Source organism: Panthera uncia, chromosome E1, assembly GCF_023721935.1.
Source record: "Panthera uncia isolate 11264 chromosome E1, Puncia_PCG_1.0, whole genome shotgun sequence".
NCBI lineage: Eukaryota > Metazoa > Chordata > Mammalia > Carnivora > Felidae > Panthera > Panthera uncia.
This window is the reverse complement of record NC_064814.1, coordinates 32,061,189-32,205,367: the sequence shown is the minus strand read 5'-3', so window position 1 is coordinate 32,205,367 and position 144,179 is coordinate 32,061,189. Positions and strand designations below refer to the sequence as shown.

The window sequence follows — 144,179 nt, the reverse complement described above, 5'->3', positions numbered from 1 at the left end:
TTAACCAACTGAACCACCCAGGTGCCCCAAGTACATTTTATATACCTAATCCTCATAACAACCTAAAGACAAGCAAAGCAAACAGTCCCCATTTATAAATAAGGAAACTAAGTCTTCTTCCCAAAGCTAACTAGTGGTATATTCAGAATCTGACCCAGGTGATAATGCTTTTACAGCAAACATAACATAGAACACATTAAGGGTTTCAAGGTATGGCGATCACGGTGTATATACTTTGTACACATATTTTGACCAATGTTTTTATTTAACTTTGAGAGAGAGAGAACGAGTGGGGAGGGACAGGGAGAGACGGACAGGGAAGGAGAGAGGGAGAGACAGAGAGAGAGAGAGAGAGAGAGAGAGAGAGAGAGAGAGAGAGAATCCCAAGCAGGCTCCAAACGGTAAGTGCAGAGCCCGATGCGGGGCTGGAACTAACTAACCATGAGATTATGACCTGAGCTGAAACCAACAGTTGGATGCTTAACTGACTGAGCCACCCAGGTGCCCCTTGATCAATGTTTCAATCTTGGAATGGTCATACATCTAGTTTACATGAAATATCAGGTATTTGAAGTTAGGGTAAGAGAGAATTAGCCCAAATGTTAGTAATACACACAAGGAGACTAGTGATAGCTATTAGCAGTGTCCAAGACAAATTTCAGACTCCTTCCTTGTCTATTATTTTCCAGAAATTTAGTATCTTGAGTTACAAAGTATTTTTTAGTAAATATGTCCTCTATTCACTCTAGATTCAATTGTATTATTTGGTGCACATACTCAACAAAAGCACTAACAACACAGGAACTTACCACATTGCGTTAGGACCATCATATAAGCAAACAGATTAAAGTCTGCAGATATTTAACAAGATTCTCATGACAGTTTCAGCTATATGTCTTTGAATATACAAATACTGATGCCATATTTACAAATAATGAATGGAAAATTCTATATAAAGGGTGAAATTTAAACAACTGAAATGACCTAATATCTAGAGAAAAATATTTTTAAAGTATTTCCAACAGTAAATGAGCATTAGAAATCCAGCTTATCCTGGTTTTGATACTGGTTTTGCTCATCTAGCACATTTTAACCTCAATAGAGTACTGATTTTTTTTCACCTGTAGAATGTCACAAAAATTCAAAGATTAACATGTATTTATTCTAAAATAAAATTTAGACCATCCATAATGACAGTTTAGATAGCTTTTTAGAGGATCTAGTTTTGTTTTTGGTTTGGGTTTTTAGTAAGCACAGTTTCCTTTTTTTTTTTAAAAAATCAGTAAACATGGTGTACCTGGCTGGCTCAGTCAGAAGAGGGTGCAACTCTTGATCTTGCTGTCATGAGTTCAGGTCCCACACTGGGTGTAGAAATTACATACATACATACATACATACATACATACATACATACACAAACTTAAAAGAGAACAAGCAACTATTTTAAAAAATTATATCAGTAAACACAACGGTAGTATGTGTACTGCCTATCTCCAAAATAAAAGGACTACTACCATTGAAAATTGCTTCTACGGCAACAATTTAAACACTAAAACCTGGTTTGGGGTTTTAATGAGTGAAGGTACCTTAGTGGTCATGTCATCCTATAGTTTAACTATGTATCTAATTAAAACACAGATAAACCAAATAAGCAATAACATGACATTTTGCTGGTGAGCGCTTAAAACCTCTGATGCTTTTCATGAGTAAGGAGACTAGGATAACTATTGAAGTCATTCTTTAGAACTGTTTTTAACATAAAATTGTACAGATTATACAGAAGAATGGTAATGTATTTCTGTGATATTTAAAACTGTATTCCTGGCCAATTCTTGTTAAAAAAGGTGTTATGATACTACATCAAGTTTTAGACTGTAAACTCCTAGAATATACCGTTTCAAGTTATTAGACTGTAAATTCCAAGCAGTTTTAACCTAGTTTAACATTCAGCTTTTAACAGTTAAAATTAATTGACTTAATCCAATTTCACAACATTTTACACATCATGCTTGAAATGAAATAAAGACACATTATTCTACAATAACGAAGAAGCAAAGATTTGGCCTGCTGTTTGGTAAACTACAGGGTGGACTATCTAGGCTCCTTTGTAAGATACTTTTCCAAGAAACAACTTCTTTTTCTTTAAACAAATACAGTCCTATCATAAACGACATCATCTTTTCGTCTTTAGGAAATCCAGGTGTCATTGCTGAGGTGCAGGGTGGGGCTAAAAAAAAAAAACAAAAACAAAAACAAACCCAAAACTGGTGGAAGGCTTGCAGCCTTGGGAACCAGGATGCTCCAGTTTCTGTCCCAGTCCAGCCCAAACTCGAATTGTGACCTTGGGAAGTGTCCCCAGGTCAGTGACTCTGTTTCCCTCTTTTCTTAATTATCAGTGCTCTGAGACGGGGGTAGGGGTGGGACCAGCCCCAAGGCTGCAGCACGGTCCAGGTTCACGCAGTTCCTCAAACCTTGAAGCATGTCGTCCCGGATCTCCCTACAAGCTCAGCCACTGGTTCCGCTCGGAGCAGTCCATTCAGGTGCCCCAGCTGGGTACCCCTGGCTCTGCCCGGCGCTCCCCCCACCCTCCTGGTGCCTCGCTGATAGGAAGGGACCTTGCGATCATCCTTCCATCTGCCGAGAAACGCTCCATCTGCCCTTATTTCTCACCCTAGTCCTTCCTCCTTCACAGAATCCCTGACACCGCTGCACTCGAGAGATCTCCCACCTTGGTCTAAAGACCCCTTATCTTTCCTCAGACCTCCCCGTCACATCGCCTTCATCTCCAGAAAACCCTCTTTCACACACCCCATTCTTCCTCAAACTCTCACGTATTTCCACCCGCCTGCCTTTTGCGGAGCTCCAAAGGACCCTAAGCTCTAGTGGGGAAAAGAGCCTCCCCCACCTCCGCCATCGGGATCTGGGGACCCCTCTCACCTCCACGGTGAGAGATGTGTTTACTGAGGAATCGCTGCTTCTTTCTCGGGTGCAGCAAGGTCGGGTATTTGAGCAACAAGAATGAGGTCACCAAGTACCCTCCTAGGGTGGAGAGAAGGTAAAAAGCCGCGGTGGACGACATTTCAGCCACTGTGTGGGAAGTCTCCCACCTCCGGGCCCTCTGAACTCCGCTGCGGCGGTCGCAACGGCTGCGGCGACGGCGGCAGCTGCTCGAGGTCTGCTCGCCCCCAGCCGGTGCCAGCGGTGCAGCGCACTTGTAGGCGCCAGCCCTCCACGCAGGCGCAGCCGGACCCCAGCGCCTGAGCAACAAAGGGGCTGCGGTACGCAGGCGCGCTCCGGCTGCTGGGTAGGAGCCTGCAGAGTCCGGTAGTGAGTATTTGTCACCTAGCCCTGTGGTAGACCCAGAGCACTTCAGAAAAGCTCCAAACTGAGGCGAAAGCTTGGAAACCTGCCAGTGTCTTTGCCATCACTCATGCCGAAAAGGCTAGTCAAAGATAGCCTTCAGGAAGGCCTGACATAATTAGAAAATACGCATCAAAAAAGGAAAGTTTCCAGGACACATCTTAGCCCCTACTCTAGGAAGTGCAAAGAACTGTTACCAATGGAGGAGTTAAAGCTTGCTAAAATACATAATAAACTCACCTATTTATCTAGCCGAGATAGAGCTTTCCCTATTGTCACACTTACATAAGACGTACTAGTTTATCAGTCAAATATTTGAGGGACAGACTCTTCTCTCATTTCACTGAATATGCAGTCCCCATGCTTTATACAGGATAGGCAGTCAAGAAATATTTGTTGACTTGCAAGTCTATTCACAATAAGACAATGTTGACAAGGCTATAGGTTATTACTTAAAAGTTTTACAAAGACAGGAAACTCAATTCCAGAAGGGCCAACTAGTTTTCCTCTCACCCATACTTCCAGGTTTATATAAGGAAAATGTGGGACAAAGGTCGGTGGCCTCATGCCGGAGGGCAGTGAAGGTCAAGTTGATCACAGTCTTAGAGTCAATCCTGGGTGGGGTCTAGTTGGCGCAGAACTGTAGCTGAAAAAGATTTCTGCATCAGTTTACCACCACACTAGTCTATTCCTTTTTTTTTTTTTTTTAACTTTTTAAAATACTTATTTTTGAGAGAGAGAGAGTGAGACAGGGTGAGCTGGGGAGAGCCAGAGAGGGAGACACAGAATCGGAAGCAGTCTCCAGGCTCTGAGCTGTAAGCACAGAGCCTGTCAAGGGGCTCGAACCACGAACCTTGAGAACATGACCTGAGCCGAAAGTCAGAGGCTTAACCGACTGAGCCTCCTAGGCGCCCCTATTTCTTGATGTAATATCAAAATATCCTGAGACGTGATAAAGCCTTTATGGAAAAAAAAGAACTAAGTATAAAAATTTCCAAATATAACCACACTTTTTAAGTTAAAACATTTTAGGGGTGCCTGGGTTGAGCTCAGTTGGTTGAGCTTCTGACTCCTGGCTTCGGCTCAGGTCATGATCTCGGGGTTTCATGGGTTTGGGCCACGCATCCGCATCCGGCTCCGCGCTGACAGTATGGAGCCTGCTTAGGATTCTCTGTCTCCCTCTCTTTCTGCCCCTCCTTTCCCACTATACATATAATTAAAACACTTTAAGGAAATTCATGAGTTGCAAAATACTGCCTTGTTAAGAATTAAGGGGAGTACTTAGGGCTGCCAAATTCTATCCTACAGAGAATATACACTGGTTGCATATATATATTTGCATATCTCACCTGAAAGCAACTTTTCTCTAAATTCGATTATTACTATTTTTGATGAGTATAGACCCATGTATATGATAAATATTTTCTGGAAAAAATATGTAACTAAGAATATTTAACCTTCAAGTATAGAGTTACCTATGGCTTAGTAGCTAGAGCTCTGGACTTAAAACCCATATACATAGCTATACCATTTGCAAGCTGAGTGACTTTGGGCATAGCTGACTGACTTTGGGCATATTATTTAGTTTAAGCCTCAGTTTCTACATCTGTAAAATGAGGATAGTAGTATCTAACTTCACAGGGGCATTTTGAGGATCTAATGAAGTAAAATGAAAGCACTGAAAGTATCCTGTGTAAGTAAAGCATTATGTCAGAAGTAAAAATAGTTTTCTCTAAAATATTACCAAAAAACTTAGGAAAAGTACATAGAAATATCAAAATAAGTAGCCAAGCAGGACCACATATACTTCATTGGAGGCCCAAGAAAATTAAAATTAATTAAAGAACAGGCAAGCAATAATAATAGAAAAACCTCTTTTCAAAAAAAATTGCACCAATATGACCAGAGATGTCTTTCAGGATAAAGGAGTCAAATTTACAAGAGACACCAAAGTTAATAAGATATTATTTAAATCAAGAATGGAAGGGGTGCCTGGATGGCTCAGTTGGTTAAATGTCTGACTCTTGATTTCAACTTGGGATTTTCTCTGTCCCTCTCTCTCTGCCCCTCTCCCTTGCTCTCTCTCACTCAAAATAATTAAATAAACTTAAAAAAAAAAGAATGGAAATTAGTACAATCAGTTGTCATAGGGGAGAAAGTGTTAAAAAATAAAGCATATCAGAAATCGCTGACCTGTTTCATCATAAAGAAAAAACTGATGTCTGTAGAGGTTAAGTAGTTTGCCTAAGACTACACACCTAGTGACTGACGTTATAAAGGTCACCAATCTTAATTCACTTCAAGGGATTGGTTGGAGAAGATAGTATTGATCTTCTGAAAAATAAAAGATTAATGAATGATTCCTTAGGTTGTCATTTCAATCCCATCTCCAATTGCACTGCCCAAATCATTAGTGCACTAGATAGCAGATGCAATTGCCTAGGAATATATATCACTGGGATCAGAAGGCATTTACCCGAGTTCTGAAGGAACCCATAAATTACGTTGTGATACTATTTAAAATAAGAAAACTGGTGATTACATTGGTAGACTGCCGTCAAGATTCCCAGCTATGACAATGGGAATGTGATACTAGGCTAGAACATGGTTCAACTTTCTGTAGGGCAATTTAGCAATATGTATCAAAATGCAAAATGTGTATATCCCTTGCCCCAACAGTCCAAGGTCTAACAGTTTATTCTGCAAAGAAAGCTTCACAAGTATTATTAAACAGGGTATGAATGCATCATGATGTTCCATCATTGTTTGTAGGAGCCCTAAGTCAGAAAGAACCTAAATATCAAATAATAAAAGACAGACTGTAAATCATTTGGGAAAATGATGCAGCCATTAATGACATACTTTCATTTATTGACAGGAAAAATGGCTGCCACATGTTGTTGAGTGAAAAAAAGTACATTACAAAAGAAGATGTACTCTGCAATTATTTAAAATTGAATACATATTTGCATGTGCATAAATGCATAGAGATGTCTAGAAGGATATTCACTAAAATGTTGCAAGTGGTTGACAGAGTACTAGCAGAGCAACAGAATTTCAAGTAATTTATTCTTACCTTTAAACATTTTTAAAATAAGGGATATAGTGACTGCATACTGGTTTTACAAAAACATCTAAGATATATTCAAAAACAAAACAAAAAACAATGTTTTAAATGGGATTATAAATTAGGTAGTCTTACTTTTATATTGAGAAAACAGCTGGGATAAAATCAAAGATAAAAATCACTGAAAATTCAAGTACTGTACATATAACTTAGTAGGAAAAAGGGAGTAATAATCAACTGTTGTAACATAGTCCTCTAAGAGTGGAATAAAAAGGAAGCATAGGATATAATTTACACCTTAGAAATTTGTCTTATACCTATTCAAGTAGAAAATGATTTTTAGGGTGCCTGGGTGGCTCAGTTGGTTGAGCTTCCAGCTCTTGATTTTGGCTCAGGTCATGATCTCAGGGTTCATGGGATTGAGCCCTGGGTCAGGCTGATAGCACAGAGTCTGCTTGGGATTCTCTCTCTCCCTCTCTCTGCCCCTCCCTCATGCTTTCTCTCTCTCAAAATAAATAAACACTAAAATAAGTAAATAAATGAATAAACCACAGAAAGATACAAGAGGAAAGGTACAAATCAAGTCTACAAAACTGCTATACATCATGGTGCTTACTGCAGTGTTTTGCAGGCACTAGGCACTGTTTACCTGATTATAAAAGGTAGGACTAAAACTAACCAAAATTTATTCACCATCTCCAAAACTATTAGAATTATGGTATACCTTTAAAAAGTAAATTCAAGATAAATTATAGTTATTATCAACAATATTTATGTGCCAGAGCACCTGGGTGGCTCAGTCAGTTGAGCGTCAGACTTCAGTTCAGGTCATGATCTCACCGCTTATGGGTTTGAGCCCCCTGTTCAGGCTCTGTGCAGACAGCTGGAAGCCTGGAGCCTGCTTTGGATCTGTGTCTCCTTCTCTCTCTGCCCCTCCCCCACTCACACTCTGTCTCTCTCTCTCTCAAAAATAAACATTTTAAAAAATTTATGTATGTGCCCCTCTATTACTCTTCAGAAATACCCATTGTGATAAATAATAATTATCTTTTTCATTTTAGAGAAAACAATACTCAAGAATTAAGTAAATTGTCCAGGTTTCTTAAGTGGTGGATTTTTTCTTTCTTTTTTTTCTTTTTTCTTTTTCTTTTTTTTCTTTTTTGCTTCAATTTAGTATAGTACTATTTTATACAGGAGAAAATCTGGAACAAAAGATGGTATAATATAAAGACTCAGGGGGCGCCTGGGTGGCTCAGTTGGTTAAGTGTCCAACTTCAGCTCAGGTCATGATCTCGTGGTCCATGGGTTCGAGCCCCGCATCGGGCTCTGTGCTGACAGCTCAGAGCCTGGAGCCTGCTTCGGATTCTGTATGTGTCTCTCTCTGCTCCTCCCCTGCTCACACTGTCTCTCTCTTTCTCTCAAAAATAAACATTAAAAAATTTTAAAGATTCAGTACAGTTTTAAACCTTTTTTTTTTTAACGTTTTATTTATTTTTGAGACAGGAAGAGACAGAGCATGAACAGGGGAGGGTCAGAGAGAGGGAGACACAGAATCTGAAACAGGCTCCAGGCTCTGAGCTGTCAGCACAGAGCCTGACGCGGGGCTCGAACTCACGGACCGTGAGATCATGACCTGAGCCGAAGTCGGCCGCTTAACCGACTGAGCCACCCAGGCGCCCCTCAGTACAGTTTTAGACAGAATCAAGATTCATAGTCTTAAAAGAAACTACGAAGCTTTGGTGGTATCATGCCAAATGTTTTTCTGACATTGAAAACTCACCCATTCATATGTCTTAAGACCAGAGTCATATATTCAGTTGGAGGAACTGGCAGTTTTCATTCTTATATTTTTTTGAAAAGGAAGAGCGCAGCTTTAAAATTAGAGTTCTCAATTTAAATTCTGACTTTGCTACTCCCTAGGTATGTGACCTTCAACAAATTATTTAACCACTTCAACCTTCAATTTCTTGGTCTATAAAATAGGGGTAATATTTATCTTGCAATATTTTGAGGATTAGAGGCAATGTAGACAAAACGTGTAGTAATATCCTAACAAGTGGATATTCATAAATAGCTATTATTATTGTGTGCCATTCAATAAAGAGTAGCTATTTTATTCTTGTAAATCAGGCTTTCCTAGTCCCACTTTTCTAATTTCTTTGTTTTACTTTTTCTTGGAACTTGTTTGCTTTTCAACTAAGATACAGATTTCCTGTTTAAGTAGTACAGAGGAACCTAACTTTAATCCAACATGTGAAGCCATTTTAAAAAATCAGAATAACATAATACACATGACAGAAAGATTTATCATATTAGTTCTTTAAATAATAAGCACTCCTTGAATAAGATATAATTTACTTCCTAAAATTCTATGCAACTTTTCATAGGCACATCACAGGATATCCTGTGAAGTCCCTCCTGACCTAGTGATTCTTTAAAAAAAAAAAAAAAACACAAAAACAAAAACAAAACAATTTAGGGGCACCTGGGTGGTTCAGCTGGTTAAGTGTGGGACTTTGGCTCAGGTCATGATCTCTGGTTTGTGGGTTCCAGCCCCACGGCAGGCTCTGTGCTGACAGCTAGGAGCCTGGAGCCTGCTTCAGATTCGTTGTGTGTGTCTCTCTCTCAAAAATAAAATAAACATTAAAAATTTTTTTCAAAAATCAATTTCAGGGCAACTGGGTGGCTCAGTTGTTTAAGTATCTGACTCCAGCTCAGGTCATGATCTTGCCGTCTGTGAGTTCGAGCCCCCCTGACACTTGTGTCAGGCTCTGTGCTGACAGCTCAGAGCCTGGAGCCTGCTTCAGATTGTCTCCCTTTCTTCTGCCCCTCCCCCACTCGAGCTTTCTTTCTCTCTTTCAAAAACATTAACAAATTTTTTTAAAAATCAAAAAATTTGAAACATCTACTTATATCTCCATAAAAAAAAGAAACAACTGCTAAGCAAAGCACAATGCAAGAGCTGCTACAGAAGAAACATAATTTCTTTAATAAAATCATCATTTTTGAAGTTTGCTGACTAAGGTTTGTATCAGTAATGAGAAAAGCAGTAAGCGATACAAACTGCATAGTCCACATTTCTCTAATGCAACACTCTATGAGCCAATTTATGGATAAAAACAAACCTGCAGAAGTTCTGCAACTGTTTTTTAAGCAGGCTATAAATAGAAATAGCATACAAAGTTTGTTTCAGAAGTTCAAATTAGGGTGGCTTCTGCAATCAAAAATCATTAAGGAAAATCACTAATTTAAGCAGGAATATAAAGTTTTTCCATATAGAATGACATCAAAGAAACAAAGGAAAGAAAAGGCAAGAGTTTGCTCTTTTGACACCTAATTTTTCTTACAAACTACTTTGTTACGGTTTCTTTAATCTACCAGTTTATACAACTTGTTAGTCAAGTCTTAGATGCTACTAAAAAAACAAAACAATTATTAATATAGGTCCTACAGAGCAATCTAGTTATATTTCCAAATGCAGTAGCCTATTTAATAAAACCAACCAAGAACCATGCTTACTACAAAAGCAATTGTGATTGTTAAAACTGATATACAAGGAATTATAAATTAAAAGGATGAAAAATAAAGATGGGATGCAAGAAAAATGTAGGTTAATTTTCATATTGGCTCACATTCTCCTTTAAAAAAATTTTTTTTAATGTTATTTTTTTGAGAGACAGAGCGTGAGAGGAGGAGGGGCAGAGAGAGAGACACAGTATCTGAAGCTGACTTCAGTCTCTGAGCTGTCAGCACAGACCACAAAAATCATGACCTGAGTCAAAGTCAGATGCTTAACCGACTGGGCCACCCTCACAGACTCCTTCTCTTAATTGAACTATAATAAAATGGGCATAAAAATACCTTTAATTAAGTCACAGTTCTAAATTGGCTATTACATTTTCTCCCCTAACATCAAAATCTAAATAACTGCTTTACGTTGGTAGCAAGATGTATTAAGCAAATGCTGTATTTCATACATATTGAGACTAAAATCTCCAATTCTTTTTACCCAGTATTTCAAAATCAATGTTTCCAGGAAAATATAATCAATTACACTACAATTTTGGTGTGTTCACTTATTCCGTGTATTTATTTAATTGGTGATAAATTAGCATCATGTTGACGCTGGTGAAAGTTAACCATAGATTGATAGGCTCTCTATCATTTAGTCGTTGTTTCACATATAAAAATTCTTACAGGGTAACTTTTTATTTAAAAAAAAAATTTTTTTTAACGTTTATTTATGAGACAGAGAGAGACAGAGCATGAACGGCGGAGGGTCAGAGAGAGGGAGACACAGAATCCGAAACAGGCTCCAGGCTCTGAGCTGTCAGCACAGAGCCTGAAGCGGGGCTCGAACTCACAGGCTGTGAGATCATGACCTGAGCCGAAGTCGGCCGCCCAACCGACTGAGCCACCCAGGCGCTCCCAGGGTAACTTTTTAAAGGGTAAAGTGTGTATTAATATTTTGGATTAAAAAGTTTTACTTCAGGGGCACCTGGCTCAGTTGGTAGAGTAAGCAATTCTGATCTCGGGGTTGTGAGTTCAAGCCCCACGCTGTGTGTAGAGATTACTTTAAAAAAAAAAAAAAAAAAAAAAAGGCCTTAGTGCGCCTGAGTAGCTCAGTTGGTTAAGCAGCCAACTCTTGGTTTCAGCTCACATCATGATCTGATGTTTTGTGGGTTCAAGCCCCATATCAGGCTCCAAGCTGGCAGCATAGAGTCTGTTTGGGATTCTCTCTCTCTCCTCCTCTCTTTCTTTTGCTCTCACTCTTGCTCTCTCAAAATAAATAAATAAACTTAAAAAAATAATAAAGCCTTAAAAAAAAGTATTAGTTCAGATAGCATTCCTTTAAAATATGCTGTCGCATCAGTCCAGGAATAAAATGGCAAAAACAAAACAATTTGACTCAGGTACCAGAATTGTGAGCCAAACAACAGGGCTTTTTTTGCAATTAATCCTCATACTTTTGCCAGATAACCTACTGGATCATCTTGTTTTGAAAATAATTTCAGAAGCAGCATCTTAAGGAAAATCCCAGCTAAAACATCATTTTTTTAACCAAAACAAAATTTTGGTTCAACATGATTAGGCAACATTCAGTTATGATAGAAACATGTTTTATTATGGACAGTGAAACAGAAACAAAAAAAACCCCCAAAGGTATCAACCAGATATTTATGTCCTTTTCTGCAAGAACCAATGTTTATTAAGAAGGTACAGGCCTGTTTACAATAAATATCAATAACATCATGAAAGAGTGGAACTATTGTATCAATACTGAACTCCTGTAACCAAAGCACATTCTGTATTTAAGGAAACACAGCATACACGTACCAAAACAAAAACAAAGAAACAAAATGAAAAAAAAAAACAAACCCATACACAGCAAAATCAAACATCAGCCTTAAAATGGAACCAGCTATAGGGGCACCTGCGTGGCTCAGTCAGTTGAGCATCGACTTCGGCTCAGCTCATGATCTCATGGGTTGGGTTCAAGGCCCATGTCAGGCTCTGTGTTGACTCAGAGCCTGGAGCCTGCTTCAGATTCTATGTCTCCCTCTCTCTCTGCCCTCCCCTCCCCACACTGTCTGTCTCTCCTTCAAAAATAAATAAACATCAGAAAAAAATATTTTTTTAATTAAAAAAAAAGATGGAACTGGCTATAAAACACTTATTGTGTTACTGCTTTAAGAACTCCACGGAGCACCTTGTAACTCATTAACTGCACGTTTTCCTTAGGAGGGAAACAAGGTCCTCTCTCAGTCACATATGCATAAGGAAATCTCAAAACCCAGAGGCCATCTGGTGGAAGAGTGATTTCTTGTTTTTCTGGGTAGAATACTGGACATGGTGGTGGGCCTGGTTGAACCTGAAAAGTAAAGGCAATATACTTATTTTTGCATTTTTCATTAAGAAATACCTGAAAGATAAGTGCCTAAACAAACAGTAAATTCTAAGAGCATACAAGATTAAGTAGGTAATAGGTAAACTAATCATATCCAAAATTACATTGAGTCTCAAATATTATCCTATTTTTCTACAGATTTTTCTTTTTTTTTTCTATAGATTTTTAACTTCAAGTTCTGCCTTTGAACTAAACAATGTGAATTGATGGTGTGAACTGAGAAATACACCCGCAATTTATTTTTCAAGAACTAGATTAGGTATAAAAGGTATTTAAGATTAAGACCTGTTTAATGAAATATTAGATATTATCCTGCACTTTTTAAAAAACAATCAAAACAAGCATCAGCATTTTTTGTCTGAAAACAGAAAAGGGTCATATTTCTTACCTGGGGCATTAGTATTATCTGCAAAGGAGCATCAGGAACTACAACAAAAAGCCTCATAAGTTGAGCATAATGTGGTTTTAGCCCTCTACCCTGAGATGATGACAGAATATATAAGGGCATATCACTATTCAGGGCTTTTAAAGCGGACTCCTTTGGCCCACTTCCCATTACTTTCATTACTTTGTCAGGTCCTGAACACATAAACCTCCGACCTCTAGAGTCTTCATATTCAAAGCCCACAAATGCTCGAGCTATGTCATCTCTCCGTCTTCCTCTTCCCATTACTACTGCACTTCTCTTTCCAGGAATAGCTTTATTTGGAGCAGGCCAAGAATTTGTGTCTAAGTCTCCTTCATCTTCAGCTCTAGTCCTGATGACAATGTCCCAAGGCATAAGATAGTTTGTTCCTGGAATGAAGCCTTGTTGGTCTAAACCTGTATGAAAGTTATAAGACTTAGCAGGGCCTAATTTAACCAATGACCAGCTGGAGAATTTGGGTAGTAGACCTTTAGGGCAATTTGAATGCAGCATGCCTGGGAGATACTCAACTGTGGATGCCTGTCTATCAACCAAGTTTGGTCTCTTCTCAGTTTTTACTTCTCCTTGACCATGAACTTCTGGATTATCTCCTCCTGCTTGTGGATCAGCTGGATAGGTACCTAAACTATCTGTGGACTGGCCTAAACTCAAAGCTAAACTCAGGCTTGTGCTCTCTCCTTGGGTTTGAGGTTCTTTTTCTTTAAGTTTATCAGCATCTGCATCTGGAGGGGCAGGAGAAGATTCATTTTTGGCAGGAGCAGGATCTGGAGTACTTGGTTCAAATACTGGGAAATTGATATGATCCAATTTTCCACAACATTTTTCTTCCAGAAGCTATGGAGGAAGAAACAAAACAAAACAACTCTGTGACCTTTTCATTTAAAATAACAGATTCTTGGGGCGCCTGGGTGGCTTGGTCGGTTAAGCGTCTGACTTCGGCTCAGGTCATGATCTCACGGTCCGTGAGTTCGAGCCCTGCGTCGGGCTCTGTGCTGACAGCTCAGAGCCTGGAGCCTGTTTCAGATTCTGTGTCTCCCTCTCTCTCTGCTCCTCCCCTGTTCATGCTCTGTCCCTCTCTGTCTCAAAAATAAATAAACGTTAAAAAAAAAAAATTAAAAAAAAAAAATAACAGATTCTTCACTCTAAAAAGATTAACAATTAATGGGTAAGGGGTGCCTAGGTGGCTCAGTCGGTTAAGCGTCTGGCTTTGGCTCAGGTCACAATCTCACCATTTGTTGAGTCCGAGCCCTGCGTCAGGCTCTGTGCTGATGGCTCAGAGCCTGGAGCCTGCTTCAGATTCTGTGTCTTCCTCTCTCTCTGCCCTTCCCCTGCTCATACTCTGTCCCTGTCTCTCTCAAAAATAAATAAACATTAAAAAAAAAAAAATTAATGGGTAAGCAAATAAGTTCATATAAAGAACTTTCCCTTGTCTATATATCACACTCAAGTCACATTTACTTTTCTAGATTTTTTTCTAACATTAAAATAAAAATGTTTATTTATTTGAGGAGCCTGGATTGCTCAGTCAGTTAAGCGTCTGACTCTTGGTTTTGGCTCAGGTCATGATTCCACAGTTGGTGAGATCGAGCAGCTGCATTGGGCTCTGTGCTGAAAGCACGGAACCTGCTTGGGATTCTTTCTCCCCCCTCTCTCTGCTTCTCCCCCCACTCATGCTCTCTCCCTCAAAATAAATAAACTTAAAAAACTTTTTTTAATTAAAATTTTTAAAAATGTTTATTTATTTATTTTGAGAGGGAGAGAGCGAGTGTGAGTGGGGGAGAGGCAGAGAGAGAGGAGAGAGAGGATCCTAAGCAGGCTCAACTCTGTCAGCGTAGACACTGTTGTGGGGCTTGATCTCATAAACCATGGGATCATGACCTGAGCTGAAATCAAGAGTCAGATGCTTAAATGAGAGAGCCTCCCAGGTGCCCCTACTTTTCTAAATATTTTGCTTCTGAAAATATGTACTTTTACTTAGATGATAGTTAAAAAAAAAAAAAAAAAGAAAGGAAGAAAGAAAGAAAGAAAGAAAAAAAGGGAGGAAGATGAAAAAATCAGAGTCTACCTGATAAAAGTCATAGTTAGCTGCCTTGATATCAAAGGGATCATCTCGAGGTGCTTGTTTCCTTCCACAGTTACAGGCACCGGTAGATCGAGCTCGGCTGTTGTGATACAGCACAGGAGGATTTCTATCAGCCTCTGGTTTTTCTCCTGGAAAACATAACACTTACTGTTAATTTCACACACACAATGCAGAGTCAAAGTTATTTTATATTCTATTGCATCTAACCCCAAAATTTCTCCAAACAGTACTTTGGAAATGAGAAGAGATTACAAAAACAAACAAACAAACACCAAAAACACAAAACCTTGAGTATATACACATAACAGAAGAAGCACTGAAAATTCTTAAAATGATATACATTTTCAATCTAAAGTTTTAGATGTTTAGGGTTTCTTTTCTCTCTTTTTTTCTTTTAGATGTTTAGGGATTCTAAATACATTTTATCATCATCATGGTGACCTTACATTTTCAATGAATTCATTTTAGTTCAACAAAAACTCCAAAATAAAAATGTTAATATGAAATTTCTGAAACTTTATACTCTTTAATAATTCTAATTTAATAATCCTCTATGGATCATCCTTTAAATACAAGAAAATAATTAGCAGCCATAGTTGTTATTTTTTTTTACAACAGGAGAGAAAACTTAAATTTGATTCAACTAAATTTCTGTGGGGCTTTTTATAATTATCAATACATAGTGAAAAGCCTCTCTTAAAACAAGAATAAACGGCACCTGGCTGGCTCAGTCAATAGAGTATGCGACTCTTCATCTTGGGGTTGTGTGTTTGAGCCCCACATTAGGCATAGAGATTACTTACAAAAATAAATAAAATAATAATAATCTTTAAAAAAAAAGAATAAAAACACAGCTCAGTTTTGATTTCAAAATGCTGAGAAAATTTTAGCTACCTGATTTAGGTAATGAGTGAAACTTATGTACACAGTGTTGATCAGTTAAACTCCTTTCCTCACAGAGCTGATGGCCATTGCTCCAAAACTTGTAGCAGTCCTCATGTAACTGCATGGCATACTTGTGAAAGGCTGGACCCCTAGCATGTTGACTGTATACTCGAAGAGCCTGGGCAAGCTGATTCTTATGGACAGTCATTGTGTAGTTATGAGGCAAGTTTGACTGATAGGCACTATGGGCCATGGGTAAAGCTTTTTGGCACCGGTTTTCTGAGAATTTGGTGTCAATATCCAAAAACCCTTCCAAGACTTTAATACTGCTTAAAATCTTAGATGTTAGCTCCCCAGTGGGAGATCCCAGGTCCTCCTCTTTCCCATCTATAGCTACTTCATACAGTTTTGAAGCTGCTGAGATCCACTTCTGATAAGTGGGAAGTTCAAAATGGGAAGGCTGTGGGTTCCTGCCCACACTGTCATCAAAACCTTTCTTGCTTAGGACTAATTCCACATGCTGCCATAGAAACTCCCGCAGAGTGAAATCCACTAGCTGCCCTGAAGAACTGGAACTGCTGCTGTCAATGTGGAAAGAAAGCTGCTGTCGGCTATGCTGCCTCATCACCTGGTATCGCCTGGGCCCAGAAAGGGGTGCAGGCACCAGCAAAGATTCTGGGTCCTTCACAGTACAATGACTCCTAAGTTGGTCCAGCAACATGCCTACTGGGTCCTCCTCTTGGCTTCCGGGAACTATGTACACAAAAGCTTGGTTGGCAGGCACAGTAAAGAGGCAATTGATACTCTGATTAGTTAAGACGCGACTCTTCCTAAAGATTCTATAGATCTGGTCCTCCAGGGCATGCTGCAGTCTCCTTTTGGGAGAATGTTTCTTGGGCTTGTCTGGATGAGTTGGGTCTTGGCTCCGAGGGGGTTCCACTTTGAGGGCTCCATTGAGTTGAAAGAGGAAAAGGAGTCTAGGAGGGCAAGGTCGGCAGTTTAGTTTCCAGTCTTTGCCAACTGGACAATCCTTAATGGCTGTTTTGAGGAGGGGCAGTACCTTCTGTCTCAGTCCATCAAGGGCTCTGAATACTCGATCATACGTGATGTCAAAAGAACAAGTGGGATGGACCAGAAGCAGGATGTGACAAACGGAGAAAAGGTAAAGGAGACTGAGACACTGCAGCTTCTCTTGATGCTTCCAGAACTCGTGCGCTTCTGCATGAGGTAAAGAGAGGCCACCTCCAGCTTCCCCACTCTGAAGGGCACGACAAGCCCGCAGAAGCTGGGAATTGTCACAGATGGAAGTGAGAAGAAGATAAAGAACTTTGCTTTCTTGATTGTAATAGGCCTGCAGAAGGCTGTAGTCCTGGGAGCCTGGCTCAGTTCGGTTCCCTTCAGCGGCCGCTACACCTCCCCGAACTGAATCCCCCGCCCCAGCCCCAGCGTCTCCGGCTCCACCAGCCTCCCCGACGGCGCCAGCCTCGGTCCTGATTCCAGGCCCTGAGTCCCCAGGATCTTGGTGGCGAAAGAGGGGAAAGACCTGTCGGTCGCAAACCGTATTCACAAGTGAGAACTTCTCGGAATTCAGTCGCAGAGCCGTCTTGCCGAAGATTCCTACCACGCAGATCTCATCCTCTCGCCAAGGAGGCTCGGGTCCACCAGCCACGCTCCCTCCGCCCTCTGTAGGGGACCCCTCGGGACTTTCAGAGCCGGTCCAGGATGAAGCGCCCATTAGAAGCTCTCGCAAGCTGACAGGACCCGCCATGGTGCAGAGACTTCTTTGGACTCTTTCCGGTCCGCCCTGAAAACCTAACCGGCTTTCGTCCAACTTTAAAATCCCTCCTCCGCTTCTTCAGTTCCTGCTTTCCTCTCATTTTTAGGTTCCGCACCTCGCTCATCCTCTCCTGGTTTTTGCGGTTTTCCCTATTCGTCTACCGCGGTTTAAGATTTTCCTCAACCGGGGACTATAGGAATTGAGAGATTTAAAAAAAAAAAAGTGGAAACAGCTGGTTTGCATTTCAAGGAGTACAAAAACACCGCAAAAGAAGCTTGTCAAGTGACTTGCAAAAATGGAAAAATGGTTCAATTTAAGCTCTAAAATCTTGATATAGTAGGTGTAGTCTTCAGGACGAAGGGGGAGTTAGTTAGAAATGCAGAATCTCAGGCTCCAATCCAGACCTACCGAATCAGAGCATGCATTTCAACTAAATGCTAACGAATAGTTTCACTGCCCTAAAAATCCTCTGTGTGCCACCTATTCATTCTAACTTTCTCCAGCCCCTAGCAACCATTGATATTTTTACTGTCTCCATAGTTTGGCCTTTTCTGCAGTGTCATATAGTTGGAATCATACAGTATATAACCTTTTCAGATTGGCTTCTTTCACTTAGTAATATGCATTTAAGTTTCCTCCATGTCTTTTCATGCTTTGGTAGCTCATTTCTCTTTAGTGTTGAATAATATTCTGTTACCTAGATGTACCACTGTTTATTTATCCATTTGCATACTAGAATACATCTTAATTGCTTCCAAGTTTTGGAAAATATTAATAAAGCTGCTACAAACATCTATGTGCAGGTTTTGGGTAGATATCCTTTGTATTTTCTTTTAAAGATTTTTTATTTTTAAGTAATCTCCACACCCAATATGAGGCTTGAACTCACAATTCTGAGATCAAGAGTTGCACGCTCTACTAGCTGAGCTAGCCAGGTGCCTCCCTCTTTATTTTTTAAAATTAATTTTTTTTATTGAAGTAGAGTTGACATATTACATTACAACAGAGAGATTCAAAATATATTATGAAATGTTCACTGTGATAATTATAGTTACCTTCTGTCACCATAGTTATTACAATATTATTTTTTTAAGTAATCTCTACACCCAACATGGGACTTAAACCCACAACCCCGAGATCAGGTCACATCCTCCACTAACTGAGCCAGCCAGGCACCCCTACAATATTATTTCTATACTTCCTATGCTGTACTTTTCATCTTTTATTTTTATCGATTTTCTAATTTTTCTACAATGAACACTTTTTCCAACTTGTAATATTGAACAATGCTTCCTTGAAAAAAATGTGGAAAGCCTTAACTCAATATTTGATTTAGTTAATTGGAGGTTTGAATGGTTAGATTCATTTTTTTTAAATACTCTTGGCTTTAAGATATAGAAATGGAATTGGATGATTTGTTTTTAATGAGTTCTTACTTGTGATGTCAAATAATGACAAAGTAATAATAAACACAGATCATTTACTTTGTGTATGGCTCTGTGTTAAATCCTTATCAAGAATTGTCTCATTTAGGTATGATCTTACTTATATATGGAATCTAAAGGAACCTAGGTCATAGAAATGGAGAACAGGGGCACCTGGGTGGCTCAGTAGTTGCTTAAGTGTCCAACTCTTGATTTTGACTCAAGTCATGATCTCACAGCTCATGGGTCTGAGCCCCCCTGTCGAGTTCTGCACTGACAGCATGGAGCCTGCTTGGGATTCTCTTTCTCTTCCTCTCTCTCTACCTTTCCCCTGCTCACATGCTCTCTCTCTCTGTCTTTGTCTCTCTCTCTCTCTCAAAATAAATACATAGACTTGGGGTGCCTGGGTGGCTCAGTTGGTTGAACATCCAACTTTGGCTCAGGTCATGATCTCACGGTTCATGAGTTCAAGCTCCACATTGGGCTCATGGCTGTCAGTGCAGAGCCCTCTTCAGATCCTCTGTCCGCCCCCCCCCTCCCGCTCTTGATCTCTCTGTCTCTCAAAAATAAATAAACATTAAAAAAATAAAATAAATAAATAGACCTAAAAAGGAGGAAGAACATGAATTTAAAAAAAAAAAAAAAGAAAGAAAGAAATGGAGAACAGACTGGTGGTTTCCTGGGCCAGGGTGGGGGATGCAGAGATGGGTGAAGGTGGTCAAAAGGTATATACTTCCAGTATTAAGGTAAGTAAGGTCTGGGGATGCAATGTACAGCATAGTGACTATACTTAACAATACTGTATTGTATATTTGAAAGTTGTTAAGAGAATACATCTTAAAAAGGGCACCTGGCTGGCTCAGACAGTAGAGCTTGAGACTCTTGATCTCAGGATGTTTAGTTTGAGCCCTGTATTTGGGTAGAATTTACTTAAAAAAAAAAAAGTTCTCATCACAAAAAATTGTAACTATATGAGGTGATGGATGTAACTAAATTTACTGAGGAAATAATTTTGCAATATATGCATATATCAAATCATGATGTTGTATGCCTTAAACTAATACAATGCTATATGTTAATTATATCTAAATAAAACTTGGGTGGGGGAAAGAATTATCTCATTTAATTCTCAAAGGAAAGATGGAACCCTAAGTCATGGTGATGTTGTTTTAATAAATTAAGCTATATTAGGCTTCTCAACCAACTTTTATTTACTAACAAGAATTCAGAAAGGAGTAGGAGTGGGTTTTTTAATGTTTTTTTTTTTTTTAATTTTTTAGGGGCACCTGGGTGGCTCAGTCGATTAAGCATTCAGCTTCAGCTCAGGTCATGATCTCATGGTTTGTGAGTTCAAGCCCTGCATTGGGCTATGTGTAGACAGCTCAGAGCCTGGAGCCTACTTCAAATTCTGTGTCTCCCTCTCTCTCTCTCTCTCTGCCATTTCCCCTCTTCTCTATCAAAAATAAATAAACATTAAAGAATTAAATTTTTAGGGGCACCTGGGTGGCTCAGTCGGTTGAGCATCCAACTTCGGCTCAGGTCATGATCTCACATCTCTGTGAGTTTGAGCCCCACGCCGGGCTCTGTGCTGATGGCTCAGAGCCTGGAGCCTGCTTCAGATTCTGTGTCTCCCTCTCTCTCTGCCCCTTCCCCACTCTCATTCTGTCACCATCTCTCTCAAAAATAAATAAACATTAAAATTTTTTTTAAAATTAAATTTTTGTAATGTTTATTGATTTTTGAGAGAGAGCATGTGAGAGAGCAGGGGAATGGCAGAGAGAGAGAGAGAGAGAGAGAGAGAGAGAGAGAGAGAATCTCAGACAAGTTCCACACTATCAGTGCAGAGCCCAATGTGCGGCTCAGACTCACAGACTGTGAGATTATGATGTGAGCCAAAACCAAGAGCCCAACGCTTAGCCCACTGAGCCACCCAGGAGCTCCGACAAACAGAATTTTTAACAATACATTTAGTGACGCCTGAATGGCTCAGCCAGTTAAGTGTCTGACTCTTGATTTCTGCTCAGGTCATGGTCTCAGGGTTAGTGAGTTTAAGTGCTAAGTTGGGCTCTGTGCAGAGCCTGCTTGGGATTCTGTCTCCCTCTCTCTGCCCCGCTCCTGCTTGCTTTCCCACCCCCTCTCAAAGTAAATAAACTTAAAAATATTTTGCTTGCTTATTTGCCTTTTGCTTATTCCCTTCCCTACTTCTACACGTCCAGATCCTACCTCTCTTTGAAAAGCCAAGTAAAATGAGAAAGTCCACGTTTATCAACATAAATTATATTGTGATCCTCACCATGTAGATTATATGCTATGTTTAGTATGTGATTTTGATTTAAAATCATCTCAACAATTCTTTGACTTATAAATCCAGGAAAAATAGTATATATTAACTGTAAACATTGTACAGTTTTCCCAAGTAAACAAAATTTTGAAAAATCAATTATGTAAGAGTCCCTTGGGGCGCCTGGGTGGCTCAGTAGGTTAAGCATCTGACTTCAGATCGGGTTCAAGCCCCGCATTGGGCTCCACACTCGATGCCTGCTTGGGATTCTTTCTCTCTCCTGCTTGTGCTTGCTCTCTCTCTCTCTCAAAATAAATAAATAAACTTAAAAAAAAAAAAAAGAGTCCCTTGAAGAAAACAGGAGCAACAAGAACTCTCCTACTTTGCTGAAGGGACCATGAATTGATTGGTACAACCACCTGGGGAACCAATTTGACACGTTCTGGAAAATAGGCATGTTTATTTTATTTTTTTTAACTTTATTTTAACGTTTATTAATTTTTGAGAGACAGAGTGCGAGCAGAGGCAAAGAGAGGAGGACACAGGATCCAAAGTGGGCTGTGTGCTGACAGCAGAGAGCCCAAAGTGGGGCTCTAACTCACTAACCATATCATGCCCTGAGCCAAAGTCAGAAGCTTAACCCACTGAGCCACCCAGATGCCCCTAGGCATGCTTTAAAATCTAGCAGTTCCACTCTTAGGTATACACACTAGAGTAATTCTTGCACATATGTACATGTTCAAGAATATTCATACTGGCATGCATGATTTATAGTAGCCAGAAACTATAAACAATCCAAATGTCCACTAACAATAGGATGAATAACTATATTTACACAACAGAAATAAGTGATCTATTGCATTACACAGTAACATGGTTGAATCTTAAAAATAAATGTTGATTAGGGGCACCTGGGTGGCTCAGTCTGTTGAGCGTCTGACTTCGGCTCAGGTCATGATCTCACAGTTTGTGGGTTCGAGCCCCGTGTCGGGCTCTGTGCTGACAGCTCAGAGCCTGGAGCCTGCTTCGCATTCTGTGTCTCCCTCTCTCTCTGCCCCTCCCCTGCTCACACTCTGTCTCTCAACAATAAATAAATGTTAAAGAAAAAAGTTAAAAAAATATATTGAAAGAAGGCAGAAACAAAAGATATAGTGTATGATTCTATTTATATAGTTCAAAAACAAGGAAAATAAACCATAGCATTTAGGGATGTATACTTAGAGGGTAAAAACAAGGAAATATTATTTTTAATTTTATTATTTTTTTAAGTTTATTTATTTTGAGAGAGACAGAGACAGTGTGAGTGGGGCAGGGGGAGAGAGAGAGGGAGACAGAGAATCAAAAGCAGGATCCAACTCACAAAACTGTGAGATAATGACCTGAGCCAAAACCAGGAGTTGGATACTTAACCGACTAAACCACGCAGATGCCCCATGGAAATATTTATTATAACAAGCATATCAGTAGTTTCTTCTTGAAGAGAGGGATTATGTTAGGGGGAGGGAGACAAGCAGGGTTTCTACAGACATTTATAATGTACCTTTCTTGGTGGTTATATGAGCATTTGCATTACGATTTGTTAATTTATGTATTGATGTTTTATGCGTTTTTCTGTGTTATATGTCTAGTAAAAACCATTAAACAGAGAAAAACCAAAGGTTTCTTATTGCTCTTTATTTAAAAACATAATCAGATGTACCTTGGTGTTTATATTGTCTCATTGTTATTCAGCTGAAAATAAGCATTGAAAGTATATAATTAGCAACAGTTTAATGAAACCATAGCATTTATAGGATTCTCATATGGATACAAAATAAAACCTGTCATAAAAATTAGTAAAAGATACAAGGTAGAGCACATTTTAATACTGGTACAATGGCAACAGCAGCTTTACAAATGTTTATTATATAGGATTTCTATAGCATTTTTTTATGACCCTTTATTCCACAAGAATAATCAAATCATCAAATTTTTTTTTTTTAATTTGAGAGAGAGAGAGAGAGCATAAGCTGGGGAGAGGGGCAGAGGGACAGAGAGAAAATCTTAAGCAGGCTCCACGCTCAGTGCCAAGCTTGACAGGGGGTGTGATCCCCTGACCCAGGGATCATGACCTGAGCTGAAATCAAGAGTTGGATCCTCACAGACTGAGCCACCCAGGTGCCCCATCAAGTCATTTCAATTAAATTGAGACAGTACATGCTGGTTTATCAATATAGGCATTATAAATGCCCCATAAAATATTTGTTACAAATACTCAAATGTTTTATTCTCAGTGATCATTCCCTTTATTCTTATATAATATAAATGTAGCTAGCAGATTTTTTTTCTAACTAGAAGCAGGTATGTGTCTTAACTTTATTATCTGCTTCATTTTCATTTATAAATGTGTTATAAACATAAACATGGGTCTCATAAGAACAAAACATCACCCTCAGATTGGCTTTCCAGTCTGGTGACACACATTCTATTTGGCATCTCAAAGCAATCTTTATCTGTAGAAATATAGGCATTTCTGGGAAATAACTAACATATCTTTTTTAGCCTATGCTAACCAGGGTATATTTCAAGGATATCATCTATGCAGCTGCTCCCTGTCAGGCTACAAAGTTCAGGGACGATCTAAAACCCCTGGTTTCCTATCCATGAGCAGCTGCTACCATTATTCTTGGAACTGCAGGGGAGGTTATCGTCATCAAAGCTAATCCTCACCTTCAGTCACAGGAACTCACCCTAATGAAAGTTCCCCTTCCTCTGTGATACTTAATACATTAATTATGGGGATCCTGGCTGAAGCTACAGTTGTGTCCAATGCTAAGTAGACATGTCTGACAAGCTGGGGGCTCCCAGAAATACCTGGCAACTTTGCAGGGTTACCAGATAAAATATAGAATGCCCAGTTAAATCTGAATTTCAGATAAACGATGAATACTTTTTGTAGTAGAAATATCTCCCATGAAATATCTGGGACTTCCTTATGTTAAAATAAACAATTCATTGTTTAACAGGACATATTTATATTTATTTATTTAAAAAAAATTTTTAATGTTTGTTTATTTTTGAGAGAGAGAGAGAGGGAGAGGGAGACAGAGCATGAGCTGGGGAGGGGCAGAGAGAGAGGGAGACACAGAATTCGAAGCAGGCTCCAGGTTCCGAGCTGTCAGCACAGAGCCGGATGCAGGGCTCGAACTCATGAACACTGAGATCATGACCTGACCTGTAGTCAGACACTTAACCGACTGAGCCACTCAGGCGCCCCTGGACATATGTATATTTAAAGGTTGTTAATTGTTTACCTGAAATTCAAATTTGTTATATATTTGTTTTTGTTAAATCTGGCAACCCTGGAGTGGTGGGAAAGAACAAAAATCCAGTGAGGTGTGCATTATTACTGGTATTGAAACAATAGGCTGATGAGGACAGGAATTAGGTCTCAAAGTGAATCTGCTATGGACTTCAAATAATCCTTGGCAGGCCACTGAGGAAAATACAAGGTTCATGTTGAGGTCCTTGTAAAACTTATATTTAGCTGCATGAATGTGGACAGCAAATATCAACGAAAGGAATATCTCAGACTTCAGTGAGCCAGATAGAACTACCTAGATATCATTTCTAAATGCTAGAAATGATATGTTCTAAATTTTAAGGTTATATTGGACATTTTGCTTCACATCCTTTTGGAAAATAACTGGGTTGGGACGGGGAAAGGTCTTACCTCTTAACTGTTTATAGTAAACAGAAAACAAATCATTTATTTGATCAGAAATCATTTATTTGATTTCTGTTTACTATCAGACTTTTTTACTGATCAAGTCTGTATCACTTAGAGAATGGATTAGCGTTACGGGATGAAATACTTTTCTTTTTAATTACCCGAGGATACGGAAGATGAATGGGGACCAGTTTACTTTAATGTCATAACTCTACCTATTGAATACAAATCTGTTATCTAGTTAAATGTGAACAACCTCTCCAATCTAATTGGGTGATTCCGGGATCAACATCACTTTGGGGATTGCATTTTCCTATCTGTTCTCTTATTGATCATGCAAACTAAATAATATCCAAATACTCACTTTGTATCATAGTATGTATGGGGGCTCCACACATACTTTAATTCTTTAGATGGAATTATATATTAGTATAATTACTTATACCTACTCTACTGTATTAAAAAAAAGGATTGGGGTGATTTTATCTATGTATTTTATGGATCATCACACGGAGTCAGGCTGACTTGACATCAGTTTTGTTCATCAAAGCTGTTTGTAGAAAGTGGCAGAGTTTGAGTTGGGCTTCTAGGGTGAGCCATCTATGGAAAAAAAAAAAGGTCCCAGTTATAATATGAATTATGTTCCTGTGGCCAACACAGTTCTCCTTCCTCACTAACAGAATCCAATGCAGCCAGACTCTAAAAACCACTTTTCCCACTTTCTTTCATATAGTCAGAAGTTCCTGGATAGCACCTTCTGATGAGGAGTAGCTTAGCTAGCACACCCTTTTGCCCTTTGCCTTTCACCTATCTTGCCTAGAATGCGGACACCAGGCTTCAGGAGGTATAGGCATTCTTCACCATGAGGATAAAAGCCACACCTTAAGGATGGAAGAGCAGTCGGGGCACCTGGGTGGCTCAGTTGCTTAAGCATCCCACTCTTGATTTCAGCTCAGGTCATGATCTCACGGTTCGTGGGTTTGAGCCCTGTGTGAGATTCTGCACTGACAGTGCGGAGCCTGCTTGGGATTCTCTCTCTCCCTCTTTGCCCCTCCCCCACTCACTTACATGCACTCTCTTTCTCTCAAAATAAATAAATAAAAATCCTTTAGATGGGCTCTTGGGTGGCTCAGTTGGTTAAGCATCTGACTTTGACTCAGGTCATGATCTCACAGCTCGTGGGTTCAAGCCCTGTGTCAGGTTTGAGCCTGGCGTTGGGTTCTGTGCTGACAGCTTAGAGCCTGAAGCCTGCTTCTGATTCTATGTCTCCCTCTCTCTCTCTGCCCCTCCCCCTGCTCATGCTCTGTCTCTCTCTCTCTCTCTCAAAAATAAATAAACATTAAAAAAATTAAAAAAAAATCCTTTAGAATATGATTCTAAATAAATGATTTTGAAGAAAAGGAAAAATTTTATTTTTTTCCTAAAGGTTTACCTGAAACTTTCTCCTCAAGGCCCGGGTCATTACTGGAGTCAGTCCAGTTCCTGTATCCATATTTTCTTTATTCGTAAGTGGGGTTCCACCTGGGCTCCTGCAAAGATAATGAAAATATTACAAGCTGTGTTATATGCCAATTTTTCAAGTGGATTAGAAAGCATAAAGATAAGAGAGCGTATTACCTCTCTACGTCAACTTTTCTAAGTAGTTTCCGCAGATCTATCTGGCTTTTACCAGGAGTACTGATGAAATAAAAATATAAAAGTTAGAGCTTGCCAGATTTTATCATTTTTCCCAAAGCAAAGCAGTCATTTCTACAGGCAACATCCTAGAAAGTAGTTCTATGTTACATTAAAAAATAGCAGTAGAGGGGCGCCTGGCTGGCTCAGTTGGTAGTGTAACTCTTGATCTTGGGATCGTGAGTTCAAGGCCCACTTTGGGAATGGAAACTACTCAAAAAAAAAAAAAAAAAAAAAAAGCAGTAGATGCTGATAGGAACATAAGGCAATATAATCGTCCTAATAAGTAATACTTCTTGCCTCAGTAATTATACATTTATGATTCCATCTTAGGGAGGAACTCAGCTATGCACACAGATTATGGACAAGGATGTCCACTGAAGAGGTGGAAATAAATCATAAACAACCTAAATGTCTCAAAACAGGAGTTTATCTATAAAACTTACATATAATGAACTGCATATATTAAAGAAGCAAAAATGATGATTTAAACTGATTTTTAGGGTGCTTGGGTAGCTCAGTTGGTTGATTGTCTGACTCTTGATTTCAGCTCAGGTCATGATCTCATGGTTCATTAGATCAAGCCCCACATCGGCCTCTATGCTGACAGCATGGAGCCTGCCTGGGATTCTCTTTCTCTCTCTCTCTGCCTTGCCCTACTAGCTCCAACTCTTTCTAAATAAACAAACAAACAAATAAACAAACTAAAAAACATAAAACCCAAAACAAAAAAAACTCCAAAACTTTAAACTGATTTTTAATGAGATGAGGAAAGTTCTTGACACATTAAATGGGAAAAGCCTTAAATTGTATGTACAATATGATCATATACAGGTACACAAACAAGTACATACACACACACACACATTTCATTCATTCTAAGATATACTAGTTTTCATATCTTATTATTTCTGAAATTGGACTGCTCCTAAAATTCTTGATAATATTTTGGGGCACCTGGGTGGCTTGGTCATTTAAGTGTCCAACTTCAGCTCAGGTCATGATCTCATGGTTCGTGAGTTCGAGCGCCCCATCTGGCTCTGTGCTGACAGCTCAGAACCTGGAGCCTACTTCAGATTCTGTGTCTCCCTCTCTCTCTGCCCCTATCCCACTTGTGCTCTGTCTCCATCTATTAAAAATGAATAAACATTAAAAAAAATTAAAATTCTTGATAATATTTCAAGAATAATATATTCAAGAATAATAAAAAAAAATTCTTGATAATATTTCTTTCCCCCATCCACTATTTTTTTTTTTAGTAATCTTCTGTGCCCAACATGGGCCTTGAACTCATGACCCGGAGATCTAGACTTGTAACACTCTACCAACTGAGCAAGCCAGGTGCTCCCCCACAAACCCACTATTAAATCAATGGTGTATCTTAACAATAAACAGCATCATGAAATGGAAATAATAGAGTAGACACCTATACAAAGATTACAATGCTAAACAATAATATGTTAACAGTGACTATCTTTTTTTTTTTTTTTAATTTTTTTTTTAACGTTTATTTATTTTTGAGACAGAGAGAGACAGAGCATGAACAGGGGAGGAGCAGAGAGAGAGGGAGACACAGAATCTGAAACAGGCTCCAGGCTCTGAGCTGTCAGCACAGAGCCTGACGTGGGGCTCGAACTCACGGACCGTGAGATCATGACCTGAGCTGAAGTCGGACACTTAACCGACGAGCCACCCAGGCGCCCCAACAGTGACTATCTTTAATCATACGGTTATTTGAATGATTGTTTTCTTCTTTAAACTTTTCTGTGGATTTCCATTTTTCTACAATGAGCATATATAACTTTTAAAGTTAGAGATAAGCAAAAAATCATTATTTTAAGTAACAGTAGAGCACAACACAGTACAGTTGCTTACATTAAGACATTTGTAACTCGAGTTGATAGCACTTTGGAGTTGGGTTTCAGGGTGACATGCTGCAGGTCAGAGATAGTAACTAGTGGATTCCGTGTCTTTGGTGATGATACAAGCTTTAAATAAAAAAATGAGACAGTATCAAAACACACTTAAAAATGTCATTCAAAATATAAATATGCTGAAACAATGAATATTTGGATGCTGAGTATGTGTAAGATATATCTACTATTCTACTCAACTTGTATCCCAAAACTTCAGAGTATGTCTCTACCTCTTTAGACTAATGGTTGGTAGATAAAATTGAGGTTTCATCTCATGGAAACCTCTGCTCCAAAAGAGCCAAGTGTAGGAAGAAGCAAATGTGCTGGCTGAAGCATAAAAGAAGAAAGATGAGGCAGAGGTCCAAGTAAACCACTAGCTTGTACACCCGTGGAGCCACAGGTGTAGACATAAGGAAAGCCAGAGGCCAGGAATGCTGGTACCAATTGTTGCACTGCATGCCTACTTTCTAGAGCTTGATTCAATGGATCTAGAACATTCATCACCATTTGGTTGCAGTGACCACTTTTGAGAGACTCGCCTTGCTCATACCAAAATAGTGTCTTTTGGTCCTTTGCTCTGAAACTGTGACTTTTGGGACTAATTCTGTTTTCATTTGTGGCTGAATGTAACACATGTACAATAAATCCTCTCTTCTGCTGTCTTAGCTGAACCAAAAAAACCCCAAAACATCAAATACTTACCACAGAATGGCTTCTATACATAAGACTTATGCTTATTTTCCAGAAAGAAACAACCAGGTTAAAAGCTGAAAGACCATGTGTATGGTCAGTGACATCTTACCTTCTTCCTTTCATCAAAACACTGTGTCTTCTTTAATTTCACAGTCAGTAGATCTTCAACTGTTATTTGCATGGGTCCATCTTTTTTTAATGGTCCAGCCTTAAAATACATAGAGAGGTTACAATTCAGATTGTAACCAGGATATCTAGTCAAATACAAATCCAAACCTAGTTTTTAAAGGCTCATTTAATGGGGCGCCTGGGTGGCTCCGTTGGTTACGTGTCCGACTTCAGCTCATGAGTCATGAGTTCGAGCCCTGCGTCGGGCTCTGTGCTGACAGCTCAGAGCCTGGAACCTGCTGCGGATTCTGTGTCTCCTCTTTTTCTGCCCTTCCCCACTTGCACTCCGTCTCCTTCTTTCTCTCAAAAATAAATAAACATTAAAAAAAAGTTTTTAAAGACTCATTTAAATATTAATGCTTATTTACACTAGGAGCCTATTAAATCCTTTCCATTCAATAAAAAATGATGACGTTTTCAGTACCCATGGATGCTAATGCTATTGCAAAGTATTTATCAAAATGTAAGGCTTTGATAGTACATAAGAGATGGGCTAGTTCCCTGCAGCTATACATCTTCCTCAGGAGTCACTATAATAAGACAGGGGTTGAAGGAGTTCCTCAGGGGCACCACGGTGACTCAGTTGGTTAAGCATCCAGCTCTTGATTTCAGCTCAGATCATGATCTCATGATTTGTGGGATTGAGCCCCACCTCTGGCTCTATGCTGACAGTGCGGAGCCTGCTTGGGATTCTCTCCCTCCCCCTCTCTCTGCCCCTCCCCAGCTCACGAGCTCTCTCTCTCTCTGAAAATAAATAAAAAAATATACATTAAAAAAAAAGGAGTTCCTCAAATCAAAGTGAAATTTTGCTTGAATTACCTAAAAAGATGATTCAGTTCCCATAGAACAAGAATGTGTAGTCAGAGAGGTATACATTATGGCAAACATAACAATAGGGTCTGGATTTATTTAACTCAGCCATTTTAAACCAAATGCATCTGTAGTGAAAATCCAGCAGATTTTAAAACAGGGTCATGTTTATCTTAGTGATACACAAATATTCTGATCCCCTTGGCAGATAACTAATTAATGGAGACTGGTCTTCCAGTCTAATGACAATATACTTGAGGATCCATCACTTCTCTTTATTCTGACTTTACTCACTAAGCCATCTTCTGTTCTTACTTTGGTTTCCCAGGGTGGCTTTGCTTTTGGTAAAAAGATATTATGACAATCCATTAGGAATATTCCAGTCTACTGGGTTTCATTCATTTATCCTTAAAAAAAAAAATCACTTTTATTTCTAAATCCAGCTTTTGTGAGTTCCTATGGGTCTGAGTTTTTAAAAACATAATTGACATAATTAAGATATGGAATCAGAAAAAAAATGTGGCTTCCTCTTAAGGGCCTTAGCTTAGTCTTAAAAGTCTGCCTTGCTTAAAAAAAATTTTAAATTTTAAAAATTAAAAAAAAAAAAAAGGGCAGAGGTGGCGCCTGGGTGGCTCAGTTCGGTTAGGTGCCAGACTTGGGCTCATATCGTTATCTCACGGTTTGTGGGTTTGAGCCCCGCATCAGGCTCTGTGCTGACAGCTCAGAGCCTGGAGCCTGCTTCAGATTCTGTGTCTCCCTCTCTCTCTCTGCCCTGCCCCAACTTGCACTCTGTCTCTCTCAAAAATAAATAAACATTAAAAAAAATTTTTTTTTAAAGGCTGCCTTGTTTTACCCCTACATTATACACTGACCAAAACACATCATTACTGGATTGTTTCCTACCTGAAGTGCTTTAGTGCGACTGGATTTTCTGAGCAGCAAAGGTGCTACAGGTGGTGGAGGTGGAGGGAGAGGAGGAGGTGGAGGGGGTGGAGGCGGAGGTGGAAGAGGAGGAAGATGGGTGGCTGGCTGTGGCAGCGTGGGAGGAAGTACAGCTCTAGATTCTCCAGGGGTGGTTGGAGCACAGGCAGGCACATTTGTAAGTTTACCACTTATGTGACATGTCTGACCACAGTTTGGGCAGGAAGAATTTTCCAAGATAGCCTGTAAGAAAACATTACATTTGGCAAATAAATAACAGATTAATTTGGTTCTTGAGGCTCAGAGTCATCAAGATAATAGCTACCATGTACTGAATGCTTTCTCAGCACACTATGTGTTTTATAATGTTTTCTCATTTATCACAAGCTCATTCACTCATTCATTCAACTATTCATTCATGTATTTGTTTTGTGTGTGCTATATGCCAGGCACTATGGGTACAATGTGAATTCTGTTTGTCATATCATGGAGCTGACAGTCTGGTAAGGAAGACAGACATTAAACACACACATACTCAGAACAAAACAAAATAATGCTTCAGTGAAAACAGTGAATTGTGCTGTGATCATGAATAGTGAGAAACCTAGGGAGTGATATTTAGCCATAATCTCAAGGATGAATTGTGACTTACCAGGTCTCAAGGGAGATAAGGTCTGGGGAAAGAAAGTTCTTGGCAGAGGCAAAAGTACTTAATGCAGCCAAGACTACAGTATACTCAAGGAACTGATAAAAAGGCCAAGTGGATGGAACATGAATGTTATGAGCTGAATCGTATCCCCTACTCCCCTCCCAACTCATATGTTGAAGCCCTAATCCAAGTACCTCAGAATGACTTTGGAGATAGAGCCTTTAAAATGATTAAGTTAGGGGTGCCTGGTGGCTCACTGGGTTAACTGTCTGACTTCGGCTCAGGTCATGATCTCACAGTTTGTGAGTTTGAGCCCCATGTCAGGCTCTGTGTTGACACCTTGGAGCCTGGAGCCTGCTTCGGATTCTGTGTGAACCTCTCTCTGCTCCTCTCCCACTGTTCTTGCTCTGTCTCTCTCTCTCTCTCAAAAATAAATAAATCACCTTAAAAGAAAAGAAGTGATTGAGTTAAAATGAGGCTATTAGGGTGGGCTCTCATCCAATTTGACAGATGTCCTTATAAAAAGAAGAAATTTGAACACACAGGAGAAACACCAGGGATGTGTGTGCACAGAGAAAAGACCATTTGAGGACACAGTGAGAAGGCAAGCCAAAAGAGAGAGGCCTAAGAAGAAACCAACTCTGCCAACACTTTGGTGTTAACTTCTGGCCTCTAGAACTGTGAGAAAATAAATTTCTGTTATATGGGCCACCTGGACCATGCTACTTTATCATGGCAGCCCTTGCAAATGAAATTAGTTTCCTATGGCTGCTGTATTGAATTATCACAAACTTTGTGTCTTAACACAATTGAAATTCAGTGTTTTAAAGTTTTATTTATTTAAGTAATCACTACACCCCATGTGGGGATTGAAGTCACAACCCTGAGAACAAAAGTTGCATGCTCTTCTGACTGAGCCAGCCAGGTGCCCCTGAGATTCATTTTTTTCAGTGCTAGAGGCTAGAATTCCAAAATCAAGGCATCAGCAGGGCTGTGCTACCTCCCAATGCTCTAGGGAAGAATCTGTTCCTTACCTCTTCCTGTTTTGGGTAGCTGGGGCCATTCCTGGGCTTGGGGCTATATCATTCCAATCTCTGCCTGTGGTCCCACTGCTCCTCCTTTCCTCTGTGCATGCTCTACTCTATCTCTTTTATAAGGACATTCATCATTGGATTTAGGGTCCACCCAGATACCAGTTTATGATCTCCTCATCTCCAAATCATTAACTTAAGGGGTGCCTGTCTGGCTTAGTTGGCAAAGTATGCAACTCTTGATCTTGTGATCATGAGTTTGAGCCCCATGCTGGGTGTAGAGATTTCTTAAAAATAAAAGTCCTTAATTTAATTACATGAGTAAAGATCTTTTCCTCAAATAAGGTAACATTTACAGGTTCCAGGGATTAAGACTTGGACAGATCTTTTGGAGGCCATCAATTCAGCCCACTATAGATGATATCATCCTCATTTTATAGCTGAGGAAACTGAGGCCCAGAGGAATGAGGTGATTTGCCTTTCTTCCTCTGTTTAATTCATTTTGAGGTATAAATTCTGGGAGAAGGGTTGTAATCCCAGAAGTTTCACTCCAAAACAGTAAGTGCAATGTTTATTTTTTGAGTTTTAGATGTTGAAAGTAAGGACCTTGCTTAGGGGAGTTTGGAGAGAGTGGATATTTATAATTTTTTTCTGCCTATATCAGTCAAGGAAATAGAATCATCCCGAGTATTTAAAAGCGGGGGGGGGGGGGAATAAATAAAAATAAATAAATAAAAGAGGAAGAATATAATGTAGGCAGTTGGTTACACTGATGATGAATGAGCTGAAAAGCACACGGGGGACACTGAGGCAGCCCAGAGATTAGCAACAGTAGAAAGCCATTGAATACCCTGAGGCTGGAGGGACAAAGGGAAGAGCAGTATAACCAGATCTCTGGAGGTGGGTTAATCCAGAGAATCAAGAAACAGGTAGACTTACCTGGAGCAAGCTAGAGTGAGAGAGACAACATCAACCATCACTGGAGAAATTGCCCAGTGCAGAGAATGAAGAGGCAAAACACCCCACCTCCCCTCCAGCTCTAGTCTCTCATCAATGTCTCCCATTAGCCCAGCACAACCAGGAACCAGGTGACATGGAGCTCGGGAAATACAGCCTGTGCGGTTAGCCCCCTGCAGTACAGAACAGAGCCTTGAAGCCTAAGGAATGGATCTGAGGACAAACAGGCCCAAGATTAGCACTTACTTATACCCATCTCTCCTTCTGGTAAAAGCATAATGGAATTTCTATGGGGGATAACGCCTGCCCTCCTTCCCTAATTCTGGATTGCTTTTTTATTTAACAGTACCAACCTTCAGGGGCCCCTGGGTGGCTCAGTCGATTAAGTGGCTGAGTCTTGATTTCAGCTCAGGTCATGGTATCACGGTTTGTGGGTTCGAGCCCCACATCAGGCTCTGTACTGACAGCATGGAGCCTGCTTGGGATTTTCCCTTTCTCCCTCTCTCTCTGCCCCTCCCCTGCTCTCTCTCTCTCTCAAAATAAATAAATAAAACTTAAAAACAAAATAAAACAAAACAAAACCCAATACCAACCTTCAGAGTTTCCTGGAGCTTGCATAATTGATTTTCTAAAATGCAAAACCGTTGTTTCAGACTGTGAAGTTCTTGGTGGCAGAAACGGGATGGAAAGATGGTGTCTTTCAACACTTCTAAACTCTGAAATTAAAAAAATAAACAAGGCTGAATTCTATAAGCAGCATGATAAAGACAGGAAAAAAGAGACAAGAAAGTGGTTTGATGTATGTTTTACAGAAGCAAAGGTATACATGACCTCATAATTTCATCTTACCTGAGCTTGGCCTGAGTGTTGTGCTGACCTGAGCATACACACATGTGAACATACACACCAAATATGTAGAAAAACCATATTGCTGAAAATAGGTATGTCAAACCCATACCTGGGCCATGCAGTTCTGGCACCAGTTGTATATAGACCACACTCTATTTGTCCAAAGTTTTACTGTATCTTTGATATTGGGAAATTTGAAGTTCCAGGATGATCTTAGCCAGCTTCTGCTAAGGGGTATATCTGCTGAAGGAGTAACCACTCTGTAGGAAAAACAAAACCAAACAAATAAAAAACTCCTGAGTTGGAGTAACAGCTTCTGGTTAAAGAACAAGCTAGTTTTATATAATATGACTCAGGAGCAGAGCCCACCTACCTAAAGCCAAATTCTGCATTAAATTCTAGAGTTTTGAGATCCACAAATTATTTTGTAAAGCAAATAGATTGTAATAAATAAAATAAATAGCAAATAAAGAGGCATCATCGGGGGGACACCTGGGGGTTCAGTCGGTTAAGTGTCCGACTTCAGCTCAGGTCATGATCTCATGGTTCATCATGTTTCATGAGTTCAAGCCCTGCATCAGGCTCTATGCTGACAGCTCAGAGCCTGGGGCCTGCTTCAAATTCTGTGTCTCCCTCTCTCTTTCTGCCCCTTCCCTGCTCATGGTCTGTCTCTCTCTTTCAAAAATAAATACACATTAAAAAAAAAAAGAGAGAGGCATCAGGAATTCAGTAATGAACAAAATAGATAGAAACCCTGCCCTCACTGAACTTACATGTCATGAAAGAAAGGTAAAAGTAAGTAAATAATACATATGGGTTGCTATTTAGTGAATACTGTAAGGAAAAGGATATATCAAGAGAGAAACATTGGGTGGAGGTGAAATTGTAGGTAGGGTGGGCATTGAAGTCTCACTGAGAAGGTGACTTTTGAGAAAAAAAACCTTAACAAAGTAAAGAAGCTAGCAACACGGGTGTCTGGCTGGATCAGTGGCAGAGCATGCAACTCTGTTTTTTTTTTTTACTTTATTTATTTATTTTGAGAGAGAGAGGAGAGGGAGAATCCCCAGCAAGCTAGGAGCTGTCAGCTGTCATTAGGGAGCCTGACACAGGGCTTGATCTCACAAACCATGAGATCATGACCTGAGCTGAAACCAAGAGTCGGCCGCTGAGCCAACTGAGCCACCCAGGTGCTCTGAGCATGCGACTCTTGATCAATGGATCAATGGTCATGAGTTCAAGCCCCACTTTGGGCATGGAGCCTACTTAAAAAAAAAAAAAAAAAAAAAATTGGAGGGGCGCCTGGGTGGCTCAGTCAGTTGAGCGTCCGACTTTGGCTCAGGTCATGATCTTGCGGTTTGTGGGTTCGAGCCCTGCGTCGGGCTCTGTGCTGACAGCTCAGAGCCTGGATTCTGCTTCGGATTCTGTGTCTCCCTCTCTCTCTCTGCCCCTAACCCACTCGCGTTCTGTCTCTGTCTCTCTCAAAGATAAATAAACATTTTTTTTTAAATTTAAAAAAAAATTGGAGAAGTCAGCAATACAAATATCTGGGAGAAGAGCATTCCAGGCAAGGGTAAGAGTAAGGGCAAAGGCCCTGAGATGGCAGCTTGTCTGAGGTGTCTAGGGAACAGCAAGGAGGCCAGGATGACTAGGGTGGAGAAACTGAAGGTAGGGGATTAGGAGATAATGTCAAAGTCAGATCATAAAGGCCTAGTAGGTCAAACAAAGGATTTTAATTTTTACTCTGAGAGAGGAAGACATTGGAGAGTATGTATATTTGTATGCATGTATATATGATTTAATGAAATGTAATCTCTATGTCTAAGATGGGGCTTGCACTCAGGACCCCAAGATCAAGAGTCACATGCTCTTCCAACTAAGCCAGGAAAAGCCGCTGGAGAGTTTTAAGCAGAGGGGCAATTTGACATGATTTTTAACAGACTCACTCTGACTACTGTGTTGAAATATGCTGCAGAGGGCAAGGGCAGAAGCAGGAAGACCAGCTAGGGGCTGTTTTTAATATTCAAGAGAGATAGAGAAGAGTTAGGATAATATCATGATTAACGCTTTTTGAGGGCCTGTTTATTTAAAAATTTTTTCTGTAAAGAGAGTTATAACAACAAAATATATAAAGTATTTTATTTTGAAACTCAGTATCCTAGGATTCCTATGACTTAAGAGCCTCTTTCAATAGCACATCTAAACCTAAGTCCCAGAGAATAATTGACCAAACCAAAACTAAGATTTAAATTCTAGTCCTATACCCCTCTTTCATCACTTAGCAGATTTATACAATTAAATTGACTAGGGAAGAAGAAAATAGTCAATCTGTGCATCTCCAATACAATTCTGTGATTTTTACTCTTGAACTATGTTCACCACATAAAATCCAGGATGCTCAGTGAAAATTTTATTTCAGATGAAGGATGAATAATTTTGTAATATAAGTATATTGCAAATGTTGCATGGTACAATATTAAAAAAATTATTGTTTATCTGAAATTCAAATTTAATTGGGCATTTTGTGTTTTTATTTGCTAAATCTGGTAATTCTGATATGGGAAACAAAGGCAAATGAAAAATTAGATTTTCATCTTGCCTACAGCCCATTGACAAGTTCTTGAAATACAGTGACCTTTCTCTGGGAGCTCAGCTGCTTCGATATTGACACTTTGGGCAAAAAGCAATTTTAGCTTAATATTATCCTGACCTCCCAGGATCCTATAAATCTTCTTTAGCATATGAAAATCCCTTTGGAAACTTCCTTTATCTCTACTCCCCCAAGATATATGTTAGCAATCATTCTCCAAACATATTGCCCACCGATAAACATCTAAAGGTCTCACGACTAAGGTTTTACTAGACAGTTAGTAAATGACTTTATCCTAACAGCAGCTAGCCCCTCAAGGTCCTGGAAACCTTGCCTCCAAATTCCTTAGAGACTTATGCTATCCCTAACTCCCTCCCCACTTGAAAGTATACAATCTGTCACCCAACACAACCTCAGTGCAGCTCTTTCTGCCCATGGGTCCTGTCCCTGTGCTTTAATTAAGCCATCTTTTTGCACTTAAGAGGTCTCAAGAATTCTTTCTTGGCCATTGGATCTGAACCCCAACATTTTCAACATCAACCCTATCCTTAATAGATTAGATTTTTAATATTTTTTCTGTTCTTTCTTTCTTTCTTTATTTTTTAATTTTTTTTTTTTTAACGTTTATTTATTTTTGAGACAGAGAGAGACAGAGCATGAACAGGGGAGGGGCAGAGAGAGAGAGGGAGACACAGAATCGGAAGCAGGCTCCAGGCTCGGAGCCATCAGCCCAGAGCCCGACGCGGGGCTTGAACTCACGGACCGTGAGATCGTGACCTGAGCCGAAGCCAGACGCCTAACCGACTGAGCCACCCAGGCGCCCCTCTGTTCTTACCTTTCTGGTGAGGGTAGCTGAGGAGGAGGTATAATTAGCTTGGGCTGAAAGTGAGAGACTTCTCTTTTTTTGAATAATCTTTTGGCTTTGGCTTTTAGCTTTCTTCTTCGTTGCTTGAACTTGGGCATGATTTCTGTAGAGAAAAAATTTTTTTACATTTTTTATTTTAGAATTATATATACATATAGAAAATGCACAAATCTTAACAGTACAGTTCAATGAATTATCACAAAGTGAACACATCCTTGTAACCAACCACCATCGTTAGGAAATACATTGCTACTAGCATCTTGGAAGTCCCCTGAAGTGAAGAAAAATTTAAACCCAGATTTGAAGTATCTTTATAGAGACTCAGCTTTGGCATTATATTACTCTCTAATTTTGTTTTGCTTGTCTTGCTTTTCTTCATTAAGTCAAGTGTATTTCCCTTTCTTATATAACAGAGAAAACGGCTCTAGTTGGTATTAAAAGAAGATTCTTTACCAGTAACATTTACTGAGCATCCACTGTGATAGGTAGAGTAGGTAGTGGAAGAGACAAATTTAACCATTGAATGTCCACTTACTTTTATGCACCTTCACATACATTTTTTCAGTGACTCTTCACTGAATAAATCCTGCAAGATTTTATCCCTGGGGAAGATGATTTTTATTCCTATTTTTACATAAAAGTAAACTGAGACAGGGGCGCCTGGGTGGCTCAGTCGGTTAAGCGTCCGACTTCGGCTCAGGTCATGATCTCATGGTCTGTGAGTTCGAGCCCCGCGTCGGGCTCTGTGCTGACAGCTCAGAGCCTTGGAGCCTATTTCTGATTCTGTGTCTCCCTCTCTCTGACCCTCCCCTGTTCATGCTCTGTCTCTCTCTGTCTCACAAATAAATAAACGTTAAAAAAAAATTAAAAAAAAAAAAAAAGTAAACTGAGACATAGAAAGATTAGATGATTTGCCCAATGTAAAGCAGTATATAAGTAAGTCTACAAAGACCATGTTCTTTCTAACACTCTATCATGCAACAGTAGATTAAATAGGAGATATACAATGTAATAAGTTAGCCCAAATCTAAGACATGGGTGCTTCAAAACATTTATTTTAAAGCATTTTAAAACACCATCTAGTGGTAGATTTTAATCTAGATTCTTTTCTGAGGAAAATTAAGTCAGAGCTAGTTTGATGAGAAGAAGGGCTTTGCTGGTTTCAGTTGTTGCTACCTGAAGAACAAAGATGTCTTTATTCAAGTAGCAGAAATAAAAATGGTCTCAAGGGCTGGGCCTCCTTCCTTTCAAACTTACATTTGAATAGGAACAATTGGCCTTTAAAATACACATTCATTCCACTTTTGTTCACCCAGTAACCTTTCAATAATTGGTATGCAGTTCTAGGCTTGCTCAGCTCTCAGATTGCACTGGTTGAAGAAACCCAGCCTTTTACCCGCTGTGGATTGTAAAAACCCAGAAGCGGCTTACTGTAGTTCTAAGAGCTTTGGACTTTCAGAGGGCACCCCTAATGGCAATGGGTGACAGTGCATATTATCAACAGCTCTTCCAGGAGTAAAGTTTCCTTATAGCATCTTAATTGAATTGATGCCAGGGCTCAAACTAACAGTGTTTCCTTAATTGTTCTTAGAGGCTTGGGAGACACACTGAAAAATACTTAGCTGACTTCACCTTTATTATATCACTTCTCCTTCCTGCTGAAATAATAAAAGAAGGCCAAGCAAGGATTGTTAAATACAAAGGATGACTAAAGGATTGATTGATCTTTTCTAAACAAACTTAAAATAACACAAAACCAAAATACTCTGAATGAAGAAGTTTAGGGAAGCCTCAGAGGAAGCGGCAATCTTGTGGTTGCCTGAAAAGAAGATTAAACCTCATCAAACTCATGCCCACAACTTTCTATGGAGAAATGTCACTGGGAACCTCTCTCTAAGGTGCAGAGTTCACTGGTTGAAATCCCCAGAACCTGAGACTTCCATGGTAAACTCCTCTTCCTTGTTTTCTATCTGCCCTCCTCTACACAGCCCTCCCCCTTCTGTTCCCTCTCTCCCTTTGATGTCTTTTGTTAGACATCACACTGACACAGAGAACTGGCCTCCTGCCTCTTTTTTCCCTTATTCTCACCAATCCCTTAGTTATAAAAATAGATTTTAAAGAAAGGAGCTGGACATTCTCATTTAAACTTGGCTCTATACCTTTATCTCCACTCCAGTGGTGTGCTGGGATTGGCATCAACTGTTACCGTTTCAGGAAATCTGTGAGTTAGTTGTTAAACACATCCACCATTAAAATTAAGTTATATAATCTTATAATTATATAATTTATATTTAAAATGGTAATAAATATGATGCAAAACTCATCACTTTCTAATGATTTTACTATTATCTATGCTTTTGAGGTTATTTACCTTATTGTATCTATATAGTGAAAATGCTATAGAATGTTCATTTCTGTCCAACCCCATATTCAATGACTTCATACTGAAAACCTGAAATTGCCTATGATGGGAGTATTTACACAACGAATATTAAAAAACACTACAGGGACACCTGGGTGGCTCAGTCAGTTAAGCAACCAATTTAGGCTCAGGTCAGGCCATGATCTCAAGGTTTGTGAGTTACAGCCCCATATAAGGCTCTCTCTTGTCAGTGCAGAGCTGCTTTGGATCCTGTCTCCCTCTCTCTGATTCTTCCCCCACCCCCCGCCACCCCCACCTCAAAAATAAACATTAAAATTTTTTAAAAAACAACAACATTACAAATCAGGGCTTGATTCATTATGTTGTTGATTGTTAAGAAAGTGATAAAGAAAATGTTAATAATGCAGATTAAATTTAAAATCATATCTTGTCTGTAATTGTTATATTGTGAATAGCATTAAAAAATTGAGAAATGTTCCAGTATTTGAAAACTAGTATTTGATTCATCAAAGTTGCTTATACAACTGAAGTTCCAAAGAAATCTTTGTGTTTCACTTTATCTTATTCTATAGAATAATAAATGAAAATATCAACTGACATTCCTATTAGGACTATACTTGTTTATAAATTGCAACCATAGGTTGGCTACAGATACAAGAAATCGGTAAAAATCAACAATAGTATTCTCTGAAAATCAGCTGTATATGAAATTTACAAGAAAGAACATTATAGGGGTACCTGGCTGGCTTAGTAAGTTGAGCATATGATGATTGATCTCAGGGTCAGAATTTCAAGCCTCACGTTGGGTGTAGAGGTTACTTAAAAATAAAATCTTAAAAAAAACAAAAAGTCAGTAAAGAAATAAAAAAAAAATTATAAACCCATGAAGCAAAGAATGGGAACAGACTATCACAGATGATGAATGTTGACTAAATTATGGAAAATGGAAAGGAGATGGATGAATGGTAAATGACTTGGCAGAGTAGAAGAGAGGTGAGGCTTGACGGCCGGTGGTAGGGAAGCCAACTGGAAGCAAGATAATTTGTAGAAACTTTAAGAAGATTCTGGACTTGAAGGTACTTAGCACCTTTTAAAGTGTAGGGTGGGGTTAAAATAGGTTTAATTAAGTCATTATAAGGATTGGATAGGCCTCTGGAGTCTGTCTCCCAGTCCTGGTAGCCAGGCAGCTCCTGGCATTTATGTTCTCTCCTGTAAAGATGGATAGGTTTATTCTCTGGAGAAGTTGAACCGTAGGGGTGTTGAATTGTGGGCCATCAGCCATAGCAATAGCAGAGTCATGTGTGTATCATCATACAGCAGGTAGGGGACAATCCTGAACTCAAAAATGAGACTTTTTAAAAAAAAAAAAATTTTTTTTTTAACGTTTATTTATTTTTGGGACAGAGAGAGACAGAGCATGAACGGGGGAGGGGCAGAGAGAGAGGGAGACACAGAATCGGAAGCAGGCTCCAGGCTCTGAGCCATCAGCCCAGAGCCTGACGCGGGGCTCGAACTCACAGACTGTGAGATCGTGACCTGAGCTGAAGTCAGATGTTTAACCGACTGAGCCACCCAGGCGCCCCAAAAGTGAGACTTTTAATTCCCTTCCTCAGCTCAGCTCCCAGAACACAGGCCACTGATTTTAATTTCGTGACTCAAACCCTCATACCTTTCATTTCCCTTGCAGGAGGTGAGAAGATTCCTCTCCAGGGAAATTGGCTACCCCCAAAAAGGGACCTACAGATACTGACATTTAGGGTCTCCCCAAAATGGCTAAGTGGTTGATCATTTACCCACTGTGGTATCACACAAGTTGATAATATCCACCTACTGTACTTTGAGCTTCCAATTTTTTTTTTTTTTTTTTTTGTGACTTCCTCTGACATATAATAGCCAAAGATCATGAATCACTTTAGGAAAGTCTCTAACATGAAAGACAAAGACCAAAATAAACAGAGGGGAAATAAAAGTATTTCCATTTCAGAGGAAATGGAAAGAATATAGGAAGCAGAAGAAAACTTAAACATTTTCAGAAAGTGGGATATTGCAGGGACACCTGGGTGGCTCAGTCAGTTAAGTGTCTGACTCTTGATTTCGGCTCTAGTCATGATCTCATGGTTCATGAGATTGAGACTGGCATTGGGCTCTGCACTGACAGCATGGAGCTTGCTTGGGATTCTCTCTCCCTCTGCCTCTCTCTCTCCAAATAAATAAATAAACTTAAAAAAAAAAAAAGAAAGAGAGAAACTGTATTCATGAAACAAGAAGGATGAAAAAAACTCTTAAAAATTAAAAGCAGTAGAAATTTTAAAAATGTAATACAACAGTTGGAAGATAAAAGTGTTAGGAGAGAACAGAGGAATGGAGAGAATTTTATCAAATAAACAATACAGAAATATTCCCTAGAACTGAAAGACTTGAATTTTCTGTTTGAAATGGTCCATTCAGTATAACAAAAGAAGATCCACACTGAGGCATATCATCACAAAAATAAAGAGGAGATTCTAAAGGCTTCATGAGGGGTGCCTGGGTGGCTCAGCTGGTTGAGCGGCTGAGCATCTGACTTCAGCTCAGGTCACGATCTCATAGTTTGTGAGTTCGAGCCTGGTGTCGGACTCTGTGCTGACAGCTCAGAGCCTGGAGCCTGCTTCAGATTCTGTGTGTGTGTGTGTGTGTCTCTCTCTCTCTGCCCCTCCTCCACTCACGCTGTCTCTCTCCCCTTCAGAAATAAACATTAAAAAAAAAAAAAATTAAAGGCTTCATGAGATAAAAAAACAGTATAGATACAGAGGTCTGAGAATAGAATGGCATCAGACTTCAACAGCCACACTTCTGAAGGAAATGTTTTCCATCCTGGAATTTTATAACTGGTCACACTTTTAGTCAAGTGTGAGGCAGCATTAAGATAAACAGTGGCAATTTCCAGGGTAATAGTGGCCAGAAGTCATTGGAAGACAGCTCTGAAGCAGGACTAGGGCAGGAGTCAGCAAACCTTTTCTGTAAAGGGCCAGATAATAAATATTTTGCGCTTTGTAAGCCACCTGGTCTCTACCATAACCACTCAACTCTGCCACTGTAGCATCCAAACAGCTATGGACAGTACTTAAAACAAATGAGTATGGCTGTGTACCAATAAATTTTTTCAATAAATTTTATTTATTGCCACTGAAATGTGAATTTCATATAATTTTCAGGTGTCACAAAATATTCTTCTTTTGATTTTTCTTCAACTATTACAAATTGTAAAAAAAACATTCTTAGCTCATGGGATCTACAAAAACTGTAGTTTGCTAATTCCTGTCTTAGAGCACCCACAGCCAGTGAAGTGAGCAAGACCGATAGCAGGCTTCAGTAACATTGTCTCTAAGGAAAAAAAAGGGAAATCAATAAATTACCTAGTGTATTGACCTTTCTGAGCTGAGTTTACTGTTCTTCTGTAAAATTGGGGCCAAATTATTGATAAATGCTTTTAAAAAAGCATTTAAAAATAAGTAGGAAAACAGTTTTAAAAGAAAAAAATGTAATCATAGTAACACTTATATGTTCAGCTATTACACAGTATTTAGTAGCAAAGCCACTGATTGTTTATTTAGCCAAAAACACGGTATAGGTATATTGTGAAGATAGGAGAGAAAGTGGAAATCAGTAGTTTTCTAATTTATATAAGTGTTTAATACTGAAGAGAAAGAAGGAAAGGAAGGAAGGAAGGAAGGAAGGAAGGAAAGAAGGAAGGAAGGAAAATAGGAAAGAAGGAAGGAAGGAAAGAAAAAAGGAAGAAAAATAGTAAGCATGTCTTTTAGAATCATGGAGGTAAACAACAGAAATAATTATAAGAATGGATAGTAATTGCCTTTGGCAAGTGGGAGTCAGGATTATAAAGAGATGATTTAGAGGACTGCTATTTGTTTCTAACTATAATAAGTCTTGCATTCGACAGTTAATCTCTGGTATATATTATATTTGTATTAAAAAATTAAAGAAAATTTAATGTTTATTTATTTTTGAGAGACAAAGAGAGTGCAAGTGGGGAGGGACAAAGAGAGAGGGAAACAGAATCTAAAGCAGACCCAAGTCTCTGAGCTGTCAGCACTGAGCCTGATGTGGGGCTTGAACCTACAAATTATGTGATCATGACCTAAGTGGAAGCTGGACGCTTAACTGACTGAGCCACCCAGGTGCCCCCCTGCCAAAAATGTTTTTAATGTTTATTTATTTTTGAGAGACGGAGAAGAGAGCATGAACAGGTGAGGGACAAAGAGAGGGAGACACAGAATCCGAAGCAGACTCTGGGCTCTGAGCTGTTAGCACAGAGCCCGAAGCAGGCCTCTAACCCACCAACCATGAAATAATGACCTGAGCCAAAGTTGGCTGCTTAACCGACTGAGCCACCCAGGCTCCCCTCTGGTGTATATTATTAGCTAGAAAAATAGAGTACCACCATTCTGAAACTGAGCCATCTCTTTCTAGCCCTTTTCTGGTGGTTTTACCAATGCCCATTCATTCAAATTTCTAAAGAGTCCTATATAGGCTGATGTATGTCATTTTGGAGATAATTTTTCAATGAAAAAAAAATCTAGGAACTAAATCATATTTTCTCCTTTCTCTTCTGTGTGTGTGTGTGTGTGTGTGTGTGTGTGTCCTCTGGGCTCTGAGTCATTGTTGCTCTAATAACCTTTTTTTTTTTTTTTTTTTTTTTCAACGTTTTTTATTTTTTTTTGGGACAGAGAGAGAGACAGAGCATGAACGGGGGAGGGGCAGAGAGAGAGGGAGACACAGAATCAGAAACAGGCTCCAGGCTCCGAGCCATCAGCCCAGAGCCTGATGCGGGGCTGGAACTCACGGACCGAGAGATCGTGACCTGGCTGAAGTCGGACGCTTAACCGACTGCGCCACCCAGGCGCCCCGCTCTAATAACCTTTTAATTAAACACAGTAATTGGCACATGCAGAGAATTGAGAGAATATGTCAAATCTGTCAAGGTAAAAAGGTTCAGTCTGAGATAATTCCTAGATTAGTGTTCCATTCAAAAGTGATAACTGTTCTTTTAAAAAATGAAAGTTAAAGAATTCCTAAATCAAACAAGACACAGAACTCATGCTAAAGTTTGTTTTATTATCATTGCTTTAATAAAAGCATTAGTAGATGTTCTGTAGAGGATAATTGCCTGAAATAATCTGCAACAGTCTTCCTAGGTTAAAACACATATACTTGTCCCTTTCCAGAAAAGTAATGAGACATACAAATTCTTTTTGCTGGACTAAGCAGGATTCCAACTACTAACACTAGATAGAAGCTCATTTTTTTTTTAAGATTACTCAAAGCATTTTTCCTACTTTTTTATTGAAAACTACTATTCCTTCCTTTTTACCTGCCTTGTTTTGAAAAGACTTTAAGGTTGATTAAAAACAATATGTACTACCACCCACAAAAAAAAGGTGGATGAGGAAATGAGATCCATTATAGAATAAAATATATAATATGTATAATATATACTTACATACATGAATTTGAAATATTTATGTGATTCATTCATCCTGTCCTTCCTCTTTCTGTCTTCTAAGTTCAGTTGCTTTTGCCATCTTTCCCATTTTAGATTTTTGCTGTAGTCTATTTTCTCTTACTTTTTTTATTTTGAAAAATTTCAAACCCTGACAAATTTATGATAGTATAATTAATACGCATATGTCAGCACCTGAAACAAATGTAACATTGTGTGCCAACTATACTTCAATAAAAAAATAAATTGAAAATATAAAAAGAAAAAATAAAAGATCATATTTATTCCGGAAAAATATACTCATATACTATTCACCTAAATTTGCTAATTGTTATCTGTTATCTTTTTTTTAAATTTTTAAACATTTTTGTTTATTTTTGAGAGGCAGAGAGAGACAGAGTGCAAGCGGGAAGGAGCAGAGAGGAGACACAGAATCTGAAGCAGGCTCCAGGCTCTGAGCTCTCAGCACAGAGCCTGATGAGGGGCTCAAACCCATCAACTGTGAGAGCATGACCTGAGCTGAAATCGGATGCTTAACTGACTTGAGCCACCCTGGCGCCCCCATCCCTTTTTTTTAGTAAAAAAAAAATTTGTTTAAAATTTATTCGTTTTTAAGAGAGAGAGAGAGAGAGAGAGAGAGAGAGAGAGAGAGAGAGAGACTGTGTGTGAGCTGGGTAGAGACACAGAGAGAGAGGGAGACACAGAATCCAAAGCAGGCTCCAGAGTCTGAGCTGTCAGCACAGAGCCCCATGCAGGGCTGGAACTCACTAACCATGAGATCCTGACCTAAGCTGAAGTCGGATGCCTAACCAACTGAGCCACCCAGGGGCCCTGCCCACCCCCTCCTTTTTTAAGTAGGCTTCTTGCCCAGTGTAGAGCCCAAAGCGGGCTTTGAACTCATGACCTTGAGATAAAAACCTGAGCTGAGGGGGCTCTGGGTGGCTCATTCAGGTGAAGGACACACTTCTGATTTTGTCTCAGGTGGTGATCTTACCGTTCTTGAGTTCAAGCCTTGCATTGGGCTCTGTGCTGACACTGTGAGGTCTGCTTGGGATTCTCTCTCTGCTCCTCACGTGCTCTCTCTCTCTCAAAATAAAGAAATAAACTAAAAAAAGAAAAAAAAAAAAAAAAGACCTGAGCTGAGATGAAGTGCTGGTCGCTTAACTGACTGAACCACCTAAGCGCCCCTCCCAGTGCGCTTAGTCTGATGGCCCTTTGCAGCCTCATCTCTTCTAGTGATTAGGAAACAGTTTGTACTTCAGGTATGGCAAACACCAAATACTTTCTATAATATACTTTCTATAGCCTTTCCCCCTGCTTGGGGTATCCTCCTTCAAGTCAACTTATATAACCTTCAAGATGCTGTTATTTTTACTCACAGATATTTGTTGAGTGCTGATAATCCACCATGGTAGGTAGGTGTGGTAGGTGTTGGGATACAATTCCAAACAAGGCCAACATAGTCTCTATCCGTAAGGAATTTATACTGGCTGAAAATGTCATCTCTTTTCTGCTTCCATAGCATTTTATACACATTCTTATTATAGCATTTATTATATTGCATTGTAATTTGTGTTTGCATGCTTGCCACCCAGCTGGACTGTGAGCTTTTTAAGGTTAGGATAAATTTTACTAAACTTTGTTTCCCCAGGACCAAGAATGCAGCAGGCACTAAATAATTTCAACAAATGAATGAAATAAATCATTCCTGCTAAGTGTTTGTTAACAAGCGGTCTCTTTTTTAGTTAAGGAATATGCTTTAATACAATTAAATTTTGAAAAATCTCTCAGTGAGGGAGGTTTTTAAGTTCTTCAAATCATGCCACTCCTATATATGGTTAAAGGATGGCTCCAAAACTATTTCCAGTAGGAAGGTGAAATAAATAATAGGCTAAGAATTATAGTATTCTGCAGGAGTTGGCACTGCTGCTTCTATTAAAACTTCATCCTAGGGGCGCCTGGGTGGCTCAGTCTGTTAAGCGTCTGACTTCGGCTCAGGTCATGATCTCACAGTCTGTGAGTTCAAGCCCCGCATCGGGCTCTGTGCTGACAGCTCAGAGCCTGGAGCCTGTTTCAGATTCTGTGTCTCCCTCTCTCTCTGACCCTCCCCCGTTCATGCTCTGTCTCTCTCTGTCTCAAAAATAAATACATGTCAGAAAAAAAAAAACCAAAAAACAAAAAACAAAAAAAAACCCACAAAAAAACCTTCATCCTATGATACGAGAAGTGCTTTTGGTCAGGGGGTACTTCCAAAACTGTGACAGCAACGAAAATAAAAATTGCATTTCTTTACCCTCTTCATAAAAACACATTTTTATGGAGGTTTCTTACATTTTTCCGTAAGCAGCTTTCATTCAATTTATCAATTTCCTTTACCAGTTCATTACTCTTGAACATTCATAGGGCTATTTCTGGTACTTGGTTGTATTAAATTTTGTTTTACACTGTGCAACATTGCTTTTTTAGTTTTTGTCTTGTTTCTCTACCGAGATTGCAGCTCCCTAAAATGTAGCCAGCACAGTATTATTAGGCACAAACAAACAGGGCACACTTTTAAAATTGACACTCTCACAAAACGTTAGACAACATTAAGAGCTTATCAAGGAACATAGTAATACTCGCTATCAAGAAATGTACATTCTCAAACTTTAACGTGCATAAGAATCACTAGGGGTGGGGGATCTTGTTAAAATGCATATTCTGATTCAGTGGGTCTGGGTGGAGCCCGATAATTTGCATTGTTAACAAGCGCCCAAGTTATGCAGATACTGTTGGTCTCCGGACAACAGTGAACAGCAAGATCTAAAGGAAGGTGCAAAAAGAAGGTTGACGCTTTGCTCCAAAACATATTTTGCAGAGGGTTAATTAAATGCAAGTATGGTTAGGATGGAGCCAAGCCGAGCACTTCTTACCCACCCTCAAACGTCCTCTTCCCGGCTGTATCTCCCCAAGTACAGCCAAAATCCCCACCTCCGTAAATTGTAAGAACACAAGCAGCAACAGGCCCAGCTACCGAAGGAAGATCTCCCTGCACTTACTAGTCTAAGAGCTCGGGATTAGATGGAGTCCGGGTAGTGGCCTCTCCCTCGCCATGTAGAACAATTCAAAATTAAAACCTTATCACGCAGGGACCAATCGTAGCCAAGGTCTCTTCACGATTCGCGCTCTGGGTACTGTAGGAGCACAGTCTGGTTTGTGATTGGTTAAGATGTCACCACGCACTGGCCAATGAAAGCTGAGGCGCTTCTTGTATGAATAAGTGGAAGGCGGGAGCGAAGGGGAGGGGAAGCAGGAGACCTAAGAAGGTGTGACAGGTTCCTTCTGCTGTTTGTGGAAGCTTTTGTGTAATTGGTTGGCTCTTATTCCGATTATACCAATCGCAGTCTCTTCTCTGCGGAGCCCTATCTATGAAATTGAAAGTAGAGATGAGCGTGCAGCCAATGGAAAAAAATATGTATATACAGCAGCCAATCCTCCTGCGGCGTTTTGTGTCTTTGTCCAACTGGAGAAGGTGTTTCATGTGGAGGGGCGTTACTTAGTCGCCAATGGGCGGGCACCAGTGAAGAAGGGGAACCAATGAGCGTGAGACGTTGAGTGACAGCTGTCCAATAGGCACTCTCAGTGCTAGCACGGTTTGCGGCTTAAGCACTGCCGCGGTCTGAGGAATGTCAACTATTCAACATGGAGGCGGAGGTCGATAAGCTGGAACTGATGGTGAGTGTAAAATAAAGGAGATCTACTGGGTAGCTTATTTCTCTCGGATGGCCTCCAAGGTGGGATGCAATTTCGAGTCGCCTGAAACCCTTGGGCGGCAGAAGCTGGACCAGATTCAAGTTCCCTCCTCTTGTATCAAAGGGAGTTGCAGCCGCCTGGTCTCTTTTAACCGCCGCGGGGGAAGGGGTTACATCCGGGAAACTCGTGAGGGAAATGGCGGGAGATGCTGAGGTAGCTGGGCCTTTGGAATTCCTTGTTCCGTGCCCTAACCTTTCCGCCCCTCAAGGAACTGTGGCTCGTGCAGGCAGCGTTTTTTGCATTTCTCCCCAAAAGACCCTAACCGCTCCAAGAAGGGGAGAGGTCGTTCACACTCAAAGAAAGGGGGATGGAAGGTGAGGTGGGGAATAAACCGAGGGGGGCGGAGAGAAATCCCATTAGGGCAGAGCCGTTCACGTTCTTCAAGGCGGGTTGAGAAAGTCTGAGAAAGGTTCTAGACTCGCGTGTACAACTTCTTAGCGGTCGAGGAAGCTCCAAGGCCAATATATGTTTGGATCGAAGGTGGTAGCCCTTGGGTGGGGGAAAGGTGTGAGCGATGGGGACCTGAACCTCGAGCTCCTTTCTTGGAGCGCGGGAGGAATTGGGACAAGGAAGGTACCCTGCTTTCGAGTTGCCGAGTTTCATTCATTTATGAAAGTAGGGGGCGCGGGCGAATAATTGGAAAGGATTCAGGCGGCTGCTTGGCCTGCTCCGGGGCGCCAAGCTGAAGGGCTGTCCTAGTTTTTTTCTATGGATCCTTTACTGACTTGTTCTCTTTATTCCCTCTCTCCCATTCTTAGACTACCAGCTAGATCGCCCGCGCTTTTTTCTTCTTAGTTCCCCTTGTTCTATCTTCAGCCCTTACCCCGTCCCTGCATTACTATGTTTGAATTGGGCTGGCTTTCTTTAAAATGAGGAATTTGGAGGACGCGCCCATCATTGAGCTCCTGTCGGTTTTTTGTTAAAGAAAAATAACAATTAATTCAAAAAGCTCAAATCTTTACTCTCCGTCTCAAACCGCCCGTCCCCCCTCCCCCGCCCTCCCATACCCTGGCATTACAATTTAGATATCATTTGTGTCAGCGTTGCTCTCTCCAAGTTGAACCTTAGGTCACTTAGCATCTACACTTGTAGTGATCCTGGAAGAAACTGAGTCCCATACCCTGATTCCCACCTCCAGAAAATGTGAGAGCTTGATATATCTTATTATTTTCTCCTGATGTATTAATGAATTGTAGCGGCTCTCCCATACAAATTCGACTTGAAGTTTTACAGTTGATTCTAACAATTTTGAGTTTTAATTTTCTTTGTGGGAGTAGGGGGGAATGGGGTGGGAGGGAATAGCAGTGAAGAAGGAAGAAGTTTTTGCCACTTTCCAAACCTGTAATAATGAACTTTCAGTTCAGAGTTTTGGTTTTTTTAATCACGAAATGCCTTTAAACCAACAAAAGAACCAAAAATATGTCAAGTATCCTAGTTTGATTCTGTCAACCGGCATAAATGTTTAACACCATCTTGCCCTTTTACCCATTCTGAATTTCTCCCTCCAGATGGAGATTTCTGCCTAATTGTAAGATGCTAAATGATACTAATTCTGCTTTTAACAGTTTTCCTCCTCCCTTAAGTTGACTGTTTATTTTTGAGGTACCAATTAAGGTTTTTTTGACTGCATGAGAGTCAGTATTCTCACAGGACTTTTTTTTTTAGATTAAACACAATTTTTATTTATTTAATTATTATTTTTTTTTGAGAGAGAGAGAGAGAGCGAGAGAGAGCGAGGGGGGGGGGGGGAGGGAATGAGCGGGGGAGGGGCAGAGAGGGAGGGAGACAGAATCCCAAGCAGGCTCCAGGCTCCGAGCTGTCAGCACATGGGGCTCTAACTCTCAAACTGTGAGATCGTGACTTCAGCTGAAGTCCGACGCTTATCCCACTGAGCCACCCAGGCGCCCCCTCTTTTTCCTTTTTAAATGTTTAGATTGAACACAATTTAAGGGGAAAATGATTAAGTGTACATCTTGAAAAAAGTAGATTTTAGAAAACTATGAGGTAGCCAGGCTCTTAAACTTTTAAGTGTTTGAATGATTGGGTAGTTTTTAAAAATTCTTTTTTTTTTTTAATTTTTTTTTTCAACGTTTTTTATTTATTTTTGGGACAGAGAGAGACAGAGCATGAACGGGGGAGGGGCAGAGAGAGAGGGAGACACAGAATCGGAAACAGGCTCCGAGCCATCAGCCCAGAGCCTGACGCGGGGCTCGAACTCACGGACCGCGAGATCATGACCTGGCTGAAGTCGGACGCTTAACCGACTGCGCCACCCAGGCGCCCCTAAAAATTCTTTTTAAGAGGTGAAGAGAAGAAAGCAGGTCTTCTTAAATTACTTGCAAGTAACCTAGTGGTAGCCTTCCCCTCCCCCCACTTCCAGTTATTAGTTTGTTTCCATAATCGTTAGAGTTTAAAAAATGTATTTGAACTATTACAGTTTTGTTATCACTGCTTTTTATTGATTGAATAGTAAAAGATGGTGCATCTCATCTTCAGATTTGCCATGTGCTATATCTATGAACTGGTTTATTTTCTAAGATTAGAAAGAAATGATTTCCTGTACAATCCTCTGAGTTTTGGTTCTACCTTACTTGAATAAAGGATTTGTTGAGGAACTAATTTTGAAAATTTATTAAATCAGGGGCCCCTGGGTGGCTCAGTCAGTTAAGCATCTGAGTTTGGCTGAGGGCATGATCTAATGGTTCTGGGTTGGAGCCCCACCTCTGGCTCTGTGCTGACAGCTAAGGAGCCTGGAGCCTGCTTCAGATTCTGTATCTCCCTCTCTCTCTGCCCCTCCCCCACTCACTCTTTCTCTTTCAAAAAATAAATATTAAAAAAAAATTATAAAAAGAAAAGAAAATTTAGTAAGTGAAAGAGAATGCGTATTATTGAACTTTGAAAATAAAGTATTCTCACTTTGTAGATAGCCTGATCCTCTTATTTTAAAAATATTTCATATTTTTCTCATTTGGATTAATTTCTAATTCAGAAAATTAAACATTTCACTCTTAAATACTTCTATTTATTTATTTATGAATACTTTCCTTAAAACTTGATCCTTGGCTAGCAGAGTTGAACTGTTCTAATACGTGAGTTGTATGGCCTAGGATTTGAGGTCTAGTCATTCATGTTCCAGTTGTCCTGAATTTGAGTTCATTTCTAACTCAAATTAGGAGGTTCAATCTAACCAAGTAGCTGATTTAAAGAAAGATTAGTGACAATGGAAACTATTTTTGCATCAATCAACATTATTAATGGAGGAATAAACTCATTGTAGTGTTATCTTTGTTCTCTTTTTCCCTTTCACGTACTGATTGAGTGATATTTGTCCACTGTTCTTTTGTGGTACCATTGTGCACAAAAGTACAATGTTATACTATCATAATATTTCTATTTCTGGGCTTACATCTGACTTTTGAATGGTGTCTTACCAGTTAAAAGGATAGGATGGTGATAATTGGCTTGAATCCAAGAAAACCGGATTCTTAAAATTTCAGAACCTCCTCCTGTACCATATATTATTTTCTCCTTGATTTTTCTGTTGGAAGGAAATGGAGATGATTTCCTGTATTTAAGATCTTTAGGGGTTAACTGAAATTTTATTGATTGATTGATTGATTTATAAAAATACGTTATTTTTAATTTTACGGACAGAGAGTGCAGGGGAGAGGGGCAGAGGGGGTGGGGAGAAAGAGAGAGAGAAAATCTCAAACATGCTCCACGCTCAGCATAGAACCTGACGGGCTTGATCCCATGACCCCGGGCTCATGACCAGAGCTGAAATCAAGAGTTGGACACTCAACCAACTGAGCCACCCAGACGGCACTATTTATATATTTTTTTAAAGTTTATTTATTGCTTTAGAAAGACAGAGCATGTGTGTACATGTGCACAAGTGGGGAAGGGTCAGAGAGAGAGAGAGAGAGAGAGAGAGAGAGAATTGCCAACAGGCTCTATGCTTTCAGGGTGCAGCCCAACTCCAGGCTTGATTCCATGAACTGTGAGATCATGACTTAAGCTGAAATTAAGATTCAGATGCTTAACTGGCTGAGCCACCCAGGCGCCCCAGGGGTTAACTGAAATTTTAAAATCCCCTTCCATAGTATTCTATTAGGAAGTCTTGTTTAGGAGACGTTAATTCCCTGGAAATCTGTAAACTCTTGAGATAAAAAGCCATAAGATGGTTATAGCTTTTTATTTCTTTTTTTTTTATTTAAAAAAAATTTTTTAACGTTTATTTATTTTTGAGACAGAGAGAGACACAGCATGAACAGGGGAGGGTCAGAGAGAGGGAGACACAGAATCTGAAATAGGCTCCAGGCTCTCTGAGCTGTCAGCACAGAGCCCCACACGGGGCTCGAACTCATGGATCACGAGATCATGACCTGAGCTGAAGTCGGCCGCTTAACCGACTGAGCCACCTAGGCGCCTCAGTTATAGCTTTTTAGTATGTAATGTAGTTTAGATTCAAGAAACATAGATTGGGTATTTAGAGATTGAGAAACTTATTTTACTTTTCATTTGTTTTCTCTGATATTCTTCTTTTTTTTAAGTTTGTTTGTTTGTTTGTTTCTTTATTTAGAGAGAGAGCACATGAGCAGGACTGGGGCAGAGAGAGGGAGAAAGAGAGACTCCCAAGCAGGCTCCACACTGCCAGCACAAAGCCCAATGTGGCTTTGAACCCACAAACAGTGAGATCATGACCCAAGCCAAAGTTAAAAGCTGGACGCTCAACTGACTGAGCCACCCAGGTGCCCCTGGTTTCTCTGATATTCTTAATCATTTGCTATGGGGAGCTAACCAACAGGTCTCAAGAACAGTAATCTTTTTCACAACTTTGCTTTGGTAGTAATTATAACTGGTTTTGTTAATACCAGTCCTAACGTTTCAACAATACCCATGTTAATAACTTCTAAAGCTTAGGACGTATTTACACAATTCCTTTCTACAGATTTCTGTTGAATATTAATCATAGGTCAGTCATCAGAAAACTAGTATTTTGATATTTAGATTCAATTCTTTTTAACATTGATATACATATTCTTAGGTTTGGGGTGTCTTCTGTACAAAATGGCAGCCCTTCTTTAAATTCTTTTCACACTGAAGCTTCAACTGATGCAAGATGCTTTTGTGTTCCTTTCCTACCAATTTCTGCTAACGAATGCTCTGACTTTATTGCACTACTGTACTTTACAGCTAGCAGTGCAATAGTATTGTCAAAGCATCTGAAAGCAGAATGCACACCAGAATTTTGATTCTTGCCTTACATCTTTCTTCATTATCTGTGAGTAATTTATTACAACCTTTGTTACTAAAAAGTATATAATTTTATTACCCAAAGTGTATGTTTTAGAAAGTCATAACTTGAAGAAAAAATTTTTTTTAACTAAAAGCTCACTGTCATAATGCATTATGAAACACACTGACATAATACTTATTATAGCTAGAGTTGTTATGGCTTGTTTAAATGAGTAGTTCTTTGTATTTTGCTTCTTTCTATCACAGATTTGGATAGGTTCTGGCAAGTCTTTTTTTTTTTTTTGAGTTTTAAGGTGAATTAGTAAGTGATGAAAACAATCTCTGCTGTATATTTCATATGATAACTTGCCCCGAATCTTATTTGGTATTAATTTTGTGTACTATGTAGTTTGTACTTGAATTTAAAACTTGAGAATGCTTGTTTTAAAGTTCTTTTTTGTAATAATGAAATATAATAAAGTATACATTCATTACTTTTTTTGTAATTGATTTTGAGATATAACTTACATACAATAAAACTTTCCAAATTTAGTTGTACTATTTGATGAGTTTTGACAAATGTGAACAGTCATGTAACCACCACCACAGACAGTACAGAAAGAACATTTCTATCACCTGACGTTTCCTGCCCCTTTGTAGTCAACCTCCTCCCCTCAAACTTTCTGACAATCATTGATCTCTAGTTTTGCCTTTTCTAGAAATTCACATAAGTTGAATCATTTATAACTTGCAGTTTTTTTGTGCCTGACTTCTTGCACTTAACACAATAAGATTCATCCATGTTGTTGTACATATTAGTAGTTGGATCATTTTCATTGCTGCGTAGTATTCCATTGCTATAGATTTACAAATTGTTTATCCATTTACTAGATTATGGATTTTGGGATGTTTGTAGGTTTTGCCTATTATGAATAAAGTTGTTGTGGTATTTATATATTGTGGTATAAGTCTTTGGACATAATGTTTTTTGTAATGTTTGGACGTAATGTTTTTGTTTCTCTGGGGTAGTGTGATAAAGTATATGCTTCATCTCATAAGAAATTGCTGAAATCTTTACCAAAGCTGTGATTTAGGGTTCCAGTTTCACCACATCTTTACCAACATTTGGTATCTTGGTATTGTCAGTCTTCTTCATTTTAGCTATTCTAGTAGTTGTGTAGTGGTATCTCATTAGTTTAAATTTGCATTTCCAGAATGGCTAATGATATTGAACATCTTTTCATGTGCTTGTTTGCAGTTGATATATCTTCTCTAGTGAAATATCTGTTGAAATCTTTGAATCAGTTTTCAAATTGAAATGTTTGTCTTTTTAATTATTATGAGAGCCCTTTAATTTTCTCTGTTATTTACCCTCTCACATAAAAAATTTTGATGAAGTCCAATTTACACATTTATTCTTCTATGGATTATGGTTTCTGTGTTCTATCTCACAAATCTTTGCCTAACTCAAGGTCACAAATGTTTCTTTTATATCTGTAGTTTTAGTTTTTACATTTAACTATTTGTATTTATTTATTAATGTTTACCTGTCTTTTTGAGAGAAAGAGAGACAGAGTGTGAGTGGGGGAGGGGCAGAGAGAGGAGACACAGAATCCAAAGCAGGCTCCAGGCTCTGAGCTGTCAGCACAGAGCCCAACATGGGGCTTGAACACACAAGCCATAAGATCATGACCTGAGCCGAAGTCAGACGCTTAACTGACTGAGCCACCCCGGTGCCATTTACTTTTTTTAAAAGTTTATTTTGAGAGAGAGAGACAGAGTTCCTGAGTGGGGGATGGGCAGTAAGAAACTGAGATAGAATCCCAAGCAGCCTCCACACTGTCAGCACAGAGCAGGATATGGGGCTTGAACCCACAAACTGTGAGATCGTGACCTGAGCCAAAGTGAAGAGTGGGACATTTAACCAACTGAGCCATCCAGGTGCCCCTAAGTTTCACATTTAGATCTCTGTCCATTTAGAGTTAATTTTTGTATGTGGTATAAAGTGAGAGTAGAAGTTCTTTTTTTTAATTTATTTTTCCATATGGATATTCCCTTGTTCTTTGTTGAAAAGATTATCATTTCCCCATTGAATTACCTTAGCTCCTTTGTACAAGTGTGTATGGGTTGGTTTACTTATTTTTGAACTATTTTGTTCCTTAATGTCATATCATACTGTCATGATTGCTGTAGCTTTATAGTGAGTCTTGAAATCATCTAATATAATGCCTCAGACTTTGCTCTTGTTTTCTAAAAATTTTAAATTATTTTGCATTTCAAATAAGTTTTTTGTTTTGTTTTGTTTTGTTTTTTGTCAATTTCTACCAAAAAAGCCTGCTGGGATTTTGATTATGTTGAATTTAAAGAATAATTTGGGGGAGATTTGATATTTTAAGAATAATGAATTTTCTGATTAATTAACATTATCTCTCCATTTATTAGATCTTTTAAAATTTCTCTCTGGGGTACCTGGTTGACTTGGTCAGTTGGGCATCTATCTGACTCCTGATTTTGGGTCAGGTCATGAACTCATGATCATGAGATTGAGCCTGGTTGGGCTCTGCACTGCCAGTGCAGAGCCTGCTTGGGAATCTTGCTCTTCGTCTCCCTCTGCACCTCCCCTGTTTGCACCTGCACATGCTCTCTCTCTCTCTCTCTCTCTCTCTCTCTCTCTCTCGTTCTCTAAAAAATAATTCTCAACAGTGTTTTTTAGTTTTCAGTGTATAGGTCTTGTTTATAAGTTTTTCATAACCTGTGGATTGTGACTTCTATTAGTGCTCTAGATCATAAAAATAGACCAAAACTGTTATAATGTGTATTGCAAATAAATTGAATTTCAGAAAAAAGTAAGCTATTTGTTAAACAAATGTCCTTAAAAGCTGGAAGAATGGATGCAAGAGGGAAGAAAGATAGTTGAGATATTATTAGGCATCATTTGGACATCATTTGGTAGGGGATGAAGAACATGACTGCTTTTGATAAAACCATTTTATTCCCAAATTTTGTATATAAAGTCTTTGAGTTACCTCCCTTGCCTCCAGTGTGGCTGTTTTCTTCTTTGGCATTCATTCATTCATTTATTTATTTAAAATGTTTATTCATTAAAAAAATTTATTTTAATGTTTTTATTTATTTTTGAGAGAGAGAGAGAGAGAGAGAGAGCAAGCAGGGTAGGGGCAGACAGAGACAGAGACACAGAATCTGAATCTGAAGCAGGCTCCAGGCTCTGAACTGTCAGCACAGAGCCTGACATGGGGCTGGAACCCATGAGCCATGAGATCATGACCTGAGCCAAAGTCAGATGCTTAACCAACTGAGCCACCAGGTATCCCCATTTTTTTTTTTGTTTGTTTGTTTGTTTTTGAGAGAGAGAGGGTGAAAGTGAGCAAGGGGCAGAGAGAGAGGGAAAGACAGAGAGAATCCCATGAGGGGCAGAGGGAGAGAGAGTGAGAAAGAGAAGTGGGCCTCACCCTAAGTGGGACTCATGTTCACCTGAAGCAGGGCTCAAGCTCACCTGAAGCTGGGCTCAAGCTCAGCTGAGTTCACCCAATGCATGACTTGAACTCATGAATGGCGAGATCATGACCGAGCTGAAATCTAGAGTTGGGCTCTTAACCAACTGAGCCACTCAGACGCCTCTTAAACAGTATTTTTGATGTGAACACATCTTTGATTTAAAGAATAGGGTATGAGAGGTCATACGTATGAACCCATTTAAAATCAAGTGGGAAGTTTTCTTCTTCCTTGGAGCAAAGTAAAAGTTTTAAAACAAAAAAATCTTACATTTGTTACCCAAATATATTACAAAGTTTCAATATTAATATCCGATAAATAAAATTTATTCTTTAAAAAAATATTTTTTTGTTTATTTATTTTTGAGAGAGAGAGAGAGAAAGCATGAACAGGGCAGGGGCAGAGAGAGAGGGAGACACAGAATCCGAAGCAGGCTCCAGGCTCTGAGCTGTCAGCACAGAGCCTGGCATGGGGCTCGAACCCATGAACCGCAAGATCATGACCTCGAATGGTGAGATATCATGACCTGAGTAGAAGCTGGACACTTAACTGACTGAGCCACTCAGGAGCCACCAAATTTATTCTTAATTAGGCTTTTTTTTTTTTTTAAGTTTATGTATTTTGAGAGAGAGAGAGAATCCCAAGCAGGCTCCTTGATGTCAGCTCAGAGCCCAACTTGGCTCTTGAACCCATGAACTGTGAAATCATAACTTGAGCTGTGATCAAGAGTAGGATGCTTAATTGAGCATTAATTGATTAATGATTAAGCATTAATTGATGCTTAACTGAGCCACCCAGGCACCCCTTCAATTAGATTTTAAAAAGGTTATACTTCTAATTTGTCTCAATATATAACATTTTAGAATTTTTTTCAAGTTTATTTATTTAGAGAGAAAAAGAGAGAGCAGGAGGAGCCGAGAAAAAGGGAGAGTGAGAGAATTCAATATATAACATTTTATTTATGTATTTATTTGTTTTTTATTTTTTAAAAGATTTCTTTTTTTTTTAAAAAGTTTATTTTTGAGAGAGACAGTGTAAGTGAGCTTGGGCACGCAAGCAGGGGAGGGGCAGAGAGAGAGAGATAAAGAGAGAGAGAGACAGAGGATCCAAAGCAGGCTCTGTGCTGACAGCAGCGAGCCTGATGTGGGGCTCGAACTCATGAATTAGAGATCATGATGTGAACCGAAGTTGGATGTTCAACCAACTGAGCCACCCAGGTGCCCCAGTATGTAACACTTTAAAAGTTTGAATAAGTCGATCCTTGATTCTTTGACTCAATGTTTTTGTTCTCATTTTATCAATGAGGAAATAATCTCAGTTTTTGCTAAGATTTTCATTTAGTAAGGAGTGGCTGGCTGGCTCAGTCCCAGGAATGGGTGAGTCTTGATCTCAGGGTCATGATTGAGCCCCATTTTGCGTGCAGAGATTACTTAAATAAAAACTTAAAAAAAAAAAAGATTTTCATGTAGTGACTGTAAAATATGCCTACATTATTAGAACAATTTATTTTTGTTAGGAAATGTGAGAGTTTTGTAACTTTTATAAATTCCTCCTTTCTCCACTTTATCTGCCTAATTGTAAATGATAGTACTTCATACTTTCAGTAAGTGTTACTAGGGCAGGCTAGTACTAAAGTATAACATATTAACATATTATGAAACTTATCTGAGAGACAGAGAAATTAAATACATTGAGACAGATGCCATGATGGGACAAGTAAATACCAGGTTCTATGGGGGGCACATTGGAAGGAGGTACCTAAGGGCACCTGGCTGTCTCAGTCAGAGGAGCCTGCAACACTTAATCTTGGGGGTGTGAGTTTGAGCTCCACGTTGTTGGTTGTAGAGATTACATAAATAAATAAAATTAAAAAAAAAAAAAGGAACGAAAGCAGAGGAGAAAATTTATTAAAAAAAAGAAAAAAGAAAAGAAAAGAGGCACCTAATCTGGGGAAGCCTTCTTGTTAGAGGTAAAATTTAATCTGAGACTTCAACGATGAGCTGGTATTAGCCAGTGAAGGAAACGGTAAATGTTCCAGGCAAAGGAAGCAGTGCATGTGAAAGGCTAGAGATGAGAGGTGTTACCCGACTGGGGGAAACTACCAGTGGGTCAGCAGTGTTGAAAAGGGGAGCAGTAAGGTTGAGATGAAGAACCCATTATATCAATATTGTAGCTAATTTAAGTTGAAAACTTCTACCACACTGTTTTTCTTTATTATGTTCCTAAACATTTTATATATTTATGTTCTGTGGTAATCATGAACCTATGTTCTTTAATTAAACAAATCTTTATATACATACACTTCAGGTTTTGGGTAAACTATAGGGAAATTTAACTTTTTTTTTTTTGAAATTTAACTTCTGATTCTGTCATTGTGTATGGATTTTTGTGTTCTACATGCTTCATTGCCCTGTTTATTTCATGTAAGATAGCATAAACGAGAAGTCTAAAAAAAATAACCGAAAGGAATGTTTATCTGAATATTCTTGTAATAATACCATGTCTATCATTTACATGTACCATAGTGACCTACTCTGGTTTTTTCTTTCCCCCAAAGAAAATAGTAGTATTCTAGTAAAGTGAATGATTCACCCCAATTCTTTACTCTTCTGTGGATCCATATTCTATTGTGGTTTTTGTTGAGATATAATTGACATATATCATTATATTAACTTCAGATGTACAAAATAGTGATTCAGTATGTGTATATATTGTGAAATGATCACAGTAAGTCTAGTTAAACTCCATTACCACACATAGTTATATATTTTTCTACTTTTTTATTTATTTAAATTATTCACAAGGCTTTAAGATCTACTCTCATCAACTTTCGAACATACGATACAATATTAACTATAGTCACCATACTGTACATTACATACCACTGACTTACTTATTTTGTAACTGGAAGATTGTACCTGTGTCCGCATGATTTCGTGATGGGCAAAGTACATTTCCCTGCTTCTGGATGTGCTGTGGCCAGTGACATATGGATAGAGTGGACAGTGTGCCAACTCTGAATTTGAAAGGCTTTGTGTATTTTTGCTAACCCTGTTATCTCCATGAGAAGAATTATCTTCTGGTTCAAAGAGTATGAGAGACACCTGGCAATAGAACTGCAATGAGAGCCACCAAACTCAGCCTAACCTAGAGCACCAGATTCCAGCCAAGTTGCACTTGAAATCAGGAGTTGGACGCTTGAATGACTGAGCCACCCAGGCACCCCAGAAATCAATGATTTTAAAAAACAGTGTGGATATTTGGCACGATGAATTCAGTGTGGCTGAGGTTGTAAGATGTGAGGCACTGATGAAGAGCATGTTATTGTCATCTTGTGAAAAATTACACTAAAAGTTGGGATCAATTCTACAGGCATTGGAAACCCCAATGATCTTTTCTTTTTTTAAATAAAGATTTTTTTGGGGGCGCCTGGGTGGCGCAGTCGGTTAAGCGTCCGACTTCAGCCAGGTCACGATCTCGCGGTCCGTGAGTTCGAGCCCCGCATTGGGCTCTGGGCTGATGGCTTAGAGCCTGGAGCCTGTTTCCGATTCTGTGTCTCCCTCTCTCTCTGCCCCTCCCCCGTTCATGCTATGTCTCTCTCTGTCCCAAAGATAAATAAAAAACGTTGAAAAAAAAATAAATAAAGATTTTTTTTTTAAGTAATCTCTATCCAACATGGAGCTCAAACCTATAACCCCGAGATCAAGAGTCACACCCTACCAACTGATCTCTAGCCAGGTGCCCCAACCCTGATGATTTTTTTTTTACCATTTAATTTGATTTATTATTTTTTTTAATTTACATCCAAGTTAGCATATAGGGCAACAATGATTTCAGGAGTAGATTCCTTTTTTTTTTTTTAATGTTTATTTATTTATTTATTTTATTTTTGAGACGGAGACAGCATGAGTGGCGGAGGGTCAGAGAGAGAGAGGGAGACATAGAATTCAAAACAGGCTCCAGGCTTTGAGCTGTCAGCACAGAGCCCGATGTGGGGTTCGGACCCACGAACCGTGAGATCATAACCTGAGCTGAAGTTGGACGCTCAACCGGCTGAGCCACCCAGGTGCCCCAGGAGTAGATTCCTTAATGTCCCTTATCCATTTAGCCCATTCCCCCCCCCCCCAACCCCTCCAGTACCCTCTGTTTTCCATATTTAAGAGTCTCTTATGTTTTTGTCCCCCTTCCTGTTTTTATATTATTTTTGCTTCCCTTCCCTTATGTTCATCTGTTTTGTATCTTCAAGTCCTCATATGAGTGAAGTCATATGATATTTGTCTTTCTCTGACTGACTAATTTCATTTAGCATAATACCCTCTAGTTCCATCCACGTAGTTGTGAATGGCAGGATTTCATTCTTTTTCATTGTTGAGTAATACTCCAGTGTGTGTGTGTGTGTGTGTGTGTGTGTGTGTGCCACATTTTCTTTATCCATTCATCCATCAGTGGATATTTGGGTTCTTTCCATACTTTGGCTATTATTGATAGAGCTGCTATAAACATTGGGGTGTATGTGTCCCTTTGAAACAGCATACCTGTATCCCTTGGATAAATACCTAGTAGTGCAATTGCTGGGTTGTAGGGTAGTTCTATTTTTAATTTTTTGAAGAACCTCCATACTGTTTTCCAGAGTGGCTGCACCAGTTTGCATTACCACCAGCAGTGCAAAAGAAATCCTCTTTCTCTACATCCTCGCCAGCATCTGTTGTTGCCTGAGTGGTTAATGTTAGCCATTCTGACAGGTGTGAGGTGGTACCTCAGTGTGGCTTTGATTTGTATTCCCCTGACAATGAGTGATGTGGAGCATTTTTTTCATGTGTCAGTTGGCCATCTGGATGTCTTCTTTGGAGAAGTGTCTATTCATGTCTTTTGCCCATTTCTTCACTGGATTATTTGCTTTTTGGGTGTTGAGTTTGATAAGTTCTTTTTAGATTTTGGATACTAACCCTTTATCTGATATGTCGTTTGTAAATATCCTCTCCCATTCCATTGGTTGCCTTTTAGTTTTGCTGGTTGTTTCCTTTGCTGTGCAGAAGCTTTTTATTTTGATGAGGTCCCAAGAGTTCATTTTTGTTTTAGTTGTCCCTTGCCTCTGGAGACCTGTTGAGTAAGAAGTTGCTGAGGCCAGGTCAAAGACGTTTTTGCCTGCTTTCTCCTCTAGGATTTTAATGTCTTCCTGTCTTAGGTTTAAGTCTTTCATCCATTTTGAGTTTATTTTTGTGTCTGGTGTAAGAAAGTGGTCCAGGTTTATTTTTCTGCATGTCATTGTCCAGTTTTCCCAGCACCACTTGCTGAAGAGACTGTTTTTATTCTACTGGATATTCTTTCCTGCTTTGTCAAAGATGAGTTGGCCATATGTTTGTGGGTCCATTTCTGGGTTCTCTATTCTGTTCCATTGATCTGAGTGCCTTTTCTTGTGCCAGTACCATACTGTCTTGATGATTACAGCTTTGTAATACAGCTTGAAGTCCTCAACCCAATGATTTTTTTTTTTTAACGTTTATTTATTATTGAGAGACAGAGAGACAGAGAGACAGAGCATGAACATGGGAGGGGCAGAGAGAGGGGGAGACATAGAGTCTGAGGCAGGCTCCAGGCTCTGAGCAAGCTGTCAGCACAGAGCCTGACGCAGGGCTCGAACTCACAAACTGAGATCATGACCTGAGCTGAAGTCGGATGCTCGACCAACTGTGCCACCCAGGTACCTCACCCCAATGATCTTTAAGTAAAGAGTGGCTTAGTACAGAATGCCCTTAAACGCAAAAAAAAAATTTGCTTTTGGGGCACCTGGGTGGCTCAGTTGATTGTGTCCAAGTCTTGATTTAGGCTCAGGTCATGATCACAGGGTCATAGGATTGAGCCCTGCATTAGGCTCCCCACTCAGCATGGAGCCTGCTTAAAGATTCTCTCTCTCTCTCTCTCTCTCTCTCTCTGCACCTCTCCCCTGCTCATGTGCGTGCTCCCTCTCTAAAAAAAAAACTGCTTTAAATAATTTTTATGCATGTAATATATGTTCATTGTAATTTATTAGAAGACAGATATGCGAAATGAAAAACACCCTTCAATTCTATGACTATTAAGACATAGGTAAAATAGGTATTTTTTTGTAGGTATATCTTTTGGACTATTGTTTTTCTAAACCAAGTTTGTTAAATATATTTTGAAAATCTGGCCCTGTAGTCCATTATGTGTCCATAGAACAATTAACACAAATAATCTAGGATTCTGAAAGCTTTAAAAAAGTTAAATAGACTACCTTCAACTGATAAAACCAATCTTTTATAGGCAAAGGCCTGCGTATGTGTACTACCCTAATAATTGTAGGGTAGTACAATAACAGTAATAATAATAATAATAATAATAATAATAATGGTAATAATTATAAGCCTACATATTGGAACCTGATGAACTTGGAGCTTCTGCTCACTTTCTTCTGCTTTGATGTTACTATTTGCTGGAAATAACATGTCTGCAACTTGGTGCTTGTGCATATTAGTGCTTATCAGTTTTAGACATGCATTGGCATGTGTTTGTTCTATTTGGAAGAGACTGGATAATCAAGTCTCCAGCAGAAATATACAAAAAACAATTGTGATTTTGTATACATTAGAGGTGGCCCTCAACTTGTTGAGAACTTGAAATATTTTTTCTTAAAATAGGCTTTAGATGGTGGTTGGGTTCCCACGCTGTTTGTTCTTTCAAAGTAATGAATGTTCTTTCATCTTCCTTTTTGTCATTGAACATTTGGTTGTATATTAAAAACTCAGGGATATAAAAAGGAAGGCAGGGCTTTTTCCATCAAGACAATTGAAATCAAGTGGTGATGCTACTGAGCAAATGATTATAATATAATAAATGAAATGGTAAGCTGGAGCCATGAATAAAAGAAAATGAGGGTAGATAAAGGTGTTTCAAAATCTGCATTGGAGAGAGGGGTGCATTCATTAAGTATTAGATTCTTTGGGAAAAAAAAACAACCCAAAACAAAAAATATTGGATTCTTTGGTTGATAATATAACCTAGATCTGGAAGTATTACAATGCCCAGTTCTCCCATTAAATAATGTTTCTAAGTTAAATGTATTTCTTTTTTAAAAATTTTCAATGTTTATTTTTGAGAGAGAGACAGAGAGAGTGAGTGGGGGGGGGGGGTGGGCAGAGAGAGAGAGGGAGACAGAATCTGAAGCAGGCTCCAGGCTCTGTGCTGACAGCTCAGAGCTTGAACTCATGAACCATGAGCTCCTGACCCGAGCTGAAGTCAGATGCTCAACCGACTGCACTACCCAGGTGCCCCTGTAAAATGTATTTTTAAGCCTAGCTACTGAGTCTAGAATGTACCATTACCAACTCCTCTCATCTCAGACAAGACTGCCGTATTTCTTCCTTTTCCTGTAATTTGATGCTGTTGAGACAAACTCATAAGCCGATGTGTTTGCTTTTTTACAGCACTGGTCCTTTTAAAAGGGAGCTCTATTGCGGTAGTAAGAATCTATAGGTTGTTTGTAAAAGGAAGTTTTTTTAACTTGGTCTGCAGTTCTTTCCTCCTTGCCGTTGAGTGGTATGTAATGCAGTGTGCCATTTACTTTAAAGCCTTAAGCCAATTATAATAAAACTAGTATAACAATATTATATGTTTATGAAATTTGTAGCATATTGTAAAATTCAAAGTTATTTCCTAAACTATTCCTTTTTCCATTTTTTTAAGTATCTTCCTTACAGTCCCAGTCTGTTTCCAAGGATATTCAAATGGCAGAATGTAATTTGGCTGTCTTTGGGGTTTTAATATTGATCTCAATGGACTTTTCCCAGCTAAATTGCATATTTTATTTATTACTCTCAGGATGGGTATAAAAATTTCCACTTATTTTTGTTTCTGATTTAGAAGAAAACTGGCTTCTGAAAATATGAATGTCTTGTGTGTTTTTTCTTTAAAGCACTGGTTTTTTATTTTAAATATTATAATGTTCCTAAGAATAACATCACTTAAAGGTAAATAAAGAGTAACCTCACATTGCTTCTCAGCCTTTTGGCTAAGGTGGAGTGTAAAGAGTAACCTCACTGTTTACAAGGCTTTAAGAGACTAATTTAAAACTGACAAGGGCTAGTGAATGATGTTTAGCAGTATCAATTTGCTCCATTAATCAGACACTAATGAATTTTGGAGACTATATTAATTGGTCAGGAAATTTCCTACCATGTGACTAAAAAGTTTTCCTTTTATGACCAGATCCTAGAACCCTATCGATATTGTCTCTGCTGTGTAAATAGCTCTGAGTAGTGCAATATTGCTTATAGGGTTTTGGTGTTTGGGAAGAACAATGGGCAGGTTGCAGAAACTATGTAGCTGAAACTGAAGCAACATTCATCTTTGTTTAGGAAGAAAACAAATAGTAGAAGCTAATTCTTAATATAAACCTTAAATCTGAAACTCAAATGTCGATTTTTAATGTCTTAGGAGGAAATTTATCTTCTAAATTTTAACATTTTGATAAAAGGGTTTATTTGTAGAATTATGAAATAATAGAATGATAGTGTTGAAGGGGACCTTAGATTTCCAACTCTCATTTAATAGAAGAGACCCAGAGAGATGGAAGACTTACTTAGGGCCACATAGCTTGTTAGGGATAACAGGGTTAGAACTTTTACCATGTATCTCAATCCTTTTCTTTTTCCTGGACCATACGACTAGATTGTGTTCAGAGGGAATTTTTATAAATTTATTTTATTTATTTATTATTTTTTTTAAGTTTATTTATTTTGAGAGAGCAAGTAAGCACGAGCAGGGCAGGGGTGGAGAGAGGGAGAGAGAGAATCCCAAGCAGGCTCTGTGCTGTCAGGGTGGGGCCCACGAACTGCGAGATCATGACCTGAACCAAAATCAAGAGTACCGACACTTAATTAACTGAGCCACCCAGGTGCCCCCAGAGGGAGTTTTTTAATAGGCTAACCAGTGATAGATTTGAAACTGAAAAAAACCCAAACTTTAAACTTTAACTTTAGGTAAAGTCTTTACATTTGTCCCCCATCTATGTGACTTTTATTGGCTTTAATGTTATGTATATCACATATAGACTTTGGTTCAACTGCTTAAAAAACATACTAATGAAAATACAACTAGAGGCAAATCACTTAGATTTTTTTATTTTTAAATGTTTATTTTTGAGAGAGAGAGCACACATATGTGTGCACCTGAGCAGGGGAGGGGCAGAGAGATTGGGGGATAGAGGATCTGAAGCAGGCTCTGTGCTGACAGCTGAGATCCCCATCCTGGGGCTTGGACTCACAAACAGAACTGTGAGATCATCACCTGAGCCAAAGTTGGGCGATAACCCACTGAGCCACCCAGGTGCCCTAGACTATTTCTTCATTTATAAAATGAAGAGTTCAAATCAGTGAATCTTGAACAATTGCATTGGTATCCTTTTCTTTTTTGTTCCCTGCTTATTCCCTAGCCCACTGATTCACTAATGAGTAAATACTTGCCCTGTGTATTATCACAAAATATTCTGTTCAATTCTTCATAGAGGATTACATTCTACTTTCAAGCTGTTTTCCCATTCTACTTTCAAGCTTTTTCTTTTAAAAAGTTTTTAATTGTGATAAAATATATATAACAAAATTTACCATTTTATCAATTTTAAGTTTACAGTTCAGTGGTATTAAGTACATTCTTATTGTTGCATAACCATTACCACCATGCATTTCCAGAACGTCTTCATTTTTCCTAACTGAAACTCTGTACCCATTGAACGATAACTCCCCATTCCCTCCTCCCCTTGTCTTTGAAAGTCTGTTTACAATTCTGTGTAACTTCTGAAATATTTTTCAAATAGAAATGTGGGTACATTACTCAAGGTGGGGGTGGGAATTTTAAAAAATCTTTTTAAAGCAGAAGTAAGTATACATAGCAGCTAGGGGGAGGAAGAGGTGGGAAATCCTGATTTTTAGCATTTGCCAGTTTCCCTGGTGTAAATATTTACACCTTGACCGATTTCAAACTACCAGCATGATGTCATTGAAAGTGGATTTGGGAGGACATGCACAGTAGTAGCACATGATACAGTATTTTCACTATGTACATATGATAGATCTCAAGAGCATATATAATAGTAATATATAGTAAAATAACTAGGAAGTTATGGTTTTTTAGTATGTATTTATTTTTAATAATTTATTTAGTGGTACATTTATAGAATTTAAATTTTAGTTATACCTGTGTTTAACAATTGTGGTTTGCAAACAGTTTTGAAAATTTAGCTGAGTTTATCATATCATTGATTGGAAGCACCCTCTTTGGTATCTTATTAAAATGTAAGTTACTTAAAAGCAGGAACCACTTATTGTTGATACAGTTCGATGATTTTATTTTATATTTTTTAAAAGTTTATTTATTTATTTTGAAAGAGGGAAAGTGCAGTAGAGAGAGAATCCCTAGCAGCCTCAATGCTGTCAGCACAGAGCCCGACTTGGGACTCCATCTCACAAATGGAGAGATCATGACTTGAGCTGAAATCAAGAGTTGCACACTTAACCGACTGAGCCACGCAGGTGCCCCATTTTGATGATTTTAATAAATAGTGGACCTCAAGGTATTACAGGAAGCCATAGCTAAAACTTCTGTCTTGAAAAGAAAACATTGTTAAATGGTCTTTGAGATTCTGCTGGTTAAACTTTAAGCAGAACTAAAATATCAAATTAAAAACCACCACATCTGTTTAAGAATTTCCATTTCATAAACAAGTTAAAAGTCTCCTAGAGTAAATTTTTTTTTTTTTTAGTTCCAATGTAGTTAACATATAGTTTTATATTACTTTCAGGTTTAAAATACAGTGATTCAATAGTTCCATATATTACTCAGTGCTCATAAAGATAAGGGTACTCTTAATCCCCTTCACATATTTCACCTATCCCCCCCACATCCCCTCTGTTTGCTCTCTGTGGTTAAGTGTTTTTTGGTTTCTCTCTGTCTTCCTTTTTCCTTTGTTCATTTTTTTTGTTTCTTAAATAATACATATGAGTGAAATCATATGGTATTTGTCTTTCTCTGACTGGCTTATTTCACTAGATACTCTCTAGTTCTATCTATATTGTTGGAAATGGCTAGATTTCATTCTTTTTAATTGCCCAATAGTATTCCATTATGTATGTGTGTGTATGTGTATATATATCACATATTCTTTATCCATTCATTTATCAATGGACACTTGGGCTGATTCCATAGTTTGGCTATTGTAAATAATGCTACAATAAACATCAGGGTGAATATATCTCCTTGAATTAATGTTTTTGTATTCTTTGGGTAAATATTCAGTAGTGCAATTACTGGATCGTAAGGTAGTTCTAATTTTAACTTTTTGAGGAACCTCTATACTATTTTCCACAGTGGCTGCACCAGTTTGCATTCGTACCAAGACTGCATAAGCGTTCCTTTTTCTCTACGTCCTTACCAAACTTGCTGTTTCTTGAGTTTTTTATTTTAGCTATTCTGACAGGTGTGAACTGATCTCTCACTGTGGTTTTGATTTGCATTTCCCTGATGATGAGTGATGTTGAACATCTTTTCATGTGTCTGTTGGCCATCTATATATCTTTGGAGAAATATCTGTTCATGTCTTCTGCCCATTTTTTGATTGGATTATTTGTTTTTTGGGGTGTTGAGGTGTGGCAGTTCTTTACATATTTTGGATATTAACCCTTTATCAGATATGTCTTTTGCAATATCTTCTCCCATTCAGTAGGTTGAAAGATTCTGCCTTGAGGTGACCCTGGAGCCACAAATCCCATAATTCTTAGAATTCTGTGATAACAAAAGTTTTAGAAACTTTTATTTAAAATTATGCTTTAAGGGTATCTGGCTGGCTCAGTTGGTGAAACATGTGACTCTTGGTCTCAGGGTTGTGAGTTTGAGCCCCACATTGGGTGTAGAGATTACTTAAAAATAAAATCTTTTAAAAAATAAAATTATGCTTTAGACTGTTATATAATGCCTTGAACTATATATAAAGCCATGGGAGTGTAGTCTTTTTCAATCATTAAACAAATCAGGTCTTGAATGCTTTGAGTCTTTGTTAATTGGATTTGCCCTCTCCCTTGTCCCTTTCCCTTTCCCCATATTTTTCATCCACATGTTATATAGGTTAGTAAGTTTTTTTTTTTTTTTTAATGTAAAGGAAAAGTTAATCCCCAAGCATATTTCAATATGGGAAATTATGCCAACAGGAATTTTCTTTATATACATACACATATGCATATGTAGTAATTAGTAATCTGCTTAATGAAATCTAATCATTGTACAATTTAATCATGACATCTAATCTGGCAAGTGTATAAGCAAATAAAAAACCTTCATTTTTGGAAAACACTTAAAAAATTTTTTTTCAACGTTTATTTATTTATTTATTTATTTTTTTAAATTTTTTTTTCAACGTTTTTTATTTATTTTTGGGACAGAGAGAGACAGAGCATGAACGGGGGAGGGGCAGAGAGAGAGGGAGACACAGAATCGGAAACAGGCTCCAGGCTCCAAGCCATCAGCCCAGAGCCTGACGCGGGGCTCGAACTCATGGACCGCGAGATCGTGACCTGGCTGAAGTCGGACGCTTAACCGACTGCGCCATCCAGGCGCCCCACGTTTATTTATTTTTGAGAGACAGAGACAGAGTGTGAGTGGGGGAGGGTCAGAGAGAGAAGGAGACACAGAATCTGAAGCAGGATTCAGACTCTGAGCTGTCAGCACAGAGCCCGATGTGGGGCTTGAACTCATGAACCATGAGATCATGACCTGAGCCGAAGTCTGACACTTAACTGGTGGACACTTAACCACCCAGGTGCCCCTGAAAAACATTTTAAGTATAGGTTTTAATTAACAACTTCTATATTTGTTTTTCTGATTCATAGCAACTCCCTGCTGTTAGAGATGGAAATCAGATACAGATTCTTAGAAAAAAATTAAAAACAAAAACTGACTTTCTCTTTTTCTTCTATTTCTATTCCAAAAGGTTTCGGTTATAAAGATAGAATTTTGGTAATTACAAAGTATTCCATTCAAATTTAGGCCAATAATGAGAGAAATTATTAGTGATAGAAGCTTTAGTGTATTTCTGATACTCTGTTCAATTTGACAGTTCTGACCTTAGAAGCATTTTAACTTCTGAGACCCATTTTATTTTACTCCACATTCCAAAGTAGAACTCTGTTTACCTTTTTTTATAACAAAAATATCTGTACATCATTTCTCATTAGACCTGATGACTACTTTTAACAGTTTTTGTTGGCTTTTGTTCTTTCCACTAAGGCTTCAAAATATGAAGAACCAATCTTTAGTCCAGAGCCTAACCCCTTGGTAAGGTCTGAACCTTCTCCCCAAAGCAGTCTTCTTGGTTGTGGCCTAGGAATGGGAGACTATTCCTGAAAAAAACATGTTTTGCCTTTCAGAGTAAACTCAAAGGATCCTGGTTGTTTCCCTGATAAATTCAAGACAGCACATGCTTTAAGATTATGTAAAAGAAGCACAATTTCCAAAAATTAAGAATACTTTATATTTATACCACATTTAGAGATAGACCACTTTTAACACTCTGATCTATATGCTTCCCAACTTTTCTATATGTACGCACACATGTATTTTACAGCCTGTGCTAGTTTTCCCCTTTTTTCTCTCCCTTAGAGATTTACTGCAGATCAAGGACCCATGCTGGGACTCAGGTTCAGTAAACTGGGGTTATTCAGACTACTACTCCTGTACTATATGTAGCCTTTTCTTGTATAATTTATGTCTCTTTAAGGTGTCTAATTTTGGTCTGTGTGGCAAACACTCATAGTTCATTGTTTAATGGGGTTGCAGATGATGGTAACATTGCAGGTATCCCTGAAAATAAATTTGTTGTGTGTTTTAACTTGAACATTTCCTACCAGAGTTAGAAAAACAGTACCTAACTGATGAGAGTGTCACTGATCTTGGGAATTTTGGAAACTGTTGTTAGTTCTTGTGTTAATATGTGACAGTGGTTACTTAGTGTCTTAATTTTAGCTCTAAATCTAAGAGAGATGCATAGAGAAACAACTTTCAAAATGTTAACTAGTTTTTAAATTTTTTATTTTATTTTATTTTTTTTAACGTTTATTTACTTTTGAGACAGAGAGAGACAAAGCATGAACGGGGGAGGGTCAGAGAGAGGGAGACACAGAATCTGAAACAGGCTCCAGGCTCCGAGCTGTCAGCACAGAGCCCGACGCGGGGCTGGAACTCACGGACCGCGAGATCATGACCTGAGCCGAAGTCGGCCGCTTAACCGACTGAGCCACCCAGGCGCCCCTAGTTTTTAAATTTTTAATAGAAGCATGGGTATTATAAATGATGGAGGTTTTATATACTTATTTCCATATTTCTAAAATTAGTATATTTCATATTGAAATGCTAAAAAAATGTAAATATAAAAGAATAGTTAACAGTTATGTTTATTAGTATGTCTTTTGGTTCACAAAAAATGATTTATGCTGATCTCTAGTTCCAGAAAGCTGACTCTGATCTGGATTACATTCAATACAGGCTGGAATATGAAATCAAGACTAATCATCCTGATACAGCAGGCAAGGTAATCTGCAAAAGAAATATATTTTTAACAGATTATTTTATTAAAAGATTTTCTGATAGTATTTCTAATAGCAGTATAATTTAAATTATTAAGTAATAAATTTATAGAACCTTAAAATATTTTTGTGTTGGAAACTTGATCACAGCATACCAGAGAGATTATACCCATAGTCAAGGAAATTTGTGGCTCTTATTTATTTATTTATTTATTTACTTACTTACTTACTTATTTATTTATTTATTTTGAGAGAGAGAGAGAAAGAATCCCATGAGGGCAGAGAGAGTGAAAGAGAGAGAGAGGGAGAGAGAGAAACCCGAAGCGGGGCTCAAGCTTACCTGGTGCAGGACTCGAGCTCACCTGATATGGGGCTCAAACTCAAGAACTGTGAGACCATGACCTGAGCCAAAGTTGGATGCTTAACTGACTGAGCCACGCAGGTGCCCTGGCTACTTTTTTTTAACCCTTAACCAAGAATTATTGAATCCAAAGGTACCAACTACTGTGGAAGCCTCTGAAATTCTGAGAGTATAGTTATCTCTAGAGTAGTGGTTAAATAAGAAAGGAGAAACCATGGCAGTCACAATACTCTCTGAGGAAGATGATGATGTACTATAAATTTGTTAAATGAACTGTGATTTTTGCATAAAATTATGTACTTAGTTATTCTAAGTTTAGATTGATTAGAAATATTAACTCTGTTTATATACCATAAAATTATAACTATGTGTCCACATGCCGATGGAGATATAAACAATTATTTTAAAGTAGTTTTTTTTTTTTTTTTTAAGTTTATATTAGAGAGAGAGAGAGAGAGAGAGAGAGAGCACAAGTGGGGAATGGGCATAGAGAGGGAGAGAGAGAGAATCCCAAGCAGGCTTTGTACTACCAGTCAGAGCCCCATGCAGGGCTGGAACCCATGAACCCCGAGATCATGACCTGAGCTGAAGTTGGACGCTTAACCCACTGAGCCACCCAGGCACTCTAAGGAGATAGTTTTTAAGCATTGTCTGTTAACATTAATTGACCACTTATAATGTTTCTCTCTGACAGCACTTGCCAACAGACAAGAAATATCATATAATTTTGAAAAAAATTTTTATACAATTAGGAATTATTTTGAATTGGGTGGAAGTGCAAATTAAAATAACACTTCTTTTTATTCCCCTCCCCCCCCCTAAAAACCCATTGTTTTATTAAAGTTAGTTGACACAGAATGTTACATTAGTTTCAGGTGTACAACATAGTGAGTGGACAACTCTATACGTTATGCTATCTATGCTCAACACAACTGTAGCTACTACCATCTCTTACCATACAACACTATAACAGTATCATCGATTTATATTCCCTATGCTGTACATTTCATCCTGTGACTTATTCATTCCATAACTAGAAGCTTCTACCACCCACTCCCTTCATCCGTTTTGTCCATCCCATCATCCTTCTCCCCTCTGGCAACTGCCAGTTTGTTCTCTGTATTTATGATTGTTTCTGCTTTGTTTGTTTGTTCATTTGTTTTGTTTTTTGGTTTCTACATATAAGCAAAATCATATGGTATTTGTCTTTCTCTGTCTGACTTATTTTCACTTAGCATAATACCTTTTTGTCCCAACATGTTGTTCCAAATGACAAGCTCTCATTCATTGTTTTTAATTTTTTTTAACGTTTATTTATTTTTGAGACAGAGAGAGACAGAGCATGAACAGGGGAGGGGCAGAGAGAGAGGGAGAAACAGAATCTGAAACAGGCTCCAGGCTCTGAGGGGTCAGCACAGAGCCCGATGTGGGGCTCGAACTCACGGACCGTGAGATCATGACCTGAGCCGAAGTCAGACGCTTAACCGACCGAGCCACCCAGGCGCCCCTCTCATTGGTTTTTATGATTGGGTAATATTCCATCATACATATGTACCACATTTTCTTTATATTCATCTAACACATAGGTTGCTTCTATATCTTTGCTATTGTAAAGTAATGCTGTAATAAACATAGGTGTGCATGTATCTTTTCCAATTAGCCTTTTTGTTTTCTTTAGTGTGTGTGTGTGTCTGTGTCTGTGTGTGTATTCTCTTTGGGTAAATACTAAATAGTAGTGGAATTAACTGGATTATATGGTATTTTCATTTTCAATTTTCTGAGGAACCTCCATACTATTTTCCACAGTGGCTGCACCAATTTGCATTCCCACTGACAGTGCATAAAAGTTCCGTTTTCTCTACATTCTCATCACTTATTATTTCTTGTCTTTTTTGGTACTAGCCATTTGATAGGTATAAGGTGTTATTTTGTTGCAGTTTTGATTTGCATTTCTCTGATGATCAGTGACATAGAGCATCTTTTCATGTATCTGTTGGCCATCTGTATGTCTTCTTTGAAAAACTATCTATTTAGGTCCTCTGCCATTTTTTTGTTTTTGTTTTTGTTATCAAGTTTCTTTATTGCCTTTTTATTTATACCTGTCCCCTGTCTTACCTGTTTTTATTATTAATGACATTGACTTTTTAATTAAAGAATCTAGGCCTGTTGTCTTATAAATTAGTCTGTAATTTTGATTTTTCTGATTATTTACTTGTGAATAGATTCCGTTTGGATATTTTCATCAGAATACAATAGGTAATATTGTTAACATCACATTGTATCATATCCAGAGATATGTTAAGATTGATAATTTGATTACGATGTCTCCTGTCATGTTCATACATTATTAAAAAATACTTTGAGAGTTTGTTGATATCCTGTTCATCCATTGGCTATAGAACCCAGTGATGATATCTGCCTGAATAAATTATATCAGTGATTGCAAAAAAGTGATTTTGTAATTCTCTCACTAATTGTGTATTTTTTACCCAGTATTCTTCTGTGAAAATCAAATTTCACTGTCCCCTCCTTTCTTTCCTTTCCTATGGACTTGGAAACTTGTTTTTGTTCAATATATCAATAACTATTGTAAACACCATTGCTTTTAATACTTCAATTCCTGTTCCCTCCTTTCTTTCCTTTACAATGGACTTGGAAACTTGTTTTTGTTCAATAAATCAATAACTATTGTAAACACCATTGCTTTTAATACTTCAATTCCTCAAAGTTGTCCAGTGGGGAGGACCCCTCATGCCTCCTCAATCAGTCTTTGTGCACTTTTTTGCTTTCTGGTGCATTAAGTCACATTGTACCTTCTATCCAAACCATTACCAATACTTCCTTCAAAGAAATTAGTTCCTTTTACAGGGAAATGAAGTTTAGAAACCAAGAATTGTCCCAATTCTCTTGCATATTGGAGAAATCATTTTACTTATGTGAATTTTTCATTTGTCATTTACTTCCCGCACTTCTTTTCTGCTGTTTTGTAGTATCTAAAGAAAGGTCATGTGTTAGGCCTTTTTGAATATCATGTTTTTTAATGAGGCTGTTATATTTGGTTATGCAATTTGCTCAAGAATATTGTGCAGGAGGCACTGGTGCTAGTAAATTATAGCTTTAATTCCAGCAATCACTTTGAGAATTTTTTAAGCCTGCTGTGTTCCTGTGCCAGTGGGTTATCTTCTTGCAACTTCTGTTGTTTCCTCTTCAGAGGAAGAAGATGCTTCCGGCAACAGATGGACATGGCTCAAAGAGAAAGCATGTAGCTCATAAGTCTTCATCTGTTTATTGATCTCTGTTCTTCCAACTTTGTTTAGCAGCCTGTTTGTCTGGATTAAGAGTCTATATCAGACAAAATAAAGATGACACCTCTAACTTTTCCTTGCTCTTCTGTAGCAAAGAAGAGGCCCCAACATAGGCATTACCAGCTTTCCCTGTGGCTACCCTTACTCCATTTCTCAGTCTTTCTTGTTATTATTATTATTTTTTAATATGAAATTTATTGTCAAATTGGTTTCCATACAACACCCAGTGCTCATCCCAACAAGGTGCCCTCCTCAGTACCCCTCACCCACCCTCCCCTCCCTCCCATCCCCCATCAACCATTGGTTTGTTCACAGTTTTTAAGTGTCTCTTATGTTTTGGCTCCCTCCCTCTCTAACCTTTTTTTTTTTTTTTTTTTTCCTTCCCCTCCACCATGGTGTTCAGTTAAGTTTCTCAGGATCCACATAAGAGTGAAAACATATGGTATCTGTCTTTCTCTGTATGGCTTATTTCACTTAGCATAACACTCTCCAGTTCCATCCACGTTGCTACAAAGGGCCATATTTCATTCTTTCTCATTGTCAACTAGTATTCCATTGTGTATATAAACCACAATTTATCCATTCATGAGTTGATGGACATTTAGGCTCTTTCCATAATTTGGCTATTGTTGAAAGTGCTGCTATAAACATTGGGGTACAAGTGCCCCTATGCATCAGCACTCCTGTATCCCTTGGGTAAATTCCTAGCAGTGCTATTGCTGGGTCATAGGGTAGGTCTATTTTTAATTTTTTGAGGAACCTCCACACTGTTTTCCAGAGCGGCTGCACCACTTTGCATTCCCACCAACAGTGCAAGAGGATTCCCGTTTCTCCACATCCTCGCCAGCATCTATAGTCTCCTGATTTGTTCATTTTGGCCACTCTGACTGGCATGGAGTGGTATCTGAGTGTGGTATTGATTTGTATTTCTCTGATGAGGAGCGATGTTGAGCATCTCTTCATGTGCCTGTTGGCCATCTGGATATCTTCTTGAGAGAAGTGTCTATTCATGTTTTCTGCCTATTTCTTCACTGGATTATTTGTTTTTCGGATGTGGAGTTTGGTGAGTTCTTTATAGATTTTGGATACTAGCCCTTTGTCCGATATGTCATTTGCAAATATGTTTTCCCATTCCGTTGGTTGCCTTTTAGTTTTGTTGATTGTTTCCTTTGCATTGCAGGAGCTTTTTATCTTCATGAGGTCCTAATAGTTCATTTTTCTTTCAATTCTCTTGCCTTTGGGGATGTGTCAAGTAAGAAATTGCTGCGGCTGAGGTCAGAGAGTTGTTTTTTCTGCTTTCTTCTCTAGGGTTTTGATGGTTTCCTGTCTCACATTCAGGTCCTTTATCCATTTTGAGTGTTGTCCAGCTCTCCCAGCACCATTTGTTAAAGAGACTGTCTTTTTTCCATTAGATATTCTTTCCTGCTTTGTCAAAGATTAGTTGGCCATACTTTTGTGGGTCTAATTCTGGGGTTTCTATTCTATTCCATTGGTCTATGTGTCTGTTTTTGTGCCAGTACCATGCTGTCTTGATGATTACAGCTTTGTAGCAGAGGCTAAAGTCTGGGATTGTGATGCCTCCCGCTTTGGTCTTCTTCTTCAAAATTACTTTGGCTATTTGGGGTCTTCTGTGGTTCCATACAAATTTTAGGATTGCTTGTTCTAGCTTTGAGAAGAATGCTGGTGCAATTTTGATTGGGATTACATTGAATGTGTAAATAGCTTTAGGTAGTATTAACATTTTAACAACATTTATTCTTCCAATCCACAAGCATGGAATGTTTTTCCATTTCTTTATATCTTCTTCAGTTTCCTTCATTAGGTTTCTATAGTTTTCAGCATACAGTTCTTTTACATCTTTGGTTAGGTTTATTCCTAGGTATTTTATGATTCTTGGTGCGATTGTGAATGGGATCAGTTTCTTTATTTGTCTTTCTGTTGCTTCATTGTTAGTGTATAAGAATGCAACTGATTTCTGTACATTGATTTTGTATCCTGCGACTTTGCTGAATTCTTGTATCAGTTCTAGCAGACTTTTGGTGGAGTCTATAGGGTTTTCCATGTATAATATCATGTCATCTGCAAAAAGTGAAAGCTTGACTTCATCTTTGCCAATTTTGATGCCTTTTATTTCCTTTTGTTGTCTGATTGCTGATGCTAGCACTTCCAACACTATGTGAAACAACAGCAGTGAGAGTGGACATCCCTGTCTTGCTCCTGATCTCAGGGGGAAAGCTCTCAGTTTTTCCCCATTGAGGATGATATTAGCTGTGGGCTTTTCATAAATGGCTTTTATGACGTTTAAGTATGTTCCTTCTATCCCGACTTTCTCGAGGGTTTTTATTAAGAAAGGATGCTGAATTTTGTCAAATGCTTTTTCTGCATCGATTGACAGGATCATATGTTTCTTATCTTTTCTTTTATTAATGTGATGTATCACATTGATTGATTTGCGAATGTTGAACCAGCCCTGCAGTCCAGGAATGAATCCCACTTGATCAGTGTTGAATTCGATTTGCTGGTATCTTGTTGAGAATTTTTGCATCCATATTCATCATGGATGTTGGCCTGTAGTTCTCTTTTTTTGCTGGGTCTCTGTCTGGTTTGGGAGTCAAAGCAATGCTAGCTTCATAGAATGAGTGGAAGTTTTCCTTCCCTTTCTATTTTTTGGAACAGCTTGAGAAGGATAGGTATTATCTCTGCTTTAAATGTCTGGTAGAATTCCTCAGGGAAGGCATCTGGTCCTGGACTCTTATTTGTTGGGAGATTTTTGATAACTGATTCAATTTCCTTGCTGGTTATGGGTCTGTTTAAGTTTTCTATTTCTTCCTGTTTGAGTTTTAGAAGTGTGTGGGTGCTTAGGAATTTGTCCATTTCTTCCAGGTTGTCCAGTTTGTTGGCATATAATTTTTTATAGTATTCCCTGATAATTGCTTGTATTTCTGAGGGATTGGTTGTAATAATTCCATTTTCATTCATGATTTTATCTATTTGGGTCATCTCCCTTTTCTTTTTGAGAAGCCTGGCTAGAGGTTTATCAATTTTGTTTATTTTTTCAAAAAACCAACTCTTGGTTTCATTGATCTGCTCTACAGTTTTTTTGGTTCTGTATTGTTTATTTCTGCTCTGATCTTTATTATTTCTCTTCTTCTGCTGGGTTTGGGGTGTCTTTACTGTTCTGCTTTTATTTCCTTTAGGTGTGCTGTTAGATTTTGTATTTGGGATTTTTCGTGTTTCTTGAGATAGGCCTGGATTGCAATGTATTTTCCTCTCAGGACTGCCTTCGCTGCATCCCAAAGTGTTTGGATTGTTGTATTTTCATCTTCGTTTGTTTCCATATATTTTTTAATTTCTTCTCTAATTGCCTGGTTGACCCATTCATTCTTTAGTAGGGTGTTCTTTAACCTCCATGCTTTTGGAGGTTTTCCAGACTTTTTCCTGTGGTTGATTTCAAGTTTCATAGCATTGTGGTCTGAAAGTGTGCATGGTATGATCTCAATTCTTTTATACTTATGAAGGGCTGTTTTGTGGCCCAGTATGTGATCTATCTTGGAGAACGTTCCATGTGCATTTGAGAAGAAAGTATATTCTGTTGCTTTGGGATGCAGAGTTCTAAATATATCTGTCAAGTCCATCTGATCCAATGTATCATTCAGGGCCCTTGCTTCTTTATTGATCCTGTGTCTAGATGATCTATCTATTGTTGTAAGTGGATTATTAAAGTCCCCTGCAATTACCACATTCTTATCAATAAGGTTGCTTATGTTTGTGATTGTTTTATATATTTGGGGGCTCCGGTATTTGGCACATAGACATTTATAATTGTTAGCTCTTCGTGATGGATAGACCCTGTAATTATTATTTAATGCCCTTCTTCATCTCTTGTTACAGCCTTTAATTTAAAGTCTAGTTTGTGTGATATAAGTATGGCTACTCCAGCTTTCTTTTGACTTCCAGTAGCATGATAGATAGTTCTCCATCCCCTCACTTTCAATCTGAAGGTGTCCTGAGGTCTAAAATGAGTGTCTTGTAGACAGCAAATAGATAGGTCTTGGTTTTTCATCCATTCTGATACCCTATGTCTTTTGGTTGGTGCATTTAGTCCATTTACGTTCAGTGTTATTATAGAAAGATATGGGTTTAGAGTCATTGTGATGTCTGTAGGTTTCATGCTTGTAGTGATGTCTCTGGTACTTTGTGGTCCTTGCAACATTTCACTCACAGAATCCCCCTTAGGATCTCTTGTAGGGCTGATTTAGTGGTGATGGATTCCTTCAGTTTTTGTTTGTTTGGGAAGACCTTTATCTCTTCTATTCTGAATGACAAGACTTGCTGGATAAAGGATTCTCGGCTGCGTATTTTTTCTGTTCATCACATTGAAGATTTCCTGCCAGTTGTTTCTGGCCTGCTAAGTTTTAGTAGATAGGTCTGCCACTAGTCTTATGGGTCTCCCTTTATATGTTAGAGCGTGTTTATCCCTCGCTGCTTTCAGAATTTTCTCTTTATCCTTGTATTTTGCCAGTTTCACTATGATATGTCATGCAGAAGATCGATTCAAGTTGACGTCTGAAGGGAGTTCTGTGTGCCTCTTGGATTTCAATGCCTTTTTCCTTTCCCAGATCAGGGAAGTTCTCAACTGATTTGTTCAAGTACACTTTAAGCCCCTTTCTGTCTCTCTTCCTCTTCTGGAATTCCTATTATATGGATATTATTCTGTTTGATTGCATCACTTAGTTCTCTAATTCTCCCCTTATACTCCTGGATTTTTTATCTCTCTTTTTCTCAGCTTCCTCTTTTTCCATAATTTTATCTTCTAATTCACCTATTCTCTCCTCTGCCTCTTCAATCTGAGCTGTGGTCGCCTCCATTTAATTTTGCATCTCATTTATAGCATTTTTTTTAGCTCCTCATGACTATTAATTAGGTCTTGATCTATGTAGCAATAGATTCTCTGCTGTCCTCTATGCTTTTTTCAAGCCCAGCGATTAATTTTATGACTATTATTCTAAATTCTTGTTCCGTTGTATTGCTTAAATCGTTTTTGATCAATTCATTAGCTGTCGCTACTTCCTGGAGTTTCTTTTGAGGAGAGTTCTTCCATTTCACCATTTTGGGTATTCCCTGGGGGTGGCGCAGAACTGCAGGGCACTTCCCCTGTGCTGTTTGGAGTAACTTGTGTTGGTGGGCGGGGCTGCAGTCAGACCTGATGTCTGTCCTCAGCCCACCGCTGGGGCCACATTCAGACTGGTGTGTACCTTATATTCCCCTCTCCCAGGGGCAGGACTCACTGTGGAGTGGTGTGGCCCCTGTCCAGGCTACTTGCACACTGCCAGGCTTGTGGTGCTGCTTTAATGGGGTCTGGTGTATTAGCTGGGGTGGATCCACAAGGTGCACAGGGGCGGGAGGGGCAGGCTTAGCTAGCTTTGCTGTCGGTGGTCCCCTGCGGGAGGGGCCCTGCAGCTCCAGGAGGGAGGAAGACCCATCAGAGGGATGTATCCACAGAAGCACAGCATTGGGTGCTTGCGCGGTGCAAGCAAGATCGGTGATGGGAACTGGTTCCCTTTGGGATTACGACTGAGGGATGGGAGAGGGAGATGGTGCTGGCCAGTGCCTTTGTTCCCCGCTGAGCTGAGCTCTGTCTTCCGGGGTTCAACAATTCTCCCTCCTGGTGTCCTCGCCTTCCCGCTCTCTGAGCAGAGCTGTTGACTTTTAACATTCCAGATGTTAAGTCCCGCTGGCTGTCAGAACTCACGGAGTCCGGCTCCTCCGCTTTTGCAAGCCAGACTTCAGGGGCTCTGCCTTGCCGGGTGGGCTGCCCCTCTGCTGCCCTGGCTCCCTCCTGCCAGTCCGTGTAGCATGCACCATCTCTCCGCCCTTCCTACCCTCTTCTGTGGGCCTTTTGTCTGTGCTTGGCTTTGGAGAGTCTGTTCTGCTAGTCTTCTGGAGGTTTTCTGGATTATTTAGGCAGGTGTGGGTGGAATCTAAGTGATCAGCAGGACGAGGTGAGCCCAGCACCCTCCTGTGCCGCAATCTTTATCCCTAGTCTTCTTTGCCCATTTTTTAATCTGATTTCCTGTGGGGTTTTTTGGTATTGAGTTGTGGGAGTTCTTTTAATATTTTGGATATTAATCCATTATTTGATATATCATTTGCAAATATCTTCTCCCATTGAGTAGGTTGCTTTTTTGTTTTGTTGGCAGTTTCCTTTGCTGTGCAATTTGGTATAGTTTCTTTTTTTAATTTTTAAATTTTTTTTTTCAACGTTTTTTAATTTATTTTTGGGACAGAGAGAGACATAGCATGAACGGGGGAGGGGCAGAGAGAGAGGGAGACACAGAATCGGAAACAGGCTCCAGGCTCCGAGCCATCAGCCCAGAGCCTGACGCGGGGCTCGAACTCACGGACCGTGAGATCGTGACCTGGCTGAAGTCGGACGCTTAACCGACTGTGCCACCCAGGCGCCCCTTTTTTTAATTTTTAAAAATGTTTTATTACTTTTGAGAGACAGAGCCAGAACATGAGTGGGGGAGCAGCAGAGAGAGAGGGAGGCATAGAATCTGAAGCAGGCTCTAGGCCCTGAGTTGTCAGTGCAGCAACTGATGCAGGGGTTGATCCCACAAACTGTGAGACCATGACCTGAGCTGATGTCAGATGCTTAACTGATTGAGCCACCCAAGCGCCCCATAATGTAGTCTTAATATTTTATTTTTGCTTTTATTTCTCTTGTCTGAGGAAACATATCTAGAAAAATATTTCTATAGCCAATGTCAAAGAAACTACTGCCTAGGTTTTTTTATAGGGGTTTTATGGTGTCAGGGCTCACATTTAGGTCCCTAATCCATTTTGAGTTTATTTTTGTCTGTGGTGTAAGAAAAGTAGTCCAGTTTCATTCTTTTGCATGTAGCTGTCCAGTTTTCCCAGCATCATTTATTGAAGAGACTGTTTTTTCCCCATTGTGTATTCTTGCCTCCTTTATTTATTATAGATTAATTGAGCATATAAGTGTGGATTTATTTCTGGGCTGTTTTATTCCTTTTATCTATGTATCTATTTTTGTGCCAGTACTGTACTGTTTTACTACAGCTTTGTAGTATATCTTGAGATCTGGGGTTGTGATACCTTCAGCTTTTTTCTTTCTCAAGATTGCTTTGGCTATTTGGGATCTTTGTGGTTCCGTATAAATTTTAGGATTATTTGTTTTAGTTCAGTGAAAATGCTATTGGTATTTTGATAGGGATTGCATTGAATCTATAGATTGGTTTGGGTAGTATGGACATTTTATTAATATTCATTCTTTCAATTCATAAGCATGGACTATCAACATTTCTTCGTGTTGTCTTCAATTTCTTTCATTAGTGTTTTTTAGTTTTCAGAGTATAAGTCTTTCACCTCTTTGGTCAAGTTTATTCCCAGGTATTTTACTCTTTTTGGTGCAAATAAAAATGGAATTGTTTTCTTAATTTCTCTTTCTGCTACTTAATTATTAGTGTATAGAAATGCAGCCAATTTCTCTGTTAATTTTGGGTCCTTCAACTTTATTGTATCCATTTATTACTTCTTTATTTTGAATTACATTTTTTTAAGTAGGCTTCATGCCTAACATGGAGCCCAACATGAGGTTTGAACTCATTACCCTGAGATTAAGCCCTGAGCTGAGATCAAGAGTTGGAGGCTTAACTGACTGAGCCATCCAGGCGCCCAGTAAAAATAAAATCTTAAGGGGTGCCTGGATGGCTCAGTTGGTTGACCGTCTGACTTCAGCTCAGGTCATGACCTCATGGTACATGGGTTTGGGACCCATGTCGGGTTCTGTGCTGACTGCTTGCTCAGAGTCTGGAGCCTGCTTCAGATTCTGTGTCTCCTCTCTCTGCCCTTCCCCCATTCACGTTCTGTCTCTCTCTGTCTCTCAAAAATAAATAAATGTAAAACAAAAAAAATCTTAAAAAAAAAAAATCCCAAGAAGTTTTTGTGTGGGTATTTCCTTTCATTTCTCTTTGGTTTATACCTAAGAGTGGAATTGATGGCCGTATAGTAACTCTACGTTTAATATTTTCAGGAACCGCCAAATTGTTTTCCAAAGCCGTTGTACCATTTTACATTCTTTTTTCTCCATTGTGGTAAAATATGTATAACTTAAAATCTATCATTTTAACCATTTTTGAGTGCAAGTTTCAATTGTATTAATTATATTCACATTTTTGTGCAACCATCATCACCACCCATCTCCAGAACTTTTTCTTCTTTTTAAACTGAAACTCTGCACCCATTAAACAATAACCTTCCATTCCCCCCTCCCTTCAGTCCCTGGCAACCACCATTCTACTCTTTGTCTCTATGAACTTGACTTTGTCCATTTGTAGCTGGGTCATTTCACTTAGTGTAATGTCTTTGATGTTCATCCATGGTATAGCATATATCATGATTTCCCTCCTTTTTAAGGCTGAATAATAATCCATTGTATGTATATACCACGTTTAAAAAATCCATTTTTCTGTCAGTAGACACTTAGGTTGCTTCCATCTTTTGGGTATTGTGAATAATGCTCATATGTACATTTATTTATCTTTCTGGGTCTTTGTTTTCTTTTTTTGTTTTTGAGAGAGAGAGCATACGCACATGTGCAAGCAAGGGAGGGACAGGGAGAGGGGCAGGGAGAGGGAGAGAGAGAGACTTTTTAGCAGACTCCACATCTGGCATGGAGCCCAACATGGGGCTTCATCTCCCGACCATGAGATCATGACCTGAGTGAAATCAATAGTTGGATGCTTACCTGACTGAACCACCCAGGTGCCCCTGGGTCCTTGTTTTCACTTCTTTTCTATATATACCTAGAGGTAGAATTGCTGGATCATATGGTAATTCTCTGTCATGTTTTGAGGTCCTATAACTTTTTATTTACTTATTTTATTTCATTAAATTTTTTTTTTTTAATGTTTATTTATTTTTTGAGAGAGAGAGTGACAGAACATGAGCAGGAGGGGGCAGAGAGAGGGAGACACAGAATCTGAAGCAGGCTCCAGGCTCTGAACTGTCAGCACAGAGCCTGATGCAGGGCTTGAACTCACAAACCACAAGATCATGACATGAGCTGAAGTCAGATGCCTAACCGACTGAGCCACCTAGGTGCCCCATTTATTTATTTATTTTAAAGATTTTATTTTTAAGTAATCTCCACACACAACGTGGGGCTCAAACTCACAACCCTGAGATCAAAAATCGAATGCTTTACCAACTGAGCCAGCTAGGTGCCCTGAGCAACTATAACTTTAAATACTCATAATATTTATCTAATAACTCCCCCTTTATTTGTGTTATATTTGGGAAGAAAACCATGATCTTAATGTTTGTTGAGTTCACTGACATTAGTTCAAATTATTATTTTATATATATATATATCAAGGAACAAGAAAGTAACCAGTTAGACTAACTTCTAATATCTCTACATGGTAATAGTGCAATAAACATTCATTGAACATTACTATGTACCAACCTCTATGATTGTGTGTGTGTGTGTGTGTGTTCATATCCACATACATACATATAATTTTGTTTAGGTGCATTATCCTTATTCTAGTCTACTGTGATTTGGAGTCTGTCGGTAATTGTGCATAAATAAAAGTCAACACTTTTCAATAGAATCCACTTAAATATAAAGATATAGTAAACTACAAACTCCTGTTACCATGTTCCTCACCTATATTTGTTTCAGAAAGATAATTTTGTTTTCTTTTGAGCATTTTCTTTGCAGATCTTTCTTTCTTTTTTTGCCCATAATCAAAACTTTATTGAAAAACTGATACCAAAATAGGAGATCACTGCTATATACCTTACAAAATTAAATATAATTACATTATCTTGGTAGATTAACTGGAATTACTGAACTGATAAGGCTTTCTGCAATATAACACAAATTCAAGACATTGTGTGGATTATTAGTGTTGCTTTCTTCTAAATGAACACCCTTCTGTGAGTCTGGCCTTTCCTTCTGTTGGGTGGCACAACACTGTCTTTGGGTAGGCACAACAGCCTACCCAAAGAGCCACTGTCTAAGCATGGCTGCAAACCATGGTAATCTTGTAACAACTTGGATGTTTTACATCCATAAAATTGGAATTTGGGCTTTTAGCTAGCTGTTTCTCTGTATGTTTTTTGTTTTTCTAAGGACGGGTATAGTAAATCTCTAGCCAATGAGGACAGGTCTCAATATCATTGGGGTATATACTGAGAAGACACCTGGAAAGGCATCATAATATACACATTCCTTTATATACCAGACTATACATTTGGTGTCATCTATTATTTCTTTGCTTCTATCAAACATACCACTAAGTTCTCTTAAGTGTTTCCTTTTTTTTGTTTGTTTTTAAAAACCCAATGTATTTACTTAGTATAGTCATCACAAGGGCTCAACCAGAGACTTAATTTAAAAAACAGAAGCAAAACAAAAATAACACCACAGTTTAAGATACAGAGTTCTAGGCAGAAATGAAGGAAAGGACAGACGATCTAAGGAGAAAATAAAAAGACAATACAAGGAAAGAGGGTAGACAGCCAGGGTTCTTGGCTGGAGACCTGCTTTGAAAAGGTTTCTTGCAGATACTTCTTATATGCTGTAGGGTTTTTCTAGAGCTCAGCAGCAAGTGTGTTCAAAGGGCTATTGATGTTAGGTTCTAGTAGGCTCTGGATGGACAGTAGGATGGTCCTGACATCATACAGTGCAGACCACTTATCTTTCAGGATGTCCAGGCAGATGTTACCCTGGGTGTCCACGGTGGGGTAGTAGCAGGGCGTGAGGAACTTTACTGTAGGCATATTGTAAGGGTAGCCCCTGGGCAACTCCAGGGAGAGCTTATACCTCAGGTCCTCGTATACTGTGCCACCTGCTTCATGGATGGTCCCACTCATTTGAAAAGGTTGTCTGATTCAGGGAAGGCAGAAATTCCTTTGTCACCAGACATCATAAGGATCATTAGCTTCTGCTATAGCCTCTTGCCCATGGGGCCTGGGCGGCACCCCCGCTGGGCTCAACTCCTTTGCTGGCAGTGGCTGGGTTGCAGTTCTGGGAGGCCATCTGGACGGCGAGACAGAGAGACAGAAATTCGGAGAGCACAACTGCAACTGCCTCTTAACGGCTTTCATGGTATCTCTCTTTTGTCCCTTTCCTACTTCTTTTTTTTTTTTTTAAGTTTTTATTTATTTATTTTTTTAGTCATTTGTACATGAGGCTCAAACTCACAACCCTGAGATCAAGAGTCGCATGCTCCTCCAACTGAGCCAGCCAGGCACCCCTGTCCCTTTCCTACTTCCATTGCTCATTCTATAGGTCTTGATCACTACCTGAAGAATTATTTTAACAGTTTTAAGTTAGAGTTTCTCTTCTTTTTCCTTCTTGTGAGAATCATCTTTATTTACTATTAATATCATCAAAAGCTTAGAGAAAAATCTCCAAGGAAACAAGGAGTAGAGGGCCATAAACTGAGTCTCTGTCACAGCCAGGAGAGAAGGTCCATGAAGGAGATATCTGAAGAGTAGGAAGATAACCAAGATAGTATATATAGTTTTATAGAAATCAAGAGTTCATTTTAAGAAGATAGGAACAAGAAGAAAACATGAGAAAGGGTATCAAAATTATATGCTATTGGACAAGCTTATCTTTTGATTGTTTGCAAAAATTTGGCAAAGGATGTTAGTCTATGGGATGTTATTATTATAGGACCTGGACAGTTGGTGGGAATGGAGTGAGAAGAATGAAACTGGTTTTAAAGCAACAACAGAGTCAGGAGAAGGAGTTAATTTCCCCCCAGGAGTTCATTTCTCCCCAATATAGGGAAGTTCTATATATATATTTGAAGTCTGTACAAAGGGAGATATTGAAAAGGTTATAGAAATATAGGAAACTTAAGGCTGTGGAGGATGTGGGGAGGAAACAATAATAATAGTGGTAGTGCTAGGGGCTGAGTAGGGATGAGAATACCCATTGATGTTTTCCTTTTCAGATGAAAAGGCAGGAAGATGGTGTTTCTACTAGATATTTTCTATTTTCTTGGTATAATAGTTGGTGAGGTCTTGTGCCAAGAAGGAGTAGATGCTAACTGGAGGGAGTGGAGAAAGTTTGGAATAGTTAGTATTGCAGGGTTTGCTAAGGAGCCATCAGGGAATGAAAAGAATTACCAAGTGTCAGGACCCTTTTGAAATGCATTTATGGAATACTGTTTATATTCTGAAATGAATTTGAGGGGCGCCTGGATATCACATTCAGTTAAGCATCTTGATTAACCGACTCTTGATTTTGGCTTAGGTCATGATCTCACAGTCGTGGGATTGAGCCCCCCCTGTTGGGCTCCTTGCTGGGCATGGGGTCTGCTTGGGATTCTCTCCCCCACCCTCCTTCTTTGCCCCTCCCCAGCTCAGTTGCGCATGTGCTCTCTCTCTCTCAAAATAAAGAAACATTTAAAATGAATTTGAACGGGCTCCTGGGTGGTTCAGTCGGTTAAGTGTCCATCTTTGGCTCAGGTCATGATCTCCTGGTTCATGGGTTCGAGCCTCGCATCATGCTCTGCACTGACAGTTCGGAGCCTGGAGCCTGCTTTGGATTCTGTGTCTCCCTCTCTCTCTGCGCCTCCCCCGCTTGCACTCTATCTCTGTTTGTCAAAAATAAATAAACGTTAAAATGAATTTGAAAAACCAACGTAACCTATAAATATAGTCTCTTGAGTTGGTGTGAATTTGTATAGGAAAGTCAATTAATTGGTACTTACACATACTTTAGCCTCATGACAGTATGTTTAAGAATTTTATGATACGTAGTTTTAAATTTTCTTACTCATTAAGAACAAAATAGTTCCTTTAATCACCTTCTGAATAGTATTTAGAATTGTATTTTTAAAATAATATGTAATTAATTATGGTGAACTATGTATTAAATGTTATTTATCTAATGTCACCTTATTTGCTTATTTTAATATTGCTATTTTGTGTGCATCTGTGGGTTATTTCTGGACCTAAGCTTTAAATTACTTGAGAATAGGATTTAGGTCTTATGCTTCTTTATTCCTCTCCTCCCATCCTCTATTACACAGTTGTGTAATTAAATACAGTGTTCAATTAAATGGATGGTAGAATGTGTTGTACATACTCTAATTCTTAAAAGAAGCTTAACTTTTCCTTTTCACAATTTAATATATTATTTTTTCCCTGATATAGAGAAATCCAGTTACACTCTTAAAGGAATTGTCAGCAATAAAGTCTCGATATCAAACTTTGTATGCCCGCTTTAAACCGATTGGTATAGAACAGAAAGAGAGTAAGAACCGCATTTGTGCTACTGTCAATAAGACGATGACCATGATACAAGAACTACAAAAGCAAACAGATGTGGAGGTAATGCTTCCAATTGACAAGTTGGATTTGTAGAGTTTTAATTCTGAGTGTCTCTTTGAAAGATGAGCCCCCATTTTCATTTTGAGATTCAGCATTCAGTTTGAACTGTTGATGGAAATGAGATTTTCCTGATTCCTGAAGTATAATAGTTCTTATCTCCTTTTGTTTTAAAATAAGTATGTGGACTTGACGTGGTTACTAAAGAGGTGTGCTATCTTTGATTATACAGCCATGGCAGAAGAGAAACCTTTCTAATGCTTATTAAATCTACCAGCTTGTAGTTCGTTTTAGAACTAGTGAGACTGAGAAATCTGGAAAGCATCTATACCAGTGACTTGTTTTAGTTCTCCTTTTCTACAGTTGGGTTGGTGGGCTTGGGGAATCCTGACCTTCACTCTCTTTCTCCATTCCTCATTGCCCTCTGATTTCTTGTAAAAATCCTTGTAATTGTGAACCTTTATCACTGATTATGTAAAACTCTTCAGATATAATGGAGTTAAAAAAAAAACAACCAATATGAACTGCTGGCCTAGGCACGATCATCTTAAATAGCCAACTGAAGGATTTGGTAGAATTTTCATTTACTATTAAGGCAAAGTTGAAGGCTTTCTTTTTTTCTTTCTTTCTTTCTTTTTTTTTTTTTTAGAGAGAGAGAGAGAGAGAGTGCACAAACACAGGGGAGGAGCATTGGGAGAGAGTGAGAATCCCAAGCAGGCTCGATACTCAGTGTGGATCCTGACATGGGTCTCTATCTCATGACCATGAGATCATGACCTGAGCCAAAATCAACCCAGGTGTCCCCAAAGTTGAGGGCTTTCAAAAGAAAAGATAGTTTGTATGTAGTTGGAATCATAGAGTAGAACTTAATTATATGGACAAAAGACATCTATGTAATTTTTTTTTAATGTTTATTTATTTTTGAGACAGAGAGAGACAGAGCATGAATGGGGGAGGGGCAGAGAGAGAGGGAGACACAGAATCGGAAGCAGGCTCCAGGCTCTGAGCCATCAGCCCAGAGCCTGACGCGGGGCTCGAACTCACGAACCGTGAGATCGTGACCTGAGCCGAAGTCGGACGCTCAACCGACTGAGCCACCCAGGCGCCCCTATAATTTTTTTTATCTCTGGTGTCAACTCCAACCAGTTAACTGGTAATACCTGCTTAGAGTGCTGTATTAAGGAACTGTGTTTGGGTGTTGTACAAAAGCTATCGTTACGGGCATGCAGCTAGGGGCAGAATACATGGGGTTTTGTTTGTTTGTTTATATTTTTTTTACCAACCCTGAACTAAATTTGGTTTAAGATACTTGAATTACAGGCTGGTAGTGAGAATAAATCTCAAAGGTTGATTACCAAGGTTAATTTGGTCAATAATTCTTTATATTACCAATGGCAAAAAAGAGAATAGTACCTAATTAAATTTTTCAAATGGTACCTTCAGGGGCACCTGGGTGGCTCAGTTGGTTAAGCATCCGACTTCAGCTCAGGTCATGATCTCACCGTCTGTGAGTTCGAGCCCCGTGTCAGGTTCTGTGCTGACAGCTCAGAGCCTGGAGCCTGCTTCTGATTCTGTGTCTCCTCTCTCTGCCCCTCCCCAGACGCTCACTCTCTATGTCTGTCAAAAACAAAATAAAGACATTGTAAAAATTTAAAAAATAATGAAATGATACCTTCGATGTATTTCAGATGGTTGTTTTGTTTTGTTTTATTTTTTTGGTGCAAAAAGGTGATTTTATTAAAGCACGGGACAGGATCCCTGGGCAGGAAGAGCTGCCTTTAATTTTTTTTTTAAATATGTATTTATTTTTAAGAGAGAGAGATTGTACATGTGTGCATGAAAGCAGGGGAGGGGGAGGGACAGTCGTTCTGAAGCAGGCTCTGTGCTGACAGCAGAGAGCCTAATGCTGGGTTCAAACTCATAAACTGAGATCATGATCTAACGCGGAAGTTGGATGCTTAACTGACTGAGCCACCCAGGTGCCCCGGATGTATCTCAGGTGTTATATACCTCAGATATTATGTTATGGGGAGAATGAATAGTGGCGGAGGAAAGAGTGATTAGAAAGGACATAGAGAGAGGAGTGCCTGGGTGGCTCAGTAGGTTGATCATCCAACTCTTGATTTCAGCTCAGGTCATGATTCCAGGATCGTGGCATCAAGCCCCACATCAGGCTCTGTGCTGAGTGTGTAGCCTGCTTAAGATTCTCTCTCTGTTTGCCCCTTTCCCCAACTCATGCTCTGTCTCTAAAATTTGGGGAAAAAAGAGGGGGTCACAGAGGGAATAGGAAGTAGGAGTTTAAAACAGGAAGGGTGTGGTAGATATCTCCTCTGCTGTCCTGCCCACTGCTCCCTTGTGGTGTATTCAATAAACTTCTATCTCCTTAAAACAAACAAACAATAAAAAACAAACAAACAAAAAACAGTAAGGGTCATGACACATACTAATAAGTAAAATGCAAAAACAGTATATTTATGATAGCAGTATATATATATATATATACACAACTCAAGTCATGTTCTTCATTGTTGGTGATCAGAGTGTGAAAATAGAAGCATATAAACTTGTTCTAAGGAAACATCTTGAGGAGAGATTAAATGTAGTTCTAAATGTACATATCAACATATATGTACAGAAATCCATAAATTTATTGAAGCACAGGATAAATTTAGGTGGGTGAAATAAAAGTCACTATTTTGGGTTTTTTTGTTTTAAATGTTTATTTTTGAGAGAGAGAGAGAGAGAGAGCGAGAGCGAGCACACACACAAGAATGGGAGGGGCAGAGAGAGAGGGAGACAGAATGTGAAGTAGGCTTCAGACTGTCAGCACAGAGCCTGACACAGTGTTCAGACTCTCAAACTGTGAGTTCATGACCTGAGCCGAAGTTGGATCTTTAACCAGCCCAGATGCCCTGAAAAGTGATATTTTGAATGCTGTGGTAATAAAAATTGTCCCCACTGGGTACAGTCAGTAAAAACTATATTTCTGACTAAGATTAAAAAGTGGTACAGAAAATAGTTATAATAGTGATAGAGGATTTCAGTCATCTAATTATCTGTAAAGTTCTTCATTCACTTAAAAGATGTACCTGCAGGGGCATCTGTGTGGCTCAGTCAGTTGAACATTTGCCTGTTGCTTTTGGGTAAGGTCATGATCCTAGGGATGTGGGATTGAGCCCTGTACTGGGCTCCATATTGAGTGGGGATCCTACTTGAGATTCTCTCTCTCTCCCTCTGCCCCTCTCCCCCACTGGTGCCCTCTCTGTCTCTGAAAAAAAAAAATAAAAAAGAAGTATCTGCAATGAGCAATAATTATATTTAAGGTAGAAAACTAATGGAGCTTTTACTTTGGATTACATTACAAATAAGGAGAGATGACTGAAAGGTTGGTTATAAACCTTGAAGAAGGAGATAATATTTTCGATTCAGTGATGGCCATGTTGGGAAATGTCAGATGTGGTGGGACTTGTATCTACTACTTTAAAAATGAGATAGTAGAAAATTTAGAGAAAATTTTCATGATCAAAATGTGGAAGAAAAGAGAATGGCATCTGTAGAGTTGTATAAACAAAAATAGTTCTATGAGCCCAGAATTTAAAAGACATGTAAGGTAGACCTTATAAAGGAAGTATAGAAAGAGGTGTGTCAGTCATAGGGAGAGAACTGTGAGAATACTTATGAAAGCCAAAAGCTAGATTAAGTTGAGGCTTCGGAAATTTTCTAAAATAACCAAAAGGGCCTTTAAGATTATTTTGGGAACGTGAAGAATGATAAAGGGATAAACTTACTTAAGGCAAATGTTGCTTTTTTTATAGACAACAAAAAGCAAATAGAAAGTAAAACTGTTCAGGTATTATCTTGCTATATCTTTTTTTTTTTTTCATTCTACTTCTTTTACAGAGAGAGAGAGAGCGTGAGTGGGAGAGAGGGGCAGAGAGAGAGAGGGAGAGAGAGGGGATCCCAAGCAGTTTCCGTTCTCAGCGAGGAGCTGACAAGGGGCTCGATCCCACCACCCTGGGATCACCACCTGAGCCGAAATCCAGAGTTGGAAGCTCAACCAACTGAGCCACGCAGGCACTCCCCTTGTTATAGTCTTTATAAGAGTGCAAGGATTTTCATTTGCAAGGATAGAAAATATGTTTGAGTTGATAATATTCAAAAATGGGACTTGAATTTATAATATTAAAAAATAAATAGGGAGGTGAGAACAGAAAAGGAGGTGAAAGGAATACTTTTTAGTTAATATAAAGACATTAAGGCTTAAATACACTTAATTATAAAGGTGACCACCAAGACACACACACACACACACACACAGGACTAGATTGGTTCCAAATAAAAATGACCAAAACAAACTCCCAAAACAAATATAATTAAAAAGGTATTAAAAACAGAATGTGTGGTATTCCACTGAGCTCTGAAACATTTGTATTAAGGAAGAAAATTTTCTACAAGTTTTAGATTGGTTAATTCCTGGAAAAATTCTTTGAAAATTTATGAAACAGGTCATCTGAAATCTCTTGAACAGTTATCACAACAAGAAACATGGACTCATGGAGAACAAAGTCCTTTCAGAATAATACCATTTCCTGTTTTGAGATAGAAGAGGGAAATTCTGTAATTATTTGGGTTGCAGAAAGGTATATGATTGTTTTTCATTTTATCTATGTGAATATTTTTGGTAAACGTTGGCTTGATCAGCCAAGCCAGCTGGGCAGCCCAATAGCCAAATGTGGCTATACAAATTAAAATGTATTATTATTTTTAAAAATTTTTAATGTTTTTTATTCATTTTCTGAGAGAGAGAGAGAGAGAGAGAGAGAGAGAGAGCAGGGAAGGGGCAGAGAGAGAGAGGAAGACACAGAATCCGAAGTAGGCTCCATGGCCAGGAGCCTGATGTGGGGCTTGAACTCATGAACCATGAGATCATGACCTGAGCTGTAGTCAGACATTTAACTGACTGAACCACCCAGGTGCCCCTAAATTAAAATTTAAAGTAATTAAATAAAAAAATCAGTTCTTCATCTACTGATTAGACAGCACAGATATAGAATATTTTCAGCATCACAGAAAGTTCTGGTGGACAGCACTGCTCTAGAGATTCTTATTCTGTAGTATAGTGTGTTCCAGATTTGGCAGTCTCTCTAGAGATGACCTATATAGTTAGGCGGAGTTGTAACTATTTGATTCTTCACGTTGTACTTTGTATAATTTCCCCATTAACCCGGTTTTAGCTAGCCCATTGGTTAGTGCCCTATGAAAGTCCTTTACATTTCCATTTGGCTTCTATTCTTCCTTTTGCTGTTTGCTCCTACCTACTTTAGGCAGATACTGTTTGCTGGGTTGTTTTCTCAGCATCTATTCGCCCTTGCTGCCTAATAGAACACTGACTTTCTTGAGATGTGTGCCATCCCTAGCTCGTGTCTGGGGCAAAGTTGGTGCTTTCCTCAGCTTCAGGGCGTGCATCTCATTGGCAAGGGAAATGGATTTTCTTTTAACTAAATTGACTCAGGAATGGGTTTGTAACCCATGTGACATGTGAGAAGGGAAAGTCTAGACGTTGGAAATTAGAGTTTCCTCGCTGCTGAGAGACCTCTAGGAAGAGAAAACTTTTCTTCTTCTAAACATTATGTATAGATGTGATGCCTAGAACTGCTAGAGCCATTTTTCCTTTCAGCTTGAGGATAAACCACCACCAAGGATATTAGATAAGGTGGAAAAACCCAGTCTTTATGTTGAGCTGCTGAATAAACCAGTCCTGAAGTCTGACCTTTTTCTGTAGTTATTGTGCAGTGATAATAAATTTTCTTATTATTTATCCATTTTTATTTTTTTAATTTTTTAATTATTTTTTAATATAATTTATTGTCAAATTGGTTTCCATACAACACCCAGTGCTCATCCCAACAAGTGCCCTCCTCCATGCCCATCACTCACTTTCCCCTCACCCCCATCCCCCATCAACCCTCAGTTTGTTCTCAGTCCTTAAGAGTCTCTTATGGTTTGCCTCCCTCCCTCTCTGTAACTTTTTTTGCCCCTTCCCTTCCCCCATGGTCTTCTCTTAAGTTTCTCAAGATCCACATATGAGTGAAAACATAGTGTATCTGTCTTTCTCTGCCTGACTTATTTCACTTAGCCTAATACCCTCCAATTCCATCCACATTGCCACAAATGGCCAGATTTCATTCTTTCTCATTGCCAAGTAGTATTCCATTGTATATATAAACCATGTCTTCTTTATCCATTTGTCAGTTGATGGACATTTAGGCTCTTTCCATAATTTGGCTATTGTTAAAAGTGCTGCTATAAACATTGGGGTACATGTGCCCCTATGCATCAGCACTCCTGTATCCCTTGGGTAAATTCCTAGCAGTATCACTGCTAGGTCATAGTGTAGTTCTAGTTTTAATTTTTTTTTTATATGAAATTTATTGTCAAATTGGTTTCCATACAACACCCAGTGCTCATCCCAAAAGGTGCCCTCCTCAATACCCATCACCCACCCTCCCCTCCCTCCCACCCCCCATCAACTCTCAGTTTGTTCTCAGTTTTTAAGAGTCTCTTATGCTTTGGCTCTCTCCCACTCTAACCTCTTTTTTTTTTTTTTTCCTTCCCCTCCCCCATGGGTTTCTGTTAAGTTTCTCAGGATCCACATAAGAGTGAAAACATATGGTGTCTGTCTTTCTCTGTATGGCTTATTTCACTTAGCATCACACTCTCCAGTTCCATCCACGTTGCTACAAAGGGCCATATTTTGTTCTTTCTCATTGCCATGTAGTACTCCATTGTGTATATAAACCACAATTTCTTTATCCATTCATCAGTTGATGGACATTTAGGCTCTTTCCAAAGCTGTAATCCTCAAGACAGCATGGTATTGGCACAAAAACAGACACATAGACCAATGGAATAGAATAGAAACCCCAGAACTAGACCCACAAACGTATGGCCAACTCATCTTTGACAAAGCAGGAAAGAACATCCAATGGAAAAAAGACAGTCTCTTTAACAAATGGTGCTGGGAGAACTGGACAGCAACATGCAGAAGGTTGAAACTAGACCACTTTCTGACACCATTCACAAAAATAAACTCAAAATGGATAAAGGACCTGAATGTGAGACAGGAAACCATCAAAACCCTAGAGGAGAAAGCAGGAAAAGACCTCTCTGACCTCAGCCGTAGCAATCTCTTACTCGACACATCCCCAAAGGCAAGGGAATTAAAAGCAAAAATGAATTACTGGGACCTTATGAAGACCTTATGTTCCTTCTGCACAGCAAAGGAAACAACCAACAAAACTAAAAGGCAACCAACGGAATGGGAAAAGATATTTGCAAATGACATATCGGACAAAGGGCTAGTATCCAAAATCTATAAAGAGCTCACCAAACTCCACACCCGAAAAACAAATAACCCAGTGAAGAAATGGGCAGAAAACATGAATTGACACTTCTCTAAAGAAGACATCTGATGGCCAACAGGCACATGAAAAGATGCTCAACGTCGCTCCTCATCAGGGAAATACAAATCAAAACCACACTCAGATATCACCTCACGCCAGTCAGAGTGGCCAAAATGAACAAATCAGAAGACTATAGATGCTGGAGAGGATGTGGAGAAATGGGAACCCTCTTGCACTGTTGGTGGGAATGCAAACTGGTGCAGCCACTCTGGAAAACGGTGTGGAGGTTCCTCAGAAAATTAAAAATAAACCTACCCTATGACCCAGCAATAGCACTGCTAGGAATTTACCCAAGGGATACAGGAGTACTGATGCATAGGGGCACTTGTACCCCAGTGTTTATAGCAGCACTCTCAACAATAGCCAAATTGTGGAAAGAGCCTATTTATCTGTTTTTAAATGTATTCCTGTTACTTGCAGCTAAAAACATCTCAATTATCCTTCAAAATTTAGTTCAATTTAGTTCTCCACTTCTGAGGAAACTTCCAGACTATTTTATTCACATTTCTTTCTCAAAATGCTTTTAGAATATGGCAGTCAAATGTGACTTATTTAGTTTTGTTAAATTACAGTCCTTAAACTGTTTGATTTATTGGTTTTGTTTCTTAAACTTAATTGCAAGTTCTTTGAAAGCTCAAACATTAAAAGTACCTTGTATTTGGATAGCCAAATATCTATTTTATCCTGCCTTCCTAAATTTGTGATTATAGACATAGTATGAGCTTATGGAAACATAAAAAAAAAAAAGCAGAAGTTAACTAAATTACACAGTTTTTACAGATTTTGAAATAAAGATTTTCTCATTTGTTTTTTAGCTGTCACCACTGACTAAAGAAGAGAAAACTGCAGCAGAGCAATTAAAATCTTTTGTTCAGACTTATGAAGAAGTGGACTTGCAAAAGGGAATTCTAATGGAGAGGAGATCCATTCCAGAAAGATTTAAGATGTCTTGTTAGCACTCGATGACTAGAGGTGGGGGGATGGAGAAGGAGATTTGGCTTGGGTAACTGGATAGTGATGCCTTTCACAAGAGAAGGTCCTATAAGAAGGGCAGATATTATATGAATAAAGTTCAGCCAAAAACATGGAATGGGAATAAAGGGATTTAAATGTATGTATGTACACACAGTCTTATCATTTCAGGCAAGGAAGTCACGTAACACTCTTTTGCATTTGTTTTTGTATAATTGGGAGAAAATGGATGTCCTGGCCTATCATAAAAGGATATTTATGTACTATTGGTTAGTAGATATGAATGAGCATGCTTTGGAAATTAACAGATAGAAAAAATATTTGTATTATATTATACATTATATGTATATAATTTTATTTTTGAAAAGTTTTGATTATAGGTAATGGTCACATTATTGGAGACTGCTAATATGTGACCTAAAATCCTCCACAAAAGCTAACATTAGTAATAATAAATTGGCTTTTCTGTGACAGCCTCACTTTTATTTTCTTATTCCTTCTTGCTGCTAATGTTGAACAACATGAACTTTGCTTTCAAATGCTGTTTTAGAGTGTCTCTGTTGTATATCAACACTACCTTTGTTCTCCTTCAGCCTATATTATTATAATTGTACATTCTATATGAAAGCTAAGAAACTGAAAACAGAGGATTACTGGCAACTGTTACTTGTCAATTGTGTGTGTATTTCCTTATTTTATTTATTTATTCATTTATTTTATTAAATTTTTTTTGAGTTTTTAAAAAAAATACTTATTTTTGAGAGAGAGAGAGAGAGAGAGAGAGAGAGAGTGTGTGAGCAGGGAAAAGGCAGTCACAGAATCTGAAGCAGGCTCCAGGCTCTGAGCTGTCGGCACAGAGCCTCATGCGGGCCTCATAACTCACAAGCTGTGAGATCATGTTCTGAACTGAAGTGGGACGCTTAACTGACTGAGCCACCCAGGCACCCTAATGTTTATTTAGTTTTAGACAGAGAAAGAGATACATAGAGTGTGAGCAAGTGAGGGGCAGAGAGATAGAGAGGGAGACAGAATCCAAAGCAGGCTCCAGGTTCCGAGCTGTCATCATAGAGCCCCACATGGGGCTTGAACCCATGAACCACATGATCATGACCTGAGCCAAAATCAGCTGCTCATGACTGCCACCCAAGCGCCCCTTGTTATTTATTTGTAAAAAAAATTTTTTTTAAGTTTATTTATTTATTTTGGTGGGGGGTGGGGGTGCAGAGAGATAGGGAGAAAGAATTCCAAGCAGGCTCTACATTGTCAGCATGGAGCCCTGTGCAGGACTCAAACTCAAACCCTGAGATCATGACCTAAGGCAAAATCAAGAGTCAGATGCTTAACTGACTGAGCCACTCGGGTGCCTATTTGTTTTTAAATAACTATTGGCAGTAAGGTAATCATAGGGACAGATTTTGATGCAAAGATGTTAATCACAGGGTTATTTATACTAGCAAAACACAAATACATCTGGCTAATGGAAGGTAAATAGGTGTATTCACATAATAAGAGGTCAAGCTGCCAATAAATTACTACTGTTAACCTGGGAAATGCTGAAGCTGTGTTAAATGGGGGATAGGGGAAACAGATTGCAGTTTTGTAGTTAAGATTGGGCTTTGGAGTCTGCAATGTAAATACAGGTTTTTTGTTTTTTTGTTTTAGTTAATTTACTTAGAGAGAGTGTGAGCTAGGGAGGGGCAGAGAGCATGGGGCAGGCTCCATGCTGTCAGTGCAGAAGTTGACTTGGGGCTTGAACTCACAAACTGTGAGATCATGATGTGAGCCTTAATCTAGAGTCAGACCCTTAACCGACTGAGCCACCCAGGCCCCTGTAAATAGCAGGTTTTAAATTCTAGTTATGTGATCCTAACCAAATAACTTCTGTGTGTCAGGATGGCTGGAAGCACAATGAGATGGTAAAGTGTTTGGGTTTGATAATTAGAAATTGTTCTGTAAATATTTCCATATATGTAATAAGAGGCATTGAAAAGACTAGGAAAGATGCATCAGATATTAGTTCTGCAGGTGATAGAATTATACGTTCATCTAATTAAAAAAATTTGTTATGAGCATTTATTTGTCCATTAACAAACTTGTAATAGGTGACAAACAGGGTTGGGAGAGTAGCTTCAGTTAAAATTGTACTGTGTAGTTGAATATTTGAAGAACAGAACCACGCCTTAAAAATTTTTTTTAAATGTTTACTTTTGAGAGAGAGAGAGTGAGCATACAAGTGGGGGAGGGACAGAGAGGGGGACAGAGGATCTGAAGGGGCCTCTAAGCTAACAGCAGTGAGCCTGATGTGGGGCTCCAACTCATGAACTCATGAATTCAGATCATGCCCTGAGCCAAAGTCGGACACTCAGCTACCCAGGCGCCCCCCTCCCCTTTAGATTACAGAGAAATAAGTCACACTTCAGTAACATTTTCTTCAGTATTGTTAATATTTAGGAAGTTTTTGTCATGGAATGGCTCTGGGATGTGATGTTGATTGGTGGGATTGAAAAATGGTAGTATCACAAAGAAGTCATGACAAATTCCTGGTGTTTTTCCTCTATGATTTCCTTCACAGTCATCCTGTAGATATTGGTTCTTCCCCCACACCCCCTTAAAATAGTTCTCTCTGCACTTCTTTATATATTCATTTATGATTCCCAAATACAACTTCTTCCATTAGATCTAGATGCATAGATCCATATGTCCAATAAAAAAATTCTGAGTATTCAAATTGATCACTTCCAGAGTACTTACTGACTTTATTTTGTCCATGGGCACTATTCTGTTACCTAGAATTAAGAAGTTTGTATCTTTATCTTCTTAGCCAATAAAATCTATAATTCTTTCTCTGAAATGTTCATGGTATCCAAGCTCCACTTTATTTTCACTCTTACTACCCTAATTTAGGTCTTTTATTTCTCATTTGGATAATTATTTTTTATGTGACTATAGTGTTTTTATGTCTTAAAGTTGTAAGTAATACAAATTAATTTTAATACAAATTTAGGTTTTAGGAAATTAAAACATACAAGTATGTCTATTATCCAGAAATTATCTTGAATCTCTTCAGATGTTTCATTTATCATTACCTATTTATTTATGTATGTATTTTTTTTTGTTTTTTTTTAGATAGAGTGCAAGTGAGAGAGAGGGGCTGAGGGAGAAAGAATCATATACAGCTCCATGCTCAGCACAGAGCACCATGTAGGGCTTGATCCCATGACCCTGAAATCATGACCTGAGCTGAAATCTACAGTTGGACACTAAACCGACTGAGCCACTGAGGCGCCCTCAGATGTTTCTACATATATACACAAATTACAAATATTTTTTTACAAAAATAGGCTGATACCATATATTATACTGCAGCTGCATTTAGGGTTTTTTTTTTTTTTTTTTAATTCATTTATTTTGAGACAGAGAGGCGCGAGTGGGAGAGGGGCAGAGAAAGAGAGAGAGAGAGGGAGAGAATCCCAAGCAGGCTATGTGCTGTCACTGCTGAGCCCGATTCAGGGCTTGAACCAATGAACCCAGAGATCATGGCCTGAGCTGAAGTCATACCCTTAACCAAATGAGCCACCCAGGTGCCCAGTGTTTTTCATTGTAAATATATTTTGGATATTTTTATCACACACTTCTGCTATTGTTTTGAACAGTTGTAATCCAATATATGGATGTTACCATGATTTTTTTTCAGTTCTGTACTGATAGGCATTGATAAGCTGTATAATAGACAAGTTAGATTTGTTGGAGTTCCGGGGAAAGGCAGCTAGGTCCTCCTTTAGGGAATTCTGAGATCCCAGGTTTCCTACCTCCATGTGGTAGCTAGGCATCCTGCCAACTAAATTCTTTTTTACTTAAATTAACCATAATCTGTGGCTACAACCATTGACCCCTAATTGTATAGGTTTTCCAATTTTTCACTATTATGAACTATTGCAATAAATCTTTAAACATTTTTGGGTTCTTGGACAAATATATCTATTAGCATAAGAACTTATTTTAATATTTATATGTTGTAATTTGTCTTATTTTTTTCACTTCTCATTACTCTTTGAATCCCAAGTACAGTACTGTGTTTCACAGATAACTTTTTTGAGGTAAAATTCACTTAGCAAAATTAAACATTAACCATTACTACAGTGTACAATTCAGGGCGTTTTATCATAAATGGTGGCGAGCAAACATCAAGACCATAAATAAGTTTTGGTTAAAGAATTTCCAGTAACAGATTAATCTTACTAAATTATTCCTGTCCATGGCTCACGTATTAAAAAATTGTCCACTACTTATAAGAAAGTCCAAATCCCTTGATACTCAAGAGCTTCTTTCTAGGTTATTGTTGATTCTTTACGTGTGCACTCTAGATTGGGTTAAGTGTAATAGTGGTTTGCAATACATCAGAAAGGAAAAAGTAAATTCAGATTAAGAATTTGATGTAAGACCTTTGTCTCACACCCTCAATTCCTGCCATCTGTAGACTTCATGACAAAATTGTATGAAGAAGACGCCAACATAGGAAAGCTGAACACAGCTGACGCTTGCACTTTCCATAGTCCCATAGCGACGGCAAACCTCAAGTGGCAAGACATGCTGGATGGAGTGGTGTAGATCAAATCTCTACAGTCTGTGGTCCCATTCTTCCTGAAACGACACCGCTGTAGGCTTCACAATATGAGTAGGTGGGGCAGAAGTCTCAAAACCCGAGAATCTGGGGTTCCTTCCAAAGAAAGAACACTAGCCACCAATTCTACACCATGGTTTCTCAAAAAGTGCGGGCCAAAGGCTACCTGCAGCCAAATCTGCGGAGAGTGGCTGTTGACGATTTTGTGGAGCCTTATCTTAGAATCAAGTCCGAATACCTAGGGGTGTGGCTTCAGAGTCTGTTTCACTCAAGCACTCCAGGTGGTTGTTCCAGTCTTTGGCGCGCCAAAGTTTGAGACTGGTGGAGCGCCGCCCTTCCCTAAGGGCGCAGAGGCGTGGAGACCAGCGAGCGCCAAACTCTCATCCGCTTGCGCGCTAGACTGTGGCCAAACACACGCAGCCCTGCGGCTGCTAGCAGCCAAATCTCGTGTGCGCCCCCGCACCGCGGGAACTAGTCGCCCGCCTCTCTCCTCCCGGCTCCCCTAACGCCGCGTTCTGCGCGCATGCGCACCGCGCCTTTCCTCTTCGCCGCTCCTTCAGCTGCCCTGGTTACCGTTGGTGTTTGCGAATTCCCTGCAGCACCTTCTTTGCTGGAGACCAGCGCCGCCGGGCTCTAGCAGCAGTTCGATACGCGCGCGCCCGCGTCACGTGGTGCGAGGCTCCCTCGCGGTTGCTGGCGGGCGGCTTAGCGGTGAGGAAGCAGCTGCGGCCACCGCTCGCCCTCCCACTGCGCCCTAGGGCGGGTGCGCGGATAAATATGGCGAAGTGGGGGTAGCTGGCGCCGAACCCGACGCGATGGGGCGAGCAGGTGGGGCGGTCGTCGGAGCCTCCTGAGCCACACGCCGGCGTGGTTTTCGTCGGCGATTTGACCTGGTGACCTCGGGCCGGCGCCCAATAGGTCAGACCACGGACTCCGCGGGTCGCCGAGGGCCCCGCCGAGAGTCGGAGGCAATGGATGAACAGAGCGTAGAGGTGAGGGGGGTTGAGAAGGGTGGTGGTTACTCTCCCTCCGCTACCCCCTGAGCCTTCTTTATTTGGGGCGCCCTGCCCTAGCCCTCCCTGTAGTAGAGCACCCCCACTCCGCCGCTGCGGGTGTAGTGAAGGCTGGCCCAGTGCGAAGGACGCCGTGCTAGGTCCGCAGCTCTTCGGGTGCCTTGTCAGGTGGTGGTATCCTGGCGTTTTCTGGGTGTCTTGGCACGGTACTCATTCTCAGAGGGTTTTTGCAAACTACAGTCTGGGAAGAGCAAAACTGCAAATTCATTAGATAGACGTGCCGTGCACTCGCTACCTGTTCTTGGGAGTTCAAGTGCAGATCCAAAACTCTCTCCAACTGGAATCATTCCTCCCCGACCCGTACATTTTGCAGACTTCTGCCCTTCCTAAATTGAATGAGGATATACTTTTATTATCCTATTTGTAGTTTTCTGGAACAACCTATTCTTTTATATTTGGCTCTTGTGAGCTGTGATTCCAAATGGTTGAGATATTTACTTAAAGGCCAGTAACATTAAAAAAAAAAGATTGCTTATTGGACCTAATTATTTAACAGTTGTCGAATTTTGAACTTTCCATTACCTTGGTCCTTAGTAAGTTGCAACTGTATTACAGGCACTCCAGTTGAAAGTAGTTCACCCAATGGTCTTATTGTCCACCCTCCCCTCCTCCAGCGTCTGCATCTCACAGGTTCTTTCTGGTTCTGCAGAGTCATGATTGGACTAATGAATAATTTTCTCCTTAGTTCCTCCTGCGAAAGTGTTATAAAGGTTTTGTAACGTTTTCTTGGTTTGGGAGCGTTTAATTCTCCTGGGATGGAGTAAATAAATGTGAGTACGGTAAAAATAAAATATACAATAAGTTGGTTTTCATTATATCTGCTTTCTTGTTAGTTACTTCCTAAAATGATTTATCTGAGGCTTGCAAACTATCGTTTCTTCTATTTATTCTTCTTTTTTTCTTTTCAAAGCCTTCATGGGGCGACCACTAAAATTTTCCATAGGAACAAAATCTCAGGCTCCAATAAAAAGCTAGTTGGTTGGAGTATCAGGGCAAATTCAGATTTCTGGATTCTGAATTAGTTTCTTTCTTGATCAGAGTACACTCTGTTAGTATATGTATCTTTTTTAAAGGTTTTTTTTTTTTTTTTTTAAATTTTAAAAGCAGTCCATCCCCTTGGGGAAATTGCAGAAAAAGTTAATATAGTTCATTCAGTCAGTCCATCTTTTTTTTTTTTTTTTTTTTTTTTTTTTTAGGTGTTCTGCATCATAATAAGGCTATTTTTTTCTGTATCCTCAAATCAAGAAGTTTCTAGTGACTGTCATAATCTGTGTTAACTGTCCTAATTTTTCTTATTAACTGTCATAATTTAATATTTTGAAATTTGGGTTATAGCCACATTCTTGTGATTACAATTTATGCTTCAGTGATAATATTTGTGCATAAGTGTGTTTGCATTTCATGTTCTTTCCTTAGAATAGAGCCACTGTGAAGCTTAGGAAAGAAAAAGCACTTTTTCCAGATGTTCTGAGGTACACTGGGCCTTGACTAACCAAGTACTGATAAGACTTATTAAAACAGGTTATATCAGCCCAAAATTAATGTCAATGTTGAGTGAGTTGTTTTAAGCATGCTTTTTACTTTTGATTCAGTAGTCTAAATCTGGTGTACCTTACATTTTTTATTATTTTCAGAGCATTGCGGAGGTTTTCAGATGTTTCATTTGTATGGAGAAGTTACGGGATGCACGCCTGTGTCCTCATTGCTCTAAGCTTTGTTGTTTTAGCTGTATCAGGGTAAGTTGCATTTCTTTCTACATGCCCTTAGTGTATATACGATGTGTTGTAAAAATCAACCATATTCTTTTAAAGTTAGTTTTTTAAATGTTTATTTATTTTTGAGAAAGAGAGAGCATGAGCAGGGGAGAGGCAGAGAGAAAGGGAGACACAGAATCTCTAGTAGGCTTCAGGCTCTGAGCTGCCAGCAGAGCCCGATGTGGGGCTTGAACCCATGAACCATGACATCATGACCTGAGCTGGAGTAGGATGCTCAGCTGATTGAAGCACCCCAAAATCGACCATATTTTTTATCTTTCTTTTTTTTTTTAAGTTTATTCATTGTGAGATAGAGAGTGAAAGAGAATCCTAAACAGGCTCCGTGCTATTAGTGTGAAACCTGATGTGGGGCTTGAACCCATGAACCTGTGAGATCATGACCTGAGCTGAAACCAAGAGTCGGACACTTTAACCAACTGAGCTATCCAGACACCCCAGTTTTGTTATCTTTTTAAATTTTACATTTTGTCTCCTTTTAAAAAATGTTTTAAATGAATGTTCCTTAATAGGGAGACCATCATCATATATTACTTAGTACTGTGGAGGTGAGATAACTACCATGAAATGTCTAGAAATCAAAACCCACTATAATTTTAATATATTTATTAAATCATTGCACATTTAACAAGTACTGGTAAAGTGGTTGCCTGCATTGCGTTTGGGGTTGAAGACTTCTTTTTTTTTTTTTTTTTTTTTAATTTTTTTAACGTTTATTTATTTTTGAGACAGAGAGAGACAGAGCATGAACGGGGGAGGGGCAGAGAGAGGGAGACACAGAATCTGAAACACGCTCCAGGCTCTGAGCCATCAGCCCAGAGCCGGACGCGGGGCTCAAACTCACGGACCGCGAGATCGTGACCTGAGCTGAAGTCGGACGCTTAACCAACTGAGCCACCCAGGCGCCCCTGGGTTGAAGACTTCTAAGATAAATGATGGAGTGCTTGCCTTGAAGGAGCTTAAATCTAAGTGACATAATGGGCTCCGTTTATACTGAAGAATGTATGTATAGTGTCATAAAGAGGCACTAACAAAGTGCTGTGAGACTCAGAGTTTATACTGTTGGATGGGTAGCATGGAGAAAAAGCTAATAATGGGTTCAGAGGCTTAGATTAAAGTCGTATAATCTTACAGGTACAAGAGACTTTAGAGATTAATATAGTCCGTTGGCTTTAAAAGGAATGTAGGTGAACCCCTCAAAGAACATTATGAGGAAGCCTAAGATGTGAAGCAGAAGAACTTCTTTTTTATGTGGAGGGATTCAGTAGTACATCTGCAAATCATAGTTAAAAACTGCCCTGCCCACATTACTCGCAGTAGATTTTGTCTTTTACTGGGAAAATCAAAGCCATCTAACATGCTCTTCACCTCAAAATTTCTCTGTGGTTCCTTATTTCTGCCTTAGGAAGATAAATAAACCTTTGTCGAGAGTAATGGTTGTAACACTTAAATCACTTGCTTCTGGTCACACAGCTAACAAATAATAGAGCTGGATTTGAATCCAGGAAGTCTGGCTTTAGAGCCTGTGTTCTTTGCTTCTACACCATGTGGAGAAGACCAAGGTTATATATCATGCTAGTTCTTCCATTCATAAGCTGAGAAACTCAATTTTTCCTAGTCTTGTTTCTTCAGCTATAGAATGAGGTAACAAGATTTGCCTCACAGGATGGTTGTGGCATTAAATGAGATAAGCTAAAAAGCAATTTAGAAATTGTAAAGTACTGTTCCATTGTAAGGTGTTAATATTTTATTGTTAAAATAGCAATTAATAAATTTGGCATTATTTTTTATAAATGGTGAAACAGAAGCTGTGGAAACTAGGTAATTGGCCTGTATCACTCTCTCAAAATTAAGAAGAAGTGGGAAAATTTCATCTACCTTGGGAAATTTGATTTATTCTTGCAGGTTTAACTATCATTTCTCAGTGTATGGCTTTTAAATCTATTCCTTTGGCCTTGACTTTCCAGCACCTTGAGCTTTGTTCCCGATCAAATTCTGTTTTTTTAAACTGATTCTTTTTGACTTCTTTTTGTTCTGTTCTGCCAGTCATTCAAACTTGAAACCTTTTACACCAATGATATTTTTTAGGTTTATTTAGAGAGAGCACATGTGCATAAATGAGTGGGGAAGGGACAGAGCAAGAGGGAGAGGCTCCCAAGCATGCTTTGCACTGTCAGTGAGAACCCGATGCAGGGCTTGATATCCTGAATCATAAGATCATGACCTGACCTGACATCCAAAGTCTAAGGCTTAACCAACTGATCCCTGGCACCAGTAATTTTTAAGTCCTGTCAGTTATTATCTTCTGCTTTCACTTAGATCTGTCCTACTTTTCCATTCCATTATCATTCTAGCAGAGAAATATATACCTTTATTACCTCATGCTTAGATAATTTTATCTTTTTTTATTAAGAATTTTTTTAATTGTTTATTCTTGAGAGAGAGAGAGACAGAGAGAGAGAGAGAGAGAGAGAGAGTGAGTGGGGGATGGGCAGAGAGTGGGAGACACAGAATCTGGAGCAGGCTCCAGGTTCTGAGCTGTCAGCAGAGCTGGAGGTGGGCTCAAACTCGCAGACTGTGAGATCATGACCTGGGCCAAAGTTGGTTGCTTAACTGAGCCACCCAGGTGCTCCAACCGTTTTTTTTTTCTTTCCCCAGAGAGAGAGAGAGAGCGTGTGCGAGAGAGAGAGAGAGAGAGAGAGAGAGAGTGAGAGAGCGCGTGAGCGAGCTTGCAAGTGAGCAGGGGAGGGGCAAAGAGGAGAAAGAGAGAATCCCAAGTAGGCTCTCCGCTCAGTGCGGAACCTGACGTGGGAATTGATCCCAGGACCCTGAGATCATGACCTGAGCCGAAATCAAGATTTGGATGCTCAACTGACTGAGCCACCCAGACACCCCTAGTTAGCTTTTTTTTTTTTTTTTTTTAATTTTTTTTAATGTTTATTTATTTAAAAAAATTTTTGTTTTTTTCAACGTTTTTTATTTTTATTTTTGGGACAGAGAGAGACAGAGCATGAACGGGGGAGGGGCAGAGAGAGAGAGGGAGACACAGAATCGGAAACAGGCTCCAGGCTCCGAGCCATCAGCCCAGAGCCTGACTCGGGGCTTGAACTCACGGACCGCGAGATCGTGACCTGGCTGAAGTCGGACGCTTAACCGACTGCGCCACCCAGGCGCCCCTAATGTTTATTTATTTTTGAGACAGACAGAGACAGAATGTGAGTGGGTTAGGGGCAGAGAGAGAGGGAGACACAGAAGCAGGCTCCAGGCTCTGAGCTGTCAGCACAGAGCCCGACGTGGGGCCCGAACTCACAAGCTATGAGATCATGACCTGAGCTGAAGTCGGATGCTCAACTGACTAAGCCACCCAGGCGCCCCACCCCTAGTTAGCTTTTAACTGATCTATCTTGAGTCTTTTTTAAAGTTTATATATTTATTTTGAGAGCTAGAGTGTGTTTGCTAGCTGGGGAGGGGCATAGGGAGGAGAGAGAGAGAATCCCATGTAAGATCCTCATTGCCAGCGTGGAGCTCTAGGTGGGGCTTGATCTCACGAACCATGAGATCATGACTTGAGCTGAAACCAAGAGTTGGATGCTTAACCGACTGAGCTACCCAGGCACTCCAAGTCTTTTCTTATCTGTGGTTCATTTTATATCCTGCTGCCATATTGATGTTTTCCAGAAATGTCATTTTTTTTTCCTTATCAGAAACCTCAGATTCATTGCCTTAATTCCTTAGAATATTATCTTTATATTCAGACCACTTGGATAATCTGGTTCTATTCTTTGTTTCTTTCTTTTTTTTTAATGTTTTATTCATTTGTGAGAGTCAGAGAGTGAGTGGGGGAAGTGCAGAGAGAGAGAAGGAGATACAGAATTCAAAGCAGGCTCCAGGCTCTGAGCTGTTAGCACAGAGCCTGATGTGGGGCTTGAACTCACTAACTGTGAGATCATGACCTGAGCTGAAGCCAGACGTTTAACCAACTGAGCCACCCAGGCACCCCTCTATTCTTTCTTTCTAAAGCTGTCTTGGTTCCTGAATGTACCATTCATGTGTTTATTCATTCAACAAATACTAATTACACATCTACTTGGAGTTAAGCATCGACTTCCCAGGGAGTTGACTTATTTACTACTTGGGATATGGACAAAAAGGTAAATAGACATATGTTAGATACCAGAAAGTGCTATGAAGAAAATTAAACTGAATAAGGTATAGAGTGGGGACTTTGCGGAGGGTATGAGCAGGTTGTTAGTTATTTTAGATAGTCTGTGAAGGTCTCTGAGAAGTGATATTTGAGCCAAGACCAGAATGAAATGTGGTAGTGATGTGAGTAGCTACAGGAAGAAAGTCCCAGGCAGAGAAATCAGAAGGAGCAAAGCCCCTGAGAGAAAGAACAAAGAAGCCAGTGTGGCTGGAGCAAAGAGAGAAAGAGGGAAAGGAGATGAATTTGGAGATGGAGCTTAGGGCCTTGGTAAAGACCTTGGCTTTTATTTTAACTGTAATGGTAGCCATTGAAAGCTTTTGAATGATACGCAGTAATTTTTAAAAACTCACTTTTGCTGCTATGTAGAAAGTGGATTATAGGCACCATAGGTGGGAGAGGAAGTGAGGAGACCAATTTGGTTTAGACTCGAATGGTAACAGTGGAGGTGGTGAAAAATAGGGCAGTTCTGGATATGTTTTGAAGGTAGAGCCAATGGATTTACTTATAGATGGGACATGAGAATTTTATACAACATTTAGATGAATGGTTTTCTATTCTGAGATAGAAGAAATTTGGGGAGGAAGAGTTGGGTAGGCTATAGATGTACAAGTTTTGTTTTTAAATATGTCAAGTTTAAGATTTTATACATCTAACTGGAGAGGTTGGCAGTTGGAAATATGAATCTGGAGTTGAGGAAGGGGATGTTAGTGATACCGAATTATTAGCATATGGATAGTATTTTAGGCATTTGATGAGGTCACCAGATTACCTGATAGGGAAAAGACTTTTTGGTTTGAACTCTGGGTCACTCAACATTTAGAGGTCAGGAGGAGGAGGAGGATTAAGCAGGAGATAACAAGAAGGAGCCGTGAGTGAGGCATCACAGAATTCAAGTGAAAAACATGTTTCAAAGAGGAGTAGGTTAACTGTGTCTTGTATTTCTGGTTCGGGATTTAACCATTGGATTTGAGAATGTGTAGGACATTGGTAACCTTGATGAGTAGTTTTAGTGGAATAATGAAGACAAAATCTTGATGTCTGGGAGAGGGAGGCAAATAAGACAGCAAGTGTAAAAACTCTAAAAATTTTGATGTAAAGGGGAAAAAGAGTGGGTTGAAAAGGTTTATATCTCATTGAAAGTGAACCAGTAGAGAAAGATTAATTAATGATGCTGGGGAGAGGGGATAATTACAGGAGCAAAGTCCTTGAGACCTGGGCATTCCACCCAACCAAATTGTATTATTGTTTATTTGGATGCCTCTCCCTTCTCTTCCATCCCATCTCTGTTCATTTGACCATGGAAATTTAATTATCCATGACAGGCCAGATGCTTGTGTCACTGAATAAAACAGACTAAGGTCCAGACCCATGAATAGACTTGTCCAAAGTTATCTAGTGGTTTGGGACAGACCAAAACTGGACTCACTCCCAGGCCAGCACTCTACCTATGACTCTCTTGTGCTTCTATACGCATATACCAAAAAGTGGGAACGTTGGCTGTATTTTCAGGCCAGGTCTCTTTCATTCTTCCAGTTACTCTCAGTTGATTCTCCATCATTACCTGTTCTTATTTTTGTATTTTCACCCATTTTTTTGCCCCAGTCTTTTTCATCAAGTAGTTTTGGTTTTGTTTTTGACTCCTTGATTTTCAGCATTGGTAGCATTTTATGATTTCCTGTAGATATTGACTTTGTTTTCTTTTTAATATTGGAGTTTTTAAAAATTAGATATAATTGACATACAGTAAGCTGCACATATTTAAAGTGTATAGTGTGGTAAGTTTGATAAATGTATATACTTGAGAAACCATCACTACAAGATAGTGAACATACTTATAATCCTCCAAAGTTTCTTTGTACCTCTTGGTAATCCTTCCCTCCACTTATCTTATTCCTAGGAAACCACTGATCTGCTTTCTGTCACTGTAGATAAGTTTGCATTTTTTGGACTTTTATAGAAATGGAATCTTATGATATGTTCTCTCATGTGTCCAGCTTTTTTCACTCAACAAAATTATTATTATTATTTTTTTAATTTTTTTTTAACATTTATTTATTTTTGAGACAGAGAGAGATAGAGCATGAAGGGGGGAGGGTCAGAGAGAGAGGGAGACACAGAATCTGAAACAGGCTCCAGGCTCTGAGCAGTCAGCACAGAGCCCGACGCGGGGCTCGAACTCACATACCGCGAGATTGTGACCTGAGCCGAAGTCGGACGCTTAACTGACTGAGCCACCCAGGCGCCCCTCAACAAAATTATTTAGAGATGTATCTATGTTGTGTGGATCAATAGTATTCCTTTTTATTGCCAAGTGGTAGCATCCCATTGTATGCATATGCCATAATATGTTTATCCATTCACCTGTTGATGGACATAACTGTGTCTACTTTTTGGTATTTACATAGAAAACTGCTATGAACATTTATATACAAGTATTTGAATGGGCTTAAACTTTCTTTTCTCTCAGGTAAGTAAATAGGAATGGAAGAGCTAGATCACATGGTGATGTATATCTAACTTTAACAAATTGTACACTGTTTTCTAAAATAATATCATTTTAAATTCTTACCAGCAATGTGTGAGAGTTCTAGTTCTAATTCTTCCACATTAATGCCCACACTTGGTACGTTCAGTCTTGAATTTTAGCCATTCTCATAGATATGGAGCAGTACCTTAACATTTTCCTTTAAGATCAGGATAAAGATAGAGATGCCTACTTTCCTTACGTTTATCCATTACCCTTTTCCCCAGTCCCGGTAACCACTATCTTTCTGTCTCTGAACTAAGTACTTCATATAAATGTAATCATATAACATTTGTCTTTATATATTTAAAGTTTTATTCCTTTTTTTTTAAATTTCTTTTTTGTGTTTATTTGTTTATTTTGAGAGAGAGAGAGACAGAGCACGAGCAGGGGAGGGACAGAGAGAGAGGGAGAGAGAATCCCAAGCAGGCTCTGTCCAGTCAGCTCAGAGCCCGACACAGGGCCTAGTATCACAAATGGCGAGATCATGACCTGAGCTGAAATCAGTAGTAGGACAGTTAACTGATGGAGCCACTCAGGTGCCCTTCCGTTTGAATTTTAGAATGGGTTTTTCTACTTCTGTAAAAAGCACCATTGTGGTTTTGATAAGAATTACATTGATACTGTAGATTGCTTTGGGTGGTATTGGGATTTTAACAGTATTAAATCTTCCAATACATGAACATGGGATGTCTGTTTATTTAGGACTTTCTTTCAGTGGTGTTTTGTAGTTTTCCATGTATAAATCTTCCAACTCCTTGGTTAAGTTTATTCCTAGGTATTTTACTTTTTTCTTTGATGTTGTAGATGTATTTTCTTAATTTCCTCTTTGAATTCTTCATTGCTAGCATATAGAAATGTGTTTTTTGTGTGTGTGGGTTGATATTGTATTCTGCAACTTTGGTGAATTTGTTCATTTTGTTCATTAATATTAATAGTTTTTTGTGGAACCTTTAGGGTTTCCTACATACAAGATTATGTTATTGCAAACAATTAATTTTACTACTTTTCCAGTTGGGATGCTTTTGTATTTTTTTTCCTTGCTTAAATTGCTCTCGGTGAAATTTTTAGTATTGTGTTGGATAGAAGTGGTGAAAATGGGCATCTTTGTCTTTTTCCTGATCTTAAAGAAAAAGTTTTCAGTGTTTCACCATTGAGTATGATGTTCACTCTGGATCTTTTATGTATGGACTTTATCAAATTGAGGAAGTTCTCTTTTGTTCCTTTTTCTTGAGTGTTTTTATCATGAAAGGATACTAGATTTTGTCAGAGACCTTTTATGCATCAGTTGAGATGATCATGTGGGTTTTTTCCTTCATTTTATTAATGTGATGTGTTGTTATATTGAATGAACTATCTCAGCATTCCAGGTAGTAAATCCCACTTGGTCATGCTGTATAGTCTTTTTAATATATTGTTGAATTCGATTTGCTGGGCTCTTGTTGAGAATTTCCCTAGTCCAGTCTTGCAGAGTTAGGTATGTTGACTCTCTTGTTACCTGTGAGGAAACTTGAGCTCAGTCACATGTCTGGTGTCTTGTAGTCAGTAAGTGCTAGAGCTAGGAGTCAGACTCAGGTCTGAATACTGTCTAAAGCCGTGATTCTTCCATTTTAATGGAGAGAAATTCTTAAATTGAATGTGGGGAATTGCTCTACTATAATTTTTGTTTTCTTTAATTCTTCTTGTGCATTAATATTGTATTGCTCGTTCTTACCTTTGGTTTTGGTTTGGGAGAAATATTGTTTTTCCCAAAGTATTAAAATTACCATATTTATTTTGTGATTAAGTTAGATTATGGAATACAAGGTAAAAATGCCATAAATATTCAGAGATGGGAAAGATTACTAGCTTGTTATAGTTAGGAAAGTTTTATGGACCTAATTACTGGACATTCCCATGGGACAGCACATGGTGGGGGGGACATACTAGCAAATACACAAATATACCAAGCGTGGTGTATAGTGTAGCAATAAGCCTGTTTTGACTGGAACGGAGAGACATATTTAAAAATATGGACTGGTCACTCCCTGTCATGGTCCCAACCTTTAGAGAGCTTATAGTCTGGCAGGGCAGAGGAGACCGATAAATAAGTCAGTGTAACAAAGTATTATAAGCACAGTAAAGGAAGAAGTACAGGTTGCTGTGGTAGTCTGTAGAGAGTCAGGGCAAGCTTTCTGGAGGAAGTGACATAAACTGAAATCTAAAGAATGAGTAGGAATGGTATAATTGAAGAATATCCTGGGGAGAGAGAGGAAATAAATATACCTAAAGCCTTAACCTTGTTGGGTTCCCTAGAGTGAGGTAGAAGGTGAGGCAAGAGAGGTGTGGGCTGAAACCAGCCCTAGAAGAGTGCTGTGGATTTAGCAGAGCATTGTTTGAGAGGAAGAAACCTGACCCAAATCTTACTTTTGCTGAGGGACCAAAGAAATAATCTTCAAGGTTATTAAGAATAGAGGAATCCTTTTGTGTCTGTTTTCTTTTTCTTCCAGCTTTATATTGTTTGCTGTGAAGTACCTTTGTCCTTATTATCTCTTACCTTTTGTTGTCCTTTAAGGTTTCCTTGGGAATTTCATTTCTGAGTTAATTATTTGACTTTAAAAAGCTTAACCATGATCCTATTGTTTTTGGAAAGGTATTCAAATAATCTTCGCATCTCCTTTGTATATGGTGTAAAACTACTCCCTATCCAGTAATAATTAAAACAATTAACTCAATAGAATTTGAAGTTTAGTGGAGATACTCTCTTATAAAAGCTTTTTATAATTACATTACTGGACTGTAGAGCTCTTAAGATGTAAAGTTCTGTTGTATTGCTTATTCATATTTTAGGTCTAATGTATATATCCAAAATTCATAATCCATATTCAAAATTAGCTTTTCAGAAAGGAATTTAGTAGTACCTTAGACTTTCTCAGGGATTTTATGAGAGATTAGATGGAAGTAAATCGTCACTGTGGTTTATTTTCAGGGGTGGTGGTTACTGTATTATTACTGATTTTGCGAAGATTATCAACATCTTCCTTGGGGTAATCACATATTCTTAAGATCACTTTCTTTCCTATGAGAGAAAAGCTTCTTAACTATTTTGGAATTAGTTCTGTCCCTTTGAAAATTTGTCCCCATCATAATGATAATGAGAGGGAGATAGTAGATTGAATGCTATTTCTGTACGTATCTCTGTAATTAATACAAGCACTAGAGAGTTAAACTCATTAAATTTTGTATTTAAGTATTCAATATGTACAAATTAAAGTAATAATTTTTCTATAATCAAAATCTAATTTTTTGCCTCCTTAGCGCTGGCTGACAGAGCAGAGAGCTCAATGTCCTCATTGCCGGTAAGTGTTTTGCTATGATTATTTGTGAATTTGGAAAATAGCAAGGTGATGGGATTAAAGTGTGCCTTAATATTCAGAGTTTTTTTGCATTCTGTCACATTTCTCCTTTTTGTAAATACAGTTGAAAAGAAAATAAGCAATGTGTCTAGATAAATGCGAACTAATTTATCTGACTTAGAATTATGTAGAGTGCAGGGGCACCTGAGTGACTCGGTTGGTTAGGTGTCTGACTTTGGCTCAGGTCACGATCTCATGGTTCGTGGGTTCAAGCCCCACATCAGGCTCTGTGCTGACAACTTGGAGCCTAGAGCCTGCTTCAGATTCTGTGTCTCCCTCTCTGACTCTCCCCTGCTCGAACTCTGTCTCTCTCTCTCTCAAAAATAAATAAACATTAAAAAAATAAAATAAAATAAAAATTATGTAGAATGCATTAAGTACGTTATTTACCATCTTTTATTTTTATTTTTTTAAAGTTCTTATTCATTTTTGAGAGAGAGAGAGAGCCAGAGAGTGTGAGTGAGCTGGGGAGGGGCAGAGAGAGAGGGAAACACAGAATCTAAAGCAGGCTCCAGGCTCAGAGCTGTTAGCACAGAGCCTGATGCCAGGCTCAAACGAACAGTGAGATCGTGACCCGAGCCGAAGCCAGATGCCCAACCGACTGAGCCACCCAGGTGCCCCTGTTTACCATCTTTTAGAGAAGCATTGTTTAACTTCTTGATTTTTATAATTAAAATACAACTGAAAAGTTCTCCAACTTTCTAATTAATACAGATAAATAAAATAAAAAGACTTCTATTTCTGATACTCCCTGCCTAATCTTTTCATTAAATAACACTTTGAAAAGAAATGGTTAGATTTTATTATGTATTCTAGACATTTTTCTAAGAGTATACTGATATGTATACATTTTTCTCAAAATACCCAAATGTGATATAATTCTATTTTGGGTTGTTTTTTTTTTTTCATGTAAAATATGGTGGGACCTTCCTTGAAGATATGTACATATATGTCATTTTTTTAAAAAGTGTGAATAATCCACTGTATGACCGTATGTTGATTTATTTAATATGCTTATATTCAGACACATTTAATTTCCACTCTTGTTTTTTTCATATAATTGTGCCAGATTACATTGAAAGAAAGGTTTTTACCATTTACCGTTCCTAATAATAGATATAAAAGTGCCTTTTCCTCTGCCAATACTGGTTATCAATCTGTCATTTTTTTTTTTGTCATTCCATTCAATGAAAAATAGTATCTCATTTTTAATATGCTTTTTTATTTTTTAAAGTTTATTTATTTATTTTGAGAGCAAGAGTTTGTGTGTGAGCTGGGGAGGGGCAGAGAGGAGAGAGAATCCTAAGCAGGCTCTGCACTATCAGTGCAGAGTCCGATGGGGGCTTGAACCCATGAACCATGAGATCATGACCTGAGCCAAAACCAAGAGTCAGATGCTTAATTGAATGAGCCACCCAGGGGCCCAATTAACTATGCTTTTCTAAAAAATGATTGAAACTGAACATCTTTTGAGGCATATTTAGTTATATTTGTTTTGCTTAAACTACTTCATCTCATTTGTTGTCCATTTTCATCATGTATTGTTTACTTTTTTTATATTAACTTTTAAGAAAGCCAGCACTATCAAACAGAAACTTTCTGTAATGATGGAAATGTTCTGTAACTTTGCTGTTTAATTCCACTGGGTACAGTTCAACAGTGGCAGTTCAACACTTGAAATATATCTAGTTTGACTATATAATTAAATTTTATTTTTTTTTTAATAAATTGTTTTTTAATATTTATTTTATTTTTGAGAGAGAGAGACAGAGCACAAGCAGGGGAGGGACACAGAGAGAGGGAGACACAGAATCCGAAGCAGGCTCCAGGCTGAGCTGTCAGCACAGAGCCCAATGTGGGGCTCAAACCCATGAACTAACTGTAAGACCATGACCTGAGCTGAGGTTGGTTGCTTAACCGACTGAGCACCTGGGAAACAGGAGCCCCATGAAATTTTATTCTTATTTAATTTTAATTAAATTTTAGGGGTGCCTGGGTGGCTTAGTCAGTTGAGCGTTGACTCTTGGTTTCAGCTCAGGTTATGGTTTCATGGTTGTGAGATTGAGCCCCGTGTCGGGCTCTGCGTGCTGAGCGTGGAGCCTGCTTGGGATTCTCTCTCCCTCCCTTTCTGCCCTTCCCCTGCTTGTGCATGCTTGCAGTCTCTCAAAAAAATAAAAAAACTTAAAAAAATAATTAAAATTTTAAATAGTCACTTGTGACTAGTGGCTGTCATTTTGGATAGTACAACTTTAAGGTATTGAGAATTCAATCTGTAATTGGAATTTTTTTTGTAAATGACATTAATGTAAAAATAAGTTGCAAACCATACTTCTCATTCAGTCTGTTATTATTTTAATAGTAATATGGTATGAATATGTTGTGAGCTCTGTTTTGAGTATGTTTTTATTTGATAATTTTTTTTTGCAACTGTCTTCCTTCCCTTTGTATGTCGTAGTTCATGCATGTTGTAGCATATGTTAGAGTTTCATTCCTTTTTTTAAATTTTTAAAATTTTTAATGTTTATTTATTTATTTTTTAATGTTTTTACTTATTTTTGAGACAGAGAGAGACAGAGCATGAGCAGGGGAGGGGCAGAGAGAGAGGGAGACACAGAATCTGAAGTAGGCTCCAGGCTCTGAGCTGTCAGCACAGAGCCCGACGTGGGGCTTGAACTCACGGACTGTGAGATCATGACCTGAGCTGAAGTCGGATGCTTAACCAACTGAGCCACCCAGGCGCCCCCTTTTAATGTTTATTTTTTAGAGAGAGAGATACAGAGTGTGAGCAGGGGAAAGGCAGAGAGAGAGGGAGAGACAGAATCTGAAGCAGGCTCCAGGTTCCGAGCTGTCAGCGCAGAGCTTGATGCGGGGCTCAAACTCATGAAATGTGAGATCATGACCTGAGCCAAAGTCGGATGCTTAACCCACTGAGCCACCCAGGAGCCTCAGAGTTTCATTCCTTTTTAAGGCTGATTATTACTGCATCATATATATGTATCACATTCCATCTATTCATTAATCTGGTAATGGACATTTGGATTGCTTCCACTTTGGGGCTAAGGTAACTAATGCTGCTATGGTCATGGGTGTTCATCTTTTCAAGACCTGCCTTCAGTTTTTTTTGATATATACCCAGAAGTGGTATTGCTGGATTATATGGTAATTCTGTTTTTTAATATTTTGAGGTATAGTTGGCCGATAAAATTGTAAGACATTTAAAGTGTACCTTCCGTGAGTTCGAGCCCCGCGTCGGGCTCTGTGCTGACAGTTCAGAGCCTGGAGCCTATTTCAGATTCTGTGTCTCCCTCTCTCTGACCCTCCCCTGTTCATGCTCTGTCTCTCTCTGTCTCAAAAATAAATAAACGTTAAAAAAAAATTAAAAAAAAAAAAATTGTACCTTGTGATGATTTGATATGTGTGTGTATGTATTGTGAAAGGATTCTCCCCATTGATAGCACTTTCATCATCTCACATATTTACCTTTGGAATGTGTTTATGTTAGAAAATAATCTCAAATTCCTGAATTGGAGTATATGTACATATTTTTTCTCCAGTGCTCCACTCCAGCTACGAGAACTAGTAAACTGTCGTTGGGCAGAAGAAGTAACCCAGCAGCTTGATACTCTTCAACTCTGCAGTCTCACCAAACATGAAGAAAATGAAAAGGACAAGTATGCCCTCAACTTGTGTTTGAGTATTTCATAGATGTTGATAGGTGTTATTTTAACGACACTATTGAAAATTTTTTTCGTTTTATAGGTGAACACTTAAGTATTTTTCTCTTGGCATTGTATCAGTATCACTATTTTGAAAGACCCTTCTAACTCTTGATTGGGCTTCTTTTATTAGAGCCTCTGATAAAAGGAGTGGAACTGCTAGTGTTTGCTAAATCTCTCTTCTTTGTTCTTGATGTCAGCTGGCCCCTCTTCCCCTTGGTCTGCTGAAGATGCATATAGGCCATTGATAAAGAATTGTTCTGATAAATTTCCTTTATTATAAAAGCTATGTTAAATTTGGTACTATGGAAATATGCTAAATGAGCTTACAGATATTATCTAATATGCCGTTTTTTTATACTTTCATTAATTTCTTTTTGGTGTTCAGATTACTTACAAATGAGAAAATGTAGACGCATTTAGGTATTTTCTCTAAGCTCAGTGTACTCCGTTAGTGAGAAGCTTTTTCTTTTTTTTTTTAATGTGTATTTATTTTTGAGAGAGCAAGCATGAGCAGAGGAAGGGCAGAGAGAAAGGGGGGACAGAGGTTCAGAAGCAGCCTTTGTGCTGACAGCAGAGAGCCCAGTGCAGGGCTCAAACTCAAAACCTGCTAAGATCATGACCTGAGCCGAAGTTGGATGCTAAACCGACTGAGCTACCCAGGGGCCCCAGTGAGAATCTTTTTAAGAAATGCAACAGTATGTCTCTTTTATAGGCAACAGAAACTTAAAAAAAAATTTTGTTATTGTAGTAAAATACGCTTATATAAAATATAAAATTTACTGTTGTAATTATTTTTAAGCATACAGTTCCATAGTGTTTAATATATTCACATTGTACAACCAATCTCCAGAACTTTTTCATCTTGGAAATCTGAAACTCTCCACCCATCAAACAATAATTCCCCATTCTCCTACCAGCCCTGGCAACCATCATTTCACTTTGTTTCTTTGAGTTTGACTACTCTGGATTACTCATGTTAGCAAAATTATGCAGTATTTGTCTTTTTGCTACTACCATCCTTGACTTTGCATAATGTAGCATATGTCAGAATTTCATTCCTTTTTAAGTCTGATTAATTTTCCACCATGTATTTGTATCACATTTTGTATATCTGTTCATGTGTTGGATATTTGGGTTGCTTTCACTTTTGGGCTGTTGTGAACAATGCTCATAATGTGTTCATCTTTTCTAAACCTTGCCTTCAAGTTTTGTTTGTTTGTTTGTTTGTTTGTTTTAAGGATTTTTAAGTAATCTCTACACCCAATGTGAGGCTTGTACTCACAACTCTGAGATCAAGAGTTGCATGCTGGGTGTGCCTGGGTGACTCAGTAGGTTAAGCATCCATCTCGGCTCAGGTCATGATCTCACAGTTTGTAAGTTCTAGCCCTGCATCAGGCTCTGTGCTGACAGTTCGGAGCCTGCTTCAGATTCTGTGTCTCCCCCTCTCTCTCTGCCCCTCCCCTGCTAGTGCTCTGTCTCTCTGTTTCTCTCTCTAAAAAATAAATAAACCTAAGAGTTGCATGCTGTATTGACTTAGCCAGCCAGGCACCCCTTTTTTGCATATATACTTGGCAGTGGTATTGTTAGATTATATGGAATTTTGTTTTTAATACATTGAGGAACCTCCATAGTGTTTTCCATGGCAGCTGTACCATCTTATATTCCTACCAACAATATACAGGATTCCAGTTTCTCCACATCCTTCCCAAAACTTGTTTTGTTTTTTAATAATAGCCATCTTAATGAGTATGAAGAAATATCTTGTTGTTTTGATTTGCATTTATCTGATGATTAGGATATTGAACATCTTTTTATATGCTTGTTGGTTACTTGTATATCTGTGGAGAAAAGTGTCTGTTGAAGTCCTTTGCCCATATTTTAATCAGGTTTTTTTGTTTTTTTGCTTTTGTTTTTTACTGTTGAGTTGTAGTAGTTCTTTATGTATTTTGGGTATTAACTCCTTTATTAGGTACAGGATTTCCAAATATAGTCTCCTATTCCATAGATTGGCCTTTCACTCTGTTTCTTGTATCCTTTGATGTACAGAAGTTTTAAATTTTGATGTAGTCTAATTTATTTATTTTTTACCTCTGTTGCATGTGCTTTTGGTGTCATATTTAAGAAATAATTTCCAAATCCAATATTGTGGATTCTCCTTTATGTTTTCCTTTATGAAGCTTTTCCTTAATGTTTTCTTATAAGAGTTACATAGTTTTAGGTCTTATGTTTAGGTCTTTGATCTACTTTGATTTAAATTTTGCATATGATATAAGCTAAAGGTGTTTGTCTGCTAGGGTTGCCATAACAGAATACCACAGGTTGGCTTACATAACAGAAATTTATTTTCTAATGGTTTTGGAGGCTGAAAGTTTAAGGTCAATGTATTATCTGCTTACATAACAGAAATTTATTTTCTAATGGTTTTGGAGGCTGAAAGTTTAAGGTCAATGTATTATCAAGGTTGTTTCTGGTGAAGCCTTTCTCTTTGACTTGGATAAGGCTCCTCCTCACATACTCCTGGTGTCTTTCTCTTCTTGTATAGACAGCAGTTTTGTGGGGTGAGGGTTCTCCCCTTACGACCTCATTTGACCTTCATCACCTCTTTAAAGGCCGTATCTCCAAATACATTTACATTAGGCCTCCAAAAGGAATTTGGTGAGGATGAAGTTCAGTTCGCAACCAGGTCCAAATTCATGTTTTGCATGTGGATATACAACTTAAGGGGAAACTCATTTTTTAAAATTGAGCTGTTCATTTCTCATGAGAATATGGCATTACGTTATACAATTGCGTGTGTCTTGATTATTTTTAGCATTGGCCACATGTGGGACATGCATACATGTTTGGGTAGGTATAGACTCATAATGTGATTTGCCCAAAATGTGAACTTATCTTCTACAGTGATGCTAGGAAATGATGTTGTATTTATACTTTATTTAGAAATTAGTCTGCATTTTTCATATGATTTTAAAGTCTTTATCAATTAATGAAAACAGTACTTAAAATTTGCGTTCACATGTGATTCTTTAGCTTAATTTATGAAAGCTATGGAATGTATTTTATATTGTTTGCTGAGATATTGTTTAAAATTGATTGACCTGTTTCCCAAATGTAGGAATTTGTTGAGGTAATTATGTTTTAGTTTTAATTTATTTAATTTAAATGGTATTTTCTTTTCATAACATATAGGTGTGAAAATCACCATGAAAAACTTAGTGTATTTTGCTGGACTTGTAAGAAGTGTATCTGCCATCAGTGTGCACTTTGGGGAGGAATGGTGAGTAGAACAAATTTAGCACATTACTTTTAGTTAGAGACTAGAAAGCACTGAAATACTTGTTTGATTTAGATAGAAAATAATATTTTACTCTTGTTTATAAAGTTGAAAATTAAATATGTCTGATTTTAGCAGAAGGTATCATACCACAGACTTCTTTTGTGGGAGATGTTGATGTGGGATGTTTACCTCTTACATAAATATATATTTTAATGGAAAACCTATAAAATTTGGGGCACCTGGGTGACCCAGTCAGTTGAGTGTCCAACTTCGGCACAGGTCATGATCTCATGGCTTGTGAGTTCGAGCCCCTGCGTTGGGTTCCATGCTGACAGCTCAGAGCCTGGAGCCTAGTTCAGATTCTGTCTCCTCCTCTCTCTGCCCCTCCCCCACTTGCCCCATGTCTGTGACTGTCTGTCTCTCTCTTTCTCTCTCAAATACAAAGAAACATTTAAAAAAATGTATAAAATTTATATTCATTAGCAAATCTTTTATTGTAGGATCAAGGTCTTATCTTTGATTAAAGGTCAGTTGATCTGATGTCCTGGCCACAATTTCCAATTTTGGTTTCTTTAAAATGGAACAATAACTTGGGGCGCCTGGGTGGATCAGTCGGTTGAGCGTCCGACTTCGGCTCCGGTCATGATCTTGCGGTTTGTGAGTTTGTGCCCCGCGTCGGGCTCTGTGCTGACAGCTCAGAGCCTGGAGCCTGCTTCTGATTCTGTGTTCCCCTTTCTCTCTGCCCCACTCCTGCTTGTGCTCTGTCCCTGTCTTTCAAAAATGAATAAATATTAAAGAAAATTAAAAAAAAAAATGGAACAATAACTTTGGGTATTTGTGAAACAATACGAATGCAAACATCTGGATCTTATAATTTTTTTTCTTTTCCAATCTAATTCAAAAGTAGTTTTTTAAGGTATTGTACCTTTTATCAAGTCTAAAACATTCAAGTTAGTTTTCCTGGAAATAGCTTTTATTTCATAGTTGTCTTATTGTCTGATTAATATTTAATTAAAAGTGTACTTATAGGTACAATTAATGTAAATAGGCTTGAAAATTAAAACAGTAGGTTATTGGGGCTCTGGGGCGGCTCAGTCAGTTTGGCGACCGACTTCGACTCAGGTCATGATCTTGCAATTTGTGAGTTCAAGCCCTATGTCAGGCTCTGTGCTGATAGCTCGGAGCCTGGAGCCTGCTTTGGATTCTGTGTCTCCCACTCTTCCTCGTGCTCGGTCTCTGTCTCTCAAAAATGTTAAAAAAAAGAAAACGATAGATTCTTGGTGGGGAGAGTTAGTTACAGTAGGAGTAGAAAGTTGTTAGATAACTAGACATATCTGTCAGCAATGAGAATTGATCACTCTTTGGGCATTAGCATATTTTAGGGAGAGAATGACAGGCAACTTGGTTGAGTAGAGCTCAATATAGAATTTTCTGTTAGGATTTGAATAATGTGTTTCTAATTTGAGGAATAGAAAAATTGAATTCTTACAATTTAGTTCTTAAATGCATGGGTTTGGTAAGAAGCAATGGAAACATTCTTTTCTATACTTTAAGTGGACATGCAAAAATCTACATCTTTTTTTCTTAGAGACTATGTTTAGGTGCTTTGGTTGGATAAGACAATGCTAGTGAGGACTTTTCCATTAATAGGTAGTTTCTTACAATATAAATTCAAGTTCTATATATTAAGAGAGTTATAAGTTATGGTACTAAAATTGGACAGAAAATTGGTTTTAGGGGGCACCTGGGTGGCTCAGTTGGTTAAGTGTCCGACTTCGGCTCAAGTTGTGATCTTGCCGTTCATGAGTTTGAGATCTGTATCTGAGCTGTCAGCACAGAGCTGACCTGCTTTGAATTCTGTGTCTCCCCCTCTCTATCTGCCCCTCTCCTGCTCGCACTCTGTCCCTCTCTCTAAAAAATAAACATTAAAAAAAAAGAAACTTGGTTGTTAGCCCTCAAAAATTATTTGAATACAAATGGATTAATGAGTCTTCTGTCTCTACAGTAATTCTTTGTGGCGTAAGGAATGAGTGTATTGCTTTGCTAACAGTGTCCTTTCAGTGTCTTACTAATTCAGTTGTGCTAGAGACTGGCGGTTTAGTGATAAACAATATAGATATCAAACAGTTCTGTATATTTAATCGTCGTAATAGGTATTAGGGATATTTATGCAGTGCTGATAACTGTGAATAACTTTGGGACCTGACCCTGTAAGACTGAGCTAAGCTCCCAAGGATGAGTAGTAATTAAAAGGTGAAGAGTTTGGGGAGGGAAGATGAAGGAAAATTGTTTTTGAGTAAGAAGGAGTTACTTTTCCAAAGGCCTACTGGAAAGAAGTTTGAGAACTTGAAAAGGCTAGTGCTGATGAAGAAGAAAGTGGCAAATAAAGTTGTGTCAGGTGGTTGGAACCATGGTTAAAGATTTTGGTTCTTTTTAATGAGTAAAGATTTCTAGATAAATGTAAAAATCTTGCTACAGTTCTTTAAAAAAAATTTTTTTTAATGTTTATTTTTGAGAGAGAGAGTGCGCAAGCAGAGGAGGGGCAGAGAGAGATGGAGACACAGAATCTGAAGCTCGCTCTAGGCTTTGACTGTCAGCACAGAGCCCTACGTAGGGCTTGAACTCATGGACAGTGAGATCATGACCTGCGCCAAAGTTGGATGCTTGACTGAGCCACCCAAGCCACCCCTATGCTACAATCTTTAAGGATTTCCTATATGGGCCAAGTGATTTTAAGGAAGCTCTGGTTGATTTTAACAAAGTAAAGACAGCCAAAAAAGTAAACTACTAACCAGTTTATTAGCATCCATAGAGTGTTAATAAAGAAATGTAAATGAATAAGGTAAAAGAAAATGTTCTAAAATTATTCTTATTACTTCAAATAGCATGGTGGACATACCTTTAAACCTTTGGCAGAAATTTATGAGCAGCATGTTACTAAAGTGAATGAAGAAGTAGCCAAACTTCGTCGGCGTCTCATGGAACTGATCAGCTTAGTTCAAGAAGTGGTAAGACTACTACTGAAAGATATTATCCGTTTTATAGTTTATCATATATAATATATATGTTTTTGCAGTACAAATCAATTATATTGAAATTGATACTTGAAAATTTGATAAAGTATATTTATAGTCAGTTTTACCAACTTCAAACAGCTAAGGAATTTGCATCTAAACCCCTGGCCTGTTCCACAGTCGGAGCCAGAGAATTGCCTTATGCAGAAATAAAGAATCAATGAATGAGTTAAATAAGCCTGTTTGATACAGAGTCAATAATTGACTCCTAAACAATCAATACTGACTTTTAAAAAGTCATTAAGTCATTCATTCTTTGGACTCCCAGGTTTCGGGAGAGTTTCTGCTACCAATAAATGAACTGTTTCTGATGTCTTGAATTAGAACTCTGCAGAATTGAAAGAGTAATATTTAACACTACTCTTTAGATACCTTATGGGTCAAACAGCTTTGGTAAGCTATTTACCATTTGAAATATTATTTGGGGAAATGTGTTAAGTTTCAAACATTTAAGTACTGAATGTACTTTTGAAATATATTTTGTTTAATGTTGCTAGAAGGCCAGTTGTAACTAGTGAGTTTTACAGACCATTCCTAACTTAAGATATCTTTGTTTTACCCTTTCAGGAATGAAGATTCAAACCATTGTTTATAGTAGTGTTTCTGAGTTGTGTGTATGCTACCTACAAAGTAGTTTTGGAATATAAACAAGTTGAAAGACTTCTCTTTGGACTTCATCTAACTACCTTTCTTTTCTTTTCTCTTGGCAACATTATTTGGTTGTTAGGGAGGGTGTTCTAGGTTGATTTTCTTATTGTTTGTATTTATAATAACAGTAAGTATAGGAAAGATTGCTTTTTTAATTTTGGTAGCATCCTGTTGTGAAATCTACAATGTACTCTGGAGTCTTTGAAAATTCTATTTTTTTTCCTCTGTTCTGAAAAAAATTAAAAACTATGTAAACTGGAATAGATATGTTTTCTTTTTATGTGTATTTTTTAGAGACAGAGTGAGAGAGCACGCGCTCACGTGCACGCAAGTTGGGGAGGGGCAGAGAGAGGGAGAGAGGATGAAAAGCAGGCTCTGTGCTGACAGCAGAGAGCTCGATGCAGGGCTCAAACTCATGAACTGCGAGATCATGACCTGAGCCGAAGTTGGACACTTAACCAATGGAGCCACCCAGGCGCCGGAAGAATAGATAATGGTTTTTGAGTTTTTATTTGTTCTAGGGTTTTGCATGATGTGAACCTGGTATTAGTATATATTTTTATTTTTGTATAGTGGTTTTCTATCAGAGATATGATTGGGGCTTTGAGTATGTATGTATTTTGTATATGGTACCTGAACCATTTATTTTTTAAGATTTTATTTTACTTTTAAGTAATCTCTATACCCAGCTGGGGCTCAAACTCACCACCCAGAGATCAAGAGTTTCACACTCCACTGACTGAGCCAGCCAGACTCCCCAAACAATTTTTTTGTAATTGTCTTACGCTGTTAAAATAGCATGTACTTTATTATGTTTTGTTTATTTTTAAGAATATCATTCCTGATTTGGTTCAGTGCACAGTTTTTTAAAACAGTGAGTTTCCTGATATGTAAACAATTAAAAAGTATTATTGGCTTGGGGCACCTGGGTGGCTCAGTTGGTTGAGCCTCTGATTCTTGATTTTAGCTCAGATCATGATCTCACAGTTCATGTGATCGAGCCTTGTGTCAGTCTCTGCACTGACAGCAAGGGGCCTGCTTTGGATTCTCTCTCCCTCTTCCGCTCACGTTATCTCCCCACCGCCCCCCAAATAAGTAAACATTTTTTTCTTCCAGTATGACCATTATTAGGTAATGCTGATATTTTGATACTTTATTAGGTAATGCTGATATTTTTATCCCTATTTAATACACTCCTTTATTTTTTTATTTTTATGTATTTATTTAATTTTATTTTTTAATTTAAATCCAAGGTAGTTAACATACAGTGTAATAATGATTTTAGGAATAGAATTTAGTGATTCATCACTAAATGTACATATAATATCCAGTGCTCATCCCAACAAGTGCTCTCAATGCCCATCGCCCATGTAGCCCTTCCCCCCACCCAACTCCTTGCCAGCCACCCTCTGTTCTCTGGATTTAAGAGTCTCTTATTGTTTGTCTCCCTCTTTGTTTTTATCTTATTTTTCTTCACTTTCCCTTTTTTGTTTCTTAAATTGCACATTGAGTGAAATCATATGGTATTTGTCTTTCTCTGACTGACTTATTTTGCTTAGCATAATACCCTCCATTTCCACCCATGTTGTTGCAAATGGCAAGATTTCATTCTTTTTCATCATTGAGCAATATTCCATTGTTATATATATGTGTGTATGTACACACATACACCACATCTTCTTTTTTTTTTTTTTTTTTTAAAATTTTTTTTTTTTTTTTTCAACGTTTTTTATTTATTTTTTTTGGGACAGAGAGAGACAGAGCATGAACGGGGGAGGGGCAGAGAGAGAGGGAAACACAGAATTGGAAACAGGCTCCAGGCTCCGAGCCATCAGCCCAGAGCCTGACGCGGGGCTCGAACTCACGGACCGCGAGATCGTGACCTGGCTGAAGTCGGACGCTTAACCGACTGCGCCACCCAGGCGCCCCCACCACATCTTCTTTATCCATCCATCAGTCTGTGGACATTTAGGCTCTTCCCATACTTTGGCTGTTGTTGATAGCGCTGCTATAAACATTGGGGTGCATGTGTCCCTTCAAATCAGCATTTTTTATCCTCTGGATAAATACCTAGTAGTGCAACTCCTGGGTTGTAGGGTAGTTCTATTTTTAATTTTTTGAGGAACGTCCATACTGTTTTCCAGAGTGGCTGCACCAGTTTGCATTCCCAACAGTGCAAAAGGGTTCCCCTTTCTCCACATCCTCACCAACATCTTTGTTGCCTGAATTGTTCACTTTAGCCACTCTGACCAGTGTGAGGTGGTATCTCATTGTGGTTATGATTTGTATTTCCCTGATGGTATGTGATGTTGAACATCTTTTCATGTGTCTGTTAGCCATCTGGATGTTAGCCACTTATTTGGAAAAGTGTCTATTCATGTCTTTTGCCCATTTCTTCAGTAGATTATTTGTTTTTTGGGTATTGAGTTCTTCATGGGTTTTGGATACTCTTTATCAGATGTGTCATTTGCAAATATCTTCTCCCATTTTGTAGGCTGCCTTTTAGTTTTTTTGGTTGTTTCCTTCACCGTGCAGAAGCTTTTTATCTTGATGAAGTCCCAATAGTTCACTTTTGCTTTTGTTTCCCTTGATTCTAAAGATGTGACTAGTAAGAAGTTGCTATGGCCAAGGTCAAAGAGGTTGCTGCCTGCCTTCTCTAGGATTTTAATGGCTTCTTGTCTTACGTTTAGGTCTTTAATCCATTTTTAGTTTATTTTTGTGTATGGTGTAGGAAATTGGTCCAGGTTTATTCTTCTGCATGTTGCTATCCAGTTTTCCCAATACCTTTGCTGAAGAGACTTCTTTCCATTGGATATTCTTTACTACTTTGTCAAAGATTAGTTGGCCATATGTTTATGGGTCCATTTCTGGGTTCTCTATTCTGTTCACTGATCTGTGTGTCTGTTTTTGTGCCAGTACCGTACTGTCTTGATGATTACAGCTTTGTAATGTAGCTTGAGGTCTGGAATTGGGATGCCTCCAGCTTTGGTTCTCTTTTCTTTTTTTTCTTTTTAATTTTTTTTGTTTTAATTTTTTCTTTTTAAGTTTATTTATTTTGAGAGAGAGCATGAGCAGGGGAGGGGCAGAGAGAGAATCCCAAGCAGGATACATGCCATCCATGCCCGATGTGGATGTGGGGCTTGAACCCACAAATCGTGAGATATGTCCTAAGCTGAAATCAGGGGCCAGATGCTTAACCACCTGAGTCACTCAGGCGCCCCTGGATTTCTTTTTCTACATTACTTTGGCTATTCAGGGTCTTTTCTGGTTCCATACAAATTTTAGAATTATTTGTTCTAGCTCTGTGAATAATGCTGGTATTAATTTGATAGGGATTGCATTGAATATGTAGATTGCTTTGGGTAGTGTCGACATTTTAACAATATTTGTTCTTCCAATCCATGAGCATGGAATGTTTTTCCATTTCTTTGTGTCTTCAATTTCTTTCATAAACTCTCTGTACTTTTTAGTGCATAGATCTTTCACTTTGGTTAGGTTTATTCCTATGTATTTTATGGTTTTTGGTGCAATTGTAAATGGGATTGATTCCTTGATTTCTCTTTCTGCTGCTTCATTATTGGTGTATAGAAATGCAGCCGATTTGTGTACATTGATTTTATATCCTGCAACTTTGCTGAATTCATGGGTCAGTTTTAGCAGTTTTTTGGTAGAGTCTGTTGGGTGTTCCAGTCATGTTGTCTGTGAAGTGTGAGAGTTTGACTTCCTCCTTGCAGATTTGGATGCCTTTTATTTCTTTTTGTTGTTTGATTGCTGAGGCTGTCTAACACTATGTTGAATAACACTGGTGAGAGTGGATATCCCTGTCGTGTTCCTGAACTTTGGGGGAAAGGTCTGTTTTTCTCAAGGATGGTATTAATTGTGGGTTTTTCATATATGGCCTTTATGATCTCGAGGTATGTTCATTCTGTCTCTACTTTCTTGAGGATTTTTATCAGGAAAGTATGTTGTATTTTGTCAAAATTAAATGAACATTTTTAAAAAAATATTATTGGCTTACATAAAAGAGGAAATCAACTGACTTTAAGAATAATTGCAGTGATTGCATTAATGTATGTTTGCTTCTATTTTAAAAATTCTTCAAATTTTTTTTACTTGTTCACCTTCTAGGAAAGAAATGTAGAAGCTGTACGAAATGCAAAAGATGAGCGTGTTCGGGAAATTAGGAATGCAGTGGAGATGATGATTGCACGATTAGACACACAGCTGAAGAATAAGCTTATAACACTAATGGGTGAGTGGTTTTCTATGCTGTTGGGATATTTGATGCTTTGAACCAATCTAGAAAGAATCAAATAGGCTAGGGAGGAAAAGATTGGTTTCAAAAATAAAAGTTCTACTTATTAAATGTCCCTTTATCAAATAATATTATACCTAATTAATATAACTCCTGCTAACCTCTTGGGTATGTATGTTTCTAGAAATGGCCTGATTTGGCAAGCATGCCTGCCTTTCATCATCTTTTTTTTCCCCCCAACATGTAAAGTGGTTTCTTCTTTTTCTTTTTTATTTCTACCTTTTTTTAAAGTTTTTTCTTTTTTTTTTCGTACTTTTTTAATAGTAATTCTATAATGATAATTCATTTATTCTTGTGTGTTTCCAGCTTCTTAAGACTGTTCCTGTCTGGGCATTGTTTTTTGTTTTCACAGGTTTTTATGTTTAAAGAACATATCTTTTGCTGACATGTAATGTAACATCTGGCCAACTTAACTATATTCTTCTTTTTAAGCCACAGTTAAATTTTGCAGGGGGGAATTACTTCAGAAGAGTTGATTGAGTAAAAAATTTACTTTGCTAGATCTTTTATATTCCTTTAGAAGAAACAATAACCTTAATGTCTTTCCAGAGTATAGTATTATGTATTCTTTTATGAATTTAATTGACCTTAATTGCAGTTTGTCTAGAACTATAGTTATGGTTGATTCTGAAATCCCCTTGTGAAAGCTACTACAATATTAGATTGAACCTTTTTCTTTTTTTTTTTTTTTTTAAGTGTTTACTTATTTTAGAGAGTATGTGCACGAGCAGGGGAGGGGCAGAGGGAGAGGGAGAGAGAAGCCCAAGCAGGCTCCGCACTATTAGTGCAGAGCCCAATGCAGGACTTGTTCCCACAACTGTGAGATCATGACGTGAGCCAGAATCAAGAGTGAGATGCTCAACCAACTGAGTCACCCAGGTACCCCTAAGTGGAACCTTTTAAAGTTCTGGTGAGGGGCGCCTGGGTGGCTCAGTCGGTTGAGCGTCCGACTTCAGCTCAGGTCACGATCTCGCGGTCCGTGAGTTCGAGCCCCGCGTCAGGCTCTGGGCTGATGGCTCAGAGCCTGGAGCCTGCTTCCGATTCTATGTCTCCCTCTCTCTCTGCCCCTCGCCCATTCATGCTCTGTCTCTCTCTGTCTCAAAAATAAATAAATGTTAAAAAAAAATTAAAAAATAAATAAATAAATAAATAAATAAAATAAAGTTCTGGTGAAATTTTTTAGGGTAGCTATATTGAAGTTTCACATAATTGAAATTGATTCTTTGTTATTGACTATGTTCAGTGAAAGTTAATTTTATTCTTAAACCAGTGTTGGTGTTTTGCTGTTTTTAAATAGGTCAGAAGACCTCTCTAACACAAGAAACAGAGCTGTTGGAATCCCTACTTCAGGAGGTAGAGCACCAGGTGATGAAATAATAAATGAAATTTAATAAAATCTATCCACAGGCTTTAAAAATTATTTATTATGGCTTTAGTTTGCATTTGTCTTATAACTAATGTTGTTAAGCATCCTTTCGTGAACCTACTTGCCATCCCTTTATCTTCTTTATTGAAGTGTCTTTTGAGGTCATAGCTAAGAAATTTTTACCTAATGCAGCATTGCAAAAAGTTTTTCTTAATGTTTTCTTGCAGAGGTTTTGTAGTTTTTGGTTTTATATTTAGGTTTATGGTTGTCTTTGAATTTTATGTTATTATTATTTTTTTTAATGTTTATTTATTTATTTTGAGAGAAAGGCAGGGACTCCCTGAGAGGAAGAGAGGGAATCCCAAGTAGGCTCCACACTGTCAGTGCAGAGCCTGACATGGGTCTCGATCTCATGAACCATGAGATTATCACCTGAACGGAAACCAAGAGTTGGACGCTTAACCAACTGAGCCATCCAGGCACGCTATTGTGTTTTTTTAATGTGAGGTGTGGATCCAATGTAGTTTTTTGCTTTTGTTATTTGTTTATGGCTGTTTTTTCTAGCACCATTTGTTGAAGACCAGCCTTTCTGCACTGAATTGTCCTTGTATCTTTTTTTTTTTTTTTAATTTTTTTTTTTTTAATTTTTTTTTTATTTTTTTAACATTTTTTATTTATTTTTGGGACAGAGAGAGACAGAGCATGAACGGGGGAGGGGCAGAGAGAGAGGGAGACACAGAATCGGAAACAGGCTCCAGGCTCCGAGCCATCAGCCCAGAGCCTGACGCGGGGCTCGAACTCACGGACCGCGAGATCGTGACCCGGCTGAAGTCGGACGCTTAACCGACTGCGCCACCCAGGCGCCCCTGTCCTTGTATCTTTTTAAAAAACTAGTTGTCCATATATACATTGGTTTATTTTTAGACTCTGTTCTGTTCCACTGATTTATTTTTATGCCAATACCACACTATTTTTCATTACTGTCGCTTTATTTATTTATTTTTTTGTCATTCTATGGCCAAATCTGGTCACCAAGGTTGTTTTATTTGACTCATATGTTAACACATATATTTTTAAAACAGACATTTTAAAGCAGATGATTTTACATGAAAACCTAGATTCCTAACTAAATTTGAATGAAATCAACTTAGATCAAATATTTGATTATGAAAAAAAATTAAAGTACTAGAAGAAAACATGAATTGATATTTGTATACTCTTGGGACTATCAAATGGCTTTCTAATAAATACCTGAAGTCCAAAGGTCATAAACCTTTGGCAAAAGAATTATAAACATCTATATGGCAGAGAGCGTGACAGAAAGAGATAAGAGGAGAAGGAGGAGAAAGAAATGGAGGAAGAAAGAGCAGGAGGAGGAGGAGAAGAAAAATTTGTCAAAAGACAAATTAGGAAACCAAATTTGTAATATATATATAGTAGACAAATGCTAAAATATCCCTAATATCTGTGAACTTCATCAAAATTAATAAGAAAATTACTAAATTACCATTAGAAAAAGAAGATAGAATTGGGAATTCACAGAAAAAATATAAGTGGCCAAATAAATAAATGAAAAGATGCTTAGTAACTTAACAGTTAAATAAAAAATAATAAGATACAATTCACTCATCACACTGGCAAATGTTAAAAAGATTAATAATACCCAGTATTGGCAAAAATATGAAGGGAATAGACACTTTTGTACAGTGATGGGTCAGAAATAGAAAACACAGGGTATTTGACATTAGTCCTTAAAAATTTAAATATGCCTTTCCTTTGACTTGCACAGTTGCACTTCTACATTTATTTTATACACATTGAAAAATGTTTACATAAAAATGTTTATTGTAGAATATTTGTTATAATGAAAAATTTAAAACTAATTTAAATGTCCAAATCAATAGAAATATTAGATAAATTGTAGATTCAGACAATGTAACACCAAGAACTCCCAGGAAAAAATAAAGACATTAAAAAATTTATGTAACATATTATTAGATGAAAAGTGTGTGTGTACCTAATGATCTTATTTAAAATTTTGTTTTAATGTTTATTTTTGAGAGAGAGAGAGAGAGAGTGAGTCTGCGCGGGGGAGGGGCAGAGAGAGAGGAAGGCACAGAATCTGAAGCAGGCTCCAGGCTCTGAGCTGTTAGCACAGAGCCCGATGTGGGGCTCAAACTCACGAACTATGAGATCATGGCCTGAGCTGAAGTTGGATGCTTAACCGACTGAGCCACCGAGGTACCCCTATAATGATCTTATTTTAAAAGAATTATATGTGGGAGAAATCCCGGAAAGTATACACAAACTATTAATAGCTATCTTCTCTGGTGGGATTATTTTATACATTTCTCTGTTCAGTTTTTAACTAGAGTTTATTTCTTCTGTAAACTTTGCTCACCTGGGGAAAAAAAAAGCTATATAGATATTTTATGTTTCCTTTAGTATCTGCTTTCTCCTTATTTCTTTCTAGGAAACTAGTATCTTGGGCTATCTGAAGAAGAGATTTTTTTATTTTCTCTAATTCCCCCTCCATCCAAGGACCCCATGCACTTAACACATTTACAATCGAGAAAATAAATGGGAAGAGGCTGTCTCCAGTCCTATATGCTCAATCTTTACTTAGGCTTAAGAAGAATACAGTTTAGTAGTGTGTACTTCAGAGACCAGGACAGTGCATGTGTGCAGCCATGGGCAAACTGTTTCATTCAGTTTCCCTCTCCATAAACCAGTCACAATAATATCTAATTATTAGAATGGCTATAGGGATTGAATGAGAATATAAATGCCTGGCATATGGTAATTACTTGCTAAGTAGTTATCACTATTTTTTTTTAATTTTTAATTTTATTTATTTTTTTAAAAATTTACATCCAAATTAGTTCAACCATGATTTCAGGAATAGATTCCTTAGTGCCCCTTACCCATTTAGCCCATCCCCCTTCCCACAACCCCTCCTGTAACCCTGTTTGTTCTCCATATTTATGAGTCTCTTATGTTTTGTCCCTCTCCCTGTTTTTATATTATTTTTGTTTCCCTTCCCTTATGTTCATCTGTTTTGTCTCTTAAAGTCCTCATATGAGTGAAGTCATATGATACTTGTCTTTCTCTGACTAATTTCACTTAGCATAATACCCTCCAGTTCATCCATGAAGCTGCAAATGGCAAGACTTCATTCTTTTTGATTGTCGAGTAATACTCCATTGTATATGTATATATACACCACATCTTTATCCATCCATCCATCCATCGATGGACATTAGGGCTCTTTTCATACTTTGGCTCTTGTTGATAGTGCTGCTATAAACATTGGGGTGCATGTGTCCCTTGGAAACAGCATACCTGTATCCCTTGGATAAATACCTACTAGTGCAATTGCTGGGTTGTAGGGTAGTTCTATTTTTAGTTTTTTGAGGAAATCTCCATACTGTTTTCAACAGTGGCTGCACCAGCTTGCATTCCCATCATTACTGCAGCTTTATAATAAAAGTGTTAACTCTCCAACTTCACTCTTCTCTTTTTTAGAGTTGTTTTAGCTATTCCAGGTCCTTTGCATTTCTATATGAATTTTAGCATCAGCTTATTAATTTCTTTTTTTATTATTGTTTATTTATTTTGAGAGAGAATGCGTTATGTTTATTTATTTTTAGAGAAAAAGAGAGCCCACATGTGCGAGCCGGGGAGAGGCAGGGAGAGAGGGACGGAGAGAATCCCAATCCCAATCTGTGACAACAGTGGGAAGTCTAACTCAGGGCTTGATCCTGAGAACCATGAGATCACATCCTGAGCCGAGATCAAGAGTCAGATGTTCAACCAGCTGAGCCACCCAGGTGCCCCATCAGCTTGTTAACTTCTACCACAAAGAGTTTTGGGGTTTTATTTAAATTGCGTTGGATCTATAAATTAGGTAGATGTGACATCTTAATATTGAATCTTTGTTCATGAAGACTCTTTATTTAGGTCTTTTATAATTTCTCTCAGCAGTGTTTTGTAGTTTTCAGGATAGAAGTTTTTCACATCTTATGTCTGATTTATTCAGTATTTCAGAATTCTTAATGTTATAGTAAATAGTGTTTTAAAAATTTTTTCATTTCTGATTTTTTGTGCTTATACAGTTGGTTTTTGTATATTAGTCTTTTTTTTTTTTTTAACGTTTATTTATTTTTGAGAGACAGAGGGAGACACATTGTGAGTGGGGGAGGAGCAGAGAGAGAGGGAAACACAGAATCGGAAGCAGGCTCCAGGCTCTGAGCTGTCAGCACTGAGCCTGATGAGGGGCTCGAACTCACGAACCCTGAGATCATGACCTGAGCTGAAGTTGGCTGCTCAACTGACTGAGCCACTCAGGCGCCCCTGTATATTGGTCTTGTATGCTTCAATCTTGCTAGATTTAGTTTAGTTCTAGTAACTATTTTGTAGATTTCTGGGTTTGCCTGCAGATAATCCTGTTATCTCTGAATACACACAATTTTCTTTTTGATCTGCTTTTTATGCAGTTCTGTCAGGATTTTACTGACCAGAACTTCTAGTATAATGTTGATTTAAGTATGATGTTAGCTGAATGTTTAATGTAGATATTCTTTATCAGGTTTTGGAATTCTGTTTCTATTTGATGAGAATTTTCATTAGGAATGAATGTTGGATTTTGTCAAATTCTTTTTCTACATGTATCAAAGTTTATATGGTTTTCCTTTTTCTTAATATGGATTATTACTATTTTTAGTATTAAATGAACTTTGTACTTCTGGGTTAAAAACCTTGGTTTGGTCAATGTACTGTCCTTTTAATGAATTATTGGATTTGATTAGAAAAGATTTTGTGTATAATTTTTGCATTTTTATGCCTCAGAGATACTAGATGATAGTTTTCTTCTCTCAGAGTATCTTGTCTGGTATTGTTATTAGAGTAATGATGGTCTCAAAGAATTTTAAAGTATGCCCTCTTCAGTTTTCTGGAATAAGTTCTGTAGAGTTGGTGTTCCTTTAGAAGTTTGATAGAATTCACCAGTGAAGACATTTGGTCCTTGTTTTCTTTTTTTTATTGGGTTCGTCTCCCCGCACCCACTTCCCGCCAACCCTCCCCGCTCACTCCTCCCACCACCACCCCGGGGCCTTCTTTGTGGAGTGGTTTTCAACTACAAATTCAATTCCTTTAATAGACATAGAGCAGTTTATATTACTTATTTCTTGAGTAGGCTTTGGTGGTTTCGGTCTTTAAGGAATTATTTCATTTGAGTTTGCCAGATTTATTGGCACATAGTTCTTAATATTCACTTATCCTTTTTTTTTTTTAATTTGTTTTTATTTTAGAGCTCATGAGCAGGGGAGAGGGCTAGAGGTAGAAAGAGAATCTTATTCAGACCCCATGCTCAGCGTGGATAGAGCGTGACATGGGGCCCTATCCCTCGACCCTGAGATCATGACCTGAGCAGAAATCAAGAGTCGGCTATCCACCTGACAGAGCCACCCAGGCACCCCCTCTTGTTATCCTTTTAAATTTGTAGAATGCAGTGATATTACCTCTCTTTTTCCTGGTATTGGTAGTTTGTGTCTTTTTTGCCTGATCAGTTTGGCTAGAGGATATCTATTTTTCCTGATGTTTTCAAAGAACCTGGCTTTTTGTTTTTCTCTGTTGTCTTTGTTTTCTATTTCCTTGATCTTTGTTTTGATCTAATTGTTTTCTTTCTTTTGCTTAGTTTGAGTTTAATTTGTTCTTTTTCTGAAATCTTAAGATGGAACCTGGGGTTAGGAATCTGAGACATTTCTGTTCAAAATATTTTCTTCCTTTGTGAGTTATTCTTTGAGCCATGTTAGTTAGTTTCCAAATGTTTGGTTTTTTTCTGATTGCAGTGTCTTGAGATCAGGTTGGTTGGTGATGTTGTTCAAGTCTACTATATTGTAGATTTTCTTTCTACCTGTTTGATTATTGAGAGAGGGTTGTTGACATTTTCAGCAATAATTGTGTATTTATTTGTCTTTTCTTCTGGCAGTTCAGTCGGTTTTTGCTTCATGTATTTTGAAGCCATACTATTAAGGCCCTAAATGCCTAGGATTGTTACATCCTCTTAATTGTTTCCAACATCACTATAAAATGCCTTTTTTTTTTTTAGTTTATTTATTTGAAAGAGAGAGATGGAGAGAGAGGGAGAGAGAAAGGGAATCCAAGCAGGCTCTGCACTGTCAGCCCAGAGCCGGACATGGGCTTGATCTCATGAACCATGAGATCATGACCTGAACCTAAATCAAGGGTCAGATACTTAACTGACTGAGCCACCCTGAAGGCATCCCTGAAATGACTTTATCATAAATTTTTTGCTTTGAAATCTATTTAAGAAAGCCACATCATCTTCCTTTTAACTCATGTTACCATGACATATCTTATTCTGTCTTTTTATTTTTAATATATTTGTTTTTAAATATTTAAAGTCTCTGTCTTAAAGGCTGCATGCAGTTGGATCTAATGTTTTAATCTGATTGAACAATCTTCGACTTTTTTTTTTTTTTTTTTTTTTTTTTTTAAGTAGGCTCAGGCTCCATGCTCAGCATGAAGCTCAATACAGGGCTTGAATTGAGTAATTTTTTTCTGGATTTTGAGTATTATTGTCAGTGAATGACACTAATATCAGTAATAAAAAAATAAATGTAAAGGATTAATTTGAATTAAAAAAATCACATAATGATCTACTTAATAAGAGATAGATCTAGAGAATGGTGAGGAATTTAAAATGGGGAAAAAAACATTACTAGTGATAAAAAGGACTACTGACAAAGAGGGAACTGTCTATCTTAAGAATAAGAAGAGGGGCACCTGAATAGCTCAGTTGGTTAAGCATCCGACTTCGGCTCAGGTCATGATCTCATGGTTTATGGGTTTGAGCCACACATCAGGCTCTGTGCTGACAGCTCAGTTCCTGGAGTCTGCTTTGGATTCTGTGTCTCCCTCTCTCTCTGCCCTTCCCCCACTTATGCTCTGTCTCTCTCTCTCAAAAATAAATAAAACCTAAAAAATTTTTAAAAAAGAGTATGAAGATAGGACAGTTATGATTTCGTATTCTAGGATAAACTCAGAATGTAGAAAGCAGAGAATTAAATGATTTTGATAAAATCACTATAGTGAGTTTTTAAATACTTAATAAACTGATAGCACCAACTAAAAGAAGTTTGTAAGAATACAGGGTATTTGAAAAAAAATAAATTAAGATGCTTTATCTAAAAGGTATGTGGAAAAAAAATAAAAGGTATATAGGGAGCCCTGCATCCCCAAATGAAGAATACATGCTCTGTTTCAGTTCATATGAAACTGCTCCAGGGTGCCTGGGTGGTTCAGTTGTTTAATTGTCTGACTCTTGATTTCAGCTCAGGTCATGATCTCACGGTTCATGGGATCGAGCCCCTCATTGGGCTCTGCACTGACAGCACAGAGCCTGCTTGGGATTCTCTCTCTCCCTGTCTCTGCTCCCCACCCCCCCCCATGTGCACGTGCTCTCTCTCTCTCTCTCTCTCTCAAAATAAATAAACATTTTTTAAAAATCCATAAAAAGGAGTTTACAAAATTATTTGCAAACCCAGTATTAAAAAAATCATTTTGCAGTGCCTGGGTGGCTTGTCTGTCCAACTCTTGGTTTTGGCCAAGGTCATGATCTCACAATTTTGTGGGTTCAAGCCCCACATCGGGCTCTGCAGTGACAGTGTGGAGCCTCCTTGGGATTGTGTGTCTCTCTCTGCCTGTTTCTGTCTCTCTCAAAATAAATAAATAAACTTAAGAAAAAAAAGTTTCAATACCTAGCCAAGTACTTAGTTATATAGAAGTCTGAAGAAATTTCAGAAACTTATGTAAAGAACATGTTCTGTGACCACAGTATAGTTAAGGTAGACATCAAAAACCAACATTATTTTAAAAATCATATGTATTCAAATATACATTGAAATATTTTAAATATCTACATTGTTCTTGAGCTTAAGAGGAATTGCGATTGAAATGATAAATTATTGGGGTGCCTGGGTGGCTCAGTCAATTGAGTCTGACTTTGGCTCAGGTCATGACCTCATGGTTTATGAGTTTGAGCCCCACATCGCTCTCTCTGCTGTCAGCACAGAGCCAGCTTCAGATCCTCTGTCCCCTCCTACCCTCTACCCCACCCCTGCGTGTGGGCTCGCTTGCTCTCTCTCAAATAAACATTTAAGAAAATTTCTAAGAAAATAAAAAAATGATAAATTATTAAAATACCAGACTTCGCTAATGGATATTTAGAAGAAGACATAGTCTAAAGTGCAATTTAAGAAAATTATGAATGAATGGTGTTCAACTAAAGAGGCTAATAAAGGAACAATAGTGTAGAAGCATAAAATGGAAAGAAATCATGAAGATAGTGATGTAATTCACAAAAAAGAGAGCCATGAAATAGTTGGGAGTATCAGCATACCCAATATTGGATCTTTGAAAAGCATGCATTAAATAGAAGATAATTCTAGCATGGTTATCAAGAAAAATGAAGGAAGTGTTCAGTATTGTATTGGGAAGAAGAATTGGGATATAACTACAGATGCAGTAGAAATTTAAATAATAATCATTTTTAAAAGTAAATATTTATGCCAGTGTTCTGTGCGCTTTACAAATATGAGCAACATTATTGAGGTAGAATCTACATGACGAGGGTAATTTTTAGAAAATTGTAATTGTGTAGAGTCACTTAAGAAAGTATATAACTTAAACAAGAAACATTAAGTAAATTATATTGTTGATAAGTCTCCTTCTAAAGACATCAAATTCAGACTAATGGAAAATTTTTACCAAATTTTTAGATGTCTTTTGCCTATCAAGTAATTTTTTCTTAGAGCATACCAAAGTACTAGATCTCATTCAAGACTGTATAACACTAATATTAATAACCAGTTGTCATAAGAACAATGTAAGAAAATTAAAGCTCAATATTTTATTTTTAAAGTTTATTTACTTGAGAGAGAGAACATGGGGGAGGGATAGAGAGGGAGAGAGAGAGAGAAACCCAAGCTGGCTTGGTGCTGTCAGCGCAGAGCTTGAGGCAGGGCTCGAACTCATGAACTGTGAGATCATGACCTGAGCTGAAGTCAGATGCTTAACTGACTGAGCCACTCAGGCACCCCAAAGCTCAATTTTATTTTAACATAAATGCCAAAATCTTAAATATATACTGGCAGTTAAAAATCAGTAGGATACGTAGAAAAACAAATGAGCGCAAGACCAGTGGGATGGCTCAGTGGAGTATGCGACAGTTGATCTCAGGATTTTGAGTTCAAGTCCCAGGTTGGATGTAGAGATTACTAAAAAATAAAATCATAATAAAGAACGAAAAAGCCAGGTCAAGTAGGGTTACTCAAAGGAATGAAAGGAATGTTTCACTATCAGAAAAATCTTCTTGATTATATAAACTCAAGAGATTACAGAGCAAAACTATATGAACATTTAAATAAAAATGAACAGGATAATATTTTTAAAGTAACATTATTATATTTGGTCCTCATTCATGGCTAAATTACTTAGCAAACTAAGACTAAAAAGGAACAAGTTTGAGCCCTGCATCAGGCTCTGTCCTGACAGCTTGGAGTCTGGAGACTGCTTCGAATTCTGTGTCTCGCTCTCTCTCTGCATGTCCCCACTCGCTCTCTCTGTCTCTCTCAAAAATAAATAAACATTAAAAAAATAAAAGGGAACTACATTAAATTTATTTTATTCTTTTAATCTTTATTTTTGAGAGAGAGAGAGAGCTCAAGCAGGGGAGGAACAGAGTGAGAGAGAGAGAGAGACATGGAATCTAAAACAGGCTCCAGGCTCCGAGCTGTCAGCACAGAGCCTGATGCGGGGCTTGAACCCATGAACCGCGAATTCATGACCTGACCTGAAATCGGACACTTAACCAACTGAGCTACCCAGGCACCTATACATTTAACTTTATTTTATAGGAAACAGTCTAAATGGTAAAAATTGTGAAGCTCTGATAAAGAATCCAGGGTTGCTTCCTATTGTCGTTTCACTTCTGAGTGTGCTACTCCTGTGTATTAAATTAAAACAGTAAATATGGTACAACTATATATATATATAAATTTAAAAAAATTTTTTTAATGTTTACTTTTGAGAGAGAGAGTGTGAGCAGGGTTGGGGCAGAGAGAGAGGGAGACACAGACTCTGAAGCAGGCTTAACTCATTTGTTCATAATGAGCCACTCAGGGGCCTCAAGACAATAAATGTGGTAGAAATATATTAAAAGGAAGATATAAAATTGGTTATTTGTAGAGGATATGGTTATCTATGTAGAAAGTATGTAACTTACACCTTTTTCGTGAGCTTATCAAGACAGAAATCAAATATCGGAAATAATCGGCTAGAAAACTTAATTGAAAATAATCCTGTTTGGGGCGACTGGGTGACTTAGTCGGTTAAGCAACTGACTTTGGTTCAGGTCATGATCTCACAGTTCATGAGTTCGAGCCCCGCATCAGGCTCTGTGCTAACAGCTCAGAAAATAATCCTGTTCATAATATAACAAAAACTAAGGATTTTGAATAAATCTAATAAAAAGTGTTGGAGACCTTTGTAAACACTAGAGTTGAATGAAGAAACATCCTGTATCTCATTGATTCTCAGATGTATATTATGCTATTTTGATATGGGATATGTCTTGGGCGCCTGGGTGGCCCAGTCAGTTAAGTGTCCAACTTTGGCTCAAGTCATGGTCTTGCGGTTCGTGGGTTCAAGCCTGGCATGGGGCTTTGTGCTGACAGCTCAGAGCCTGGAGCCTGCTTCAGATTCTGTGTCTCTCTCTTTCTCTCTGCCTCTCCCCCACTCGCGCGTTTGCGCTCTCTCTTCATCTCTCTCTCAAAAATAAACATTAAAAAAAATTAAATTTGAAATGGGATGTGTCTTAACAGTTAATACAGCCATAATTTAGCGAAGATTTTTTTTCATACTAGCACATGAAATAGTTAATGTTTAATAATTTATAGCCTACTACATTTTATGGAATATGGTGTATTTATGCAGGGGAAGATTCAGTGTTATAAAGGTGCTATTGATACCATTCTACAAGTGCAATTCAGCCTTTATTTCAACATAAATTTTCTAAGAATTTGGTAAAATTCCAATATTAATGTGAAAGAGCAAGGGGCCCCATATAGCCAGCATAGTCTTAGATTAAAAAAATAAGTTAAAATTCCTGTCATATATCAAGATATAATGTGAAAACATAGTAATTATGACACAAGTTTCAGCACAAAGACAGTTCGAGAAGATAACAGAATAAAAAGCCCAGAAACAGAACCCCAGGTATGTGTGGAGACTTGATACATTACATGACAGAAATGGAGAAGGATGGGCCTTTCAACAAATATTGGCATTTGTACATGTGGGAAATAAAATTTGATCTTCATTTTATACACAAGACTTAGTTCCAGGTGGACTAAAGACCTAAACATCAGTAGCAAAATTTGATTATTTTTAGAGGAGTTTAGAGGAGAATACCTTTGATGTGGGATAGAGGAAGATTTCTTAAGGTACAGTAGGTACAAAATAGAAAGATTTGAATGCATTAAAATTCAAACTTTAAAAAAAGAAATTCAACAACTTGGATGACAGGCCATAGACTTGGAAAAGATACTTGTTACTCCTAACCTGAACAGGAATTGCTAT

At 38.5% G+C, this 144,179-nt stretch overlaps 5 protein-coding genes and 2 pseudogenes across 16 annotated transcripts in view; 2 read left to right on the top strand and 5 right to left on the bottom strand.

Annotated features, from left to right (window-relative positions):
• Positions 1–3,181, bottom strand: part of GDPD1 (glycerophosphodiester phosphodiesterase domain containing 1) — a 49,815-nt gene extending 46,634 nt beyond the window's left edge. Inside the window, exon 1 of the mRNA XM_049637795.1 lies at positions 2,938–3,181. Within this exon, the coding sequence (XP_049493752.1) occupies positions 2,938–3,079 (142 nt within the window). The 5' untranslated portion in view covers positions 3,080–3,181. The remainder of the gene's footprint in view (positions 1–2,937) is intronic.
• An 8,421-nt stretch (positions 3,182–11,602) lies between these two features.
• SMG8 (SMG8 nonsense mediated mRNA decay factor) lies at positions 11,603–17,534 on the bottom strand. Its single transcript, XM_049637782.1, has 4 exons — positions 15,740–17,534; positions 14,828–14,973; positions 12,724–13,596; positions 11,603–12,299 (listed from the first exon to the last, which is right to left on the bottom strand). Exons 1-4 carry the CDS (start codon positions 17,496–17,498, stop codon positions 12,102–12,104), a joined length of 2,976 nt encoding a protein of 991 aa, XP_049493739.1. The 5' UTR covers positions 17,499–17,534; the 3' UTR covers positions 11,603–12,101.
• A 7,750-nt stretch (positions 17,535–25,284) lies between these two features.
• Positions 25,285–49,296, bottom strand: PRR11 (proline rich 11). Its single transcript, XM_049637793.1, has 10 exons — positions 48,960–49,296; positions 38,012–38,144; positions 34,699–34,849; positions 34,334–34,456; positions 31,086–31,346; positions 29,314–29,412; positions 28,471–28,583; positions 26,539–26,598; positions 26,354–26,450; positions 25,285–25,521 (listed from the first exon to the last, which is right to left on the bottom strand). The coding sequence occupies exons 2-10, from the start codon at positions 38,137–38,139 to the stop codon at positions 25,453–25,455; spliced, it is 1,101 nt and encodes a 366-aa protein (XP_049493750.1). The 5' UTR covers positions 38,140–38,144; positions 48,960–49,296; the 3' UTR covers positions 25,285–25,452.
• A 235-nt stretch (positions 49,297–49,531) lies between these two features.
• SKA2 (spindle and kinetochore associated complex subunit 2) lies at positions 49,532–99,196 on the top strand. The gene is made up of 4 exons (XM_049637811.1): positions 49,532–49,635; positions 72,971–73,057; positions 89,922–90,098; positions 98,374–99,196. The coding sequence occupies exons 1-4, from the start codon at positions 49,603–49,605 to the stop codon at positions 98,512–98,514; spliced, it is 438 nt and encodes a 145-aa protein (XP_049493768.1). The 5' UTR covers positions 49,532–49,602; the 3' UTR covers positions 98,515–99,196.
• Positions 86,474–87,039, bottom strand: LOC125927608 (40S ribosomal protein S27-like; annotated as a pseudogene).
• LOC125927437 (ubiquitin-conjugating enzyme E2 C-like) lies at positions 87,142–88,264 on the bottom strand (annotated as a pseudogene).
• A 4,482-nt stretch (positions 99,197–103,678) lies between the features above and the next one.
• TRIM37 (tripartite motif containing 37) overlaps positions 103,679–144,179 on the top strand; it is a 145,842-nt gene continuing 105,341 nt past the window's right edge. For 6 of the 12 annotated variants that reach the window (XM_049637772.1, XM_049637781.1, XM_049637770.1 and 3 more), the window contains exons 1-8: positions 103,680–104,143; positions 105,859–105,960; positions 116,022–116,062; positions 119,674–119,790; positions 123,028–123,115; positions 126,001–126,123; positions 130,966–131,089; positions 132,450–132,517. In XM_049637772.1, the coding sequence (XP_049493729.1) occupies positions 104,123–104,143; positions 105,859–105,960; positions 116,022–116,062; positions 119,674–119,790; positions 123,028–123,115; positions 126,001–126,123; positions 130,966–131,089; positions 132,450–132,517 (684 nt within the window). In that variant the 5' untranslated portion in view covers positions 103,680–104,122. Of the gene's footprint in view, positions 104,144–105,858; positions 105,961–116,021; positions 116,063–119,673; positions 119,791–123,027; positions 123,116–126,000; positions 126,124–130,965; positions 131,090–132,449; positions 132,518–144,179 lie in introns of all 12 variants that reach the window. The other 6 variants (XM_049637780.1, XM_049637776.1, XM_049637777.1 and 3 more) reach the window with 3 other exon arrangements.

Bases quoted from the DNA above. Each gene is read 5' to 3' on its own strand.
- SMG8 (XM_049637782.1), bottom strand. From the start codon at position 17,498: ATGGCGGGTCCTGTCAGCTTGCGAGAGCTTCTAATGGGCGCTTCATCC. The intron at 14,974-15,739 runs GTAGCTAAAATT...TATGTTTTCCAG, and splicing joins TCACTCATTACCTAAATCAG to GAGAAAAACCAGAGGCTGAT. The intron at 13,597-14,827 runs GTAGACTCTGAT...CTTCCTCCATAG, and splicing joins CTAACTATGACTTTTATCAG to CTTCTGGAAGAAAAATGTTG.
- PRR11 (XM_049637793.1), bottom strand. From the start codon at position 38,139: ATGCCCAAGTTCAAGCAACGAAGAAGAAAGCTAAAAGCCAAAGCCAAA. The intron at 34,850-38,011 runs GTAAGAACAGAG...TTTTTCCTACAG, and splicing joins CAGCTACCCTCACCAGAAAG to AGTGGTTACTCCTTCAGCAG. The intron at 26,451-26,538 runs GTAATACGCTCT...TTATCTTTGCAG, and splicing joins AGAAAAGTTGACGTAGAGAG to GAGCCCAGGTGGAACCCCAC.
- SKA2 (XM_049637811.1), top strand. From the start codon at position 49,603: ATGGAGGCGGAGGTCGATAAGCTGGAACTGATG. The intron at 73,058-89,921 runs GTAATCTGCAAA...TCCCTGATATAG, and splicing joins ATCCTGATACAGCAGGCAAG to AGAAATCCAGTTACACTCTT. The intron at 90,099-98,373 runs GTAATGCTTCCA...TTTGTTTTTTAG, and splicing joins AAAAGCAAACAGATGTGGAG to CTGTCACCACTGACTAAAGA.